This window comes from Elephas maximus, chromosome 14 (assembly GCF_024166365.1).
Source record: "Elephas maximus indicus isolate mEleMax1 chromosome 14, mEleMax1 primary haplotype, whole genome shotgun sequence".
Lineage (NCBI taxonomy): Eukaryota > Metazoa > Chordata > Mammalia > Proboscidea > Elephantidae > Elephas > Elephas maximus.
The window spans coordinates 34,563,339-34,691,854 of NC_064832.1; the positions used below are offsets into that span (position 1 = coordinate 34,563,339).

General features: G+C 40.3%; 1 protein-coding gene across 3 annotated transcripts; it reads right to left on the minus strand.

Annotated features, from left to right (window-relative positions):
- Nucleotides 1-2,683: 2,683 nt before the first annotated feature.
- Nucleotides 2,684-91,475, minus strand: COG3 (component of oligomeric golgi complex 3). 3 transcript variants are annotated; one of them, XM_049852963.1, is made up of 23 exons: nt 91,164-91,475; nt 75,572-75,718; nt 73,855-73,916; nt 72,501-72,666; nt 71,765-71,839; nt 70,535-70,627; nt 69,392-69,517; nt 67,854-67,934; nt 63,613-63,656; nt 61,560-61,686; nt 60,453-60,544; nt 59,236-59,375; nt 57,403-57,563; nt 49,760-49,865; nt 43,848-43,972; nt 40,823-40,912; nt 37,706-37,826; nt 34,723-34,811; nt 34,479-34,613; nt 27,751-27,826; nt 22,031-22,158; nt 20,782-20,880; nt 2,684-4,580 (listed from the first exon to the last, which is right to left on the minus strand). In XM_049852963.1, exons 1-23 carry the CDS (start codon nt 91,335-91,337, stop codon nt 4,551-4,553), a joined length of 2,487 nt encoding a protein of 828 aa, XP_049708920.1. In that variant the 5' UTR covers nt 91,338-91,475; the 3' UTR covers nt 2,684-4,550. The 3 variants fall into 3 exon arrangements, with proteins under 3 accessions (XP_049708920.1, XP_049708922.1, XP_049708921.1); XM_049852964.1 differs by lacking the exons at nt 2,684-4,580; nt 20,782-20,880; nt 27,751-27,826 and having other exon boundaries at nt 22,037-22,158; XM_049852965.1 differs by lacking the exons at nt 34,479-34,613; nt 34,723-34,811; nt 37,706-37,826; nt 40,823-40,912.
- Between the last annotated feature and the right edge of the window lie 37,041 nt (nt 91,476-128,516).

The following is a 128,516-nucleotide window of genomic DNA, read 5'->3' on the forward strand; positions in this document are numbered from 1 at the left end:
GTCTTGTAAACATGGCTCCCAGCTGACATCTGAGCAAGGGGAAGGGGGCTTCCAGAAATGGGGGATTTAGCAGTTGGGCAGACCCCTACCATGTGACTTTTATACATCTTTGAGACACTCACAAAATTCCCAGGACCACCTCAACTCCAGCCAAAACCAAGACCAGTATAAAGACCAAAGCCAGTTACTGTCCAGTCAACTGCAACTCATGGCAACCCTCTGTGTATCAGAGTAGAACTGTGTGCTCCGTAGGATTTTCAATGGCTAATTTTTCAGATCTCTAGGCCTTGCTTCTGAGGCATCTCTGGGTGGACCCAAATCTCCAACCTTTTGCTTAGCAGCTGAACACACTGACCATTTGCAACACCCAAGGACTCCAGGACCAGTAAAGAAGACTCTCTCCCTCTGGTTCAGTCATTCCCTACTGTGCCCAGGGCCACTGTATACCACTCAGTGGCCCTTCTCCTCTGCTAGTCATGCACTGCCTGCTACCATCTTCATTGAATGTCTCAGCATCACCCTGAACCCTGACAACTGAGCACCTGAGGTGAGATGGGAGCAGTGGGACTGGCTGAGGCAGGCTGTCACCACATCACTTTCATCGATTCTCCCACCTTTGTTGGTTGTTGGTGGGATCAGGTAGAACACAGCAGTTACTTTGCTGCAGGGCAATAAGCTGGCATCAACGACTATTGTAGTAGCAGAAGTGGCTCACAAGAAGCTACTTACTTGATGCTAGAAAAACTTGCTGGAGAATGAGTGCCACAAGAGCTCCCATGCTCTGCTGACAGCAACAATGTAGAAGAGACCAGAAAGAGACCTCTCACCCTTCCACTATGCCTTGCAATGTGCCTCTGGCACCCTCTATCAGCAAAGTCCGCCATTACACCAGCTGGCTAAGGTGCAGCGGCTAAGCTTTTGGCTGCTAACCCAAAGGTTGAAAGTTCGAATACACCAGCAGCCCCCTGGAAATCCTATGGGGCAGTTCTGCTCTGTCCTACATGGTCCCTATGGATCAGAATCGACTCGATGGCAAGGGTTTTTTTTTTTTTTTTGCTAAGGAGAAATGTTTCCAGGGTCTAGCTACAAAATCACAAAGCTGGGCAAAATAAGTGCAGATTTGGAACTGAGAGGGAATACACTGATAACTGGCACAGGAAATGATCCTTCTCTTCCTCGCTCCAGCACTCAGTGGAAATGCAGTCAAGCACTCCCTCTGGCCCCACCCCATGGGGAGCAAGGCCAGCCAAGGAGAAAGCAGTTGCGGTGATGGCAGCCCAGGACCCTGACACAGCATGGCGGCAGACTGGACCGCTCTTTCTGCTTTGAAGAAAAATGCACCTGCTCTTAACTCTGGTTCTCCAGCCTCTGGATTGTCCCATGAGTTCCCCATAACCTTTCAACAAAGTCCTTTCCTATTCAAGTTAGACAGTGTTGTTACTTGCACTCAAGAACCCTAACAGAGAGGAAAAGCAGTGGAAGATGAGCCTGGACAGACAGGCAGCGGCCTATTTGAGACATCCCTGGGTGCCATCAAAAGTTGAAATTTCCATATTCTAGGATCAGGGGTAGGGGAGAGTTCTTAATAAGACTGGCATCCTGTTGTAAATATTGCAATATTCCAGGAGAAAACAATGAGGGCCTTACCCAGGGCAGTGGCATTGGCAATGCAGAGGAGGTGTGATGGTTAATGGTATGTGTCAACTTGGCGAGGCTATGATTCCCAGTGGTTTGGCAGACACTGGACTGACTGCTCTTCCATAATGTAATCACCTCCATGATGACATCTGCTATAATGTAAACACTTCCATGGTGAGATCTGCTATGAACAGCCAAGCAGTTGAAAAGGGAGTTTCCTTGGGGGAGTGGTGTGCCTCCAGTATATAAATGGATGTTCCGGCAAGGCTCACTCTCACTCTGGATCCTGCATCCAACTCATCATCTGACCTCCAGATTTTAGGACGTGAGCCAGCAGCCTGCCACCTGACCTGCAGATTTTGAGATTCACCAGTTCCTGTAGCCCCATGAGCCAGCAGTCTGCCACCTGACTGGCTGATTTGGAGTTCATCAGCCCCTGCAACCACGTAAGTCAGGAGATCCCAAATCCATGACATGTAACTCATGGATTTGGGACTTGCCAGTCTCCACAAATGGCCACTTTTGAAAAACTGCACTATTCTTTCTTGCTTGTAAGATGATAGCAGAAGAGAATGTAATGACACAGGGGTTGTTACACCTGGAGGGGAAATATAAATTTGTTTGTATTGCTACTACAAGACTAAACGTCAATACAGTCACTTCAGGAAATAGGCTGTTTTGCAAACAAAGCCAAACTTAAATTGTCTTTTAAATTATAAAGCATCAAGATGCTTCAAAAATGTCTTTCCACAACAGTCATCTTGTACAAAAGAACTCACAGAGTACAGGCAAAAGTGGGAAAATCTGAGTAAGACGGTGGATTGTATCAATGTCAATATCCAGCTTGTGATATTAAACTACCATTTTGCAAAATGTAACCATTGGGGGAAACGTGACCTCTCTGTATTTCTTACAATTGCACATCAATCTACAATTTCTCTGTAAAAATTTCAATTAAAAAAAAAAAAAAAGGATCTGCACAGAGAACAGACCATAAGGACAAATTAGGAAGCAAAAATCTTTATTTTTTAAAAAAATTCATTTATGAAAACAGCAATTTCTAGCCAAATAATATAAAGCATTTTAAATTAATTTTTTAAAGTATGTACACTCTTTGTATAAGTAAATGCTTGAAACTGTACAGATTTAAACAAATAATCATTTAGCAAACAATTGGATCACTATCTCCTACTTAGTTATTAGCACTGTGTAAAGTGTTTGAGTGTCTCAGGAATAAGAGTTCAAAACACAGGAACAAGTGCCATTAAATATTTCTGCCCTTAGGAACACTCTCTGCTCTGTACATCGGATTAAATCAGTCACAGTACTGTACAATAATCATGCCCTCATTTCTTTGGAAAGGCTATTTAAAAATCAAATGTACATATAATACACAAAACTGGGTACTTCAGTCTGTCATTAAACATGTATTCAAAGCAGTAAGTAGAAGTAATTTATTCATTTCATTTCAGAAAATGAAAATGGACCCTTTTTACCTTCTAGCTTCCCAAAATAGAGAGTAATAAGCTCTATCAAGTAACATCCATCACCAACTGAAACTGACTTGAGGCACAAGTGACCAGTTAGGAATGACAGACACCGGACATGTAACCTATCTACACATCAGGAAAGAGTCCTTTGGAGGGTGTGAACCATGCTGCTCCCATCACTGTGGAGCAAGTGACAGGCACTGACCGCACCACTGGGCCCGCCGCCCCAACCCTGAGCCCCTGGCAGTGCCCCACTGCGAGGCTAGTGTTGAAGCAACTCACACTTCTTTTTGAACCAAAAAGCAGGCTACATTTACTGTAACACTGGAGGCAAAACCAACCCCAACAGGAAACGGGTATTTGTAGGAAGTCACAGATGTGCATAATTTATTTTATGATCCCTGACAGTATAGGCATTTGGCTCTCATCATCCTTATCTTTGTTAGGAAAATGTATTCCGCTCTAACAGGACTGGAAATTCAAAATGCTGGGACGCAGCACAGCCAGCTGAAGACACCGGACGTGAAAGTGTTCCCTTGTCAAAGAAGCGCTAAAGCCAAAGGCAGTGCACAGGACCTGGTAACCCTCACCTTCATTCATGAGATCCACTATTCACCAGCTCCCCTCTCTCTCTGTGCCATGTCTAAGACACCTTAATTGGTACTTTCCACTCCCAAACACTGGCTATTGTACCATGGAGATTCTCATTAAAGATACTGGACATTTCTCTTTATGAAGAAGAGGCTGCAGCTCCCTCCTGTTGAACATTCTGCACCTAAGCAATTCAAGGAGTAAAGATTCCGGGACCTTCTACAAGGCCCTTGGGTCTTTAAACTACCTCACATACAGAAGACAACACCCTGAATTCCCAGGAAAGCAGAATGTGTTCTTAGAAGCATCTGAACTAAATTCAAAATGATAGGAGAAACACTACATTAAGTACAGTGTAGAAATAACAGTTTGGAAGTAAAAAGACACAGTCACTGTGGAATGCTTAGTGGTGAAAAGTATTGCAATATTCCACACTTTAGCAACCCTTAGAAGCTGTCTAACGAGCTGTGTTTCTGTAAAGTCCATTTCTGCTTGAATTACAATACTACTTATTGTAACAGCTTTCACTGCACACCTTTGGTGAGAGCCATCTCCCTGCAAGCCCACTGTCACTGCCTCCTAAACACTTCCATTTCTGGTCAACATTGACATGAGGCAGTTACCACCACCCAGAAGTTAGTCTTTGGCATTTTGATGTTTTTAAAGGGGAAACATAAATCTTCTTAACACTCTGCAGTCAGCACTGAGCAGCAGACTCGCGTGGCTCTCAGGGACACTTCCACATACAATTCCTCAATGTCCTGCAGGCGGCAAGACTTCTCAGCCACTCCTACTGGACACACCGTTTACACATGCAGCCAACTGGCCTGCTTATTTAGAACCCGACAGCAGCAGGTTCACCTGAAAGGCAAAGTGAAAGGTTACGTTGGGTCTGCTTTGGAATACCATAACCAAGAAAGTTGTTTTGACCTCAAAAACAGAATGACAGAAAAAGTCTAAGGTCATTAAGGGACCAGTAAACATGGCTGTGGATTCCCTGGGTGATATAAATAGTTAAGCACTCAGCTACTACCCAAAAGGCTGGCTCGTCTGAATCCACCCTGAGGCACACTGGAAGAAAGGCCTGGCAATCGACTTCTAAAAGATCACAGCCATGAAAACCCTATGGAGCATGGCGTCACTCTGAGTTAGAGCTGACTTGACGGCAACTGGTTTCGTTTTTGGTTTTTAAACGTGGCTGTAAAGCACAAACTGCACCCAGCAACGTGGGGCTGCTGCTGAAGCAGCCACGGGCACTGAGCACCGTGGGGGCCCTGCAGAGTGACACTCCCAGTCACCATCTCTGCACCCTCGGTCATTTCAACCCAAGGAGGATGACAGAAAAAAATGCACACAAACCCTGACCAGTGACCGAAATATAGCTGAATAACAAATTCCACCTTTTTCTATGCACAGTGTGTTTGGGAAAGAGTAGTGTGTAAGATAAAGTTCTCACGTGATGTTTTAAAATGCACAAGAACAGACGTGACAAATGGATTTCGCCTCACACACTAACTCTAACCGAGTGGCAGCAGCAGCCTGGCCACTCTGCAAAGGGGGCCCGTAGTACCAAAGCCCGGCTGCAGGGACCTCCAAAAATTCGACATGAGATGGAGGGAATGGCAGCCTGCACTTCACATCTGCCACCAGGCCCTGGAGACTGGCAGCTAAGTGAACCTGGCAGTGACCCTTCTATAAAGACAAACTGTTTTGGTAATCAAAATAACTCCCTCAAAATTTCTTTTATACGTCACAATTGCCAGTGAGAGGGACTCAAAATCACCTCTGTGTTTTTCCTGCCAAAAATACAAAACCTGAATCCAATCGTGTGGCCATCACCCCAGCCTGCACTTCTTGAAGAGCTCAGAGCACACGACCTCACTCACTCTTCCAACACTCCTCCTGCAGCAATTCTTGATGATTTCAGCATCCAGACAGATAACCCTTCCCACCTGGGCCTCTCTATGGAGCCTTTCTGTCAATAATGCCATGTTTCACCCTACCTCAGGCACTCACACCCATGGGCATAGCCTAGACCTTAACATTACCCACAACTGCAGCCTGCAACCCCCCATAATCTCATTTCCAAGCCCTCACCCAATCACCACCACTTAGCTTTCCAGCTCACCCTTTGCATATGGAACTCCAACAATCTTCTGCCTCCTCCAGGACTTACAATCCAAGGGTCCTACCCTCACTCTCCTCAGCTCTCTCGTCAGCCTGCTCCTCCCCACCTGCCTGAAGCCTGAGCCAATCATTGTGAACACTCCCTTACACCTGCTCTCCCTTGTACCATCCTGGCAAAACCACCCCCAAAGAAACACAGCTCTCCGTTGGCGCCACATCTGCGTCCTGCAACTGTGACTGGAGGGAAAAAATCAGACGCTAAACTGAATGGCCCCTCCTGAATTCATAACCATTAAATTCAACTGAGCCTTTTTCCTTCAATCTCTACTGCTGCTCCCGTCCTGACTCTCAGTGACGCCCTGGTTCTTAACTTCACTCAGGAGCTGAAGCCATCTGCTGGGAGCTCTATGAGGTCCCAGCAATTCACCACCTGCCTTCCTGCACTTGGCCTTCTCTCCTCTTCCCAGGACTGAGCTCCCGTGTGCCTAGCGAAGGCTCCACCCCTCCATCTGCTCCTGAAATTCCATCTCCTCTCTCTGCTCATGGACCTCTTTTCAGCATCATCAATTTTCCCCTTCTTTGGATCTTCCTCATGAATATACAAACATGTATTTTCTCCCATCTTTAAAAAAAAAACGGGAGGGGGGATAGCCCAATAACTAATAAAAACAGTTACCTACAGGAGGGGAGAGAAAAAAAGGCTGGTGGAGGGAACTGGAAATGGAAGCAAGACTTTCTCAAATTTATTTTCTTCTAGAATTCTGATTTGGGAACCATGTAAATACTTTACATAATTCAAAAACAAAATTAAATGAAAATGGGAAAAAAATCTCTAAATGTTGATAAAAAACCTAACTTCATATCAAGTTAGAGGTATAACCACACAGAAAATAATTATTTCAAATGACTTTATAATAAAGTATCTTGCCTGTACAACCCTAGAACTGCAGCAGTCTTTTTTTAAAAAAAAAAAAATTGACTCACTTATCCACATAAAAAACAATGAAGTACAGATACACGCTACACCATGGATGAACCTTGAAAACATGGTAAATGAAAGAAATCAGACACAAAGGATCATATATCATCTAATCCATTTATATGAAATGTCCAGAATCGGCAAATCCACAGAGGCAAAAGGCTGATTAAATGGTTGCCAGGGGCTGCTGGGAGAGGGGAGTGGGAATTGGCTAATAGATAGGAAGTTCCTTTTTGGATTAATGAAAATGTTCTGGAATTAGATAGTGGTGATGGTTGCACAGCTTTGGGAATATACTAAAAAAGCACTGAATTGTATATTTTAAAAGGGTGAGTTCATGGTATATGAATTATATCTGGGAAAAATAAGTGATCCTAATCCTCCCCCCTCAGATGCCACCCATTGTTTTCCACCCCATTACGGTAAAACTCCTCAGAAGGCTTACCTTCACTGTCTCCAGTTCTTCTCTTCCAATTCCCTAGTTACCCCAAACAGGCTTTCAGCAACCTACCACTCTCTCCAAAGTTCTCTACTCAGAGTCACCACAGACCTCCCAGCCGGTCAACCCCACCACACTTGTTCTATCAGCCGCATCTGAGGAGTTGATCACTCCTCTTTAAAGCACATCCTTCTCCTGGTTTCCATGATACAACCACATCTTGATATTCACCTTCTCAGTGTCTTTTGCAGGTTTCTCCTCATCTGACTCCTTACAGTTGGAGTACCCCAGGTCTCAGTCGTCAGTCTTCTTACCTTTGTCTATGTTTACTCCCTTGGTAATCTCCCCCAGCCTCATGGCTTTAAATACCACCAAATGCTCACAACTTACCCTGTACCGCTTCAGCCCAGCTAGCTCCCTGATTGCCTATCTCATCTATCCAAATATCTTCTCAAAATGTCCACTTGGACATCTAAAAGACATGTCAAACTTAATACAGCCAAAACTGAACTCCCGGTTACGCCCCCACCTCCCAAACTCACTCCTGAGGTTTTCTCACCTCTGGAAATGGCATCATTCCTTCACTTTCAGGCCCAAATCTCTGCAGTCCATCTTTGATTCCTCTCTCACACCATACACCAATTTATCAGTCAATTCTGCACCAAATCAGACCACACAGAAGTCCACTGCTAGCCTGGTCTAAGAACCGCAACCCCTCTCCTGGACCATTGTGACAGCCTCCTAACTGGTTTCCGTGCTTCCACGCTTATTCCTCTGGTCTACCCGCAACCCAGTAATCAGGGTGATGTTATCAGAAGTCCATTATCATCAATCACTTCTCCGCTCAAATCCTCCAACAATGTTTCATCTCACTCAGGGCAAAAGTCAAAGCCTTACGGCATCCAGAACAGTGGCGCACAGTAGGTACTTGAAAAAAAGTGTGAATGAATGAATCAATGCACGTGTGTATACTCAGTTCCAATGTAAAACATACTTCTTACGTGGATTAGAAAAGATTTTTAAAAACCAAGACCTACATCAGAGGTTACCGAGGGATAAGAAGATGATGGTGATGCCTCGCTGCAGTCAAGCACACGAATCAGGTGGGGTAGACACAGATGACCCAGAGGGCCCTTCAAGAGAGGACTTGCCACTCAGCTGTAGGCAGTGTGGTCAGCAGACAGCTCCAGCCATCGGCTCCTGTAAGGTCTGCTTCAGCTGCAAAGAGCTGCCTTCCGAGAGGGTAACTAGGTCCATGGCTGACAAAGCAGGGGACAAATACCCGGCTCCCTCGGCATGGCACAGGCTGCTCTAACAGGCCATATGCACACCAGAGCTCGCTAACAGATTGGCTGGTGCTTTCTTCAGCCTACACCCCAGTTCAGCTTCTTCCTCTGCCCAATCCTGTTTCCTCCCCCTTCTTTCACATGCATTGATCTTTAATAAATATCCTAGAAAATCTATCTCAATGTTTGCTCTGGAAAACCCAACCTACAACCCCAGGTTTATGTTCTTGCCCAACTGAACAAGCCCCTCATTCTCCCACCTCTGAGCTTCACTCAGCCTATCCCTAGCTGAAACACCTTTTGAACTGCTAAAAATCACATTCATTCTTAAGATCTAATTTAGTCACTACCTATTCCTTTGAAAATCTTCCCCAGTCTCCCTCATCCATAAAGCATTCTGTTTGTCCTCTCTTAGGATGCCTATTACATTCCACCTTGTATTACAGTGGAGAACTTATATCACTTACCATAACTCAACTGCTGAAATACTGAACTAAAGATCACAAATAAAATATCCTCCACAGCATGCTACTCCTAATATACATATAGGGGCGGGGTGGGGAGGAAAGAGTTGCCATCAAGCCAACTCCAACTCATGGAGACCCCATGTGTTTCAGAACAGAACTGTTCTCCACTGGGTTTTCAGTGGCTAACTGTTCGGAAGTACACTGCCAAAACTTTCCTTGAAGGTGCCTCTGGGTGGACTCAAAGCCCCAACCTTTCAGTTAGCAGCAGACACTTAACCATTTTCACAACCCCAGGACTCTTCTTAATACAAAGCCCAAAAAACAAACCCATTGCATTGAGTCAATTTCAACTCACAGCAACCCTAGAGGACATGGTTTACAAGGCTGCAATCTTTAAGGAAGCAGACTGCCATCTCTTTCTCCTGTGAAGCAGCTAGTAGGTTTGAACTATAACCTCTCAGTTAGCACCCAAGTGCTTTACCCCCTATGCCATCAGGGCTCCTTCCTCCTAAAACTGAAAAAAAAACTAAACCTGTTGCTGTCAAGTCAATTCCAACTCATAGTGACCCTATCAGGCAGAGCAGAACTGCCCCATGGGGTTTCCAAGGAGCAGCTGGTGGATTCCAACTGCCAACAACTGGTTAACAGCCCAATGCTTAACCACTGTACCACCAGCGCTCCCTTAATACATAGTATGTGATTAATAAAAATTTGCTGGCTGAATTGAACAAATGAATGATAGTAAACAAAATCTGAGCTCTATATTCAGTCTTTTTTTAAATTTAAGACGAAGAAATAAACAGTTCTGATATCTCTTATAATCCCTAACTCACCTCTTCCATCTGAAATTTGGTCCTTTCATTATGCATATTTAAAACAAAAATATTGAGGATTTCCAGAAGTGGGGCCAAGATGGTAAAGTAGTCCCAGTGATCCCTCTTACAACAAAAACCCGAAAAAACAAGTGAAATGATTATACATATGACAAGCTAGAAGCCCTGAACACCAAGGGCAAGGCTAGCAGACAGACTGAGCAGCAGAAAGAGGGAGAGACTGTTCAGATGTGATGAGGAAATGCTGGACCTGAATCACCGGGAAGCCTCAGGCAGCAACCTCTACAGCAACCATGGTGGAGGCTGGCAGTAGCGTTCTAGGAGCAGTTTCCTCAGGGACAGACAGCCAGCCGCACAACCTACTCACACCTCCGGAACCAGAGAAGAATGGCACTCTCAGCAAAAGCTAACTACTTGTGTTTATTTTACCGTGCCCTCAGCCCCCAAGCCAGCTTCAGTGGCTGTCGATTTCCCTGGGCCTGCTGCACACCCTGAGCCATTCTCCCAGCCTTTGAGAAGGAATAAATTCACAACTGGGGGAAAAGATAATCTGCCAGCTCCACTAAACTGGGGAGCTCAGGAAAGAAGCGGCTCCTGTCCAGGGACAAACAGTCCACGGACTTTGTTCACCAATGCAGGGACCTGTGTGGGCCCATTTCAGGAGAATAGGCCCTTGTTGGCAGACTGAAACTCTTTCAGCTGTGCAGTGGAGATGTGGATGTTTGATATTGGATACTGCTTTGCCTATTAAACAGGGTCCTCACCTACCCACAACAGGGGGCTAAGGACTGGTGGCTCCACCCATGTCACCTAGCTACCCGAGACAGGGTCCAAGGATAACTTGGACCTCCCAGTCCTTACAACCAAAAGCACTAGGTGCCCATGGTCCGTCTGCAGAACCCACCCACATGTGCACTCTAGGGAAGAGGGACATGCTCTCCTCATCGATACTCAGGGGACAGTTATCAGCCCCCTGCCTTGCTCAGAGCATGTTCCCCTACTGGAACAAGATACCGGTACCTACACCAATCACCCCTGCCCTTCTAAGACTGTAGGACAGAGCCTGTACCACACACTTGATGACCAACTACCTGGACACCTGAGCTGAATCCATACAAGAAAAGTGAATGGACTCCTAGGCTCATATGCCTGGTAGCATCTCTAGCCATCTGGTGACAGGACATTAGAGCTCCGAAGGTGAAAATAATCAAGCTTGCTCACTCATGCAGCCCATTTGGGCATATCAAAACAAAACAAAGTAGAAGCTAGGATGCACTAAGCAAACATAAAATAAACTAATAAAATAACTTATAGATGGCTCGGAGACAAGAGTCAATATCAAATCACATAAATAAGCAGGCCATAATCGCTTCAACAAGCTCTCAAAACAAAGAATCAAGGAATCTTCCAGATGAAGGTGTATTCCTGGAATTACCAGATGCAGAATACAAAACATTAATATACGGAACTCTTCAAGACATGAGGAAAGAGATCAGGCAAAATGCGAAACAAGCCAAGGAACACACAGATAAAGCAGTTCAAGAAATTAAAAAGGTTATTCAGGAATATAACAAAAAATTTAATAAGCTGCAAGAATCCATAAAGAGACAGCAATCAGAAATTCAGAAGATTAACAATAAAATTACAGAATTAAACAACTCAAAAGAAAGTCAGAGGAGGAGAACTGAAGAAGTGCAGGCCACACTTAGAACCAATATATTTGAGGAAAAATCAGATAAAAGAATTTAAAAAGATGAAGAAACCCTAAGAATCATGTAGGACACTATCAAGAAAAATAACCTACGAGTGACTGGAGTACCAGAACACAGAGGGATAACAGAAAATACACAGAGAATTGTTGAACATTTGTTGGCAGAAAACTTCCCTAATACCATGAAAGATGAGAAGATACCTATCCAAGATGCTCATCGAACTCCACAAAAGGGAGATTTTTTTAAAAAGTCACCAAGACATATTATAATCAAACTTGCCAAAACCAAAGATAAAGAGAGAATTTTGAGAGTGGCTAGGGATAATCAGAAAGTCACCTACAAAGGAAGTCAATAAGAATAAATTCAGACTACTCAGCAGAAACCATGCAAGCAAAAAGGCAATGGGATGACTAATATAAAGCACTGAGGAAAAAAGTTGCTAGCCAAGAATAATATATCCACCCAAACTGTCTCTCAAATATGAAGGCGAAATTAGGACATTTCCAGATAAACAAAAGTAGCAAATTCGTAAAAACCAAAACAAAACTACAAGAAATACGAAAGGGAGTTCCCCAGTGAGAAAATCAATCATATCAGATATAAACCCAAGACTAAAACACAGGACAGAGTGACCAGATGTCACCCAGGTAGGGAAATCACAAAAATAAATCAAGATAAAAAACGCTCAAAACAGGGAAACAGCGATGTCATAAAAGACACTGAAACAATAAAGATGGACTAAGAAATGTAAAACATACATCTTTCATATGGAGAGGAAGTCAAGGCGATATAAAGATAAATTTAGGTTTAAACTCAGAAAAATAGCGGTAAATATTAAGTTAACCACAAACGAGACTAACAGTCCTACTCATCAAAATAAAATACAAGAAAAAAAAAAAGACTCAGCAAGAACAAAATCAACAATGACACATAAGAGGAAAAGACAATAAACTACTCAGCACAAAAAATTAAAAGCAAAAAAGAAACTGTCAACAACACACAAAAAGAGACATCAAAATGACAGCACTAAACTCATACCTATCCATTATTAAGCTGAATGTAAATGGACTAAATGCAGCAATAAAGAGACAGAGTGGTAGAATGCATTAAAAAACACGATCCGTCTATATGCTGCCTACAAGAGACACACCTTAGACTTAGAGACACAAACTAAAACTCAAAGGATGGGAAAAAAATATATCCAGCAAACAACAATCAAACAAGAGCAGGAGTGGCAATATTAATTTCTGACAAAATAGACTTTAAAATTAAATCCACTACGAACAATAAGGAAAGACACTATATAATGTTTAAAGGGACAATATACAGAAGGATATTACCATATTAAATATTTATGCACCCAATGACAGGGCTGCAAGATACATAAAACAAACCCTAACAGCATTGAAAAGTGAGACAGACGGCTCCACAATAATAGTATGAGACTTCAACACGCCACTTTCAGTGAAGGATAGAACATTCAGAAAGAAGCTCAGTAAAGACAGGGAAGATGTAAATGCCACAATCAACTAACTTGACCTCGCAGACATACACAGAACACTCCACCCAGCAGCAGCCAAACATAGTTTCTTTTCCAGCACACATTGAACATTCTCTACAATAGACCACATATTAGGTCATAAAGCAAGCCTTAACAGAATCCAAAAAACCAAAATATTACAAAGCATTTTCTCTAACCTTATATAAGGCCATAAAAGTAGAAATTAGCAACACACAAGGCAGGGAAAAGAAATCAAACACTTTGAAACTGAACAACACCCTGCTCAAAAACAACTGGGTTATAAAAGACATACATGAAGGATGGAATAAATAAGTTCACAGAATCCAATAAGAATGAAAATACTTCCCATCAGAACCTTTGGGACACAGCTAAAGCAGTGTTCAGATGTCAATTTATATCAATAAATGCACACGTACAAAAAGCAGAAAGGGCCAAAATCATAGAATCATACTTACAACTTGAATAAACAGAAAGAGAGCAACAAAAGAAACCCTCAGGCACCAAAAGAAATCAAATAATAAAAATTAGATCAGAAATAAATGAAATACAGAACAGAAAAACAATTGAAGGAGTTAACAACACCAAAAGCTGATTCTCTGAAAAAATTAATAAGCCATTGGCCAAACCGACAAAAGAAAAATACGACAGGTAAAAAAATGAGATGGGCGATATAACAACAGACCCGACTGAAATGAAAAGAATCGTATCGGATTTCTACGAAAACCTGTACTCTAACAAATTTGAAAACCTAGAAGAAACAGATAAATTTCTAGAAACACGCTACATACCTGAACTAACACAGAGGTAGGAAAACTAAATGAGCCCATAACAAAAGAAGAGATTGAAAAGGCAATTTAAAAACTCTCAACAAAACAAAGTTCTGGCCCGGACGGCTTCACTGAAGAGTTCTACCAAACGTTCAGAGAAGAGTTGACACCAGTACTACTAAAGGTATTTCAGAGCGTAGAAAACGATGGAATGCTCCCTACCTCATTCTATGAAGAAAGCATATCCATGATATGAAAACCAGGTAAAGACACCATAAAAAGAGAACATTACACACCTATATCCCTCATGAACTTAGATAAAAAAATCCTCAACAAAATTCTAGCCAACAGAATTCAACAACATACCAAAAAACTAATTCACCATGACCTAGTGGGATTCATTCCAGGTATGCAGGGATGGTGCAACATTAGAAAAACAATCAATGTAATCCATCACATAAATAAAACAAAAGACAAGAAGCAAATGATCTTATCGATTGATGCAGAAAAGGCATTTGACAAACTCCAACATCCATTCATGATAAAAACTCTCACCAAAATAAGAACAGAAGGAAAATTCAACATAATTAAGGGCATTTATACAAAGCCAACAGCCAACATCATCCTAAATGGAGAGACTCTGAAAGCGCTCCCCTTGAGAATGGGAACCGGACACGGATGCCCCTTATCACCATTCTTATTCAACATAGTGCTGGATAGCCAGAGCAATTAGGCTAGATAAAGAAATAAAGGGCATTAAAATTGGTAAGGAAGAAGTAAAAGTATATCTATTTACAGATGGCATGATCTTATACACAGAAAACCCTAAAGAATCTGGAAAAAAACTACTGAAACTAATTGAAGAGTTCAGCAGAGTATCAGGATACAAGATAAACATAAAAAAATCAGTTGGATTCCTCTACACCAACAAAAAGAACACCGAAGAGGAAATCACGAAATCAATACCATTTACAGTAGACCCCAAGAAGATAAAATACTTAGGAACAAATCTTATCAGACATGTAAAAGACCGATACAAAGAAAACTACAAGGCACTACTGCAAGAAGCCAAAAGAGACCTACATAAGTGGAAAAACATACCTTGCTCATGCATAGGAACACTTAACATTGTAAAAATGCCTATTCTGCCAAAAGCCAAATATAGCTACAATGCAATTCCGATCCAAATTCTAATGCATTTTTTAACGAGATGGAGAAACAAAGCAACAACTTCATATGGAAGGGAAAGACGCCCCGGATAAGTAAAGCATTACTAAAAAAGAAGAACAAAGTGGGAGGCCTCACTCTACCTGATTTTAGAACCCATTATATGGCCACAGTACTCAAAACAGCCTAGTACTGGTACAACAACAGACACGTAGACCAATGGAACAAAATTGAGAATCCACACATGAGTCTAACCACATATGGGGAAAAAAAAAAATTTTTTTTTTTTTTGATACTTGACAAAGGCCCAAAATCAGTTCATTGGGGAAAAGACAGTCTTTTTAGCAAATGGTGCTGGCATAACTGGATATCCATCTGTAAAAAAATGACACAGGACCCACACCTCACACCATGCACAAAAACTAACACAAAATGGATCAAAGACCTAAACATAAAGTCTCAAACAATAAAGATCATGGAAGAAAAAATAGGGACAATGTTAGGAGCCCTAATACATGGCATGAACAGAATACAGAACATTCCTAAAAATGCCAAAAAGAAACCAGATAACTGGGAGCTCCTAAAAATCAAACACCTATGCTCATCCACAGACTTCGCCAAAAGACTAAAAAGGCTACCTACAGACTGGGAAAAAGTTTTTAGCTATGATATTTCCGATCAGCGCCTAATCTCTAAAATCTGTATGATTCTGCTAAAACTCACCCACAAAAAGACAAATAACCCAGTTAAAAAATGGGCAAAGGATATGAACAAGCACTTCGCTGAAGAACACATTCAGGCCACTAACAGATACATGAGGAAATGTTCACGATCATTAGCCATTACAGAAATGCAAATCAAAACTACAGTGAGATTCTGTCTCACTCCCACAAGGCTTGCATTAATCCAAAAAACACATAATAATAAATGTTGGAGAGGTTGTGGAGAGACTGGAACACTTACACACTGCTGGTGGGAGGGTAAAATGATACAAACACTTTGGAAATCGATTTGGTGCTTCCTTAAAAAGCTAGAAATAGAACTACCATGCGATCCAGCAATCCCACTACATGGAATGTATCCTAGAGAAATAAGAGCCTTTACACAAACAGATATATGCACACCCATGTTTACTGCAGCACTGTTTACAGTAGCAAAAAGTTGGAAGCAACCAAACTGCCCATCAACAGATGAATGAACAAATTATGGAATACTACACATCGATAAAGAACAATGTTGAATCCATGAAACACTTCCTAAAATGGAAAAATCTGAAAGACATTATGCTGAGTGAAATTAGTCAATTCCAAAAGTACAAATATTATATAAGACCACTATTATAAGAACTGGAAAAACAGTTTAAACAGAGAAGAAAATATTCTTTGATGGTTACGAGAGGGAGGAGGGCTGCAGGGAGGGAGAGAGGTATTCACTAATTAGATAGTAAATAAGTTTTATTTTAGGTGAAGGGAAAGACAATACGCAATACAAAAGAGGTCAACACAAATGGACTAAACCAAAAGCAAAGAAGTTTCCTGAAAAAACTGAATCCTTCAAAGGCCAGCATAGCAGGGGCAGTGGTTTGAGGACCATGGTTTCAGAGGACATCTAAGTCAACTGGCATAATAAAATCTATTAAGAAAACATTCTGCATACTACTTTGGAGAGGGGCATCTGGGGTCTTAAATGCTAGCAAGCAGCCACCTAAGATGCTTCAATTGGTCTCAACCCATCTGGAGCAAGGAAAAATGAAGAACGCCAAAGACACAAGGTAATTATGAGCCTAAGAGACAGAAAGGACCACATAAACCAGAAACTACATCAGCCTGAGACCAGAAGAGCTCAATGGTGCCCGGCCACAACTGATGACTGCCCTGACAGGGTACTCAACAGAGAAACCCTGAGGGAGCAAAGCAGGAGAGCAGTGGGATGCAGACCTCAAATTCTCGCAAAAAGACCAGACTTAATGGTCTAACTGGGACTGGAGGGACGCCGGAGGCCATGGTCCCTAGACCCTCTGTTAGCCCAAGACAGGAACCATTCCCAAAGTTAACCCTTCAGACAGGGATTGGACTGGAATAGGGGATGGAAAACGATACTGGTGAAGAATGAGCTTCTTGGATCAAGTCGACACATGAGGCTATGATGGCATCTCCTGTCTGCAGTGGGGATGAGAGGCCAGAGGGGGCCAGAAGCTACCAGAATGGACACGAGGAGACAGAGTGGAGGGATGAACTGTGCTGTCTCACTGGAGGGAGAGCAATTAGGAGTATATGGCAAGGTGTGTGTAAATATTTGTATGAGAAACTGACCTGATCTATAAACTTTCACTTAAAGCACAATAAAAATTGATTTAAAAAAATACAAAAATCAGTTGGATTCCTCTACACCAACAAAAAGAACACCAAAGAGGAAATCACGAAATCAATACTATTTACAGTAAACCCCAAGAAGATAAAACACTTAGGAATAAATCTTATCAGAGATGTAAAAGACTTATACAAAGAAAACTACAAAACACTTCTCCAAGAAACCAAGAGAGACCTACATAAGTGGAAAAACACACCTTGTTCGTGCATAGAAAGACTTAACATTGTAAAAACGTCTATTCTACCAAAAGCCAAATATAGATACAATGCAATTCCGATCCAAATCCCAATGACATTTTTTAATGAGATGGAGAAACAAAGCACGAACTTCATATGGAAGGGAAAGAGGCCCCGGATAAGTAAAGCATTACTGAAAAAGAAGAACAAAGCGAGGGGCCTCACACTACCTGATTTTAGAACCTATTATACTACTACAGTAGTCAAAACAGCCTGGTAACTGGTACAACAACAAAGACCAACAGAACAGAATTGAGAATCCAGGCATAAATCCATCCACATATGAGCAGCTGATATTTGACAAAAGCCCAAAGTCAGTTAAATGGGGAAGAGACAGTCTGTTTAACAAATGGTGCTGGCATAACTGGATATCCATCTGCAAAAAAAAGAAACAACACCCATACCTCACGCCATGCACAAAAACTAACTCAAAATGGATCAAAGACCTAAATATACAATCTGAAACAATAAAGATCATGGAAGAAAAGATAGGGATGCTAGGAGCCCTAATACACATGGCATAAACAGTGTACAAAACATTACTAACAACGCATAAACATCGGAAGAGAAAGTAGATGCCTGGGAGCTCCTAAAAATTAAACACCTAAGCTCATCCAAAGACTTCACCAAAAGACTAAAAAGATTACCTACAGACCGGGAAAAAGTTTTTAGCTATGACATTTCTGATTAGCGTCTGATATCTAAAATCTACATGATACTGCAAAAACTCAACAACAAAAAGACAAATGACCCACTTAAGAAATGGGCAAAGGATATGAACAGGCACTTCACTAAAGCACACACCGAGGTAGCTAATGCTCACGATCATTAGCCATTAGAGAAATGCAGATCAAAACTACAATGAGATTCCATCTCACTCCAACAAGGCTGGCATTAATCCAAAAAACACAAAATAATAAATTTTGGAGAGGTTGTGAGAGACTGGAACACTTATACACTGCTGGTGGGAATGTAAAATGGTACAACCACTTTGGAAATCAATTTGGCGCTTCCTTAAAAACCTAGAAATAGACTGGACCAAAAGCAAAGAAATTTCCGGGATAAACTGAATGGTTTGAAGGTCAGCGGAGCAAGGGCGGGGGTTTGGGGACTATGGCTTAAGGGGACTTCTAAGTCAATTGGCAAAATAAATTCTATTATGAAAACATTCTGCATCCCACTTTGAAGTGTGGCGTCTGGGGTCTTAAATGCTAACAAGCGGCCGTCTAAGATGCATCAATTGGTCTCAACCCACCTGGGTCAAAGGAGAATGAAGAACACCAAGGTCACATGATAACTATGAGCCCAAGAGATAGAAAGGGCCACGTGAGCTAGAGACTTACATCATCCCGAGACCAGAAGAACTAGATGGTCCCCGGCCACAACCGATGACTGCCCTGACAGGGAGCACAACAGAGAACCCCTGAGGGAGCAAGTGAACAGTGGGATGCAGACCCCAAATTCTCATAAGAAGACCAGACTTAATGGTCTGACTGAGACTAGAAGAATCCCGGCGGTCATGGTCCCTAAACCTTCTGTTGGCCCAGGACAGGAACCATTCCCGAAGACAACTCATCAGACATGGAAGGGACTGGACAATGGGTTGGAGAGAGATGCTGATGAAGAGTGAGCTACTTGTATCAGGTGGACACTTGAGACTGTGTTGGCATCTCCTGTCTGGAGGGGAGATGGGAGGGTAGAGAGGGTTAGAAACTGGCAAAACGGTCACAAAAGGAGAGACTGGAGGGAGGGAGTGGGCTGACTCATTAGGGGGAGAGTAAATGGGAGTATGTAGTAAGGTTTATATAGGCTTATGTGTGACAGACTGACTTGATTTGTAAACTTTCACTTAAAGCACAATAAAAATTTAAAAAAAATTTTTTTAAGAAAAAAAATCCAAAAAGACTCAGCTACCTAAATACCACTGAATTTTACACAAACAGTTCATTTATCTGAAACACAGCAATTTTCAATATCAGCTATAACCCAGCCCAAAAAAACCCAGTGCCCTCGAGTCGTTTCAGCTATAGAAGGGATTAAAAAAATTAAAATTATAAAGCAATCCCCCAAAAGTTAGAGAGAGCAACTGTGCTATGATGAATCGCTTTTATATGGCCCTTCTCACCACAGTCTTGTGACTCCTGCAAAATGACTGGGTGGAACTATGCAAATAAGGTGCTTATGACCCAGCAAAGGGATTGGACAGCACTGCTAATAATGCAAATAAGGTGCATGGCACCCTTGTGGAGGTGGGACCATGCAAATAAGGTGTACATAACCCCAACAAAGAAACTGGTCAGTTTCACCATCCCAGAGGCAGGAAGCGGGGCCCTCACTACCACCAAGAAAGAGGAGCTGGGATTCCTGCACTTAGAATCTCCTAGACCCAGGAGACAGAGAGAGAGAGAGCTATAACACTGGAGAAAGCATGAGACAACAAGAAGCGGTGGCAGAGAAATAGTGGCAGGAGAATGCGGAGACGAGCACAAGATGGCATGGCGGCCTTCCCAGTGCACAGCGCAAGGTGGTTACAGTAGGTGTGCCAACCCACGGGGCGAGAGAGCTACATGCCTTTGAGCCAAAGCTTACTGATGGAGTGGGGTGCCTGTGGTCACTTACAAGTAGAGCTAAAGAGCTTTGTAATACTTGCTAAGCAATGCAGAGGCCAGGCCATGGGGCCAAGGTGTTGAGAATCTGTCCTGGCTAAAGAACTGTATCCTGAGTCATTCCTGATCCTGAATTGTAACCCATTATTTCCCTAATAAATCCCATAACTATAAGTATGGTCTGTGAGTTCTGTGTGGCCACTGCAGCAAATTACTGAACCCAGCTGAGAAGTAGAGAGTGCTGTGGGCGGGACAGCTAGTGTCAGAATTGGTAACAAGGTTGGAGGGTGGAGATACGTTTGACCTTCACCTCAAAGGAATCAGCCTTCGGCTGACACTGATGATTCTCCCACCTCGTGAAATGAGAGGAACTCTGACACCACTACACCATTTTTACAGAAACTCAAAGTTTGAATTCTTGCCCATCAGAATAAAATAATGCACAATTTTAAAATTAAAAATAAAAACATGGTTACTCAAAGTATTATCTACTCAAGTAAAACAACCAAGGTAGGGAAAAAAGTAACCAGGGTTTTCTGTCTATGGATTACCTGTTCCATGGAAGGACAAGCTATGATCTGGGTATCTTCAGGGCTAAACTCTTCTTTTAACAAAGTATGGATCTTCTGGAAGACTTGCTGAATATTATTCTTAGGAAGAATAAGAAATCATATTAATGAATAGCTGAAAGCATGAACAGTTGTCTTAAACAAGAAGCACTAAGAACGTGAAATCGTAATGAAATTTGCCAAAACAATTAGAGAAAATGTATCTCTCATGGGATTACTAAAGACACCTGATCTGCACTCAATATTTCAGATGCCAGCAAAACTTGACTAAGATCTTAAAAAAACTAAACTCTAGCAAGTCCTATCCCTCCAGAGAATAGTAAGAGCCTTTATCAGCAATTTCTTACACAAAAAGATAATTAAGTTCCTAGACACATAACATGTAGTTTAAAAATCAACCAAATCCCTGACTAAAAATGTGAGCTCAACACAGAATTGGAAGTTATGAGTCCTAAATCTGCTGTGACATTTAATCCCTTGGTGGCCACTGCATGCCATTTATTTCCATGACTCACCAGTAATGTGGAGCACAACTCCTGAAATGCTGCTCGCTCTAGTGTTGGGCCAAATCCAACGTGAGGGTCAGATTTTTTGTTTATTTGGTAATTTCTGCTTTGAAAGGCAACATATTGAAAACTTAAGACAAAGTGACTCATTGCCATTGAGTCAACTGACAAAGGGAAGGTGGCTAAAAATATATACACACACATATATAGATGGAGCCCTGGTGGTGCAGTGGTTAAGAGCTCGACTGCTAACCAAAATGTCAGCAGTTCAAACAATCCACCAGCTGCTCCCTGGAAACCCTATGGGGCAGTTCTACTCTGTTCTATAGGGTTGCTATGGGTCAGAATCGACTTGACGGCAGAAATCTGTTAGAGAAAAAACTCAAATATTTTTCACTAAAACAAGCAAGAGCAAAGTGGTAAGACTGCACCCTGTCAAAGGCAGAAAATTTGCAAAACCCGGAAAAACAAGGCAATGCCTTCAAGCTCCGGCTTTCCCAAGTTTCTCCTTCTCCCTCAATCATTTCCTCTAATTTTATACATATAAAATCACGCCGATGCAGGTGTTGTAACCTTTCAACAATCACAATGATTATTAATCAATTTCACTTGAATAGTATACCAACATTTTTAAACGTCTATAGGAAGAAGAAAATGGTATGGATATGTGACAAGAATATCTGAAGAGACTGGTCAACATTCAAATAAATTATCATGATACTCACCCTAACAGGCTTAAACAAGATGAATTCAGTGTCTTTATTGGACAGGTACAGTGACATACTCCTCAATGTCAAAGGCAGCTTTGCTTTTATTATCTTATAGGCACCTGACACAAGGTCACTGACCTTTGCTGGAAAGAAATTAAACTTGTTAGTATCACACAGAAGAAAAGGAGAACCATTTCCATTTTAATTCAGAGGGGAGAGGAAAATAGCAAAAGAAGCAGTCTTTACTTCCCTGAAGAATTTCGTTCATTTTTCTCGTTTATTTACCAAGTGTAATCACAAGCCCTATAAGCAGTCATTGCATGTCCACTATGTATAAAATTCTAACCCTAAGGGCTACAGCTGCTGAACAACTCCCTCAGCATGTCTCAACACATTCCTAGGGGCTGTTACATGGGGTCTTTGGAATTTGAAGATCAGAAATAATGTGTCGGTATTTTTTTTTAAGTGATTTTCACAGAAATACTAGTAAGAATTACTTCATAATAAATGAGCTTATTCATTGCAGAACCAACCTCCACACACAAAGAGATGCTAAGATGCTTGCTGAGGTCATTCAGAAAATACTCACACACAGCTGGGGGGAATCTAAATATCCGTTACTTTCTTATACTGTCTTACCACAACAAGAATAGAATTCCAGAAATTTTTAACAAGTAAACTATGTAATACGTAGTGTCTGAAGAAGCTAGTTAGAAAATAAATCAGTATGAAGTATTTAAAACGAAAGGCTGATTAATATATTCAAAGATGCTCAACCTCATTCATAAAGAGATGCAAATTAACAATGAGACACTTTGAGATTGGTAAAAACTACCAAGATTTAAGATATCCACATGTGGTGCAGTGAATTACTTAATATGGCCCTACTAGCCATGGTCTTTGTGACTCTCACACAATGACTGGGTGGGACATGCAAATAAGGTGCTTGTGGCCCAAGGGGATTGGACAGCTTACTGCTAATACAAATAAGGTGTACAGAACCTGTGACGGGTAAGTAACTTGGCTAAGCCATGACTCCCAGTATTGTGTGACTGCCCTCCATTTTGTGATCTGATATAATTATCCTCTATTTTGTGATGTATTATAAATCCTTTTGTGATCTGATGTAATTATCCTCTATTTTGTGATGTATTATAAATCCTAGCCTCTAGATCCATTGCCATCGAGTCAATTCTGACTCACAGCAGCCCTACAGGACAGGGTAGAACTACCCCATAGAGTTTCCAAGGAGCAGCTGGTAGATTTGAACTGCTGACCTTTTGGTTACCAGCTGTAGCTCTTAACCACTATGCCATCAGGGCTCCTCCTAGCCTCTATGCCTGTGGTTATGGTCCCATTTGGGAGTGAGTTGTCCGTTATATTAATGAGGCAGGATTAGGGTGGGATGTATCCTGAGTCACTGCCTTACTAGAGGGTGTGACTCAAGTCACCACCCTTACCCTAATCACCACCCTCACCACTCTTACCCAAGTCACTACCTTGCTGGGGTCACATCCTTACTTGAGTCACACCTTTTATCTTACAAGAGATGAAAGGAAAGGGAAGCCAGCAGAGAGGGGGGACCTCACTACCACCAAGAAAGAAGAAATGTGAGCGCAGTGTGTCCTTTGGACCCAGGACCCCTACACTGAGAACCTCCCTAGAAGCAGGAGACACAGAGAGAGAGAGCTTTAACACCGGAAACAGCAAGCAGTGACAGAGAAACAGCAGCAGCAGAGGCAGCAGAGTCAGGCGACCGGAACAAGTGTGGTGGGCTTCCCGGTCCACAGAGCAAGAAGGCTGAGTGCCTTCAGCCAGGAGGCTTGCTGGTGGAGTGGGGTGCCTCTGGGTACTTACTGGCGGAGCTAAAGAACTTTATAATACTTGCCTGAGCAGGGAAGAGGCCGGGCCAAGGGGCCGAAGGCCAGAGAGACATGGCTGAGAAGGGGCCGTACTGACAGAAGAACTGTATCCTGAGTTGTTCCTAATCCTTAATTATAACCTGTTACTTCCCTAATAAACCCCATAATCGTGAGTGTTTGTGAGTCCTGTGTGGCTACTGCAGTGAATTATGGAACCCAGCAGAGAAGCAGAGGGTCCCATGGGAGGGACGGCTGATGTCAGAATTGCTAAAAGGTGGGACAAAGAAGGCTTGTCTGACTTCCGCCTAGTAAGCATCAGCCTTAGGCTATTGATCTTGATTCTCCCTCCCTCTTCTGAAGTTAGAGAAGGTCAGGTGCCTCCACCACGCCAATTTTACACCATGCTTGGCAAGAGTGTGGGGAAACGGGCGCCCTCACCTGCTGCTGATGGAAGCGTAACTGGTTCACCCTTTTGGGTGGAATATTAGGCAATATCCAGCAATATTTTAAATACACATATTCTTCTCACACTTAACATTTCCACCACTAGAAATATACCCTACTCACAAAATACCAAGATATATGCAGAGTATATAGAAAAACAAAAACTGAGAATAATTTAAATATCCACTAACCAGAGAATTATTAAAGATATGATATAGTGATCCAATTCTATGCCTCTGTTAAATACAATGGTAGAGCTAGACATGCTAATACATAAAGAGGTGTATGATACATAGGTGAAAAAAGCAAGGTATATAGTACAATCTCTTCCGTGTACCATTTTTTTTTAAGTCCATATATGCTAGAACATAAGGAGCCCTGGTGGCACAGTGGTTAAGCACTTAGCTGCTAACTGAAAGGTCTGCAGTTCAAACCCAACAGCCGCTCCATGGGAGAAAGCTGTGGCAGTCTCCTTCTGTAAAGATTACAGCCTTGGAAATCCTATGGGGCAGAGCTACTCTGTCCTACAGGGTCCGCTGTGAGTCAGAATTGACTCAATGGCAGTGGGTCTGGTTTGATTTTATGCTAGTATATGCACAAACAATTTTGGGAAAGAAGCTGTTATTATTACCTTTGAGAAAAGAGCTAACTTGGAGGTGGAAAGTAGAATTTATGTTTCATTTTACACCTTTCCACAGTTCCTATCTTACACCAGGCAAATGTTTTGTTTTGTTTTGAATGAAGAGTGCTGTGGTAGAGCAGGGTAAGAAAGTGCCAATGCTATCAAGAGAATCCAGGAATTGCTTGTACAGCGATCTAAGAATTGCTTATCTTCCATAAAACAAATGAAAGCTCCTCCGAGACACTTCAATTCCATGGGCTCTAGTTACTATAGCATCACTAAACACACTTCCAGGGTTACTCAGTTTTTAGGCCCCCTGGAAACCGGAAAGGGAGTGTGCAAGCTAGTGAACAAGTCCTCGGATTCCTGCGAAGGTAGATTCTCCTGAGTCATTACTAATTGGCATCCTAACTTGTAACTCACTCTCCTTTGAGTTAATGATGAGATGATCCCTGAGAAACTCATGAAGTCTGCATGCACCAGGAGCACTGGGTTTCTAGAACAGAAAGGCCAAAGACAGTCCCTAGACTGTCCTCGATGCTTCCAACCCGAGAGGCCAATAAAACTCTCTTTGACGTTAAGTATGGATTTCATGTATCGCAGATCAAGAAAAACCAGCTCCACCTCCACTGTGGTTAAATGGGCCAGATGACACAACACTAGGTAAACTAAACTGCCACTGCTACATTCACCAAGATCTCCCAGAAAGAAATGGAATGGTTTGATGACAAAACACATGGCCCTATTTCGTTCTGCAGGTCAAGTCCTTTTGTCAGTTTGCTTCTATCTCCTCCTGCTTTCCTCATGACAATTCTCATAACGCTTAAGGACACCATGCACCTAATACTGAGAGCTCTATCAGGACTCCACTTGAGAAAACGGTAGTCCCTATTTTGACAGAAAAGGGGAAAGAGCAATACACTCATTACGCATCCAGCCCCTGGGCTTAGCTATACTAAATATGTCTCTGCCTATTTGCTGGCTTCTGCCTATTTTAAGAAAGATTTATCGCATCCAAGAGTTTCATTTACATAAATGTACAAAATAAAAATCAGCTCCAATTTCTACGTAAGCCTTACAAGTGACTGAAACTTTGAGCCAAAACGATCATATTAATCCAAATGTCATCACCCTTCAAGAACCATGCTGAGTTATGGCTGAAAAATCTGCCTCTTGACTGTGAGAACAGTCGAATTGGCCGTTAGCACTATGGCAGACCCTGACTAGAATCTCCAGTATTCTCAGAACAAGCATCTAGTTTTCCGTCTTCTAACAGGATGCACCGCACCAAGTGCACTCACTGTCTTTTAGGAAGATGTAGTTGAAATTTTAATCTCATAAAAACCAAACCAAATCCATTACCGTTGAGTTGATTCTGACTCATGGTGACCCCATGTGTTACAAAGTAGAACAGCACCATAGGGTTTTCTTGGCTGTAACCTCTATGGAAGCAAGCCACCAGGACTTTATTCCATGGAACTGCTGTGTGGGTGTGAACTGCCAACCTTTTGGTTAGCAGCCGACTGCAAACTGCTTGTGCCACTCCGGCTCCTCAGCTCATACGCCAATATGAATGTTTAAAATAATAAAGACAGTATAACATTCACTATCTCCATCACAGTAAACAAAAGGTCTAGTGCACATCACAAAATTTACCTGCGATAAAACAAATCAATACAAACTTGTACCAACATCATCAAAGTTCAGAAGACGAATCTTTGAAATGAAATCTTATCTTCCTTTTAAATACAACTGGTAATTCTGTTACATTTACAAATCTTCCTAACAGATACATGGTTACTCTTTCAAATTCTTAGTTTATCTTCAAATTAATCTAAAGTATTAATAACGACAAAATTTTGCAGAGCCTTGGAATGGCATCAATGCTTTTTCCCAAGGAAAATGAACACTGACAGACACAGTACACAGTAACACAGACATGGACAACCAATAGCATTAAAAAGCAGATTCCAGATTAGGTGCCTGCAGATTCCAGATTAGGTGCCTGTAGATAACTTCTACGAGTTGGAATCGACTCGAAGGCAACTTGTTTGGTTGGTTTTTTTTTGTCTTTTTTAAGCCAGAATCAATCTTTGATCTCTATCAAGCTATCTGCCAATCAGCACTCAGACAATAATAATGCCTGCCAATTCCCAACTGACACCTTAATTCTTAGAATTTTTTTTCAAACACTCTAAAACGCTAATAAACAGAGGCGGCAACTTGCATAAAATGTGGAACAAAATAATGGCCCAACCTTTATTCCACTAACACTTGAAAATAACAGCACTCCATAATTTCACCCTATCAAATACAGTATTTTTATCAAAGCTCAAACACAATGAAAAGTGGGTGCATAGAAACCAACAGACTCCAACTGTTTCTGTCTAAGCTGTATTTTCTTTCAAAGTTTTATTTTTTAAATGATATTATATTGCGTTTAAGGTGAAAGTTTACACAGCAAACTAGGTTCGCATTTAATAATTTCTATACAAATTATTCAGGGATATTGGGTACATTTTTCACAATGTATCATCATTATTCTCATTCATTCCGTTCTAGTTGTGCCACGTTTTATTTTTAACTAGGCAATTTTTTTTTAATTCCTTCCTTAGAATGCTTGCTGAAATACAAGTAGTGTTGGCCAGTTAAGACATGTCAGCTCCAAACTGAATCATGCATTAATCCAGACCTTAGTACCCCAAAGTGAATGGGAAACCAACTCCAAGTATTCAGAGCAAGGACTATGTAAATGCAAATTAACCAACATCCTAAAAATGAAAGCCAAAACAGTAAAACCTGAATACCTGGTTGTGCCCAAGGCTGCTGTGACAGAGAATACTTGGGACCTCCCTGACTGGCCATTGTTTTTAATGCTGAAACCTGGTAGAAGAGACAAAAAAAAAAATTCCATTTCACCAATGAAAAACTAAACCAGTACTGCTATCAAAGGCTGTACGACATCATTTGAACCCATTAAACATCACAATAATCAAATGTGTAAAATGTGTTTAAAAAAAAAAAATGATATGTCACAATCTCTTACAGCCAATAAAGCTTTTTAGCAAAACCTCCTTTGTGATTACTCACAGAATTTTTCAAGAGTATATATATATTGGCATATCCTGCCCTTTAAAACTACCATACCAATGTCCTGAAACACTCTACCTGAAACATGTGAGAGTAAGAAGATAAAAATGAAGCTCTAGAGAACTGTCAACCTAAAACAGGTCTCTCTTAAAGTGAACTGTTGTATTGATACTAAATTATTATCACGTGTACTACAAAAATATCACCCAGCAGGACGAAATCTACTTTAAACATCTAGAAAGTCCAATTTCTTACTACGTCATAGACAGAATGTCATTAAAACAGACATATCAGATTTTGGAAAAGCATCAAAAAATCCCAAGGGACACTTGACCAACCAGTGCTGTGGATCTAGGCCTGGAGGCCCACCTTCTAGTGGTCTGAACCGTTCACACCTAGTCGTTTGTCTTAATTCCTTGGCATCACTCCAACTCAAAACGCTGCATTTAGCTGCTTGGGCAACACTGTACTTGAGGTGGCAAATGATGATGAGAGTAAGGACTAGCTGGGTGAGGGGGGCAGAAACAGCACACAGCATGTTTTAAAAACAAATTGTCATATGCAAAAGGTCCAGGCTATGCCCTCAGTCTCACTTCAAAGTCTCATTAAAAAAAACCTGAGCACCAGTCTTCCAACTTTTCACAAAGAAGGCCACAACGTATCTTAAGAGGACAGGCTCAGATCTTCCCAGCTCTCACGCTATTTCTACCAAGTTTGTACTCTTGGATCATGCCAGGCCTTTGCTCTTGCTGCCCCATGTATTTAAAATCACCGCTTTCCTCCTGTCCTCGATTCCTTTCCTAGTCTTTATTTTTACTGTGAGATTCAGCTTTTAAAAGCAAATCACACACATAATTAGAGATTAATTAGACAAGGCTAGAAGAAAACCAATGCTCAACTTTAGTAGAAAACCAATGCTCAACTTTAGTGCATAATATCCCATATATTTTCTACTATAAATATATAAATATACTAATATGTATAAATTTATAAAACTGGGAACACACTGTTCTGTAAACTTTTTGCCCCCTCCCCCAACAAACCTTTATTTGGGACATTTTCCATGTATACCAGTTATGTTTCGACAGCAATAGCTGCCTATCATTCCAGAACGCAACCAATCTCATAACGATATATACTTAAGCTGTTTACAAATTCTTTATATTAAAAAAAAATACAACCTTGCATATTCACCTTTATTTACTATCCAGATAATTTAGTTACCTTTAATTCAAACTTTAAACAGGATTTTCTTCAAAAGTTTTCCCTAATTATACCCATCGTTCTTTTTTAAATTCTACAGGATGAAAACAGACTCATTTTCTCACAAAGTGTTCCTGTGATTATCTGGATAATGTATACAAAATTCACATTGTTGTATATATCTTAATGTTTATATATTTTTCTATCGCGATTTCTCATTAGGTCATAACTCCTTGAAAGCACACATTAAATTTATAGGCCAAATTCTACCACAAGTGCTACATCAAGAAAAAATTTAAATTTATAATGTTGCTGAGGAAATTAATAACCCTGCAAAGGAAATATTAAGAACAAACTTGCAATACTTTCGCAAACTGCTTGAAAGAAAATTAATATTGCCAGATACAAATTTAAGTTTAACAAACTGGGCCCACCGAGAGCAAACACTTTCGGCTTAGCTAAAAAAAAATTTGTCTAGTTGGTTTTGACTCATGGCAACTGAGAATTGTGCTCCACGGGGTTTTTGATGACCGTGGTCTTTTGGAAGCAGATTGGTAGGCCTTTCTTCTGAGGCACCTCTGGGTGGACTTCAATGGCCAACCTTTCAGTCAGTAGCCAAGCACTTACAATACTACCTTTTAAATGTTTTGATTCAGATTTTTCCCCTTAATTTTGTCATACTTTACCATAAAATAACTTTCTGCAGCACTTCGTATTTACATTTATGATCTTATTTTGGCCCTCATAATAACCGTAAGTAGTGAGGATGGATGCTATACCAAAAAAAACCAAAACCCGCTGCTGTCGAGTTGATTCTGACTCATAGCGACCCTATAAGGCAGAAAAGAACTTCCCCATAGATTTCCAAGGAGCATCTGGTGGATTCAAACTGCCAAACTTTTGGTTACCAGCCCAACGCTTAACCACTCTGCCACCAGGGTTTCCAAAACCAAACCCGTTGCCATCGAATCAATTTTGACTCACAGTGACCTTACAATGGCAGAGTACAACTGCCACAAAATGTTTTCAAGGAGTGCCTGGTGGATTCAAACTGCCAACCTTTGATTACCAGCAGTAGCTCTTAACTACTATGCCACCAGGGTTTGTAGAGAATAGAGAACCTAGTGTTATGGACTGAACTGTGTCCCCCCAGAAGATATGTTGAAGCCCCAACCCCTGTACCTGCATATGTAACCTGTATGGAAATAGAGCTTTTCCTGTGTTATATTAATGAAGCCACACCAGAGTAGGGTGGGTCCTAAACCTAACCTTGTCTGAGGTCTCTTAGAAAAACGGAAAACATGGAAACACACACAAGGGAAAGACAGATGTCATGTGAAGATATGTCTAAATGCAGTCAAGAAATGCCAAGGGCTACAGAAGCTGAAAGAGACAAGGATCTTCCCCCTGGACCAAAACAGAGAGAGAGAGGGAGACTAGCCCTGCCAACATCCTGAATTAGGACTCCTAGCCTCCAAAACTGTGAGAAAGTAAATTCCTGTTCTTTAAAGCCACCCACTTGTGGTATTTTTGTTATGGCAGCACTAGCGAACTAAGATACCAAGGCTTGGAGAATTTAAGCAACTTGCCTACAACTTTAGTTCGGAGGTGACAGAAAGGCACACAACTTTCTTGACTCAAAATTCTATGCTTTTTCTACTACACCCCACTATCTTTCCAGTCCTACTGAAGAGTTTGTTTCCAGCAATATTCAGTAGAATGAAATTCTGTAACAATAAAAAAAGGGTCAGTGGTTTTTGAAGTCTGACAGAAAATAATCTGACCCAAATGTTTTCATATGTAGCCCCCTCTCTCCACAATTATATTCCCAAGGGCCGTACAAATAGCTATAAAGAAGGTTATTTTTCCAGGGCAACAGCACACACACATGTTCTTCCAGTTCTTTATTTTTCTCGAGAAAGACCATTTGTTACATCAAAAATCTGGGGGGATGTTTATACGAGAAAGTTTAAGGCATTGAAGAAATGTTTATCACAGTTCTTCTGGGTCACTCCGCAAAACTTCAGGTTCTCAATCTGTAAAACAAATGCTTTACCTATTCTAGGTAGCAGGATGTAGTAAGAAATAATGACAACAAAGTATCTCAAAAAGAAGAGCCTAAAGAAGGCTCGTAAACAAAAAGCCCAATTTATAGCAGGTAAAGGGAATCAGAACCACGTCTAGTCCTCGGGCTCAAAAACAAGTCTTCTGACAATCCAAAAATGTTCTCTATGCACTAACATGGTTTATTTTATTAAGTCAACCCATATATGTGAAAAATCAGCCCAAACTTGGAAACAGGCTGACGATATTTTATTGATAAGGCCGAAGTCCAACTAGTGAACACTGAGACCTTCAAACATACAACCAAATGGAAGATGAATTCTGTTTCCTTTCTGCACCTAAGGGTGTTGTTTTCCTTACAAGCACTAGTTGCCTTATAAAATGCCAACTACAACAGGAGGCACTTGCAGATAATAACGCCAAAGGTTCTGCACTTGCAGATAGTAATGCTGAGGTTCACATGTAAAGAAAATCACTGTCAAGTTTTAAAATCTTTTACTCTTTTTCCTGCTATTCAGAACACTAATTAATGCTCCCAAAGTAAAAACTGAAAAATGTTTGGTTCATAAATTTTCTAAGTAATGATGTTTTAAATGATCACATATATTTGTGTGAACTCTAGTGCTTATATTTTGTGTGTGTGTGTGTGTGTGTGTGTGTGTGTCGGTATCTCTCTGTCTCTGACTCCCTCTATGCCAAGAGGACAGGAGACCACAAACACCCAGTGCCGTCAAGTCGATTCCGACTCATAGCGACCCTATAGGACAGAATAGAACTGCCCCATAGAGTTTCCGAGGAGCGCCTGGCAGATTCGAGAGGGGACTTGAATTTAGAATAAGACAACATAAAGGGTTGCCCAATCCTCTAAGCTGTAGTATCCACAAAATATTTGGTTTAAAAACTCAGTGAGGAGCAGTAAGGGACCAGGGCTGAAAGAGAAAAAGTGAGGCCACTGTGAGTGACCTGAGAAAGGACGACACAAGACTGATCAGGGTAGGATAAGGCTGACCTTGCAATGATGGTGAGAGGCAAGGCCTTCCCCCTTCCCAATCCTATAGTGAAGGCAGTGTAAAAAGAGGTCCAGAACACTCTACAGAGGTACCCACGCTAGATGTGTGCCATGGTCTACAGAGAACTATTACAGAATTTAGACTTGAATAAATATATTCTACATAAACCTCTAATTCCTTTTAAAAGGTTCATAGTGTATGGCTCTTCCACAACACACAATGGCAGAGTTGTACCTGATTTACCAAACTTATACTTAGGACAACCATATCAGTGAATTTTTATTCCCTTGATTTCTAGAGAACTCAGCACCCACTGCTATCGAATCGATTCTGACTTATAGCAACCTTATAGGACAGAATAGAACTGCCCCATAGGATTTTCAATGAGTAGCTGGTGGATTTAAATTCCCAACCTTTTAGTCAGCAGCTGAATTCTTAACCACTGTGCCACCAGGGCTCCAGAAAACGAGGCAGGGACCCTTTAGTCCTAGATTTCATTATAACCATTTACTTATTTCAGAAGATTCATATGCTGCTTTGTTACTGTAAGATATTCATCAACGTACTTCAGCTAATATTAATTGAATGTTTTCCCATGAATATGGATTGCAATCTACAAGCTGGTTTTCCATGAGGATAATTTCTGTAAAAACTATAACTTATCTGTAAATTACAAAGTATCAATATTTGCACTATTTTTTTAATCAAGACCCTAACAGAAACATTTCCACATCCTTTTAAACATGCGTGGGGTGGAAAAAATATACATACACCCCCCTGCCAGGTACTTGATGCATATGAGAGGGCTGAAATCCGCTAGGCAAGTCCAACCGCTGATGATAAACAAAAGGGGAGTTAGGCTACTTCAACATTTCTGAGGATCAGAATCGGCTTGACAGCAATGGGTTAATATTTGCTTTTACGTATTTATTATTATTATTTAAAACTAATATCTTCCGTCTTTACCATAGGCTGCAGGCATGTTAGTGTAGGTGGGCAACGGATTACTTAGCGGACTACCTGTTTCCCTGTCTCTCAGCTGTTTCATGGATAAATCTTGTCTCCCCAGTTAAGACTAGTAAAGTAAATTTGAGGGAAAGGGCCATGTATTTTTATTCTTTTTTGTTTTTCCTTTTTATGATGTCCTCTAACACAAACGGAAACCCTGGTGGCGTAGTGGTTAAGTGCTACTACTGTTAATCAAGAGGTCAGCAGTTCAAATCCGCCAGGCACTCCTTGGAAACTCAATGGGGCAGTTCTACTCTGTCCTATAGGGTCACTATGAGTTGGAATCGATTCAACGGCAATGGGTTTTTGTTTTGCTAACACAAACTGCAGTTTAATAAATGAGAGTTAATCTTAAGACTTTTTAAACATCTTCATAATGTAAGAAAGTCCTTAACAAAGAGACTTAGATAAAGATTAGGATGAAACGAGTTTCAAAATAGTTACGATCTGATTTTTTCACTGCTGGCATTACACAGTGTAGTCAGCTGATGAATTTTAGCTAAAATAAATATATAAATAAAAACCCAAACCCATTGCCATCAGGTCGATTCCGACTCATAGTGACCCTATAGGACAGAGTAGAACTGCTCCATGGAGTTTCCAAGCAGCGCCTGGTAGATTCGAACTGCCGACCTTTTGGTTAGCAGCTATAGCACTTAACCACTACACCACAAGGGTTTCTGAATTTTAGCTAGACTACAAAAAAATAGACCACTTATTATAAATCCATCTATCTGGCGATTAACATGCAAAATGGAAGGGAGCAACAGCATGTAAAACAAGGAGGAAAATAAATCACCCATTTTAAGTGACAGAAAGCCATGATTCACAGGCCTGTGGTCACTGCCAGGCTGGATCCAATCCAGGAGAAACTGAGTTGGAGACCACAAGCAGATAACCTACAATGGGCATAAACAGAACATTGCCAACCCGGGGTCAGCTATAGCTAGCTTTGCATTATTTGCACGCTTCAGCTTAAAAAATGAAACCTCTACAAACATATCTAAATGTCCTCAAACCAAAAAGCCTCCGCACTAGGAAACAGAGATTTCCCAGACCAAATCATTACTTCTCTACCAGTTTGCATCAGAGGGTAATTCAAAAGGAAATCTCGGGAAGAATTCACAACGACTCTAACAAATATGCAGCAAGGCCTATACCTTGGTCAGGAACTCCTCCAGCTGCTCCACAAACAGCTTGGTCTGCTGCTGAATAAACTGCTCACAGGCCGACTTCAGATGGCGGTCTACATCTTTTTTAGAGTCAAGATAATACTCTCTTATCTCAGGAGTGCCCTTAAAAAGAAGATGACAATTTCCTCCCATTTTTATGTGCCTGGAAATGACCACACAGGTAATGAACGTAGTTTATCCCCCACCACCAATGAAACAGACACTTTCTCACCTCCAACAAGAACTCTATCAAGGCATTGTTGCTATTCAGCCTAAAAAATCTTGGAACAGTCATGGGATTCAGGATTTTAAATGCTGCATCTGTGAAACAAAACGACTCGTCCAGTGAACATGTAGCACGTCAACAGAAAAGCCTACTTACTGTTTCAGTCTGTAACATACATTCGGTCTCCACCACCACAAAGCAAAAGCAGTGTCGTTTCCACTAACTTTGTGAGTGGATGAGGGAGACAGGGGCCAGTGACAGCTATAGAACACACACGTACTCACTTTTCTAAAGTCAGAACTGCAAGAGGACCATTCAGCTCCATTATTCATTTCCACAGAAAAATGATAGATGATTTTTTTTTATAGACATCTTCAAATTTCCCTGCTTTGCTTTTAGGGGCTTAAATGGGCTTTTAAAAAGTATCCATGTACTTACCCAGCTTCTTTGTTAAGGTTTTGGCTGGCAAAGAAATTTATTCATTTGAAGCAGAGTGAATAAACTAATTTGTCAGCCAGAAAGAAAACACCATAAGGACATATTTACCCCTTAGCCTCCAGACTAACTAGAATTTCTGCAAAGTACTAACTGAGGTCTCATTGATGTTCAAATGCAATAAGATACAACAATTAGTTGCAAGAGGTTAGAGGCTAAGAAAGTAAAGAGAGCAAGTATTATTATGTGAGAGCAAGAAAAGACCGTTTCTTTGCTTTGCTTTGGCAGACGGGGAAAGCAAAGCTTCAGTTCTTCCAGCCCTGGTTTTACAAGCACACGCAGTAGCACTTAACTGCCTTTGACCCTGGTCATAATAAAAAAGACCTTCTATTAGATTCTGTATTCAGAGAAAAGCTTTGGTAAATGGCTCTGCTTCTACTGTCTTTTTTACAAGTTACCTGAAAGATTCTGTCTGCAATAAACGGAATCATCACCATACGGTAGGGTCATATAAGCTTTTATAACATTCTCAGAAAAACACACTTCAAATTTTGCCAAAATTTAACCATATTTTGTTTTCTCACACCTCAGTAGATCTACGCTAGAATCAAGCAGCAACAAGTTATGTTTATTAGGAAAAACTGAAAGTAGATCCACCCATCTCTAGCCCATCACTTATAGAAGGTGAGGACTATGCACAGCCTGGTATTCTTCAAGGAAAGAGCGCCACTTCCACATCTCACGCTGAAAGGGGAGAAGGAAACCCACCAGAGGGGTTGGGAGATGGAAGCCTCTGATGAGAATATGCTTTAAAAATTGGTATGTTTTCATAAATTTTATATACATATATATTGTATATTGTTATAAATTTGGTTAAAAAAAATTTTTTTTTTTTTTTTACCCAGGTTTAAGGCCCTTACCCTAACTTTGTGATCCCACCACTCTTTTGTGGTACACAATGCACTCTTCCCATATTCCCCAGGTTAGGAATCATCTAGATTAATCTTGCTTCAAACTCTTACTAACACTGTCACCTGCTTTAGTTAGTAAATCCAAGAAAGCAAGTCAGACAAAAGGCTATAAAACAACACATTTGGAAAGGGAAGCCAAATCTATTTCAAGGTGGTGCAGAAGAGACAATGCAGCCAAGCGGCAGCATGATGATTTATAAAAAATGTATCATTTATATGTTTATATATTTATGTAAATACATAATAAAAATATAAGTAAAATACATATAAAAATTATAAATAAGATATATGTATCTTCATTCTGCAAAGGCAAAAGCCAGGAAATCTGACTGGTGCTTTATTTAAAAAAAAACATAAGTATATGAATAAAACATAGGCTTGCTACCCAAATGCCTGCAGTGGAGAACTAAAGGCATTCTTCACGGAAGAGAGGAAAGAGCATCAGGAAAAGAAAAGGAGCAAACCTGTTCTAACGTGGCTCCTCATTATACCACCTTGCTCCCAGGTGACTGAAATCAAGTCCACTACTGAGCAAGCATAGTAACTAGGGAACTGCACACTTGCTAGTCTTAGAAATTCTAGAGGCTTTCTTCTGAACCACAGAACACAGAAAATAATCTGACTGACTATTTTCTCATTTCTCCCAGTACGGAGAAAAAAAGTTAATTCATGACATAAATGGATGGCTTAAAGCATTAGGGCTTAATTCCCTCTTGGAAATGGTTAAGAAAAGACGAAGAAAAACTTGTCAGTAATTAAGGGCAATGAGGGATATTTATGGAATAGCCTTAACATCTTAGAAGGTAACTACTTTGATCTTTTACAAATCCTCTCTTGTTATTCCAGTCAGGGACAAACTGTTAGGGTGGACAGATCGTCTTTTCCGGGATAACTAAATGTCCATTACCAACCCACAGACCACAGCTACGTGATTACTTAAAAACCAGCTGAATTAACAGTGACAATGCCATTTAAGTTCATTTAAGCACCTCCAGCTAACAAAAAAGCATTTTAACATACATTTTCATTCTTAATGATCTTGATAACCTGGTGGGGGACCAGGGTAAATTTATCACGTTCGTCTTACCTATGAGGAAGCTGGGGTAAAGAAGCTAAAAGACCCATCCAAGATCACATGAGAGTCTAGAAATGATGGACCCATAATAGAACCCAACTCTTTCAAACTCTTACTCTAAGTATTCTTCTCATTTTACCCAGCTGGCTTCCTAAATTTTCACAAGCTGACAAACTGGTCAACTCAATGTTTAAAATCATTCCAATTAGCTGACATTGTAAGTAATTTTTAACTGGTTATTATCAGATGTAAACAGAGTCTAAGAGAGGTAATGCTGTGTTATAAACTGAAATGCTCAAATATAGCTTCCTTCATAAAGAAAACACAGCAAATGAGAAGCCATTAGGATGGTGACAGCTTAGCTTAGTATGAACAACTAACATGCTTGTTAGCAAGCAAAGCATGCAAAAAAAAAATTGCAGATGAACATAAAATAAACCTATAACCTGTGCTGACACATCTGGACAGGCAAATACACCCACATGTGCCAGCCAGGACATTGAAGTACCTCTAGTTTTCTTGAGGTCCAGGGAAATTTCCTTAATGGTGAATTCAGTGTGAAACGGAGCAATTTGCTCACGAAGAATCAAAAGGTGCTTAATTAAGAAAAGTTGTCCATCAACCTGAGTCTAAATAGTAAGACAGAAAAAAAAAAAAGGATATTATCACAGATTAAATAAAAACACAAGCACGTACCACATATATGTCATTAATCAACATTAATCTACCCAGGTTTAAGGCCCTAACCCTAACTTTGTGATCCTACCACTCCTTTGTGGTACAATGCACTCTCCCCATATTCCCCAGGTTAGGAATCATCTAGATTAATCTTGCTTCAAACTCTTACTAACACTGTCACCTGCTCTACTTAGTAAATCCAAGAAAGCAAGTCAGACAAAAGGCTATAAAACAACACATTTAGAAAGGGAAGCCAAATCTATTTTAAGGTGGTGCAGAAGAGACAATGCAGCCAAGCAGCAGCATGGAAAAAAAAGTAAGGAAAAGCCCAGCAGGAGCAGGCTTCCGACCCGTTACTGCTTTCTAGTTTCTCGTCAGTAATACGGCTTTCATTATTCGGCCTAAAGTGCCTTCAAAATCCAGAACATCACAATTCCTCATGTTTATACAAAAGTACAAAAGCAGCCTCCAAAGGTACAATGCTTTGGAGTTACTATTTTGGACTGTCTTGCCACAAACAGAGAACCGACCAGCTCCACCCCCAGAGTCACTGCATTCCCTTTTGCCCTCTCAAGGCCCAGCCATAAGGGTTTCGCGACTGAAGCATAATTCTCAATGCTCTGACCCAATTCCAAATTAGTGAATCATCATGGCTTTTATTTCAGGAAAGAGTCTGGGTATTAGCCACAGCAAGACTGTGTTACTGCTACTGAAGAGAGAATCTTATTTTGAAAATATTTCTCATGAAATTACACTACATCAGGAAAAGAATATAGCTGTCCTTCTGTAACCAATATAAACTTTACACGGGTTAGTAAACGAAGTGATTCCTCCATGGGGTGGGAGGGTGGGTGGGTGTGTGCGTGTGCGTGTGCGTGCATGTCTTTCACTGTCTCCCCACCTTCTAAATAAACACATAATCACAATTTTTTTCACTGCATAATTAAATTCTTACTGTATATCTGATTTGTATCTTATTTTTTCTTTTTACCTTAACATAATTAATTTTTTTTTTCCAATTTGCAATCAATATAAGTATGACTGATACGGTGGAAACTCACTCTGCACTCTGGAACACAGCATCTAATAAAGGAAATGCTACATATTTTAATTACTTCTCTGTTTTTAACGGAACAACTCTGCTGGGTAAAAACAGTGTAAAATAGGTTTCATTCACTTTACTAAAGCTGTTATAATCCAGTGAATAGAATCATGTTAACTTTACTGAAATTATTTTTTGATAAAATTAATAGTAGGACATAACACAGTGCCTGGCACATACTGTGTGCTCATCTGTTAAGTTTATAAGAACAGTTCCTTACTTTAAAAACTAGAAAAAGTCTCTAAGACATTAAATCACTGTCACTGACCACTTTTTAAAAGCTAACAGACAAAAGTGCATAAACTCAGCCATGAAAGTCAAACAGTTAATGCTTACCAAGTGAAAGCTTCCTCACATATCCTTAAATCCCTTACAGTATGGAGGAAACAGAATAAGCACAAAGAGGACAGCCTAGAGGTAAGTAGGGCAAAAGGCTGAATGATCAAGAGACTTTTCATTTCTCTCTTAAAGAGATGACAGTGGTACCAGGGGGCATAATATATGAACTTTTTTTTTTTTAAGTAGGTCATAATTTCCTCCTGGTTATTAACAAATGCATGCTTACTGGAGAAAATCTGTAAAATAAAGAAAACTTTTGGGAACTGGGGAAAAAACAATTGACAGTCACCCAAAAGCTTTCACTGTACTTATTTTTCTTCAATGCATTTTTTCTACCACACAATTAAGGTCATACTGGATGTCTGGTTTGTATCCTGCTTTTTCTTTTTACCTTAACACGTTTAAGTCATATTTTATTCTATTTTTTTTTTAATTTACTGGCTGTGTAGTATGGCACCATATGTGCCACAATTTACTCATTTATTTTCCTAATATTAGACACACAGGTGTTTCCTAATTTCACCTATTAAAAAAATGTGAGAGCTGATTTTAAGGCTACTTAGCTCAGGCTTGCAAATACTTTTTTTAAACTTAATCTGCCTGCCTATAACAACTTTCCGTCCTTTTCTAGTCCACATCTCGAGATTTCATGTCCACTCTCCATCCCGTGAACAGGAGGATGGAGCAGTCATAAACAAAGGGAGAGCTCTGCTAGTTACAGGATCCTGGAATACCAAAAAGTATTTTTAAATTGTTTTGTGGGGAGAGGTGTTTTTTTGTTTTTTTAATCTAAAGCCTTGATGTTAGAAATCAAGTTTGTAGATCTGGAAGTCCAGGAACACTCTAAGCAGCAATGAAAATTTGGCTGGAAACAGCCACATCAGCTTCCTTCCCATCGACAACAGGCATTTGAAGTGCAGAGTGTGCAGAGTGGCACTTTCAACCATGCTCTATGTCTTGAAAAGAAAACCTCAGGGGCCACTGGGGAGAAAGCATAGGCCAGCAGCCTTTAGCTCCAAATCCCTTCTTGATTAAACACTTGTAAACACTGGCAATACCTTGTAGTCACACGACCCAAGGGCCACAGTTGCCGCAAAACTGACTAATTTCCTCCAAGTGAAGCCATTCCTACTATTTCAAACATTCTTGTAGGACCAATTATAAATTGCTGCTTTTCCTTGAAAACGCTTTTTCGTATTCCAGGGAAACAGCAGCCCACCACTTCCTCAGCTGCTAAGGCTATAGCCGTAAGCCTTTATCCTACAGAACGTAGAATGTAAGTACCATTCTCAGTACTTCGGCAAAGCTGGCACTCTCTATACAGTGCAGTCTTTATTCAGCACTATGATGAAACACTGGCTTTTCTCAAAAGGCCTCAAAATTAAATCACATGGTACAAACTAAACCTACTGCCAAAATGGCTTTAAACTTCTGTGTCTATAGGTAAGTGCTATATTCCACAATATTATTATAAGTAGTAAGACTTCACCTAACACTTCATCAAACCTTGTTTTTGCTGATAGACTCTGATGCTCCCAGCAAGGACTGAATGCACGCAGACAATGCTTCCTGTGATAATCCTTGGAACACTGCCCTCTGGTGGAATAAAAGAGAAACATCAGCCTATAGCACTTCAAACAAAAATGGAAAATCTCTGGGGAAAGTAACCCCGATGCCGAGTTGATCATGACGATAGTGACCCTATAGGACAGAGCAGAACTGCTCCATAGGGTTTCCAAGGAGCAGATGGTAGATTCCAACTGCCAGTCTTTTGATTAACAGCCAAACGCTTAACCACTGTGCCTACTGGGAATACAGTAAAAAATGCTTGTTTGCTCTTACCTATGGGAAGAATTTATGGCCAGTAATACTCCTGGAGTTTTCTATTCCCATGCACTCATCTCTTGAAGCCCTCAGGTGACCCTTTTACAAATATTTACTGAGCATCTGTTTCACGCCAGGCACTGTACTAGGTGCTAAGAAACACAGTGGTGAACAAGGCAGGCATGGCCCTGACCTCGTGGCACCCTCACTGCAACATGATCTCAGGTTGTGGGACTGTTGTTCAGATCTCCAAAACCAACTTTAAAACAATGCCTCAGTAAATCCGTTTCTAAAAATGTTTTCTAAGTATTCCATGATTCATACACAATTCTTCCTGACAGTTATTATTTAAAGCAGAAAAAAACTGTAAATAAATGTCCAATTATGGGAGGCTGACAAATAAAATACTAAAAAAAGAAAAAAACAACCCCGCAGCCATTGAGTCAATTCCGACTCATAGTGACCCTGCAGGACAGAGAAGAACTGCTCCATAGAGTTTCCAAGGAATGCCCGGTGGATTCAAACTGCCGACCTTTTGGTTAGCAGCCATAACTCTTAACCACTATGCCACCAGGGTTTCCAATAAAATACTGGTCAACCTGAATTACAGAAAACTGTGCAGTTAGTGAACATGAAATCAAAGAATGCTGAAGAATGAGGAGAAATTCTTATAAAACACAATTAAGGTTACAAAAGGTATATAAAGTATGATTCTTAACTCAGTTCTGCCATTGCTCTATTTTCCCAGAGGTTTGGCATGTTGGTCTGGGCAGGGACTCCTGCCAGGACCCTTACTTTCCTCCTTGCCTCCATTCCACCCAAGATGGAACTGAGATGGATGGGCCCAAACAACATATTATTAGGTCACAGTCCTGTGCCCTGGCCTCACACTTGATGTTATTCTATTTTTGTATTGTTTTTCCATTTCCCATGAGGCCACTGTAGTAAGAAAGATCAGGGCTGCCCCCTACTGGAACAATGGCCCTGCCTAAAGAAGGCTAAAGATGGGCACCTTAGCCCAAGACCCTCTTTCCCCTCTCAGCCTTAAAGTGTTTTTCATTTGGGTTTGTCTTTCTTGCCTTCGAGTAGTAAGACAGAGAGGGATAAGACTTGGATGTGAGCTAGGTAAGGAAAAAGAACAAGAATAGGCAGGCCTAAGGCATACAACAAAAACAGGCAGAGTAACCTGCTTAGGTCTACCTATTCTTTGCCTAAAATCCCTGTTAAGCACACTAAGAGGCTGCACTAGGGTCCATGATGACAATGGGTTCTATGTGGAATAGGCCCCTGAATATTTCCCTTAGGATCCTGGTTCCACCATAGAAGTTTCTGAATCTCAGCCTACTACCATCATTCAATACACCAAATGAGGAGCCTGGGAAAGAAGAGATGCCAAATGTCCAAATGTCCCTCCGGAAGAGATCTCAACAGATGAGCAGAAAGGTTGAGACACCTAAATCTGTAGAGGTGGTCTGGCTTCACCCCTAGAAGTCCAAAACTAGGCAAGGGGCACTTCCAGTTGAGTCAAAATCCCCAAGCACAAAACCCAGCAACTGTACAGTTTAAGACAGATGGAGAACAGTGTGCACTCTACTGATCCAATGCAACAACTGTGCACCGTGTCCAGTCTCTAGGTACAGGATATCTCCAGTGTGAGAGATTATATACATGCCCCTTGGGGGCCAGATTCTTAAGAAACAGTGACATCTGGACAATTAATTAATGACTATTGCATTTAAGGAAACCCTGGCAGCATAGTGGTTAAGAGCTACGACTGCTAACTAAAAGGTCAGCAGTTCTAATCCACCAGGCGCTACTTGGAAACCCTGTGGGGCAGTTCTACTCTGTCCTTTAGGGCTGCTATGAGTCAGAATTGACTCAATGGCAGCAGGTTTGTTCTGTTTTGTTCTACTGTATTTAATCACTTTTCTTTATATATAGCTGGGGTTGTGACAATCAAGTTAATAAATATAAAAAAATTAGAACCACTGAATTTTATAAACTCTTTTGGTTCAGCAACATACCACAACCAGTAAGTTTAGACAAATCTCATCTCGCAGGGAACGATAAGCCTATTATTAACTGGACTGCTTAAAGTAACTGTTACCTGAAATCAACGCACAATCTAAGTTAGCGCTTTACAAAAAAGTACTACCAATTCTTATTTCAATGGTTTGAAACATACGTAGTCTTAATACTATTTGTTAAGGATGCTGATTCAGATTCTGTATAAAACTAAAGTAGCTGCATTTAATACTAAACGTACATGATACCTACGTGACATTGGACTCACTGCTCAGCCTACTCTGCAGCTGTTTTTCCTCATCTGTTAACTAAGGCAGATGAATTAATCAGTAGTTTCACACTTATCTGTGGTCGTGGGCCCCTCCGAGAATCAAAGAAAGCTACAGCCCTCCTCAAAAACATACAAACACAAACACACACACAAAATTTTACCCACAATTTCAAAGTGTTCACAGACTAACCAAAGCCCATCAGTGGATTCTAAGAGTCTACAGACTGCTCAGGTTAAGAATTTCTAAATTAGATTGATCCTAAACTTACCTTCCTATCTAGAATCACACCATTCTAAGAATACCAAACAAAATACTATACAAAGACCTTAAAGCAAAATTAAAAAAAAAAAAAGATTTCAAGTGAAAGATCAAGCAATTTAAAGTAAAGGTACAAGAATTTACACACGTACATCTATGCATCTGTATAATTTGGAGAGACAGACGAGAGTTCTTCGAACTGTAGGGTACCACATTCCGTGAAGATCTGCCGGAGAAATTGTAGCCAGTGGTCTAGCATTGAGGGATTCTGTGGAACCTAAAACCCAAACGGAGAAGATACCTTTCATACACATGGATGTTTGTCTTTAAAAAAATTGCACGGCATCGATGAACTGCTCTCATTAGCTATCGACAACTGGAGGGCTCAATTTCTTCTAGCCCCACCTTTAACCAAGAGCACCCTAAGCGTCTAAATCAGTGACAAGCGAGATTTAACAAATAAGTGAGAACAATTGTGACTTATACGCAATCCAGCCTCACATACATGTGCAACTTAAATTGCCTTTCCCTACCTGTGATCAATAAAGCTTTGTGAAATGAACAAAGACTATACTCATATTATGGAGTACCATACCAAAAAACCAAACCCACTGCCACTGAGTTGTTTCTGACTCATAGCAACCCTACAAGACAGAGCAGAACTGACCCACAGGGTTTCCAAGGAGCTGCTGGTGGATTCGAACTGACAACCTTTTGGTTAGCAACAAAGCTCTTAACCTCTGTACCACCAGGGCTCCAATGGAATACCACGCAGCCATTAAAAAGGAGGCAGGTCTATATGTGGTCAGGTGCAAGTGAGCTGAAGTCAGTGGAGGTGAGGGAATGACGAGAAAACAAAGCAACAACAAACAGGAAGATTAATCAAAGCTGGTTTGCCTGACAAGCTTCCCCTCGTGCTCTGGGTCATATCACTTACAGGCCCAGTTAGTACATCCAATTCCCACATGACCAAAGTTGGCTCCCCCCACAGCTTCAGGCAAGCGTGAAGAGGACTAGGGAAGGGGGCAGCTGAGCAGACACAAACCTTTGTAAGCCAAGCATAATCACTTTGGGGTCAAAGGGACCAGGTTTCAAATGAGTCATGCAAGTGCAGTTGGCATAATATACATTTTGGGGACAAGAGAGGATATTTAAATATGAACTGGGAATTACAGGATATTAGGAAATTTCAAAGATTTTGTTAGTGTGATATAGTTATGTAAGAAATGTCCTTATTTTTTGGACAGGTATAAAGTGTGACTGATTAGCAAAAAAAATACAACAAAGTAAAATTTTATATATATACCCACACACATACATATAGTGGTAAACGTCTTAAATTCAGGTGGTAGACATGGGTGGTCATCATGCTTTCTACTTTTCTATTTGAAATTTTTAGCAAAAAAAAGCAAGATACAGAGCAATATGCAAAACAATTTTTTTAAGAGCTAGATCAGCTTACGCTTAGAAGAAGGCGTGGAGGTTGTAAAGTGGGTTTATGAGAGAAAGCAGAGAAGGAATGCTCAGGATTAGTGCTTTGACTTCATAGTTTTATAGGCTTTTTTTTTTTTTCATGAAATCATGCAATATTTGTATAATTTTTAAAAGCTCTTCCATGTACCTTTACTTCAAACTAAGATACCTATTTTACATGAAGTTTCTTAAAGATAAAAACTAGACAAATTATATCATTGAATATTTAGGAGATTAAGGATCTACAGAGTTTTGCTAAAGATTATGCTACCTGAGGATCCCTCCTTCAAAACACAGAGTTAAGAAAGTACTGCCCCCTAAAAAATTTAGTGAAACAAATGTGTCAGTATTCTACAGCCAGAAGTCAGCTTGGCTCTTGATTTATGCATGTTCCCGTTTAACAGCTGACCAGGGAGAAGTTTACATGTTCCCGTTTAACAGCTGACCAGGGAGAAGTTTACTTACACAGCACGTCAGCAGAAGGCGAGTGCATGCTGGCTGCCTTTCCTGAAGAGCGCGCGCAGCAAGATCCCGCAGCGTGGCTTCTCCGTGGACCCCCTGGGTGTCTCCCCCAACACCCTCCGGGAGCCTCCCCTCTCCTCCTCACTTGCTGTACACAGAGAATAAAGTCTGTGCTTTTTGAAGGTGCTGATAATCAGTCTCTTCACAGAACAGTCCTCCACCAAGCTGCCCTGACGCCTAGTTCTAGCACGTGAACAGCCAGCCATTCAAAGACCTCTCTTTTGGAGCTTCTCATTCTTTCACTTCCCGCATACCTTGGGACCTTAAAAAGTAATCAGACTCTTTTTTTGCTCCCCATGCCACATGACTCAGAGTCTTGCTTTCCACCCCAAATTCTAACATCATTCTGAGTAGCATCAATAACCATATGGACAATCCATTTGACACCGTGTTTAAAGATCCTTAACCTTCTCAACTCCAAAGACGCTCACTTCTAACCTTTTACCCCCGGCCCCATAGACAGACCCCAGGCTTTCTTACTACTCCAAACTATTTCACCTCTTAACTGAGTTATTAAAATTTAGTCTCCAACTCTCTAACCATAACATCCTCGTGATTCTGCATTTTTCTCTGTTTACTCAAACCACACTGCCAACCATTCCTCCTTCGGCTTCAACCACATCACGCCACCTTGTTTGCTTCTGACCTCTCCAGCTGCCCTTTCTCAGTCTGCTCAGCATACGCCTCTACCTCTATTTCCTCCTTGTTGTCTGCATTTGCTAAGGTTTTCTCCTCAGATTCTGCTACTATCACACTACTTTCTGTCCTGAGGTGATCTAATACAGGCCCCAAGCACCGACTACTCCTCAATCTTTATCTCTAAACCAGTCCTCCCCTTGACAGCTCTAGAACAGTGCTGTCCAGTAGAAATTCATTGTGAGCCATAAAATAAATGTGATGCGTTAAAAAATGTGTTTGAAAAAAAAGAAAAAAACATTCTTTGATGGTTACCAGGGATGGGAGGGAGAGAGAAGGAAAATTACCAATTAGATAGAACACAGATGTTAACAGTGGTGTGAAGAGAAAGACAATACATAACATCTGGAAAGTCAGCACAACATGACCAAGGCAAGAGAAGACACCGAAAGGAACACAAGAATAAAGGGCAACTACGGTACCTACTATAGCTTAAGACAATCCTGCAAAAACACTATTAACAACAAATAATTAATCAATGGAAAAACAGGTAGATTGATACACCAAGAGGTATGGGAGGGTGTAAAGGAATACACCCACCTGCAGATACAGGTTTGGTGGTAGATATTTCTACATAAATGACTGTAGCTGCAGCTCACAGAGCACACAACAGGTACAGTCAGGGAAACCTCTTAGACATAATCAAACACCCTGCGGGAAAAAGCTCCTAGGGTAAAAGACAAAGGACCACAGACTCAGGGTTCATCTACATCAATGGACACAATATAGTTCATAAAGACAATGTTCTGCATCCTACTTTGGTGAGTAACATCTAGGGTCTTAAAAGCTTGCAAGCGGCCATCTAAGACACAACTACTGGTCTCTTACCGCCCCGACTAAAAAAGAATTAAGAAAACCAAAGACCCAAGGGAGCATTTAATCCAAAGGACTAATGGACCACATGAACCACACAGTCTACACAACCAGAAGAACTAGATGGTGCCCAGCTACCACTACTGACCACTCTGACTGGGATGACAACAGAAGGTACCAGACAGAGCAGGGAAAAACTGCAGAACAAAAAGTCAAATTCACAAAAAAGACCAGACTTACTGGTCTGATAGAGATTGGAGGAACCCCAAGATTATGGCCCCAAATCACCCTTCTAACTTGGAACTGATGCCATTCTTGGAGACTACCATCCAGACAAACAACGGAAGCCCATAAGATAAACAATTACACCCTAGAGGAACATACTCCTCAGAACAATTAATTATAGATCAAAAGAGCAGTATCTGCCCAAAAGCAAAGATAAGAAAGCAGAAAGAGGTAGAAAATCAGGACCAAAGGAAATGGGGAACCTAGGACAGAAATGGGGAGAGTGCTGACACAGTGAGGAATGAAATCAAGGTCCTAAAAATTTTTTGTACGAGCTATCAAATGGGAAACTAATTTGCTCTGTAACTTTCACCTAACGTACAATAAAAAACAAATAAATGTGTTTCTCCTTAAACCAAAATTATCCCCTGAAGTCTTCTTTAAACCAAACAATAAAAAAAAAAAAGCTTTTTTTTTTTCTTTTTAGGTTGGCTTATTTAGTAGATGCCTTGAACACTGTGCTCTTTTGAAGATCTATCTATATCAGATCAAACTGACAACACCAACTCAAAAGATTTAGGGGGCAGTAAATTCATGTTAACGGGAGAGAAATAATTCTGAGAAGGAGGGCGAGAATGGTTGCATGACTGAATTGTACACGTAGAAATTGAACTGGTATTATGTTCTGCTGTATATTTTCAACAATAATAAAGTTCACTGGGAAAAAAATGTGTTTTGTACAAGTGGAATTATTTTAAATAATTGTTTTATTTAATTAATCCAATATATCCAAAAATCATTTTAATATGTAATCAATATAAAGTATTACTAATAAGATACTTTCCTTTTTTTTTATACTAAGTCTTTGAAATCTAGTGTGTCTTTTACCCTTTCCCATCACATTTCACGTTCAGTGGTGCTGAGGCACTGCAGAAGAAAGTCCTGGCAATCTACTTCCAAAAAATCAACCACTGAAAACCCTATGAGCACAGCTGCACTCTGACACACATGGTAGCTCTAGCCACAGAGCAGCTTTTCTCCGTTGTTCCATCTGGGCCTTGATCAATGCTCCCTTAGCCTCCAAATCCAGTGGGTCATCAAATTCTACTGATTCCAATTCCTAACACCATCCCTCATCTATAGACTTTCCTCCAGCCCCATGTCAACATCATGGTTCAAGCCACCTTTATTTTTCAAATGGAAGAACACAACAACTCTGATCCAGTCCCAACGGTTCTGTCAGCAATACCTTACTGTAATGCCAGCCATGGGTAAAAGAATAGACTTTACTGGGAAGAGGAAAACACCCAAGGCCAGGTTCAGCAAGAAAGAGATGTACTCTAGTCTCTCGTGAACTCCTGAAGAGGTGCACTAGAGACAAGGGCTGCTGGATACAGCATGGGATCTATTTCAGAGGAGGAAATTTCAGCCCCTTGTGGGTCTCCCTTTCTATAGGCAAGTGATAAAATGGCTTTGTCACATAGGGAAATCTTGGCAGCTGGATTTGAGGTACCAACTGTTTACAGAATTCACTCAGAATACCAGCCTGGAGCTCTTGGGGATCCTTTAAAGCCCATGGAATGTTACTATGAGCTCTAGCATTGCCCTTACAGCTGAGAGGCGGGGCCGGGTTGCTCTATCTAGCTTGTTGCCTAGGTAACTCATGGGCTCCCCCCCCCCCACAGAGTGATTCTTGGACAATTTTGCTCCTTGCATAACCTGCACCCTTGTCCAAGCTATCCCATACATTTCTGTCAGTAATATTTTACCCCAGTCTCAGTCATTCAATTCCTTTACATGTTCTTCCATTCCTCCATACCTTCCTATATGGTGTTCTATCTATCTTAAACAATCCTACTTCACCTGGCTTTCTCATACTCACCTGTATAATGGCTGCAGCTTCCAGATACCACACCGCTCATTGAACCCACCTCTCTGCACTCAAACTTCATCTCCCTTCATAATTTTGATGCCCTTCTTCCATGGTCCAAGAGTGCCCTGGGCATACCTTCAGCATGTCACCTCTGAATTACACCTGTGCCTTGTCAATCTCTTCATACAACAGTCCTACCACCAATTTGCCCTGACACCTAGTTCTAATACATTAACATTACACCATTTAAAGCCTTTTTTTTTCAGAAGCTTCTCATTCTCTCATTTCCAACATACCCTGGAAGCATAAAATCATCAGACTCTCTTCTTTGTTCCCCTCACCACCTGACTGCGGGCTCCTCAAAATCACAAGCTGTTTTTTATGCCTGCGACCCAACAAGTCCCCAATAAAGGTTTCTTAAATGAATGAATAAATGTCGAAAGATAAGGCATCATAACATACCAGACTCTGTCAGACTATTAGACTCTGCTTCTTCTAACTGAACGTCTGAGAACGAAGTTTCTGAAGGTGCCTTTTTCTGTTCCTCTTTTAAACTCTGTGCAATTTCCTGGTAGAAACAAAAATCAGAAGAAACATTAAAGTGGAGTTTTCAGCAGTGTTTGGCAATATGATCATGTTCTTTCTACAAAGTAAAGAAAGTACTAATTAATAAATGAAATGAACTAATTAAGAGAACTATGCCAAAACCAAAACACATGGAAATGAAAAGTTAAATTAGTATGGGGTGCAGTGTTTCTTCTTGTAAGCACACACACACACAGCCTTGTCACCTAATTTCAAAACTAATACAAGGTATCTGCTGAGAGGTCAAATAAAAAAGACTCACATAAGAAGCAGACTTTCCAACTTCAAGTTCTCAAACCAAGTATTAAAATGTAAGACTGGACACATTCTGAATGTCAGAAATGCTTTTATTCAAGTACCTGGTCAATCTAATAACAGGCTTTCTCTTTAAATGAGAAGACCTATAGTATGATATTTTTGAAACAGATTTTCAAAAAATTAACTTACAGTCATCAAAACTGCAATTAACTATTTAATGTGTTCTTCACTGCCTAAAGAATATCATCCAATATACGCAGGTAACTAACTACAAAGTTAGTAATGAAGACCCCACTAATTTACACTGGCTATAAAAAAAAAAAAAATTTTTTTTTTTTTTTTTTTATAAAGGCAGGAATGCACACAAATGAGGACCTCACCAATATCTAGCTATGGCTGAAAAGAACAACCAGAGAACTGACTGGGAGACAGACTCCATATCACCCAGGCTGGCCCTCTCATTCTGCATGCAGAAACCAAAAGTACAGCCAATCCCTAACTGGCACACAGATGTCACGGCCATATTGTCCTTATACCCAACCCCTCACCAAAGAAAGACAAAGCAAGTAGGTTTACTGGAAGCAATAGCCTTAAACCAAGAAGTCTACACAAGGAAGCACCAGGAAATTGGCCATGTAATGACTAAATAAATATACCAAATATATCACTAAATTATGCTGAGGGGAGGGGGTACATAGTAAACTTTATCACCTGAGATTCTACCAGAAAACTATTAAATCAGGCATTCCATCTATATTATAAAAACTGATATTCATAATGACAAGCCAGCAGGGGGGAGGAGGAAGAAAGCACAATTCTCTACATCAGGCTGAGAAACAGACCCCGCTGCTATCACTTCAGAGTCAAGGTGGCATCAACCATCTGCTCGCTACAGTTATTACGAAACCCAGACACAAAAAAATAATTCCTTAGTATGAGCATGCAAAATAATAAAGGCTGGACAAAACACAAACTGCCTAATACTACATGGGCTACCTACCACAGCATCTGATCCCTGCAAGGTTATTTTTATGTATTATAAAAAACTAAAAAGTATAAAGTTAATTTTAAAAAATCCATTGCCAGTGAGCTGACTTTGATTCATGGAGAGCCCACATGTGTCAGAGTAGAACTGCGCTCCATAGCATTTTCAATGGCTGTAATCTTTACAGAACATGGAGCCCTGGTGGTGTAGTGCTTCAGTGCTCAGCTGCTAACTGAAAAATCAGCGTTTTAAACCCTCCAGCCACTGTGTAGAAGAAAGTCTGTTTCCGTAAAGATTACAACCTGGGTAACCATATGGGACAGTTATGATCTGTCCTATAGGGTCACTATGAGTCGGAGTCAACTCGAAAAGAACAGGTTTGGTTTGATTTTTGGTTTAATCTTTACAGAAGCAAGTTGCCAGGTCTTTTCCCCCCAGTGCTACTGGGTGGATTCAAACCACCAAACTTTCAGTTAGCAGCCAAGCACCACACAAGGACCCCTAATAAAACCACCTAAAATACAATTTTAAGCAATACAAGTTGGGGGAAGGGAAGAAAGCTTAGGAAAAGATTCTTAACCAATAGGTAAGGGCATTAGACTAAATAGGCTGGCATATTTTGAGGCTGTTAGCTTTAAAACAAACACACCTATTGCTACACACTTATCAATCTAGGCACTAAAATAAGTTAAAATGCTGGCAAGGATGTGAAACAACAGGTATGGGTTAGTATATACACCTACATTTCTTGTTTTGTCAGGTGAGAAGGCTTCAAAGCAAGTACATCTTGGCAGCACACCTAGCACCAAGATCTTGGTTTCTAATACCATTCTACCATAAAAGGAACCTGGGCTCCCTGGGGGAAATGGATGATTGTAGGACTGGGACAGGAAATATACAAGATGAACATCCTGTAGTACCAGGAAAAAGAAAGTGCTTTAAAATAAAACAAACATCTACAATTGTGGGGTATGTCACAGGGACACAGAAGCCAAATGAAAGAGCCCCCAATGGCCAAAGCCAGAACAATTTGAGCAACAAAACAAATACAGTAGTATTGGATTATAACCCAAACTATATAACAGATATCCATAAGTCCATGCTATCGTAAAAAAATGACTGAATAAATAAATTGGGGAGAAAAGATAAATCTCTCTTGCAGAAATATTCCAAATAATTTATGTAGATACTCCACCCTCAAGGAGGGGGACCGTATATCCCACTCCTTAAGTGGGGGCTGCATATTGTGACTTCCTTCCAAAGAGTGAGTATGAAAATGGGGGAAAAAAGGAGAACTTCACAGTGGAGAAACCTTTGTCAGGTGAGATCAAGGTCAAAGTGAATCATGACAAACCATGCTGATACTATGTACCCTTGATATGATGATGAAAGGGGCACTTCACCTCTGCGCTCTTCCTTCCCAGAACCCAGAACCCTAGCCTAATCATGAGGAAAACATCAAATCCCAACAGAGGGACATCCTATAAAATACTTAACCAGGCTTCCTCAAAACTGTTAAAGTCATCAAACACGAAGTCTGAGAAACTGTCACAGCCAAGAGGAGTCTAAGGAGACATGAAAACTAAATATAACAGGGTTATCATGGATTACACACAGGAACAGAAAAGATACAAGGTACAAACCAAGGAAATCAAAATAGACTACGAACTTTACGTAATAATAATGTACCAATACTGACTCACTAATTGCAGCAAATACACCACACTAATGTAAGATGTTAATAGAAGAAACACTGTGCGATATATGGGAACTCTCTGTACAACCTTCTCAATTTCCCTGTAAATCTAAGATTGTTCTAAAAACCTATTTAAAAAAGGAAATCAAGCTGTGTGAAATTCAGTAGAAGCGGTCTAAACAGAAAAAGAGTAACATCTGAGTCACACCCTAACAATAGAGGCTGCCCCTTGGTGACAAATGGTGCGCTGACACACTTAGGAATAAACGGACTTGTACCTATGTTTAATAGGCCGAGAGTGAGTCTATCACTACTCCTACTGTAAACAATGATAATCAGCAAGAATAGTTTACACGCCTGGCAAGAATTAGATTACATTTTTAAAAATATATTAGAAACGTGTTAATAGAAACAAAATTATATCGGGGGCATTTTCAAGTTTACCAGCACCAAATTTTGAAATTTTTCAAAACAAATTACCAGGCTACTGACAATTTTTACCCTACTACTTTTAAAAGTGCATTTTTATTTTAAGTATTTTTTCCCAACAAACTAGGTCAAGTAATTTTGTCTTAATCAAGAAACTTTAAAGGACAACTCTCTTTACATTAAATTTTAATACAGAATGATGAAAAACAGACACATAAAAACTTACCTTTACTGACAACCCAAATTTCTTATTTAAAGGAAAAAAAAAAAAATCCCAATGGGTTGGATATTCTACTCATAACATATGAAATGAATGGGGCTGCCATGAGTCAGAACCAACTCAACAGCGACTGGTGGTTTTAAAAACAGTCAAACATCACGCTTTTAAAATACTGCAAAGGTCAAACAATGACAACGGCCACTGTCTACCGTATGCCTACCAGCTTAGGGGCTTTCCGGTCATTATCTCTGCTCTCATAACCCTTCAGTCAGTACTGTTATGCCTGTTTTACAATGATTAAGCAGACTCATAGAAGCCAAGTAACTGCTACTAAATGACAGAGGCAGGGTTGGAATCCAGATCTGTCTTACTCTATATGCAAATAACAACCTCACATGGGCAAAATCCCCAGTCTAAAGACAGCCAGCCCTTACTTTGAAATCTGCAGATCTATTTTTAGAATCAAGGGTTTAAGTTTGAGAGTAATCCAACTGTATGTCTTCGCAGGATATATTCTAAGAGCAAAAAGAAGCACAAAAATCTTGAAACTGGTAGGTTTGCTCTTGGTTTGGTATTGGTGTCACAATTCCGAAAGGTGTTGAGAACCAAGGTTTCTTATGTCAGGGAACAGATAAAAATATGGAACGGGAGAAAATGAAGAAAAACCCTATGGAATTCAATATATACGCACACGCATACATACACGCATTTATATATATATATATATATACTCAACAGCTAACAACATATATATAACACACATATAGTAAAATCTGCGAAAGTCAGAACGCTGTGTAAGTCAGAAGCCTGTCAGAGAAGGAAAACTCAAACATCTTCCACTAAAAGGAGCAACAGAAAAATGTTAAGACTATAAGGGGGAGGAGGAGAACTTATACTCGGGAGGAGGAAGAGACGGGGGGTAGTGACATTCCTCAATAAGATGGTCCCTATGTAGTTAAACGTTAAGCCAAGGAAATGGTCCCTATAGGGGTCCCTAACTTGGTAATTAAACCATAAGCCAAAGAAATAATATCTACAGGGGTCCCTGACTTGACTGTTAAATGTTAACAGGGAAAGAGAAGAGAAAAAGGGTATAAAACCCTAAGAAAACAACTATCAGGGCTCTCAGACTCTCCCTCTGAGCAGCCTGCTTGACGCTCTCTGGTCAAGTGTACTTTTGCTATTAACCCTCTGCTAACTAATGAAACCCTTGCTTGCGCGGCACTCTTTGTCTCTGTGTTTGAATTCTTCCTTACACCGAAGACAAGAACCGAGGCTATTCTCTGATAACAACCTGTCAAAAGCAGAACATTTTCAAGACCTGGAAAATCAAGGCAGTCTCTTCGAGTTCTGGCTCTCACAGATTTCACCATATATTCTAACTCTGGCTTTTAAAAGGCCTTTAAAAATAATGAAACCCCTAGCAATGAGCACACTTAACACTCAGATATTCACTTCTAATTAACACCCTCCTACTCCCCTAAGGGAAACCCTGGTGGTGTACTGGTTAAGTGCTACGGCTCCTAACCAAAGGGCTGGCAGTTTGAATCCGCCAGGTGTTCCTTGGAAACTTTATGGGGGCAGTTCTACTCTGTCCTGTAGGCTATGAGTCGGAATCGACTCGACGGCACTGGGTTTGGTTTTTTGTTTTTTTTACTCCCCTAAAATTTTTTTTTTTTTAAGGGGGCAAGTCTTCTTGAGATAGCTGATTCTAGGTCTGGGAAAACAAGTGTTTAAGATGAGGGCCTGGGACATCTTGTGCAAGAAGGCAAGACAGTACTCAAAGACAATGGGGACACGTCTAAGGAACAGAGGAGTCAGCCTGAAGAGGTGCCCACTGGCCAAATTTGAGCAACAAAAAGAATAATTAAGGCAATAAATTATGCTGAATGTTTTTTTAAAAAATCCATTAGTCTACAGTGACACAGAGGTGGGGAGAAGGTAGTGTGAAGAGAAAGGAAGTAAAGGAGAAAGGAAAGCCTTTACAACAGAATGCCAGCCAATAAAGGTAGAAAAAATGACCGATGGGAAGATCACCATTTATAACCTCCAACTCGACAGCAGTGGGTTTTTTTAATGTAATAACTAGTTCAGGCAAAAATCATCAATAGATGCTAAAGCCATTGGATGAAAAGTTGTTGGAGAGCTCAGCTAGTCTCACAGTATCATCTGCTTACTAATCACAAAAAGAGAAATGTACCTTTATGATGGGGAGAGCTGGCGGTCACCAACACTGGAACAATCCGACATTATGTGCCTCTGATGTGATAAAGTACAAAGCATACAATATCAGCTATATAGTATTCTTGGGGGGGTGGGAGGGGGTGGGAGGATTTAACCTGAATCTAATCAAAGGAAATAATCAGACAAATCCAGAATGTGGAAAAAAGGTGGATGAGGGGGGAGAAGGAGTCTGGACTGATTTAGAGACTGAAGAGACATTAAAAACCAAATGCAACACAGGAATCTTGACTGGATCCTTTTTTTGTTTTTGTTTTTGATCTAGTCATAAAAGACACTGGGAGAACAGCTGCGGAAATATAAATATGAACTATATATTTAAGAAAAAAAACAACTAGCTGTAGTCAAGTTGATCCCAACTCATGGCAACCCTACGTGTGTCAGAGTGGAACTGTCCTCCACAGGGTTTTCAATGGCTGATTTTCAGAAGTACATCACCAGGTCTTCCTTCCAAGGCACCTCTGAATGAACTCAAACTTCCAGCCTTTCAATTAGCAGCCAAGCACTTAACCGTCTGCACCATCCATATATAAACAGTATTACTGAATAACTGTGAATTTTCTCAGATGTACAAACGGTATTGTGGTTATGTGCAGAATGACCTTATTCTTAGAATAAGAACTGAAGTACTTAGGAGTGAAATATCATGATGTCTGCAACATACTTCCAAATGGTTCAGCAAACAAAATACATGCACACATACACATAAATAAATAAATGTGGCAAAATATTAACAATTGAGTCTGAAAAAAATTCTAGATTCAACTGGCTATTTGATGATATTAAGGAACTATAATTAATGTTTTTAAGTGTGACAACTGCATTATGGTTGTGTTAAAAATAAAAGCCCTTAGCTTTTAGATTTACATACTACAGTATTTACTGATGTATAATTTACTGGGGAAGCAGCAAAGAAAGCTGTACATGAAGCAAGAGTGGTCATGCATTGATTACTGATGAAGCTAGGGTGATGGTACACAAAAGTTCATCATATTATATTCTCTCTACCTTGGCTTATATTTTAAATTTTCCATTAAAAAAGTTCTAGGTTCAAATTCTGTTTAGCACTAATATCACAGCTATTATTTGAAGTCTGGCCAGCACTCAGAAACAAAGATACAGATGTAATCAAAAGATCAGTGAGATAAAGCCAGGTCTCCAAACCATAAGTTAGACAGCCATATTGTATAATTTTGAGGAGGGTTTTTATGAGAGAGCACGACGCACAGTCACTACATCACAGTCAAATACGGTGGCTCCCACGTCATGAACCCTTCTCTGTGCCGATTATGAAAAAAAACAGTGTGAAATCAAAGGGAGGACTAATTCAATTTAAAATTCAGAAGGCACAGTTCCTGAAAAAGAGAGGACAACTGATAAAATGTTTATAAAACTTGAAAGAAAAACAACCTAACAAAGTATTGCTGTTCAATTTATTCTGTGAAATAGGTTGAGATTTTCTGAATTTTATTTCCTATGATTTTATGGCAAGTTTATCTTGATTCTACATTCTACATTCAAACCCCATACGGTTTCCAAGGAGCCTCTGGTGGATTCAAGCTGCCGACCTTTTGGTTGGCAGCTGTAGCTCTTAGCCACTACACCACAAGGGTTTCCTCTACTTTGTGAGTGATAATTAAACCATTAAAAAGACATGGGGAAGGGGGGACTGAGTAGGGAAGCTTGCTTGCCTCCATCATGACTAGCTTGTCAGGATACGCCAGATCGCCAGGAGCTGGCTTGTAGCCAGTGATGTCAGTATGAATATAGATGTGAGTTCGGTAGACGAGCCGCTCTTGTACATCTTCCAACATCTGCTTCACACCAGCTGCAAATGCCCCCAGCTGTTCAGCTGATAACAATAAAGTACAGTCATCCTTTAGATTCAGAAAATTACTTTCTATTAAACAAGTAAAAACGTTACTGAATCGTTCAGAAATAACATGAACCACTTTTGCTGCAGAGACTTTGGTTCTATTTCAGTAGGACTCAAACGGCCTTGGAAAAAGTAATTTAGCAAATGTCTTTCAATTTCCTCAATTTTAAAATTGAGAAAAAATTTTTCCCATTCACCTCCTTGCTGGGCCTCAGAAAATACTTTTATTATTAATATGAATATTAAAATCTGAATTTTAAGAGAGATTTGTGCTTTTTAAAAGTGATTTGTATGAGCCCATGTAGCTAGCTTCAAACCAACCCTGAGAGACAGCTAAGGCAGGTTATTAACTGGGTTATTATCCCCATTTTACAAATAATTGAGTCCCACAGATGTTAATGATGTGTTAATATTTTCACAAAGAAAGATAAGTAAAAATAACATTGGATTTGAGTTTATACAGTATTTCTTCATCTCTAATAGGGTCGCTATGAGTCAGAATCAACTCAACGGCACTGGGTTTGGTTTTGGTTGGTTTTAAGATGCCTTCAATGTTAAAACACATCAGTAATTCAGTAAGAGCTTTCCAAAATTTAGGGGATTGGAGATACTACACAATCACATAAAACCATTCACATTAATTAAAAAAAATTATCTTAAATTCAGAATTATTAAAATATGGGAAAATGTACATCTTAGAACTAACTGAATGCAGCGGAGTAAGAAACTTTGGAAAAGTTAATAAGCCCATAGCATAACCTAAGGAAAGACAATCATTTCTACCAGTAAAATGATTACCTACAGAGTACTGCTTAAAAGTATCATTAGAAGGAAAAAGCAGAGCTGTTCCAGATAATTACTTTTCTTTTTCTTTGTAATTTAGAAAAAGATAAACCGCTACTGTATATGTATGTCAAAATAATTCCTACTTTTTAATCAAGAGTAGACATTATAGTTAATTACTTTATGTATTCTGGTAATGTTGGGTGTCATCAAGTCCACTCTGACTCATAGTGACCCTGTGTGACAGGGCAGAACTGCCCCATCGGGTTTTCTTGGCTTTGATCTTTAGGGAAGCAGATCACCAAGTCTTTCTCCCATAGACCCGCTGGGTGACTTCAAAATGCCAACCTTTCGGTTAGCAGCCAAGCCCTTAACTGTTGCCCCACCAGGGCTACTTATTCTGGTAATAAATCCACCAAAACCAAACCCACTGCCGTCGAGTCGATTCCAACTCATAGCAATCCTATAGGACAGAGTAGAACTGCCCCATAGGGTTTCCAAGGAGCACCTGGTGGATTTGAACTGCCGACCTCTTGGTTAGCAGCTATAGTACTTAACCACTTCGCCACCAGGGTTTTTGCCTAACCCAAAACAGATGGTCTTTGGACATTCAAATGCCAGAAAGAGAAGTGACTATAATTTTATTACTAATTTTGCCCAGATTTTAAAAGCCTCTTCCCACTTAATTTGTGCCTTCAGTCACAGAATAAAGTGCACCTTGATTTAAAAAGGGGCAGGGCATTCAACCCAGGCTTCAAAAATATGAATTATTTTTTAGGAGGGAGAATCTAATCTTTTTCTAGTTCATTTGGCCATGGATATAATTAAAAAGACCTTTAAGATACCATTTCTGTTTATCATTTACCATTGTTCTGTACATGATCCTCAAGCACCTCATTTTTAAGGATCCCACAAAGTTCTGATAGAGTCTCTAAGTGAATAACATGAATGATGAGTGGCCTGAAGACATCATACAATGATACACACAGTTTCTCCAGAAGCTCACTAAAATGAAAGAAAAAAACATGATTAAGAAAAGTAATCTTTTCAGGATTCTCTAATAGTATAAGTGAGCTTATCGATTTCTTCTAGCCAATAGAAATAATAAATATCTCTTGGAAAATAATTTCTGAGAACATTACTGAATGAAAACTAAAAGGCTGAAAGTAATTCTGCAAACTGTTTTTTCTTTTAAAGCTCAGCATCAATAAGCAATCCTTAGCAGTCAATTCTAATCAGCTGCCCCCAACCAAAAGATAAGTCACCTTTAATAATTTTAATTTATTTCGGCAATAACTTTGTATATTTTCTTTCTGAAGCAATAAAAATACTCAGTAGATTTAACTATTCTCTTATATTCTATTTCAGTGTTAATCAGGTGAGATCACTTTCCCTAGAAAAGACAGGTTCAAAATTCATAAATACTTATAGCTTTAGACAGCCAAAACTCAAAGTACTTGAAAGATACCCCAAGTATTTTGAGAAATTTTAAACGTTTAAAAGGAAAAGATTAAGTTGTCTACATTCTTCATATTGTCAATGGCACTCTTCTATATAAAGCATTTCACTGAAAGTGACCATCCCAATAAACCATTAAATACACTGATTTCTTCCCTATTAGAGAAGTCAGTAAAACAGCCAATATGAAGAACTCAAAAGGGGTGCCAGTGGATCTGAAAGACACTTTGAGAGAAAAAAGAAAAGGATGTTAAACTGTGTCTATATTTTGAAGTGCCTTTCATTAGTCAGAATCATAGACTTTGTTAACTGGAAGGAATTATTGTCCTTAGTGGAGATAAGGGGATCTAGATTCCCAAGACTCAGTTCCCTGTACTGGGTTCTTACCATCACATCACACAGTGTCCATGATCATATTACAAGCAATATGAAGGCATACTGGGCCTTTAAATTATACATTTAAGAAAATAACCACTGTCCTATCCAACAATATTTTGTATACACACACACACACACACAAAGAAGTTAAAACACTGCAGTTGATAAGACTCCTATAATAATCCATTATGGTTATTAACAAATCAAACCTTAATAACAAAGAGTTAGAGTCCATGTACCACCTACTCTAGTTTTGATGTTGGTTTTGTGAAAAATTCATTGTAAAGTTGGTGTTCATCCTGGCAAACATGGACCATAAAGGCACAGCCACTGCGAACCTGCAGTAAACAAACACCACGGACTGTCAAAGACACAGAATGTCCAGTGTTCATGAAAGAAAGCCTACACTGTATTTGCAAAGAGATTAAGCATAGGTATTCTTAAAACAACATACTGAAGAACAAGTAATAGCTGATTTTCAATGCTTTACGGCATAAAGGGTATACAGGTGATTTCTATTTTCTTCTTTATACATTATTTTCTAAGCTTTTGACAACGAAAACATAAATTACTTTTCTAGTTGAAAAGGGAGTATTTAAAAAAAGAGGCTTTATGCATTTTTCTGTGAAGTAAAATCACACAAAATGAAACAGCACTTTTGCAACAAAACCTAAGCTAAAATTAAGCTGTCAATATAAACATCCAAACTCTGAAAACTTGTCTTTCAATGAACAATACCGATTTGTGAATCTTCATAGCTCAAAAAATGTCAGGATGAGGGTACTTTGCCAAGTTGAGTAAGGAAACTAGATTTGTCATAACTGAAAGAAAAATTCTTTAAGTTTATTGATATGGGACCTGTTATGGGTTAAACTGTGTCCCTCAGAAAGACAGGATGAAGTTCTAATCCCCATACCTAGGAATGTGACCTCATTTGGAAATAGGGTTGTTGCAGATGTAATTAGTTAAGCTGAGGTCACTAGGGTGTCCTTATAACATGAGAATAAACACATAGGGAAGAACTCCCCCCACATGATGACCAAGACACAGACTGAGGTGATGCTGCCACAAGCCATGGATACCAGAAGCTGGAAGAGGCCAGGCCAGATCTCCCACTAGAGCCTTCAGAGAGAGCATGGCCCTGCCAACACCCTGAGTTTGGACTTCTAGCCTCTAAAACTGTGAGACAGTAAGTTTCTGTTGTTTTAAGCCACCCAATTTTTAGTAATTTCTTGTAACAGCCCTAGGAAGCTAAAACAGGATTCGAAACTTATTTACCCAGGTATAACTTCTAGGGTATCAAAACTGCTCAAAAGAAGGTTTAACATTAAACCAAAACAAGCAGAAACTTACCAAGGCACAATGATCTCTGTTATTCTGGCTGGTTAGCTCTGTTACAGTACAAGTAATACTAGGGCCCAAAAGGAGTTCCCGCTGATCAAGGTAACACTGGTGGATATCATTTAGGAGTTGTTGGTATCTGATGGGAAGCAAATGAGATTGGAGTATAAACTTCTGATTTCAGAGATACAAATAAAATCTGATCCTAAAATCCCAGAATAGGTTGCCAAATCTCTAAAGTTATATGATCACCTCTCATTTGCCCACATTAAATACTAGAAATATTTAAACATAGAAAGAAAAAACCATAATGAAGCTTTATCTTTTACAGAAGGATTCATCTTCTAAGAGCAGGGACTTTACATTAACCCAAAAGAGAAAGAAATCCTGCTCTGTGAAAAAGTCACCATGCAAACTCACTAAGTCAGGTCTATGACTTTGCTCCTCAAAATAAATGTGTGCTACAAAATAATAAATGGAGAGGTTGTAGAGAGACTGGAACACTTACACACTGCTGGTGGGAACGTAAAATGGCACAGCCACTTTGGAAATCAATTTGGTGCTTCTTTAAAAAGCTAGAAATAGAACTACCACACGATCCAGCAATCCCACTCCTAGGAATATATCCTAGGGAAATAAGAGCCTTTACATGAACAGGTATATGCACATCCATGTTCACTGCAGCACTGTTTACAATAGCAAAAAGATGGAAGCAACCAAGGTGCCCATCGATGGATGAATGGATAAATAAATTACAGTATATTCACACAATGGAATACTACGCATTGATAAAGAACAATGATGAATCCATGAAACATTTCATAACATGGAGGAACCTGGAAGGCATTATGCTGAGTGAAATTAGTCAGTTGCAAAAGGACAAATATTGTACAAGACCACTATTATAATAACTGGAAAAATAGTTTAAACAGAGAAGAAAATATTCTTTGATGGTTACAAGAGTAGAGAGGGTCGGAGAGAGAGGGGTATTTACTAATTAGATAGTAGACAAGAACTATTTTAGGTGAAGGGAAGGACAACACAAATACAGGAGAGGTCTGTACAACCGACTAAACCAAAAGCAAAGATGTTTCCTGAATAAACCAAATGCTTCAAAGGCCAGAGTAGCAGGGCGGGGGTTTGGAGACAATGGTTTCAGGGGACATCTAGGTCAACTGGCATAATAAAATCTATTAAGAAAACATTCTGCATCCCACTTTGGACAGTGGTGTCTAGGGTCTTAAATGCTAACAAGCGGCCAGCTAAGATGCATCAATTGGTTTCAACCTACCTGGAGCAAAGGAGAATGAAGAACACCAAAGACACAAGGTAATTATGAGCCCAAGAGACAGAAAGGGTCACAAAAACCAGAGACTACATCAGCCCAAGACCAGAAGAACTAGATGGTGCCTGGCTACAACCGATAACTGCCCTGACAGGGAACACAACGGAGAACTCATGAGGGAGCAGGACAGCAGTGGGATGCAGAGCCCAAATTCTAGTAAAAAGAACTGACTTAATAGTCTAACTGAGACTAGAAGGACCCCAGAGGTCATGGTCCCCAGACCTTCTGTTCGCCCCAGACAGGAACCATTCCCAAAGCCAACTGTTCAGACAGGGACTGGACTGGACTGGACTGTAGGACAGAAAATGATACTGGTGAGGAGGGAGCTTCTTGGATCAAGTAGACACATGAGACTATGTGGGCAGCTCCTGTCTGGAGGGGAGATGAGAAGACAGAGGGGGACAGAAACTGGCTGAATGGACATGGACATAGAGGATGGAGAGAAGGAGTGTGCTGTCTCATTAGGGAGAGAGCAACGAGGAGCATACAGCAAAGTGTATATAAATTTTTCTATGAGAGACTGACTTGATTTGTAAACTTTCACTTAAAACACAATAAAAATTAAAAAAAAAAATAGCACAAAAATAAATAAATGTGTGCTACAAGAAAAGGCCTGCATAGTATGCAAGGGAACTGCTCAGAAAATATCAGGGACAAAACTAGATTTGGACAAAGAACTTCAAGAGGAAGGTGAAAATTGATAGACTTCTGCATACTCACTCAGGTATTTTTTCAGATCGTTGTTCTATTTGTTCAATAAGTGTCTGCAGAATAAAGAAAAATAAATAAAAATTACCTGTTTCACTTAAAATTTTAATTACAATCTTTTCTGATTACAATAGTATCATACACTCAACTTAAGTATATAAAAGTAAAATGATCATAAATATCACCTAAAATGCCAAAAAATAACCCAAGTTAATATGCCCAATATATTTTCTTTCAGCTTTTACTATATTTTTTTTAATGGAATTATACTATATATTCAGCTTTATAATCTGCTTTTCTTGGTTAACAATATTTCATAAACATTTTCCTATCATTAAACAATTTTCAGTATTAGATGAAATTTTATATGAAAATGTATAGAAAGCTTTAGCACAGCGCCTGGCACCTAGTAGACACTCAATGAATCGTCATGGTAAGTACTATTTAAAATATCACTTTAAATAGCTACATAATATCCACTGGGTAGGAGCACCGTAACTCAGCCATTCTTCTGTTAAGACATGTAGGCTGTTCCTAAGAATAACAGCCCAGTGGTTGGTTGAGAGCTCTGGCCCTGGACTGAAACTGCCAGGTTCAAATACAGTTCCATCACGCCTTAGGTAGCTGTTGGAACCCAGGTAAGTTGGTTTACTTCTCTGAGATTTCACTTCCTGCAATGTAAAACTGGTATAATAAAATCCTCCCTGAACCACTGTAAAGATTCAACGATATCATGTATGTAATGTGTGAAGCACAGTGCCTGGCACCTAGAAAGCACTCAAACCGTATTTGCTGCTATCTCAGATAATTATCTGAGATAATTTCTTATTAATAGGTGTTGTTACAGATTGAATCATGTCCCCCCAAAAGTTATGTTCAAGTCCTAATGCCCATAACCTGTAAATATGATCCTGTTTGGAAATAGGATTTTTATTTACCATATTAATGAGGTCACACCAGAGTAGGCTAAGTCCAAAACCTAATCCCTTCTGAGTGGTGTCTTATAAAATATAGAACAAAACAGACACAGACACACAGGGTGGCGAAGACAAACACCATGTATGTGTACAAGCAGCCAAGGAATGTCAAGAAACTCCTGGGGCTACAGAAGCAGAAAGAGACAAGGATCTTCCTCTAGAGCCCACAGAAAATTTGGTGTCGTAGCCTCCAAAACTATAAGACAGTAAATTCCTGTTTTTTAAAGCCACTCGCTTGTAGTACTTTCTGTTACAATACTACAAGATAGCTAAGACAGGTGACATTACACTGAACTCCTGGGTGTGCAAAAAAAGAGTTATGACAGGAAACCTGAAACTGTTATCCTTTGAAAGGCTTGCTTACCAGGCTGGCACCTGGGAACTTGGATTTCAGAAGGGTCCCCACCATTTGCTGGTAAGAATGGCTCACTGTGCCTAAAATGTCTATGCAAACAATATGGTTTATGCTGACCACTTGCTTTCTGCCTGAAGTCTGGAGTTTCGGCAGGTGCAAGGCACATGGAGCCTTGGTAATTAATGAAAACCCTGGGCACTGAGTGTCTAATAAGCTTCCCTGGCAGACAACATTTCACATATGGTGCCACAATTCATTGCTAAAGGAATTAAGTGTGTCCTGTGTGACCACACTGGGAGAAAACTTTGGAACCTTGTGCCTGGTTTCCTCCAGACATTGTCCTACGTGCTCTTTCCCTCTTGCTGACTCTGCTTTGTCTCCTTCGCTGTAATAAATCAGCACCATGAGTGTTACTATATGCCAAGTCTTCTTATAAGTCATCCTAGCAATTCATCAAACCTGGGGGTGGTCTTGGGGATCCCCTACACACTGGGTCTAAAGATACATACATATATATATATATACATATATATATATATATACACATACACGCACACACACAGAGAGACAGAGACTGGGAATGTGAGAGGGGCTTTTGATCCATTCTCCTAAAATGTTTTTCTGAAAAGAATCAATTTACACCCCAATCAGCAGTGTTGCCTGTCTTACCAAATCCTCAAAAGCACTATTATATTCCATTTGCCAATTTCTGACACCTAACCATAAGTAGTATATATTTTCAACATGCTTTCATATTTATTAACTGTGTGCATTTTCTCTGAGTAATCTGGTCCTTTTTGTATTAAGTAATCATCTTTCTTACTGATTTGTAAAGCACTCAATATATCAAAACTATTAACCTTTTGACTTGTAAATATCCTGTATAGTTTCTATCTTTGGCTGTTTAAAATTCAGAAAATTTCATTTTTATATCCTTAAATTTTTTTCTCTAATTTTTTTCAATAGTTTCTTCTAATTTTTAACGGTCTGCTTTATCATTTTTGCATTTTGCATTTAACTCTTTAGATGACTTAAAATATATTTTGGTAATGTTATGAAGTAAAGCGTTTAACTTTCTTTCAACTACTTAGCAAATCTTCCCCATACAATAAATATGTAGAAAACTCCAGCCCTTTCTCTTTGATTTGGGATATTTCCTTATATACTAAGTTCTAGAATTTTCTGCTCCAATAATCTGTCAGTGAATTCTTTGATCAGTATCACTGTATTTTTCAAGGTTTTCTTATTTAGTCTTTGCCTATTTACTCTATCAGATGAATTTTAGGATTATTTAGGATCATCCAAAAGAGATCTCACTGGAATTTTTGCTAGGATTACACTGTCACCAATAAATTCCAATGGGAGGAACTGATATTTTTAAAATGTTTAATCTTTCCAACCAGAAACAGACAGGCTTACCATTATTCAATCTTTTTATAACTTTCTGATTAGTTTTGACATTTTCTTCATCCATCTATTTCCGTTAAGGTTATTTGTACTTAAGTATTTTTGCTTTCTTTACTGATACAAATGGGAACCCATCACATATACTAATTAATGACTAATGGTATATAGGAAAACCAAAAACCAAACCCACTGCCGTCGAGTCGATTCCAACTCATAGCGACCCTATAGGACAGAGTAGAACTGCCCTGTAGAGTTTCCAAGGAGCGCCTGGCGGATTCAAACTGCCAACTTCTTGGTTAACAGCTGTAGCACTTAACCACTATGCCACCAGGGTTTCCATGGTATATAGGAAAGCCACTGATAATTATATACTCATTTAGTATTCACCCACCACACTGAGCCCTGTTAACTATACCATTTCTTTTCTCATCATTTTTTAATCAGTGGTTATGTGGCTAATAAGTACAAGCAATCAACCAGACACAATGTGTGTATCACACCACCAATTATCCACTTTTTTCCTCTACCTGCTATAAACAAGACCAAATTTCCTCCATTTCAAACACAAAAAACAAAAATACAACTCATTACAACTGACTCTCAAGAAGGAAACAAAGAAGGAAGTGAGGTCAAAGTCAGCAAAAGTAGACAATTCTTCTTAGTAACTTCACTATGCGTAGGAAAAAAAGACACATACCAGCTCCAGTCAACCGTATCTTGGAAATACATCAGTCGTGCCCCTATTTCCAATCATTTAATCAAGACAAATGCTTTTTGCATTCCTCTATGTACCAGACACTGTGGTGTAGAAATAAGGCACATGCTCCCAGCCTCACGGGCTATACCACCAGCGCCTTAATTCATTCCCTATTTCTCACTTAGATCAATGCAAAATCCTCTTTGTTAAAGAGGTCTCCCTATCTCAAATTTCTCTTCACCATAATGCAGTCTTTACACTGTAACTTATCTTCTGAAATGGCAAATCTGGCTATATCACTCTCCTGTTTCAAATTTCACTGGTTAGCCATTTTTCCAGAGTTAGTGTGATCTGTAACAACCCCTGTAAGATGGTCTTTGCATCTTTCCTGTCTTCCTTCCCATCACACCCCGCTAACGTACTGTGTTCCAGTTATAACAAACGACATATAAGTTCTCCCAAAAGGCAGACCTTTTAATGTCTCTACACCCCTCTTTCACACGCTGTTCTCTCTGTATGAAGTACCCTTATCACTCCCTTCAAGTCTACCTAGTGAACTCTTTTTAAACTCACATTTATCACCTTCATCTCGAAATCCTCCCTGAGCATCTGTGGAAGCTAGATGTTCCCTGCTCTGCGGTCTTAAAGCACGCTGCCCATGCCTCTAAGATACGCTGCTGTAAAGTGGAAGGACACTGACTGCTTTCTATTCATGTTCATGTCCCTGGATTAGCACAGGGCATGACATTCAACAGAACTTCAGAAAGCTGGCTAAGTAAATTTCATAGCAACACCCTGCTTATATCAACAGACTTACTCTGACTTTGGGGGCAGCGGCGCGAAACTTCACATAAAATAGCGTGAAAGCATTGTCTGCATTAGGTACAGATGAAGGATCCTAAAGAAAGGGTAGAAAAAGGTGAAGATAGTTAGCAATCAAATAATTATTTAGAAAATATGATACTACCATTTTGTAAGGCTACCAGTTGGTCTATATACCAACTAAAAGCTTAAGAGAAAAATGTCAAAAAGAGATTAAATATTACTACTGCTTTAAAGAAATAATTTAATTATATAGAACTGTCATCTCTCTTCTTTATAGGGTTCAATTTTACCTTATGTAACATGAATTTTGTAGATAAATAGACCTAAATTCAGATTCATACTTTGTCACCTACGAAGTTTGTGATGTTGGCCAAATCATTTAACTTTGCTGGGATTCAGCGCATTCCTTAAACGATGGTAACACGTGCCTCAGAGAGGCTTTGTGCAGGTCGAGAGCAAACCACCTAGCAAACAGTAAGCACTAGATACTAGTTTCCTAAACTTACTGAAAATTTTGCGAAACAGAAAAACCACACAGTCTGGCTGTTACATTAACAAAGAGCAATATAAAGAGTAAAATGTTTTTAGTTTGCAAAACCAAACCAAAAATCAGAGGCTTTCAACTGAAACATCTCAAGATGCTACCCATTTCAGTGATGAAAAAATTCTGGAAATAGATGGTGGTAATGATTGCCAATACCGTGAATATAACTAATGCCACTGAATCGTACACTTAAAATGACAAATTTTATGTTGTATATACTTTACACAATAAAAAAAAAATGTTTGTTTAAAAGATGCCGCCCCATAGTCTTTAGGAAGTAAAATCAAAAAAATAATCTTTTTGGTTTTATTTTCTTAGGGGAAAAATGTGCTCCAAGACTACCCTAGTTAGCCCTTCTTGTCTTCTAACCTAATACCCTGTTGATTTCCTACCTAGCATCTACTATAACCTGTAAATAATTGATTGGGCTTTTCCTCTAGTGGTTATTTCTTCTCAATGTAAGCTCTACAAAGGCAAGGACGTTGCTAGCTCCTTTTTGCTACTGTACAGTTCCTAGTTCACTGCCAGCCACTGAATAGGCGCTATAGAAAAATACATTTAATTTGTTAATGTAGAAAATTATGAAAAAATACACAAAAATGTCAAGAAGAAAATTTTAATTATTCATCATACATAATCCCATCACTCAGACAGAACCACTTTTATAATTTTGGTTTATTTCCTCCCAGTAATTTCAAGAAAAAGACAGGAAAGTAATTGTTTTAAGTTACAAATAGACTGTATCTTATTTTACTATTATACAGTACTGGATACTTGACATTTTTTAATATTCTTTGAAAATAAGACTGTAATGGACATGTGGCTACTTTTCCCTATTACAAATAAAAGTATAATATGTATTTTTATTTGGCAAAAGGTAAAATTTTTTAAAGTTATGAAAGTACTAATCTCAGACTAAAATTATGGAAGGTAAATGAATCAAAAAAATTTTTTTAAAAGCCTGTGACTGAAACCAGTCAACTCACCCTTTTTAATAACTGATTTGTGAGGTTCTGTAGTATGTTCACAATGTATGACTTCATGAGGTGCAAAGCTTTAGAAAGACACTGCTTAAACTTCAGTAAATATGCAGGATAATCTTTAAAATTAGGCTGAAAAGGAGAGAGAATGATTTACATAGAGGAAACAAACACTGGCAAAACAAACTTTCAATGAAAACCAAGATACCCTTTGTGTAAAGTTATTTTTTTAATATATGGAGCCCTGGTGGTATAGTGGTTAATAGCTGCACTGGTCAACAAAAGGTCAGCAGTGCAAATCCACCAGCCACTCCTTGGAAACCCTATGTGGCAGTTCTACTCTGTCCTACAAGGTCGCTATGAGTGAGAATCGAGTCAACAGCAACGGGTTTGGTTTCTTTTTCGGGTTTTTTTGTATATGGTTTCCTACACCTAAGAAAGTCTTATACAGATCATAAGATCTACAAAGACAAATACTGTGAATTCCTTGCTCAAAGCCAAATGCCCCGTGCCTGGCACATAATGTTGTTGTTAGGTGCCGCTGAGTCGGTTCCAACTCATTGTGACCCTATGTACAACAGAATGAAATGCTGCCCGGTCCTGCACCACCCTCATGATCGTTGTTATGCTTGATATCCCATTGTTGAAGCCACCGTGTCAGTCCATCTCGTTGAGGGGCACATAACAGGGGTTCAATAAATATTTGCAGTTATTAGTAAACACCTATATATATTTAATACCCTAAGGATTTCAGGGCTAATACATAAGGCCCAACTAGGAAAAGAATATGAGTAGGTGAAGTAAATACCACTGTAAATCCTTGGTTAATTAAATGAAGGGGCTCGTTCCTGTATTCCCACCACCCTCCCCCACTCCCCACTCCTCCCACATAACACTTTGTTTCCAAAAAGATATCTATCATGTCAAGGGAACAACAATCTAAAAATGGTTCAGACTTTTAGGTGGGATGAAGTTGAGGTAGCCAGGACCTCTTACTCCAACAGCTGCATAAGGAGCCGAAAGTACTGATATCCACTAAGAATTTACTACAGTTTTTCCACTTAGAAGAAATAATTACTTTATAGCAGGGGAAGCGATACCCAGGAAAGTTAAGCTTTCTTTAAAATATGCAGAAATAATAAGACTTACATGAGATGAGATATACGTTATACAATCATCTAATTTGGCCAGCATAGGTATAAATCCTTCACTATTCACAGACAATGTAGGGGAGTTCAATTTCTTTAAGGGAAACAAATTGAAAACAATCTTAATTTACAAAAGAAGACATAGGCAGACGTTTAAAATTATATATTAGAATTAGTCTATTTCCCTTTAAGATATAACACAGCTACATCTTTACATTTTAAGAGTCACCAAAATATGCTCAAATGCAATCCATGTACAACAATAAATAAAGGACAAACAGAAAAAAATACTGATTCATTAGTTTATTCCTAATGAGCCTTAACGGGGCTCTTGGTGGATTAGCAGAGATTTTATAGTAGTTCGTTGTACCATGTTATGTTATTAAAATAATACACCAAATACCCAGATATCCCATTTTCTAATATTTTACAATAAAAATGATTTTTCCACTTTCAAACATCAGCAATTTTTTTCAAGATTAAAGAATTAACAAATGTTTGGCAGTCACACTATTAAAGTAAAATATTACCAGCCAATTAGCTTTTATCTTAATACAAAAATAGCTTGGTGACAAAGCAATGAACTATTTCCCATTGCATGCCTTTCTTAATTAGTTCCTAGTTTTACCTGTATCTCTGTAGTAAAGTATAATAATTGCAATAAATTTAATAATTTATTATTAGATTGATAATTATTAAATTTTAATAATTATTAAATTTAATAAGCTTTATTATTATTGGAAACCCTGGTGGCGTAGTGGTTAAGTCATAAGTATGATTACTTTATGAGCCAGAAATATAATTTACACAGCAATCTTTATTGGGACCACTACTTTGGGATACAAGTATGCCTTACGAGGACTATACTTTTCTTGTAACTAAACAGGAGATCAGTTCTTTTTAAAAATGTTTTGATTATTATTATAGTAACAACACAGCCACGGCATGATTTAAAATTGAATATTTCTTCTTATAATCTTAAGAATAAGTTTCTATAAGAAATAACCAACAAGAGCTTTTAATAACAATAACGCAATTTTAGAATACCAGCTAAATCCTATCTGGAAACATCTGAGCTGGCACTAAATTGGCTACAAACAGGAATTATCTTTAAGCAAGCAAACCATTAAATTGGAATATCACTCTAGTCAATTACAAGTTTAACGATTATACTCAGAGAAATACAAAATAAATACTACCAAAATTACAAAAAGTAAAAAACAATACTTACTGTGTTAATAGTTTCCAATTCATTAAAATAGGAAAGCTTTTGTTGAATATTTTCAGCCAGATCAACAAGTTCCGACTGAATTTTTTAAAGAGAAAGATAATTATTATAAGAATATGAGAATCACCAACACTGCTGCATCAAAAATGACACTATCTCACACATGTAGGTTTACATCAGACACAAAATTTCAGGCAAAGGCTGAAATATTTCTGTAATCATGAACTAAATATTAATTTACTGTACAATGTTCATTCCAGTAAATTTCATCTAATCTTTTTATAAAATAATCACCTTTTAAAAAACACAAAAATACACAGAGAAAACGCTGAGATAAACATAGGAAGTTAAATATTCTAAATCACACGTTTAAATGCAGCCTAGATCAGCTGATCTTTACCATTACTGCAATCACCAACCTTTTCTGAAAAGTATCAATAATAAAGAGTAGACAGAGCAAATGACACGGTAAACCCTCTGCACTGCGAAGCTGTGCTGAGACCTAACAGCTCAGAACACAGAAAAGCTGACCTTTGCCCTGTTACCGTAAGTTTATTCAGAGTAAAAGTGGGCTGTCAATGTGATAACCTGCATGCTTAGCAAAGGGCCTCATACACAGCAGTGTTCAATACATACTTGGAGAAATCCATAACATTAAAATTAAACTGTACTCGTCTATTTCAAAATACAACATTAGATATAATCACTGACCCTCTCTCTCCAGCTCCAGATTAATTACCTGTTCTTTGAGGAGCTGTTCACAGGCTTCGTGTAGGGTTCCAGTCTTATTGGACACAAAAAGGTACTGTTTCTGCAATGACTCCAGGTGCTGAAGAGCACTGTTTACATCATTCAGTATGGCGTCACACTGCTCCTGAAACCCAGACAAGTAATCCCTCATCTGTCTAGAAAACAGAACCAAAAGGGGATTGACAATAATATTTTCCCCCAATAAACAGTCAATAAACAACAAAGTCTTGTTTTTCCCAAAACGTTTGAATTTCAGGAGTAAAGTCTAACCTACTCAAAGTTGATTATATTCAGATATGTACCAAAAGTTATCTCATCAACTGTCAGTATTTAAGATGGCAAATCACTGATACTACAAGTAACAAAAGCCATCAGTCATGAGGCTATAAACTGGTTGTTCACATGTAAGACAATAAATCATGGCTCAACTTTCAAAGACTGGGACACCAAAACCATCCTGAGGCATCAGTTAAGGTAAATTTTTCAGATCACTTCTACCTTTGAGGAATGGTGTGATGGGATAGAATATCGGACTCAGAAGACCCAGGTCCAAGTCCCAGCTCTGCCCAAGTCTCTGTGACACTGGGACTGTGAGCTCACTGGTAGAACAGAAATAATAATACCTCTCCTCACAGAGCAACTATGAGGATTAAATGGGATCATACATCAAAACGCCTAACACAATGCCTAGTAATAATAAAACTCGCTGCCGTGGAGTCTGTTCCAACTTATAGTGACCCTATAGGACAGAGTAGAACTGTCCCATGATGTTTCCAAGGAGCGCCTGGTGGATTCGAACTGTCAAACTTTCAGTTAGCACCCATAGCTCTTAACCACTACGCCACTAGTAATAATAGTCACTCAATAAATAACTCAATGCAAATCTTCAACCCACATTCCCCAAATCAACTAGAAACTGCATCCCATAATGTTTCGCATGCTATCAACACACACAAACAGGACATAGGTACAACCTATCTCAGTGGCCCTCATAAAAAGAAAGCCATCTCTAAAGTCTCTAGGATCACCCCTTCTAAAGAAAGGCACCAAACACCTTTTAACATTCCAATAAAATTGCCACTTAAACCCAATTCTTGCTCAAGTTATACAAACCAATGTCTGTCTTTCCTAATGTATTAAGTAGGATCTAACACTCTTGTTTTGTAATTGCACAACTTCCAATACCAGTTGTAATGACCCAAAACCGCTCCTTCGCCATTCATAAAGAAAATCTTGCTGTTGGCATTTTCTTTGTATCTTAATTTTGTTTAAAGACACAGATTATGTTTCTGCTGTCTATGATCTAAAAATCAGAATATTCCACAAATGCAAGAGCCACATACCTATATTTAGTTCCTTCATCCTGATCCATCTGAGTTTGGAGTTTTGCAAACCATGAGAAAAACTGGGAAAATAGGAGTATTAATTGACAACAGAACCAAAACAGGCAGCATGAAACATGGCTACATACTAAACAGCAAGTCAAAAGGGTAAATACTACTTCAGTTTTACTGTTCAGAGCTCAGACATTAATTAGTTATAAGCCAGGAGGAGGTAATTTAATTATGCACTCAATATCCACATACTAGAAAAAGCAGAGGATATTAAAAACACTGACCATATTCAGGGTCAAATAAGGAAGTGCATTAGGGAAACAATATGTAAGAAATAAATATTTCTTCCGAAGAGGCTAATACCTATGTGTTCACTTGCCAAACTTGAATATTTATCATAGTGCTTTGGGTAATAACAATATTAATGTTATCTAATGAGAACTGTGAGAAGATAAACTATGAAATAATATAAATAATGGTTTAAGAACATGAACTTTGGCATCAGCTAAACCTGGGTTTCAATTCTGGCCCTACTACCACCAATGTCATGGAAAGTATCTGGGGGTTGATCTTAAATGGCATGAGGGAACTTCCTAGGGTGATGGAAATGTTTTATACCTTGATTGTAGTAGTGATTACACAGGTATATACATTTGTCAAAACTTATTAAACTGTACACTTAAAATGAATAATTTTACTGTATGTAAATTATAACTCAATAGATTCAATTAAAAAAAAATTTTAGATATACATATACAAATTCAATCCAGAAGATTTTTTTTTTCAAAAGTCCAAATAAGTTCAAAGACATGGTACAAGATTACCTTCTACGATTCTCAAGCAGGATTCTACATCAAGGTATGCTTTATTCTCTCAAGATACAAGGCTCGCCAAGTACCTTGGCTATCACTTACTAAACATTTATTGTGTGCCTGCTACACACTGCATTTACATGCATTATCTGATTTAATTGACACAAAAATCCTATGAGATAGGTATTATAATTATCCCTGTTTTATAGATTAGGAAACCTAATGCCTGAGAGGGTACGTAATTTGCCTAAACTGACAACGACGGTATGTGATGGAGCTGACTTTCAGATCCAGGGCTGCCTAACTCAAGAGTTGGTGCCCTTAACCATTCTGCGACACTGCCTCTCTCAACTTACTGTCTGTACAATTCATGAAGTTTGCTTTCTGTTTTACTTGGTAAATGCCTCAGCTTTGATTCTTAACAGGACAAAAAGAGGAGACAAAAAAGGCACCAGAAGAAACTATTACACATTTAGGATTATAATTAGGAATAAACCAAGAGAAGCTGAATTACTGAAAAAAATAACTGTAAGTGTTCATCTCAAAAAAGGGATTGCCTAGCAACAAGCAGAGAGGTGTGTGTGTGTGTATAAGTGTTGAAGGGACAGGTTAATAAAGAAAACCACTGGGGGTAGTCAACAGTCCATAAAATATTCAAACTTCAATAAACATAATCTGCATCCAAAGTTGGAATATCATATTTTTATCTGTATTGTAAATATAACTAGATAAAAGGTAGATTTAAAATGCTTGAGAATCACACTAACACAAAATCAAGAATGTTCTAGAAAAACTTGATGTTAACTATAATTTCAAATGTTCAGAGCTTTTAACTAGGACCTTTTTTATTAGCCCTGTTTTTATTAGACACCTCAAATATATCAAATACTCTTAGAAAAGACACTGCCATTCACCTGCTGGGCAGTTTCAATTCTTTCTTCTCCCATCTCTAAGGAAGTGAAGCCCTTCATGAGAATGTCTTCTGTAGATTCTGGCACTATGGAAGTCAGCGAAATGGGCAGTGATTGGGACGTTAAACTGCTGAAGTCTTCAAGTGGAAGCTTTAAAAAAAGAACCACAAAGATATTTAAATAACATGAAAAGTCTCTGAACCTAACTCAAGATTGGGTTTCCATCTAAAAAGAGAGAAATGTTTTCTATTAAATCATTTGATATTAATAAATGGCATACAATACTTGAGCTTTATAACTAGACTCTGGATATTAAATGCTAGTCTCAAAATGCAAACATGACATAGAAGTCCCAACATCAGTAAGGTGTGGTTCTTGAGTTAGCTTTCTAATAATGGTGATGGATCTGGGCTAACCCATACACATTTTCTCACTTGATCCTCTTGTGAACTACCACCAGACAAAAGAAAAGCCTGTGTGCTGCTCAAAGTAACTTGCCCTCCCCAGTACCTAACACAAAAGCCAGATCTAATGAACTCCAACCAACAGGATTAACAAATCACATCAAGAATTAACTACCCATAGCATTACCTCCTTCTATCATTTCCTCCCACTGGCTATCTCATCCACACCTTCCCGCTGACAACTTTTGAGAAATTACAACTAAATAGAAACAAGTACAGAGTTTGCCATCAGTTTCAGAGGTGCCCCACCAACCAGGCCTCACTTTGACACCTTCGAAAGCAGACCCGCAGTACTTTCTAGTCCTTCACTACTAAAAAGATAGGCCAAGATAGGCCAAGGGTTACTTCACCTGTAGCCATACAGGCAAGCTCTTTTTAGACCTAAAAGAAAGGAGAAGTGGATGCTGGGGAAGGTAAAAGCTTTAATCCTTTAGGTTCAATTCTAGTTTTCAGCCCTTAATTCATGACACTTAAGGTCCACCGATATATGACACGATCCAAAGTCTTAGAAAATGGATTCCCCACCTATTTATCTGGATGTAGAAATTTATCTGGACATAGAAATTTCTTCTGAAGACAGTATATTTCTCTCCAAAGCCAAATTAAGCTAGATGCAAAACGCATCATCACTAATTTCAAGAAATCTTCCTGAATACAACCTTTTAAGAGTGGAGTTTTACAAATATGAATTCAAATGGGGATATATCTTTTGGCACAGTAAAGTATGTGTTACTGGTTCGAATCACACTTCTACTAACTTACAAGCTATGTGACACTGGGCAAATTACTTAATGCTTCTAACCCTCAATTTCTTCTCTGTAAAATAGGAATTATAGAATCTGTATTACAAAGAAGAGTAAGGGAGAGAACACGGGTGGGGGAAAATAGGCTTCTTGGAATGCTGTACAGCTGTAGACCAGAAGTGTACAGAAAAGTCCTCATTCGGATTTCTCCACAACAATGAGTCTGACTCAAGAACCAGGATGGTCCAGGATGCATGTAAATGTGTTTTATTAAGGACATCAGTTGTTCACGTGAACTCCTTCTGAATGGTGACATAATCCTGGGTATGCAAGAGCTGTGCCACAGCAAGAACTGAGTTGCTGAGACCGAGTGAGAACCTATCTTGAGCCTACAGTGTCACCAGCAACTGTGGGCCACATTAGGGGCTCTGGAGGCCAGAGGAAGCTACGCTGAGATAAGCTGCATCTGTGCCTGCTCTGGAAACCCTGGTGGCATAGTGGTTAAGAGCTATGGCTGCTAACCAAAAGGTCGACAGTTTGAATCCACTAGATGCTCCTTGGAAACTCTATGGGGCAGTTCTACTCTGTCCTACAGGGTCGCTATGAGTTGGAACTGACTTGATGGCAGTGGGTTTGGTTTTTTTGTTTGTTTGTTTTTGGTGCCTGCTCTGTGGAACCACCCTAATTGTCAACAACAATCTGTCTCCTTGGGGAAGGGAAGGTACATCTTTTTCAGTCAAAAGGTAATCCACCAGGAACAATGATGCATGCAAAGCGCTTGGCATAATACCTGCCAAAGGATAAAAACCAAACCAAACCAAACCCAGTGCGTCAAGTCAATTCCGACTCATAGTGATCCTATAGGACAGAGTAGAACTGCCCCACAGAGTTTCCAAGGAGCGCCTGGCGGACTCAAACTGGCGACCCTTTGGTTAACTCAACCACTACACCAGCAGGGTTTCCACCAAAGGATAAACACTCAATAAATCTTAGCTATTTTTTTTATTACTATTTATCATATTATTTTTATTCCTATTTATTAATAACAGCAGACTAAGTGAATTTATAAATCTGAATCCCATCCTGCTCCTTGAGAACAGAGAATAATCAGTAAATGATGTTTTAAAAACTGTATTTTATTAGTAATAAAATTTCATCCTATGTGAACATGTGATGACAAATTCATTCACAAAGTTCTACCAGCACAGCTTACAAGATACCTAAGAGGGTGGGAAGGTAGGGGTAGCAAGACTCAGATTTGGCAAATATACCAGAAAACACATGGAGGCTAGACTAGGATGCAGAAAACTAGAAAGAGCACTGCTCACATACTAACAATAACAAAGTACCAAATAATCTACAAAATCATAACTATCCTTGAATCCATCAGAGAGCTGAGGTCATAGGATAATCAAGGACTCAAAAATCTACGGGAGCCAGGCACCTCCCAGGGAGAGACAGGATGCCAGCACTAGCTGACCTACGGCAGACCATGCGGAAAAGAGATGCCAAGCGCCATACAAGTGCTTAAGAAGAATTCGGCTAAAACTTCTTACAAAGTGCTAAAGGCTGGAGTGTAAGTATAGAATGCCCGGAAGCCACAGACAGAAGGGGAGTTTGCACCCACTCACTTAGTCTTCTCCAAAGATACCAACCAGGGGTCGTAAAAAAGAATGGGGACAAGGAGGTGCAGGTCTGGAAGAGGGCAGTGGCTGCTGTTGTGTGGGAGAGGGAGACACAAAGCCCCACCAGGACCCTTGTCCCCAACAGAACAAAAGGCTTGGGCTACAGAAATAAGGGCAGTAAACCCAGTCAACCCTAGGGAAAGAGGAAGAACCACTATAGCTGGGGAAAGGGAAAAGAAAAAAACCTCCAGCCCTGGGGAAAAGGCAAGAAAACCCCCAGGGCCCACACCATTAAAAGTCTGTTACTACCACACCACAGGAGGGGCAAAATCAGTGAGAACGCCCCACCCACAAAACCCACGAATAAAGGACCTGCCTAAGACTGAGGCTGGACCAGGTGGACAGAAAACTCCCACCTACCACTATTCGGCTATAAAGCACCAACAGTCTACTGCTTAGAGAGGGACAAAATCACAGAAAGGGATACCCTCTAAGGAACAGGTGCACAGCACACAAAAAGCTGAGGGTAGAGAAAGAATATTAAGAAAACCCTACAGCAGTCCAGTCCTACAATAAACAAAAGGCTAGGGAAATTTGAAGCCAGTGATAAAGATAGCCAGAGCAACAACAAAACCTAAACCAAGCTTAACTCCTAACTATACTGACTCAAGCCTCAACACAAATAATATAGCACAAAAAAAGGTTTACCCATTTCCAGGTATAAAAACCATTTCTCTCATTCTCTACTGTCCTATATACAACATCCAATATTAAAACAAAAACTACATTAAAAGACAAGGAAAAAAACAACTCACTGCCAAGACACAATCAAGAGAGCCAGACTCAGAAGTGATATGATTATTTTAACTATACCAAAATCAAAAGAAAACCAGTTACCATCGAGTCAATTCTGACTCCTAGGGGCCCTAGAGAACAGAGGAGAACTGCCCCATAGGGTTTCCAAGAAACACCTGGTGGATTCAAACTGCCAACCTTTTGGTTAGGAGCCAAACTCTTGACCACTAAGCCACCAGGGTTTCCATTGTAACTATAAGACAAGGAATATTAAATAACTGTGATTGGTACGTTAAAATGCACAAGCAAATATAAAAAATTTAAGCAGAAAAATGAAAATTATAAGACTGAAATATAAATGCTAGAAATAAAAACCATGGTAACAGAAATGAAGAATACCTGCAATGAGCTCAGCAATACACTCAACATGGTTAAGGAAAGAATAAGTGAACTTGAAGAGGGTCGAAGAAAATCACCCAAAATGAAACATAAAGAGAAAACAGACTGGGGATAAAAACTGAACAGAGTATCCAAGAACTATGGGATGGTACTGAACAATCTAATGTATGTGTAATTGGAACCCTTGAAGAAAAAGATTGACAACAGGATAAAAGATATCTGAAAAGACAGTAACTGACAGTATTCCAAAAATGATGAAAGACATCAAACTATAGCTCCAAGAAGCACAAAAAGCCACGAACAGAATATACATCAACATGCACACACGCAAACCCCTAAAGACATCATGTTCGAACTCCTAAAAACAAAAGACAAAATCTTGAAGGCAGTCAAAGGGAAAAAAAGATATATTATATGCAGAAGAATGAAAATAACATTTACAACAGACTTCTCATCAGAAATTACTCAAATTAGAAAACAGAGGAGTGATTATCTTTAAAGTGTTGAAAGGAAAAAAAAAAAAAAAGTCAACCCAGGGCTCTATACTTGTTATGGATTGAATTCTGTCCCCATATAATGTGTGTCAATTTGGCTAAGCCATGAATCATGGCTTACATCCATATTTATACATATTCCCAAGAAAGGTGATCCAACCGAATGCAGAAATTATCGAACAATATCATCAATATCACACGCAAGTAAAATTTTGCTGAAGATCATTCAAAAGCAGCTGCAGCAGTATATCGACAGGGAACTGCCAGAAATTCAGGCTGGATTCTGAAGAGGACGTGGAACGAGGGATATCATAGCTGACGTCAGATGGATCCTGGCTGAAAACAGAAAATACCAGAAAGATATTTACCTGTGTTTTATTGACTGTGCAAAGGCATTCAACTGTGTGGATCATAATAAATTATGGAAAACACTGAGGAGAATGGGAATTCCAGAACACTTAATTGTGCTCATGAGAAATCTGTACATGGATCAAGAGGCAGTCGTTCAAACAGAATAAGGGGATACTATGTGGTTTAAAGTCAGGATTGGTGTACATCAGGGTTGTATCTTTTCACCATACTTACTCCAACTGTATGCTGAACACATAATCTGAGAAGTTGTACTATATGCAGAACAGGGCATCAAGATTGGAGGAAGACTCATTAACAACCTTCAGTATGCAGACGACACAACCTTGCTTGCAGAAAGTGAAGAGGAATTGAAGCACTTATTGATGAAGATCAAAGACCACAGCCTTCAGTATGGATTACACCTCAACATAAAGAAAACAAAAAACTTTACAACTGGACCAATGAGCAACATCATGATAAACAGAGAAAAGACTAAAGTTGTCAAGGATTCATTTTACTTGGATCCACAATATACAGTCACGGAAACAGCAGTCAAGAAATCAAAAGACGCACTGCCTTGGGCAAATTTGCTGCAAAAGCCCTCTTTAACGTGTTGAAAAGCAAAGATGTCACCTTGAAGACTAAGAAAGGCCTGACCCAAGCCATGTTGTTTACAATCATCTCATATGCATGCAAAAGTTGGACCATGAATAAGGAAGACCGAAGAACTGACGTCTTTCAATTGTGGTATTGGAGAAGAATACTGTTAACACCATGGACTGCCAAAAGAACGAACAAATTTGTCTTGGAAGAAGTACAACCAGAACGCTCCTTAGAAGCAAGGATGGTGAGACTGTATCTCACACACTTTGCACATTTTCAGGAGGGATCAGTCCCTGGAGAAGGACATCATGCTTGGTAAAGTAGAGGGACAGTGAAAAAGAGGAAGACCCTCAACAAGACAGAGTTACACACCGGCTGCAATGATGGGCTCAAGCATAACAATGACTGTGAGGAGTGTAGGACCGGGCAGTGTTTCATTCTGTTGTACATAGGGTCACTGAGTCCAAGCCAACTCAATGGTACCTAACAACAACAACAAAGATTATTTAAACAAACAAAAGCTGAGAGAATTCATTACCAGCAGTGGACTACAAGAAATTATTTTAAAAAGTTCTTCAGGCAGACACAAACCTGGAACTACAAAAAAATGAAGATAACTGACTGTCAAAAGCAAAAATAGTAGCAATGTGTTATGAATTTATAGCATATGTAAAAGTGAAATGTATGACAACAACAGCACGAAAGATGAGATGGGAGAACTGGGAGCATACTGTTGAAAGGTTTTATACTATACATGAAACAGTATAATATTTAAAGACAGACAGTGATTAATTAAAGAAGTACATTGTAAATCCTAGGGCAACCACTAAGAAAAACTGAAAATACAGGGGCCCTAAAAAAAATCAGTCCAATACTACTTAGACCAACATCCATCCCTAATTCAATTTCCTTTGAGAAAAAAAAGGTTATACACATATCTTGAAAAGTAATGTAGAGTAATGTCAATGTCATGGTTGTGGTACCATCCATACATTATAGTTTTGCAAAATGTTACCACTGGGGTTGTTGTTGTCAGGTGCCGTCAAGTCAGTTCCAACTCATAGCTACCTTATGTACAACAGGACAAAACACTGCCCTGTCCTATGCCATCCTCATTATCACTGCTATATTTGCGCCCAAAGTTGCAGCCATTGTGTCAATCCATCTTGTTGAGGGTCTCCCTTTTTTCAGTGATCCTCTCCTTTAGCAAGCATGACAGCCTTCTCCAGGGACTGGTCCCTCCTGATAACATGTCTAAAGTATGTAAGATGAAGTCTCACCATCCTCCCTTCTAAGAAGCATTCTAGCTGTACTTCTTCAAAAACAGATTTGTTTGTTCTTCTGGCAGTCCATGGAATATTCGATATTCTTCACTAACATCATAATTCAATTTTTCTTCGGTATCATCCTTATTCATTGTCCAGCTTTCATATGCATATGAAGTGAATTAAAATAGCATGCCTTGGGTCAGGATCACCTTAGTCCTGAAAGTGACATCTTTGCTTCCAAACACTTTAAAGAGGTCTTTTGCAGCTCATTTGTCCAATGCAATACGTCCTTTGATTTCTAGACTGCGGCTTCCATGGGCGCTGACTATGGATCCAAGTAAAATGAAATCCTTGACAACTTCAATACTTTTTCCATTTATCATGATGTTGCCTACTGATTCAGTTGTGAGGATTTTTGTTTGCTTTTATTGAGGTGTAACCTATACTGAAGGCTGTAGTCTTTAATCTTCATAAGTACTTCAAGTCCTCTTTGCTTTCAGCAAGCAAGGTTGCATCATCTGCATATCACAGGTTGTTAATGAGTCTTCCTCCAATTCTGATGTCCTGTTCTTCTTCATATAGTCCAGCTTCCCGGGTTAGGTGCTCAGCACACAGACTGAATACATATGATGAAAGGACACAACCCTGGCACACATCTTTACTGATTTTAAACCACGCGGTAGCCCCCATTCTGTTTGAACAACTGCCTCTTGTTCTACGTACAGGTTGCACATGAACACAATTAAGCGTTCTGGAATTCTCATTCTTCATAATGTTATCCATAATCTGTTATAATCCATACAGCCGAATGCCTTTACATAGTCAATAAAACAGAGGTAAACATCTTTCTGGTATTCTCTGCATTCAGCCAAGATCCATCTGACATCAGCAATGATATTCCCTTATTTTACACATCCCCTTTTGAATCCAGCTTGAATTTTTGGCAGTTCCCTGTCAGTGTACTGCCGCAACCGTTTTTAAATTAACTTCAACAAAATTTTACTTGCATGTGATATTTAGGATACTATTTGATAATTTCTGCATTCTGCTGAATCACCTTTCTTTGGAATGGGCACAAATATGAGTCTCATCCACTCAGCTGGCCAGGTAGCCATCTTCCAAATTTTTTGGCATAGATGAGTGAGGGAAACTTGGTAAAGTGTACAGGAGACTTCTCTGTATTATTTTTTACAACTGCATGTCAATTTATAATTGCCTCAATAAAAATTTCAGTTAAAAAGAGATAATGTAACAATCACATTCTCACCACTAATTTCTGTATTACCTCACAATACATAACAAATTCCAGCTACAAAGTAAAATTCTTCTTGTTCTAGAATCATGTAATATACATAGTGATCCATTCAAACTTATTTGAATAGGTAATGTCTTACTTGTGCTAAGTTCTCTAGAGAAGCAAAACCAGCGAAGGATGTATATACAGAGAGAGAGGAAAAAAAGAGAGAGGTTTATCTCAAGGAAATGGCTCACACTGCTGCAGAGTTTGGCAAGTCCCAAGTCCATGGGTCAGGCATCAGGCTGGAGGCTTCTCCTGACTCACGTAGTTGCAGGGGCTGATAAACCCAATATAGGCAGGTCAAACAGCCAGCTGTTGGCTCACAGGCTACAGAGGCCAAAAAAATCCCAAGACTGGCAGGTAACATGGCAAGCCACTGGCTCATGTCCCAAGAACTGGAAGTCAGATGACAAGCTGATGTAGGATCCAAAGAAAGTGAGCAAACTTTGCCAGAACATCCATATATATATATATACACACACACATATATATATACACATACACACACATATATATAGGATGTAGGCCACACCCCCAATAAAACTCCCCTTAGAACTGGCTGATCATATCAGATTATATTATGGAGGACAACTGCATCATTACATAACTGCCAAGCTACATCATGATGTAACTGCCAAACCACTAAGAATCATGGCCCAGCCAAGCTGACACACAACCTTAACCATCACAGGTAATAAATTCATGTGACACAAAATTCCAAGGATATTCAGTAAAAAGTCTCCTTTGTGGGCTCATTTCCCTCCTCAGAGGTTTTCAATGTAACTAGTTTCCGACATTTTCTTCCTGAAATAGTCGTGCATCTACAAGGAAGTGTACCTTTTTACATAGTAAATAGCAGTTTATATATACCCTGATTTTTTTTTTTTAATGTGCAGTGTTTTCAAACTGTTTCTTCAACAGAGTATAAGGAAAAGATTTACTCTTTAAATTCATATCCATTTAGTTGCCATTAAACTATGATGGGCTCTTATTTTAAAAGTCCAGAGTACAAAGTGATATTTAAGTGAAAAGCAAGTCTCCCTTCTTCCCCTCTTCCTGCCATTTCAATTCTTACTCTCTAAGCAATACCAATCTTTATAACTTGAGGTATATTCCTAGGGAATCTGAGAGTAGGAGGAGGAACTTTAAAAGTAGAAGGAAAAAAAAAGTTTCCAATTTTTATCAATTTTTTTATAAAATTATTCAAAAAAAGGAATATATAGAAATATAATTTTTTAAAACTCCAAATCATCAGAACAGTTTAAAATGAAAAGTAAAATCTACCCCACCTGCCACTTTCAACCAGTTTAACTGTTTTCAATATTTTTGATGATTACCATATTTTTACACAAATAATGTGTGCCTTCTCCATGTGTCTGCCAACTGCACCCTCCCCTGCGAGGTATTTTCATAAGCACTGCTATGCCAATTTTTTTTAACATGTTGCTGTAAAAAAATCAGCACAGCGTGCTTACGAAAATACCTCAAGGGGGAAAGACCAGGTTGGCAAATAAACGTAGAAGGCATGCATTATTTGCATAAAAATATGGAATTCACAATTCTAAAAACCAGATTTAAAGCTTTGTGTTTGAATTCACCAATTTTGGGTCATATTTATTGATTCCCCACTATGTAAAATGAAGAAACTATTACCCCTCTACTTTCTTCCATTTTGTAAAAATGGCGTGGCAGAGGTGCCTGACCTCCTTGTCTAACTTCACAAAGGGAAGGCGAGAAAATCATTATCAGCATCAACAGCCCAAAGCTGGTTCCTGTGAGGCAGAGGTCGGATATACCTCTACCTTCCAGCCTTTTTACCAATTCTGACACCATCCATCCCTCCACGGCACTCTCTACTTCTCTGCTGGGTTCGATAATTCATTGCAAAGGTCACACAGAACTCACAGACCATACTTGGTTACGGAGTTTATTAGGGAAGTAACATGTTACAATTCAGGATCAGGGATGACCCAGGATACAGTTCTTCAATAAGGACAGTGTCTTCTCTGCCGTGGCCGCATGCAGGTCTCTCTCTGGCCCTCAGCCTCTCAGCCCTTTGGCCCAGCTTTTCCCCTGCTCGTGCAAGTGTTACAAAGCTGTTTAGCTCCACCAAAAAGTGCCCGGGAGTACCCACTCTGTCAGCAACCTCAGCCCCAAGGCTCTCAGCTCTCTTGCTCCATGAGTAGCTGGCAAACCTAGCTCTGCCAAGTGTTCGGAGGCACCCCACTCTGTCAGGAAGCCTCCTGTCCAACAGCACTCAGCTCTCTCACCCTGGGGGTTGGCACACCCACTATAACCATCTCATCCCATGGGCCAGGAAGCTCACTGTGCCATCTCACACCAATCTTTTGGTTCTGCTGCCACCGCTTCTCACCATCTTATGCGATCTCCTGTGTTATAGTTCTCTTTCTCTGTCTCCTGGTGTCTAGGAGGTTTTCAGCGCAGGGAGCCTGGATCCAAAGGATGCACTCTGCTCCTGTCTCTTCTTCTTGGTTGTAGTGAGGTCCCCCCTTTCCACCTCTAGGATGGCTCATTTTAAGCTAAGCAGGATGGCAAAACTGACCAATACCCTCATTAGGGTTCCAGACACCTTATTTGCATGGTCCCATTTTTTTTTTATCCCCACAAAGGTGTCATGCACCTTATTTGCATTATTAGCAAGCGGTCCTGTCCCCTTAGTGGACCACAAGTACCTTATATGCATAGTCCCACCCAATCATTTGGTGGAAGTTACAAGACCATGGCTAGAAAGGCCATATAAAAACAATCTATCTTATCACACATACTTACTGTACATATGCGCTCTTAAATTCTGTCACCTATAGCATCTCTTTTTAGATTTAGATTGTTCTGTGATTAAGTCTTCAGGCTGATTTTTTAAATTATACATACCCTTCCTGGCATCCAGGAAATATGGCAAAATTCCAAGTCTTCTGATACCTTCCTTGGTTTTAGTGTACCACATACTTGTTACCGGCATTTCAAAGAGATCCAACGCTGCCATGTATGTGTGCTCGATCTGTCATCTCGAACCAAGAAATGTTTATTTTCTAATTTAATTTAGAAAATAAAATCATATGAAAACTAGACACCTGAGAAGCTGCTAGAGCTATTCTAGATATATTCTGTAATCTAGGTATTGTGAGTAAATATAACGATAATTTGAATTTGAAGAGGACATTCTATATGCCTGCTTTAAGTACCAATACTAACTGCTTTTCAGTCATAAGAACTTTTAAATACCACAAGCAGAAGGCAGCTTCCAGTTCCCTAGTTCTCACTAACACAGTCATTTTCCCCCAGAACAAGCAGGAAAGAAGCTACACTGCAACCATTTCAAAGAAATGTATTTTAGCAGCAAAAACATGTTCCTTTTTAACAGCATATGAGAAAATAGTACCTCCCTCAGGTCATCTGCCCAGATTCTTCTTTTCTCAAAGTATCTGGAATAAAACAGCCAATCAAGAAGGGCGGTGGTGGTGTCACACACTTTCCTACTCGGACCTCTCATTCACTTCTGATGAGACTGCCTGCCTCCCACCCACTAGCATTGTCCTGGCTCCCGGATGGCACAGACAGATACCACTAGAGAGAGAAGAGCCCAAATCTAGGTTCCCGGTTTGCAGACCTAAAGGGTTACTGTACAGCTCTATTCAAATGGAGACACTAACATATTAAAAGACAATTACAATAAGCTATCAAGCTTTGCCTGCCCAGTTGTGCAGGGCCAGGAACAATCAAACACACCTTTCTCTCCCAGGCTTTACTTCTTCCACAGTTCTGGGTTGGAGAAAATAATTTTTAATATCAATCTAATCAATTCGTTTCCTAAGTGAAACTTGATGTTTGGAGCAAATCATTGAAAAAGTATATATGGAGACTCAGAATCTTCTTCAGAGCTCACGAAAAAAAGACCAAACTTACTGGCCTGACAGAGACTGGAGAAACCCTGAGAGTATGGCTCCCGGTCACCCTTTTACCTCAGTAATGAAGTCACTCCCGAGGTTCATTCACCCTTTAGCCAAAGATTACCCAAACCAACCCACTGCCATCGGGTCAATTCCAACTCATAGCGACCCTATAGGATAGAGCAGAATGCCCCACAGAGTTTCCAAGGAATGCCCGGTGGATTCAAACTGCTGACCTTTTGGTTAGCAGCCGTAGCTCTTAACCATTATACCACCAGGGTTTCAGACAGGCCCATAAAACAAGATGAGACTAAAGGGGCACACCAGCCCAGGGGCAAGGACTAGAACGCAGGAGGGGACAGGAAAGCTGGTGACAACGAACCCAAGTTTGAGAAGGGAGAGTGTTGACATGTTGTAGGACTCGATAGCAACAGTTATGGTTAGGGTTGTTAACCAATATCATAAAACAATATGTGTACTGTAAACCTTCATTTAAAGTACAATTAAAAAAAAATAATAACACACAAGAAGATAACTGAATAAAAAAAAGAAAGAAAGAAATGGATCCCAGTCTCCATTCTTGCAACATAAAGAACTGGCAAAAGCCCTGAAATTAAAGTTTTCTTTGAACTCAAGCCAGATCAAATGCTTGGGTAAATTCCTTCCTCTCTGTAAGTGAAAGAGGCCAGTAGAACATTTTTTCTCCTATGGCCAGAGCAAGGTTCCAGGACTCACGGTTCCTAATTTCTTCTCCTGACCCATAAATATCAATGAATTAATATCTTGAATATAATAAACTCTGGCATATTAACAACAAATATTCAAACAGAAATATATTCCAACAAGCAATTCAAAAAAGAAAAAATATGTGTGGGCAATAAACTTGCTTTTTTTTTTTTAAACATTTCTCAACATTATGTAATAAAAGTGCAAATATGAATAACAACTTAAAAAAAAAAAGAATAAAATTGAGGCTCGGAGAAGTTAAGAAAACAACTCCTGTTCAGGATAAATTATTGTAGACTTTCATCAAGAGTTCAGTGAAAGAAAAAGGTCCTAACTACTAAAAACTTGCCCAGGGCCCAGGAAACAAGTCCACCCAATATTCTACTGCAAACTGTTTTATCTAATGCCAAATAAAAAGGTATAACTCAAAAAACAAGGAAGCTATAACTCCTTTCCAAGATAAGAGTAAAAAAAAAAAAAACCAAAACAAACCCGAGTAGCTCGTCATAACAATGCTCTTTTCTCAAAGCGTTATCAGCTTTATAGTATTTACTGAGTTAGCTGGCCTCTTGCTATTTAACTAATCTGCCTAGTTCCAGTAGTTCAGAGAGTAAATTATCTTGTAACAATTGTGAAACATTATAGAAAATCCTTTAGAGATACATTGGTTAGGCAAAATAAAAATTTAAGCATCTTTTTTCAGCCCCCATGTTAAAATAATAACAGGGATAAAAATTCAATTCCAAAGACTTCACACAGATATATAAACATTTACTAATGGGAAATGAGGGCTGCTGGGAGCTGAAGAGCAGTGAGAAGTTTTCCCTGAGAGATTCCAGGACAAATAAATATCAGGCTGTCAATTTCACTCTCACAGGAATCAGCACCAAGGCTGCATGAACCAGAAATTGTTGTTGTTGTTAGGTGCCAACGAGCAGTTCCGATGCATGGTGACCCTATGTACAACAGAACAAAACACTGCCTGGTCCTGGGCCATCTTCGCAATTGTTGCTGTTTGAGCCCATTGTTGCAAGCCACCTCCTTGAGGGTCTTCCTCTTTTTCACTGACCCAGAAGACCCTCACTGAATCCCTGAACTTGTCAAACTTGTTCCCTACCCATGACTTTTACACTGCTTTTTCCTCCAGCTGCAATGTTCTTTCTCTACCTAGTCTTTGCAAGGCTGCTTCTTGTTTCCCATCATTCAGGTCTTCTCACCTAAGTCACTTGCTTAGAAAGGCCTTCCCTTCTTATCTAAAAGGGCATTCCCCATCCCTTTCTGTCACTCCATTCTGATTTTTTTTCCTTATATCATGCATCACTATCCAAACTTACCTTCTTTGACCTTTTTTTACACGGTCTTGATCATCACAATTCATCAAAAAGACCAGGGATGTTGTCTTTCTTATTCACCTTTCTAGGCCCACTCCTAGCCCAGACTAAGAAGATAATATATGTTAAATGACTGCATGAATCTAATAGTAGATACTGTATTGCATAAATATGGAAGAATGGGGTGAAAATGAATAGACTCCATTGACTTCACTCCAAATCCTCTCTTTCATGCTAAAAGAGAATAAAGAATAATAGTTTATAACCCACGACAATAAAAACAAATTGGATTACTTCTCTTGAAGACTAGATTCTCCCAGGCACCAGGTCCAAGGAAGCACCTTGCCTCAGTAACAAAACCCAGTGCCGTCGAGTCGATTCCGACTCATAGCGACCCTATAGGACAGAAGAGAACTGCCCCATAACAGGCTAAATCAATTATAAACAGACTGGAAAATTTATAGAGCAAACAACTTCTAACTTTTACCCAGGGCGTGAAAGATCTTGACAGTAAGCCAAATAATTTTCCACCTGCTTCCTCATTTATTCCAGACCCACTTCCGGCACAGCATCCTAGAGGTGGACAGAGAAACTCAAGCAAGAACACCTGTATTTTAGGGCAGAGGAGGCAACAGTGAAAGTGGAGAGAACTCTGCAATCAAACTTCTTAACCTCTAAAGTTTGAGGTCAGAAAAAAAGGTCAGTCTCTAAATTCAATGCGCTTTGGGGGCATTCCAAAGAGTGTCAGAAGAATGCTTTCAAAATGAAAAGTAACCATCACCTCTTATAATCTTCTAAATGTGGCCCTCAAAACTAGAAGTTTGTCAAGTATCTGACAATTTGTAAAACATACTTCCTGCTATGACAGCTAATGAATTCAATCACACAAGCAGCAAAAATATGCCCACTGGTCACTGGGATCTCAAACGTTGGCATTAAAATCAATAACGAGCACTGTAATTATCTAATATCTAATAGTGTACTGACCCAGCTTTCAAACTAAATGCATTTATATTGCTTTGACATAAGCCAAATCAATCCGATCTCTCATAAGCTGCACTTGATTGAGAACATGCTCACTGTTCAATCTATGATCAATGAAACCATCCATAAGGATCAACTTTTGGTCTAAGTCCCCCATGGAAAAAAGAAGCTGGGTGAATCATTAAGGTGGTAAACGAACATCCACAGGAGCCTGTCCTGCAGCAAAGCACCTCCGATTCAGAAGGTGGGCAGCAGGATTACCCCTCGGATGACACCAGGGACGCCCGAGGCAAGGCTCCCGACCAACCGTCCCACGTTGCAGGGTGGGGTTGTTAGCCAGCGGGCACTAGCCACTGGACACCCCCGCAGCAGTCACCCGGCGAAAGGAGAGGGGAGGATCGGCGGTCGCCGGCAATGCCAGGCCTGACAGCCCAGCAGGTAAGAGACTTCTGCCACCGAAGCCGCCACCGGGGCCGGGGAAGAGGGAAAAGAGAGACCCTAAACAGGGTCGGCGAACAGAAAGAGGCCAAGCTGCGGCCAACCGGCCCGAAGTGCATCTCAGCCCCGCCTACCCCCGCTCCAGCCCCGTTCCCGCCCGTCCCCTCACCTCGGTCGGCACGGGCAAGTTCTCCGCCGCCGCCTTCAGCTCCAGTACTGAGTCCGTCTGCCTGTCGGTGAGCGGCGCCGTCGTGTCCGGCCGCCGATCCCAGAGAGCCAGCCTCTCCCGAGCGTCCCGATCCGCCGCCGCCTCCGGCAGCAGTAGCAGCGCCGCCTCCGCCATCACCACCGCACCCCGGCCCTCAGCAGGAGCCGGGTGGAGAGGCCCCGACCGGGAGGCCCGGGCCACTTCCGGAGAGTGAGGGTTTCCAGCAGGGCACCGGCGGCGGGGCGGGGCGGGCCGGAGTAATGTGACCCCGGAAGTACTTTCACAGTTTATGGGCGGCACCGAGGCCACGACAGACGTGGCTTTAAATGGGGTAAAAATATTTCCGGTTGGGACGTAAGTGAAGAGGGCAAAGGACACAGGCCTAGGCGGAAGTAGAAATGCCCCTACCGGAAGTCTCTTCGTCAACATCAATAACTTTATTGTTACGCGTTGTTCAAATTGTTGACAACTGCTCTAAGCAACCCAATAGGTTGGATCCTTCTTGAGCGCCGGGATCCACCCCCTCTCTGCTCCCAGGTGGGTAGTCCAGGTGGAGTGTGTGATTTTCACGTTGACAGTTTCGCCGCCTAGATCAAAACCACGAGCATAAACTTGTCCAACATCCAATAATTACCCTGGTAAAAAAAAAATAAGTATGAAAATACATAATATCAAAGAACTGGAAACAGCCTAAATGTCCAACATTGAAGAATTGGGTCAATAAAAATTGACATGCAATTGGAACACTATTCTGTCATTCAAATCATGTTGCAGATTTGAGCAGCCGGATAATTATTGTATGGAATCATAGTCTGTAGAATAACTACTCATGAGTCCATACTGATATAAATAAATGAATAAATAGATAAATGGGGAGAAGGGATAACTCTACCTTCCAGAAGAATTTCAGTTAATAAACATGGAAAGAATGAGTAAATAGAAAATCACCATTACAACAGTAATAATTGTTGCAGGCAAGATCTAAGGGTGAATGCTAAATTTGTGAGCCAAAGTTTGAGGCGAAACAAAAATTTGCAGTCTTAAATTATCTCCCAAAGATATTTACTAATAACAAAACCCAGTGGGGAATGGTAACTTTCCAGTGGAGAAACCTGGCAGTGCCTTAACCAAGTGATCAAAGTCAGCATCGTGATCACAAATCCCCTGAAATGATAGGTTGAGAAGGGCACAATTGCACTTCCGTAGTATTCTAGCCAAAAATGCATAACCTAATCATGAGAAAACATTGGACAAATTCAAATTGAGAGACATTCTGCAAAACAACTGACCATTATGTTCAAAAGAGTCAAGGTCTTAAAAGACAAGGAAAGATGCAGGAACTTTCACAGATTGGAGGAGACTAAGGAGAGGTGAGATGATTAAACACAATGTGGGATCCTGGGTTGAATCCTGGAACAGAAAAAGGACATGAGGGGGGAAACTATACAATAAAATACAGAAATTCAAGTAAGGACTTCAGATTTTTTCGAAGTTTAGGTAATAGCAATTACCTAATGCAAATATCCCAGTTTTGATTACTGTATATGGTTATGTAAGATGATAACATTAGGGGAAGCTGGGTGAAGGACAGGAACTCCTTTTGCAACATTTCTGAAGTCTAAAATTATTTCAAAATAAAGCATTACAATGATCATGTAATAGAAAATATTTATTATTCTTAATTCTTTTAAAATATTTTCACCAAGTCGTGATTCATGATGCTGAAGCAATGCAATGGAGATCACGGTACTCATGAAGAAGATTTGGGCCAAGGCTGGATGTCTAATCAACTGCTGTGAGCTCAGATGTGGGGCAGAGCAAGGTAGATACTCAACACAATGACAGCTGATCTGTTCTGAATCATCCATTAATCACCAACTGGCTCTGTGATAAGAGGTGGCGGGGGGGGGTAGGGGAGTGAGATATCTGGTAAGTGTCACAGGACACAACAGAAATAGCTATGAAGCTTGTTCATGAACACGGAACTTCAACGAAGCAACTGCCAGTAAATTGAGGAGACTTCAGAGGCATTGGGGACCTACTTTAGCAGGTAGGGACAAGCGCCAATAAAACAGAGTAACCGTAGTTTCAATGGAGCATTTTAATTTGGCAGAACACCAACATAGAAGTGTACGCATTTAAGCAATGGGGTTGTTGCTCAAATGTAGTGGAAAGTGTGGTACACAATGCTTCTGCTTCAGACTGATCAGCCTAGGGCTCTTTTCTATTATGGACAAAAACCATCTAACCAAAAAAGCCTGTTGCTGCCAAGTCGATTCCAACTCATAGCACCCTAAAGACAGAGTAGAACTGCCCTATAGGGTTCCCAAGGAACGCATGGTAGATTCGAACAGCTGATCTTTTGGTTAGCATCCATAGCTCTTAACTACTATGCCACCAGGGTTTCCAAATACTGTCTAGTCCCACCAAAAAAGTACAAATTTCCTCTAATGTATCCACTTTTATACTGTGTACTACGAGGCAGATTTTTTCCTTTTTTCCTTTTTCCAGCTTATACCTAGGAGTGTTAGCCAACATAACAAATACAATTGCAGTTTATAATTTTCTACTACTATTCTTATATTTATGTGATTAAAGTATTGGCAATTTTTCCCATAAAATCATTCAAATTAATACTGTAAATACTCTTACTGCATATATCTATACATGTGCACATACAAGGTATATTTATACTGTGTGTGTGTGTGTCAGGGAAAGAGAGAAGGAGAATACAGGATAAAACCAGTTGCCATCAAGTCGACTCTGACCCCTGGCAACCGCACGTGTGTCAGAGTAGAACTGTGCCTCACAGAGTTTTCATTGGCTGATTTTTCAGAAGTAGATCATGAGGCCTCTCTTCCAAGGTGCCTCTGGGTGGACTGGAACCTCCAAACATTCAGATGGCAGCCAAACATGTTAAACATTTGCACCACCCAGCATGGGCTATCTAGGGAATCAGGACAAAGTTGTGGTCAGAGAGGTCTCATCCCCAAATGATCAAGGTCTCCATATCACAGATGATGGCATTTTTTTGGTAAGAAGTTACTCGGGTTTCATTTTTGATCTCTGAACCACAAGCTTGTGTGTAAAGCAGAGAAGGGATTATTATTTTCCCTTTAGAGATAAGCAAATGAAACATAGGCGGACAAAGCGAAGTGGAGGCAATGGGGAGGATGAAGGAAAAAGACCACTTTATCCATTGTTGGTGGGTGTTGATGCCCTCCATCTAGAGAGAAATTTGCCAACACCTATTGTGATCTTGGGAAACCCTGGTGGCGTAGTGGTTAAGTGCTATGGCTGCTAATCAAAAGGTCGGCAGTTCGAATCCTCCAGGCGCTCCTTGGAAACTCTACAGGGCAGTTCTACTCTGTCCTATAGGGTCGCTATGAGTTGGAATCGACTTGATGGCAGTGGGTCTGGTTTGGTTTTGGATCGTGATCCTTAAGGTTGTGTGGCAACTCGGCTGGACCGTGATTCCCAGTGGTTTAGCAGTTATAATGTAGTTTGGAAGTCATATGATGATGTGATCACTTCTGTGATGAGATCTGATATAGTGTGATCACCTCAAAGATGGGATCAGTTGAAAGAGAGTTTCCTTGGAGTGCAGCCTGCATCCAATATAGATGGACTCTCAGGCAAGGCTCGTGGGCTTTTGCTTATTCTGGATTCTTCAGCTGGTTCCTGTTCATCTGAACTTTGGTTCTTGGGACTTGAGCTAGCAGCTTACCTGCCATCTTGCCTGACAATCTTGGGATTTGTCAGTCTTCACAGCCTGTGCGCAAGAGCCCTGCTGTCTGACATGCTGAACTTAGTTTCGCCAGCCCTGTGGCAAAGTGAATCAGGAGAAGCCTCCAGCCTGACCCATGGATTTGGGACATTCCGGCCTATACAACCACATGAGCCATTTCCTTTATATAAATCTCTCTGTATATATATTTATACACTGTACTGGTTTTGCTTCTTTAGAGAACCCAGCCTAAGACATTTGGTACCAAGAGTGGTTCTAAAGAAACAAAATTGTAAGGATGAGTTTTCTAAATTGGTTCTCAAGTCTGGTTAGTCTTAAAGCTGTTGATGACTCTGCTTCCAGTAGTAAAGAGGGCGCTGCTAATCCATGGCGTGAGGTGACAATAGAAATACACAAAATATCGCCACCAATAGATAAGGTATTGGTGAAAGGTGAGGCTCTGGGTGGACACATATGTGATACCTTTCTACGATTTTGTCATAATGAGAAGTATAAGGAAGTTGGTTGGTTGGTCCTACTTTAGCTAGGCAAAGTGGTGAAAGAGATGAGCTCAGGGCTCCAGAGTTAAAGCTCAAGCACCATATAAACGACCTTAAAGTTTCCACTTATGCCTTGAAAGAGAGCCTCATTTCTTGTAGTAACAGAGCTGATATTGAGGAAAACCAAACCCAGAGTCTTAACGTAAGAGTGGCTAAATTACAACACCAACACAATTCCCAACCTCAAATGATGTCTGAAGTTAAAGTTAGGCCATTGATTGGGAAGAAATAGGATCCTGAAACTTGGGATGGGGACATGCGGGCAGATAATCAGGAAGGGGACACTGAGCCCCTAAATTCCATTGAATCACCCCTGCCACAGAACCAGGCCCTCTCACTCCCATCTGAAGAGAATACTCCATCTTTGTCTGCTAAGTCACCCTCCCCAGTAAAACCATTAGCTCCTCCACCCATATCTAAGGAGATTAACCCAGCTGTGTCTAAAGAGCCTTTGTCTCAGCCATTGCCTAGGGCATCGCCTAAAGCAGATGCCTTACAAGACAATGCTGAATGTTCTCAAAACACATCCCCACCACCAATTTTGGTTTCTAGACCTATAGCTAGACTTAAGTTCCAGCAAGCCCCAAAAAGTGAAGTACAAAGTGTGACTCAGAAGGAAGTACACTACACTCCAAAAGAACTGCTTGACTTTTCTAATATGTACAAACAGAAACCTGGGGAATATGTGTGGGAATGGCCATTAGGGGTGTGGGATAATGGTGCAAGGAACAAAAAGATGGATCAGTCTGAGTTTATTGATATGGGTCTACTAAGCACAGATTCTCCATTCAATGTTTCAGCTTGAGAAGTTAGGAAAGGACCTAATAGTTTATTTGGTTGGGTTGCTGAAGCATGGATTACAAGGTGGCCTACACTAAATCAAGTTGAAGTACCAGACCTGCCTTGGTATACTGTAGAAGGTATCCAAAGGCTCACAGAAATTGGCATCCTAGAGTAGATTTATCAGGTTAGACCCACAGACCCACATATGGAGTGCCCAGAAGACACATCTTTACCACAATGGTGGGGAACAAATTTGTGAAGGGCGCTGCAGCATCCTTGAAGGCTGCTGTGATTGCTATTTTATGTGAGTCAGATTTGACAGTGGGAACTGCCCTAACTGAATGAAGACATCTAGCTACAATGAGGCTGATTGGACTCCATGGTGGTAAAGGCCAAGTGGTGACACTCAATTGACAGGACGAGGTGGGTATGGTGACCATAATGGACAACAGAGTCAAAGAGTAATCACAATAGTCTGACTTGTATGGACTTATGGTGTTGGCTACTTAGTCACAGTGTCCCTACGAGTGAAGTAAATAGGAAATCCACTAAATATTTACTTGATATGTACAAGTGGATGAATTCAAGGTCAAGTGAACAGCAGTCTTAACTCGAATCATCAGAATAGAAAGTCATGGGCCCTCAATCAATTCCCAGCCTTAAGCCAGTTTAAAGACCCAAACCCCTTGAATGAAGGGCAGGCCAGGTCCCCCTGAGGAAGAACCTCACTACACTGCCAAAAATCTATACTGTTAACCTTTCAGCCTTTCCCAAAGGGATCTAGGGACTTTTGCGAGAGTGACTGTTCACTGGGGAAAAGGAAATAATCAGACTTTTGAGGGGTTACTGGATACTGGCTCTGAAATGACACCAATTCCAGGAGACCCAAAACATCACTGTGGCCCACAGTCAGAGTCCAGGCCTATGGAAGTCAGGTTATTAATGGACTTTCGGCTTGTATCTGTCTCACAGTAGGTCCAGTGGGTCCCCAAGACCATCCTGTAATGATTTCCCCAGTTCCAGAAAGCATAATTGGAACAGATATACTCAGCAACTGTCAGAACCCTACATTGGATCACTGACAAATGTAGTAAGGGCTATTACGGTAGGAAAAGCTAAGTGGAAGCCATTAGAACCGCCTCTACCTAGGAAAACAGTAAACCTAAAGCAATACCGCATTGCTGGCAGGATTGCAGAGATTACTGCCACCATCAAGGTCTTGAAGGATGCAGGGGTGGTGAGTGCCACCACATTCCCATTCAACTCACCTATGTGGCCTATGCAAAAAACAGATAGCTCTAGGAGAATGACAGTGGCTTACCAAAAGCTTAACCAGGTGGTGACTCCAATTGCAGATGCTGTTCTAGATGTAGTTTCATTGTTTGAGCAAATTAATACATTTCCTGGTACCTGGTATGTAGCTGTTGATCTGGCTAATGCCTTTTTCTCCACGCCTGTTTCAAAGGAGCACCAGAAGCAGTTTGCCTTCAGTTGGCAAGGCCAAGAATACACCTTCAGTGCTCTACCTCAGGGCTATATCAACTCTCCAGCCCTCTGTCATAATTTAGTCTGCAGGGAACTTCATTACCTTTCTTTTCCACAAGATGTTACACTGGTCTATTACATTGATGACAATATGCTGATTGAACCTAGTAAGGAAGGTATCAATGACTCTGGACTTACTGGAAAAGCATTTGCTTTCTAGGGTGGGAAATTAATCCAACAAAATCTCAGGCACCTTCCACCTCAGTGAAATGTCTAGGGGTCCAGTGGTGTGGGGCATTTAAAAATATTCCCTCTAAAGTGAATGATAAGTTATTGCATCTGGCCACTCACACAACCAAAAAGGAGGTAGGCCTAGTGGGCCTCTTTGGATTTTGAAGGCAACATATCCCTCATTTGGATGTGCTACTGAGGCCTATTTATCAAGTGACTCAAAAAGCTGCTAGTTTTGAGTGAGGCCAAGAACAAGAAAGGGCTCTGCAACAGATTCAGGCTGCCATGCAAGTGGCTCTGCCACTTGGGGCATATGATCTGGCTGATCCAATGGTGCTAGAGTGTCAGCGGCAGATAGAGACGCTGTTTGGAGCCTTTAGAAGACGCTTATTGGTGAATCACAGTGTCGACCCTCAGGATTTTGGAGCAAAGCCCTGCCACCTCCTGCACATAACTACTTTCCTTTTGAGAAACAGCCTTTGGCTTGTTACTGGGCCTTAGTAGAGACTGAATGCTTAACCATGGGCCACCAAGTCGTCATACAGCCTGAGCTGCCCATCATGAACTGGGTGTTATCTAACCCACAGAGTTATAAAGTTGGACACGCACAGCGGCACTCCATCATTAAATGGAAGTGGCATATACTAGATCGGGCCCAAACAGGACCTGTAGTCACAAGTAAGTTGCATGAGGAAGTGGCTCAAATGCCACATTACCTTCCATCTCCCAGTCTGTACCTATGGACTCATGGGAAGCATCTTATGATCAGTTGACTAAGTGAAAACTTAAGCCTGGTTTCCAGAAGGTTCTCTACGACATGCAGGAACATCTCCAAAGTGGACAGCGGCAGCACTACAGCCCCTTTCTGGGACCTCCCTGAAAAACAGTTGTGAAGGGAAATCTTCCCAATGTGCAGAACTTTGAGCAGTGCACCTGGTTGTTCACTTTACTTTGAAGGAGAAATGGCCAGATGTGCGACTGTATACTGATTCACTGGCTGTAGCCAATGGTTTGGCTGGGTCGTTAAGGACTTGGAAGGCACATGGTTGGAAAATGGGAGACAAGGAGGTGTGGGGAAGAGGTATGTGGATAGACCTCTCTGAACTGGCCAAAGAAGTGAAGATTTTTGTGTCTTACGTGAATGCTCACCAAAGGGTGACCTCAGCAGAGGAGGGTTTTAACAAACAAGTGGACAGAATGACACATTCTGTGGAAACCAGTCATCTTCTTCCCCCAGGCACCCCCGTCATTGCTCAACAGATTCATGAACAAAGTGACCATGGTGGCAGGGATGGAGGTTATGTATGGGCTCAGCAACATGGACTCCCACTCACCAAGGCAGACTTGGCTACAGTCACAGCTGAGTGCCCAACCTGCCAGCAGTAGAGACCAACACTAAGTCCCCAATATGGTACCATTGGTAGCTGGTGATCAGCCAGCTACCTGGTGGCAGGTTGATTACATTGAACTGCTTCCACCGTGGAAAGGACAGTGCTTTTTTCTTACTGGAATAGACACTTACTCTGGATAGGGATTTACCCTCCCTGCATGCAATCCTTCTGCCAAAACCACCATTTGTGGGCTTATCTAATGCCTTACCAACCATTACGGTATCCCACACAGCATTGTCTTGGATCAAGGGACTCATGTTACAGCAAATGAAGTGTGGCGACGGCCCCATGCTCATGTAATTCACTGATCTTACAATATTCCCCATCATCCTGAAGCAGCTGGCTTGATAGAATGATGGAATGGCCTTTTAAAGACACAATTACAGTACCAGCTAGGTGGCAATACTTTTCAAGTTTGGAGCAATGTTACCCGGGAGGCTGTATATGCTCTAAACCAGTGTCCAGTATATGATGCTCTTTCTCCAATAGCCAGGTTCATGGGTTCAGGAATCAAGGGGTGAAAATGTGATTTGGCAGTTTGATGTAGTTTGGCAGTCATATGATGATGTGATCACTTCCATGACGAAATATGATATAATGTGATCACCTCCATGATGGGATCTGCTGTGAATAGCCAATCAGTTCAAAGGAAGTTTCCTTGGGTTGTGGCCTACATCCAGTATATAGGTGGACTCTCTGGGAAGGCTCATGGGTTTTTACTCACTCTGGATCCTGCAACTGGTTTCTGTTAATCTGAACTATGGTTCTTGGGACTTGAGCTAGCATTTACCTGCTGTCATCCTGCCAATCTTGGGATTCGTCGGTCTTGGTGAAATAGAGACACAGGAACTAGCTCTTTGATCTAGCAATTCTATCTCTGAGATCTATCCTAGAGAAATCCTTACACATGCAAAAATGAGTACAAGTACAGGATGATTTATAATGAGAAAATCTGGACACAATGTAAATGTTTATCAGTAGGGGAATAGTTTTGTTCCTGTTATCCATTACTATATTGTTGTTTTATCTTGGCCTAAAACAACTGCTATTTTATTACATCGTTCATGACTTTGTGGGTCAGGAATGTCTACAGGGCACAGTGGAAGAGACTTGAGTCTGCTCACAAAGTCTGGAGCCACATCTGGAATGACTCAATGGCTAGATGCTGAGCATCTGGGAACTGGCTGAAGACTTCTATACCTTCTTGCAATCTCAGGGCCTCTCCAGTGGTGTCTCAGGCATGAAGGCCTCAGGCTATTCAGACTTCTTTACATAGCTCGGGGTGGGAACAGAGTGTTCCAGAGGCTTTGTATGACCTAGCCTCAGAAGCTGCAGAAGGTCACTTCAGCTGCATTCTGTCCATTGCGTCTCCACAGGCAGCCCAGGTTGGGGGATAAGGGGAGAATTGACTCCACTTCCCAATGGGAAGAGTAGCAAAGAATTTGCAGTATTTTAAACCTACCACAGATTACAACCAGTAACTTGCAGCCATTAAAAGGAGCAAAGTTTTTGTTTCTTTTTAATTAAAGTAAAGAGATTTATTGAAGGAATATTATAACCACAGTTGGGCAACAATCTGTAAAACTACAAATTGTGCCAAAGTATAGAAAATGAGAAGGGCTTTTACATAGGAGAAGCTTTGGGAAACAGTAACCATTAATCATACATTAGAAACTACAAGTCATGCATTAGTTAATCTATAGGCATCCTGTCCTGGAGCTAACCTGCATAAGCATTTTGTGAAAATGGTTTTACTTATCTTTCAAGGATAGGGGCAGCTTATGCAAAAACATTCTTTCTGAGAATATCCTATCTCCTTCCCTTGCGTACTCAGAGTGATTTGACTTTCTGAGAGAAGCTGCAATTCTGCCTCCCTGCCTCTACTTCCCCCCCATCAGTGTAGATTAACCCATTACTGGGAGCTTGGCTCCTATGCCTCTTATTTTTCAGGTCTGTTAGCACAGTACAAAATGGAGTTCAGCCTGCATCGTGGGCAGAAGTCTCTCTTATGCCAAGTACGGAGATTTTGGGGGCTCTTTTACAGTGGAAATACCTAGAACACAATGCTTTGTTAGAGAGTTCTAATGAAATCATGGAACCCTACCTTTTTTCTTTTTTTTAATTTTTATTGTGCTTTAAGTTTACAAATCCAGTCTTTCATACAAAAATTTATATACATCTTCCTATATACTCCTAATTGCTCTCCCCCTAATGAGACAGCACACTCCTTGCCTCCACGCTCTATTTTCGTGTCCATTCGACCAGCTTCTGACCCCCTCTGCTCTCTCATCTCCCCTCCAGACAGGAGATGCCAACATAGTCTCATGTGCCTACTTGATCCAAGGAGCTCACTCTTAACCAGTATGATTTTCTATCCCATAGTCCAGTCCAATCCCTGTCTGAACGGTTTGCTTTGGGAATGGTTCTTGTCTTGGGCTAACAGAAGGTCTGGGGACCATGACCACCAGGGTCCTTCTAGTCTCAGTCAGACCATTAAGTCTGGTCTTTTTACAATAATTTGGGGTCTGCATCCCACTGTTCTCCTGCTCCTTCAGGGGTTCTCTCTTGTGTTCCCTGTCAGGGCAGTCATCGGTTGTAGCCCAGCACCATCTAGTCCTTCTGGTCTCAGGCTGATGTAGTCTCTGGTTTATGTGGTCCTTTCTGCATCTTGGGCTCATAATTACGTTGTGTCTTTGGTGTTCTTCATTCTCCTTTGCTCCAGGTGGGTTGAGACCCATTGATTCATCTTAGATGGCCTCTTGCTAGCATTTAAGACCCTAGGTGCCACTCTCCAAAGTGGGAACTGTACTTTTAAGCTATGAAACTGTTGGTCAGCCCCATCTGCAGCTCGCAGAGCTGTGCTCCTTACTGTGGAAGGATGAGCCTCCTTTTGGCTTCCTTTTCTCGTGTGGACTCTATGGGTTTATGAAGTGTCAGGTCCATGCTGGAGACTGATGAGATTTGATCGTAGATGAACTTGTGAAAACCAATCATTTTCTTTTGATAAATTAGTACCTGAAAGTTCAACTGTGTATTCAAATAAGCTGTAAAAAAATGTTTTTGAAGCAAAGGCACAGTATAAATAAGTTTCTGATTATTAATTACTTTAAAATAGCAATGTTTTTCATTGGTTCTAAGATCTAAGTATACATTTTGTTTTGTTTTTTATTGTGCTTTATGTGGAAGTTTACAATTCAAGCCAGTCTCTCATACAAAAACTTATACATATATTGTTATGTGACCTTAGTTGCTCTCCCTACAATGTGACAGAACACTCCTTATCTCCACCCTGTATTTCCTATGTCCATTCAACCACCTCCTGTAACCCTCTGCCTTCTCATCTTGCCTCCAAACAGGAGCTACCCACATAGTATCATGAATCCACTTGAGCTAAGAAGCACTGTCTTTACCAGTATCATTTTATGTCTTATGATCCAGTGTAATCTTTGTCTGAAGAGTTGGCTTCGGGGATGGTCTCAGTTGTGGGCTAACAGAGAGTCTGGGGACCATGACCTCTGGGGTCCCTCCAGTCACAGTCAAACCATAAAGTCTGGTCTTTTAACTAGAATTTGAGGTCTGCATCTCACTTTTCTCCTGCTCCATCAGGGATTTTCTGTTATGTTCCCTGTCAGGACAGTCATTGGTGGTAGCCAGGCACCATCTAGTTCTTCTGGTCTCAGGCTGATGAAGTCTCTGGTTTATGTGGCCATTTTTGTCTCTTGGGCACATATTTTCCTTATGTCTTTGGTATTCTTCATTCTCCTTTGAGGAGCAAAGTATTGTATTGATTCTGCTTCTAGGTAATCCATGGATCCCTGGGGGCATGGGGAAATTTTTAAAAGTGATGGAAATGTTATCTTGATTACAGTGATGGTTTCACAAGTGTATACCTATGTCAGAACTGAACAAACCGTACATTTCAAGTATGTGTAGTACAGATGGTCCCTGGATTACAAACAAGTTTTGTTCCTAAGTCTGTCTTTAAGTTGAATTCGTATGTAAGCCAAAACAGGTATGGCTCTATCTAACGTCAGTTAGTTTGTCTTAGTATATATGGTATACAGTGTACCCTTCTATGCATTAAAAAATATTAAAGAAACACTTCCAGATACACTAAAACATCTTTAACATAATAATACAGCAATAATAATGTTTTGATGCATGTCACAAAGTTGTGTCCATCTGTTATTACAAACCATCATGTGTACCTTTAATTTTTAATATAATAGGTGTCATAGGGGTTGGTTTGTAACTACAGATTGTATGTAAGTCAGACATTCGTAACCCAGGGACTGTGTACATATGTACATGCGATGTACTTCAATTATACTTCAATAAAATTGGGAGGAGGAGGAGAATGAGGTAGATCTTTAGGTATTGACGTGGAAGACGGTTGTAAACAGAAACGTTTGAAACTGGAGGCACTCATGTAAGAATGATGGGACCAATATGCATTCCCAGGAAACAAAAGATCAGGATGTAAACCCTTTGAGAAGAATGTGTCCAGATGTAAACCATTCGTTCCCAGAAAAAATGTGTTCATGACTACAGTCAAGTATAGCTCACTGTAATCATGTATAACAGAACCAGCAGATGCCTAGTGGTAACTCAATCCTTCCTAGCCAAGTGGCTGATTTTTAGATTTCAAAGGACTTTGAACTGAAGCTGATCTTTTCTACAACCAATCATGAGCCCCCTATGTTTTCTTTGTTGTATATGTATATAGACCCCTCTCCCAGCTTGAATGGTGGAGTGCTTTGTATTTTTACCTGGCGCTGCCGAGCTGGAGCTGTTTTATTACTCAGAAAAACTCCTTTTCTTTTACCTCTGACAGAGATTTTCCTCTTTGACATTTCTGATGCCAGAAGTGGGGTTTCAAAGGTGCATTACCTTTCACGATCACCAAGGCATCAGTACATGGGCACAGTACTGGCTAAGCCTCTTTGGGCTCTCTGCCTTGGCAAATTCTCAGGAATTGTTTAAGGTAAAAAAAAAAAACAAAAATCCTCTCTAATCTGAGGTCCACTCCCTTGCATTGATAGCTCTTTGAGTTTTATTGTGGATTTGTTTTGGTTCTTACAAGTAAATGTTTGTTATGGCTGTCATTAGAAAATGGGGTATGCTGAATTAAAGAAAGCAGCTGATTTCCTAGTGGAACTCTGGCTCGCTCCATGGCCAAGAACTGTGGGTCTAGGTTTTGTTTGTACTTGGATTTTTGTTTCAACTTCCTAATGACAGCTTGTTGAATCAGTAGCCACTTTAGGGTACTTTTCAATTGGAGAGACTAGTATATTTAAGGTCTAAAATAAGAGACCAGGTCTCTAGCCAGCCGAATGAATTACGTTCAAAAAGAATAAAATCAGGTTTTGTATGGTTATTGCTAAGGACTCCCAGAGTCTTGAAGCTGCAAAAATATGTGGCCATGGGTTGAGCATCTTAGATACCCTTACAGCATATGCCACCAAGAGAAAGACACCTGGGAAAGGATAAACTGGGACATGAGATAGGCCAGAGCGCTAGGCTGCCCACCAACCACAAAAAAACACTCATGCAATGGAGGCACACTATGAAACAAAACACTGACCAAACCCTGCGGCAGATTCCCTGCTAGGAATTTATTTGACTCTGGGAAACCAGAGTTTCAACCTAAGAGAATACAATTCTTAACATCCTTGACAAATGAGCCTAGATATCCCCCCTACCAGGATGCTGGTTTGGGGTTCATGTTCAAGAACACTATAAGCTGAATATTCTTGAGGTAATTTAGAATTCATTGGGGAAGTGAATTCCCATTTGCACTGTTTTTTGTTTTTGAGAACTTTTGTTTAATGCTCAGTTCTAGTCAAAGGGTATGAATAAAATCCCTCCATCTGAGACTCTGGCAAGTTAATGAGTTTATCTAGGACCTGTTTCTCTGTTAAAATGAGTTGATCTCATCCAAGAATTCTGTATACATTTTAAGAAACTGGGTTCCCCAGATGTTTGTCTTGTGTGGTGTTGAATACAAGACTGGGGTTTGAGCTAGCCTCATAGACAGGTGAATTTACATGGTTTTTCTGTCTCATTTTGTGTCTAAGTTTCTGTCTTAGAAAGTGATGATTGGCAGTTGCTAGGTTTTTCTTTTTTGCTCATGAAGCAGTCTTTTGTGTCTTAATTTTTCTCTTCCAAGAAAATCTGTTTCTTGCACCTGTCTTATCAGTTGGGCTTTCAGTAGTTACACTGAGAAACTTTGATATGAAAGGTGTGCAGAAAAGGATGGATTTTTTATTTTGATTGTATAACAAGGCCTTAAAAGAGACAAATTATTCTAAATTACTTCTCTAAAAGATTCTATAAAGCATGCAAAAGACAGGTTTATGAAAATGTAATAATTTCCTACCTCTGGGTAGTATTATTAAATTAGATTATAATATTTCTTTCAAAAAATTGAAGAAATAGTACAAGTAATTGGTTTTCTTCTTGGGTAGATGGTGGAAAAAATTGCTACTTTATTTTGGAACCTTTATATTCCTTCTTGTTTCTATTATTGTAATTATAAAATGCTGTTTTGCTCCAGTTCAATGCATTTTATTCATGAAATGCTGTACTTCAAAACCAATTGACCCTTTCTATAAAATCATGTTTATTTCACAGATTTTCACCAATGATCATGTTGTTTAATCACCTCTGTTTTGTCTCCTTGGGTATGTTTCATCATTTTGTTCTGACTGAGAAATGTTCGTCAAATGTGCACTTGTCTGTTGTTTCCTGTGAAACCTACTAACCCTGAAGATGAGGGCTATTAGCTTGGCAAGGTGAAGAAAATAATTTTTATTAGCCAAAGTTCCTCAAGAAAACAAAGGCCTTGCAGAAGAAAGGCTACTCCATTGTGGGTGATCAGCATTCCCTAGCAGAGGCTTGGTCAAAAGGGGGAAATGTAAACAGAAAAGTTCCAAACTAGAGGCATTTGTTTCAGATGTAAGAATGATGGGACCAACATGCATTCCCAGGAAACAAAGGTCAGGATATAAACCATTTGGGAAGAATGTCAAGATGTAAACAAATTGTCCCTAGAAAAAATGTGTTCACAACTACAATCATGTATAACTGATTATAATCATGTATAACTGACTACGATCATGTATAACTGAACCAGCTGACACCTCTCACCTGAGTGGTAATTCACTCCTTCCTAGCCATTACATTTCAAAGGACTTCAAGCTGAAGCTGATGTGTTATATCTGAAGCTCTTTGAAAATAAGGTTAATCATTATGTTTAGAGATATTTTTGTCTAAAGTTGTTTATTTGAAGTTGTTTCTACAATCAATCATTAACCCCCTACCTTTCCTTTGTTCTCTGTGTATATAGACTCCACTTTCTACTTGAATGGTGGAGTGCTTTGTATTTTTACCTAGCACTGCCCAGCTCAAGCTGTTTTATTCCTCAATAAAACTCCTTTTCTTTTACTCCTGACAGAGTATGAGATTTTCTTCTTTGATAAGGTTGATCATATATTGTTGAATTAAGAAAACAAGTTGCTGAACAATGTGAATAATATAATCTTATCTTTGGTTAAAAATTTACACACACACAGAAAAAAGTCTGAAAAGATACATAGCAAATTGTTACTAGTAGTTATCCCCTAGGAGTAGGAATGCAAAGTGGTTAAAAAGAGTAAGACGAGGTCTTTATTTTTTAAGATCATTTATTGAAAAAGAATTGTTAAAGAATGAATATTAGGTAGGGGGTCAAAGTTAGTTTTCATTCCAGTTCGGCTAACTAGCTCATACTGGGGTGGTTTTGCGAGTTGCTACGATGCTAGAAGCTATGCCACCGGTATTTCAAATACCACAAGGTCACACATGGTAGATAGGTTTCAGCAGAGCTTGTAAACTAAGAGATTAGGAAGAAAGGCCTGGCAATGTACTTCTAAAAAACTAGCCAATAAAAACCCTATGGATCACAGTGAGACTTTGACTCACTGTCTTTGGACACATCATCAGGAGGAACTGCTCACTGAAGAGGGACACCATGTGTGGTAAAGTGGAGGGCCAGGAGAGATTGACACAATGGCCACAGCAATGGACTCAAACATGCTAGCGATCATGAGGATGGTGCAAGACCATGTTATACATGTGTTATACATGTAGTCACCAGAAGTTGGAACCAACTCCAAAACAACAAAAGTCACACATACAGTCCCCTGAGCAGTGAGCAGAGGTGTGGACCACCAGCCCCCTCCCTATTTCCCTTGCCCTCTCCCAATCCCCTCCTCTGGCATGTTTGGTCAGTCTGTTCTGAGCACAGAGATGGTGACAGTTGTGCTGAGGGCTGACTCTTGGGTGCAGCTGTGGCTCCAGATCCATGGGCACTGGATCAGACTCCTGTAGCAGCCCCAAAAAGCCACAGGCTCTCCCCTGGCACAGCTGCAAGCCCCTGTGGCTTCCAGTCCAGAGCAATCCTGCCCATCTCTGTGTGAGGAGTGCAGCCTGCCCCCTGGGCACTGGAATAGGTTGCACAAGGACACTCCTGTCCCTGCCACAGAAGGCAGCACCGAGGCAGCCCCACCCAGCTCCCCACTGGAGAATGCTGAGGGGCATTCATTTACCTATTCATTCCACAATTACTGGTTGAGCACTACTATTAGCATCTGTGAGGCCCCAGAGTGGGTGGATCAGGGCATTCACCAGTCCTTGTGTATCCTGACCAAGCACGCAGCAACGTTTAAGAGCTGGTCTCCGCTCCCCACTGAAGGGCGTACCTGGGATCTCTTCTACCGTGAATGTGAGCAACTTTAAACCTCTGCGCCTCAGTATCCAGATGTGAAAATGGGGATATAATAAAGGCTCTTGTCTTGTAGGATGTGTTGTTAGTTGCCTTGGAGTGAATGCTGACTCATAGCTATCCCATGTGTTATAGAGTAGAACTTCCCCATAGGATTTTCTTGACTGTAATTTTTTTTTTTTTTTTAATCTTTAGAGAGGAGATTGCTAGGTCTTTCTCCTGCGTGTCACCGGGTCGGCTCCAACTGCCAAGTTTTTGGTTAGCAATCAAGCACGTAACTGTGAGCCACCAGGGATAATATATGTAAAAGCCTTAGAACCATATATGGTAAGTGCTCAATAAGTTTTAGCTATTGAAAAAAGGAAGGAGGTAAAGGAGGAGGAGGAGGAGGAGGAGGAAGAGTAGGAGAAAAAAGAGGAGCAAGAAGGAGAAGGAGAAACTTTCAACTTGTTTAGATTTTAATCACTCTGAAATTCTCCAGGCTGATCTTCCAAAGCCTCTAGAACTTGGACCTTGATGTACAACTGTCCATGGTCATCCTCCAGAAACACACATTAAGAACTTTCTGAGAACAGTGTCCTCAATTGCTTTTTAGCCATTTTGCTGCCCCAACACCCCAGGGGGATTTGATCTAGTCCCAACAGCAATAGGGGGCTATTTCACAGTGGTTCTCAAGTGAGGCAGGGCTCCAAAACTCTGAGGGTCATGGGATTCAGAAGCCCAGTGATTCAGATTATTCCCCTGTCAGTGCCTCATAAAGAATCATTGCTGAGGGATGGAGGGAGAAAGGAGGACTCAATGCTTAGGGGACACAGAGCTTCATCTGTTAAGGGTGATGTATAATTTGGGAATGGATAAGGGCGATGGTTGAACAACATGATGAACATAATGTCACTGAACTGCACGTGTGAAGATTGTTGAAATGTCAAAAGTTTTGTTACATATACATTTATAGGCACATGTATTTGGTAAATGTATATGTAACGAAGTTGTTGACATTAATTGGCTTGTACATATCATTTGCATATTAAATCAGCCCTTGTTCTTTTTTAGGAACTTAATTAAAATCATCTATATGCGCACACACACACACACACACGTGTATATGTGTGCCTGTATGGGTATATAAACCAAAAAACCAAATCCACTGCCGTGGAGTTGATTCTGACTCACAGCGACCCTATAGGACAGAGTAAACTGCCCCATAGGATTTCCAAGGAGTGCCTGATGGATTTGAAATGCCGACCTTTTGGTTAGCAGCCATAGCTCTTAACCACTATACCACCAAGGTTTCCATATGTGTATTTAGATGATTTTAATTAAGTTCCTAAAAAATATACCAAGGAGCCCTGGTGGCATAGTGGTTAAGAGCTCAGCTGCTAATCAAAAAATAATAATAAAAAATAGAAGAAACCCAATGTTTATGCCTTGCGTCTGAGCCAACAACAGCTATGAAGGCCTCTTCCTCTCCTCTATGTGGTCAGGGCAGCTAAAAACAGCTGTGATGACTTGGGCCAACTCTGGTTCAAGTGTCACAAGGACTTCAGGCTTTATTCTCAGAGTATAAATGGCACAAACCAGTGTCTGTCTAGTGGTGCACCCAAATGAGGGCCCTGACCTTTTAGGAACAGAATTTAGAGCTGAAAGAGAATTTCATGTAATCAAATGCCTTCATTGTACAGATGAGAAAATAGAGGCCCACAGAGGTGGGAGGACCAGTCCAAAGTCCTGCAGGAGGGTAATATCAGAGTCGGGACTAGAATTTAGGTATCCTGACTTCTGTGACTCTTCACCCCACCACAGTGTTTCTCTGAGTTGAGTGATATACAAAGACCTTAAAAAGAAGTGTAGGTCCCCAGCGCTGATGCAAATAACTGTATCGTGTTGTTTAAATATGAACAAAAATAAAACTTGATGTTATACTTGTACGATTATACCAAAATAGATTTATAAGTGACATACCAACAAAGTATAAAAGCAATAGCATTCAAACTAATAACATAAATAAGATGGATGATGTTGTTTTGCTGGAAAATTAAAGTGCTTCTGATAACATGAAGGTGGTACTGACTGCGGCCACATAGCTGCTTTGGACTTCACTGAGCTTATGTTACAGTGGCAATACGCTCAAGTCCCCTGATATTTGAATTACTATGAAACTTTTACTCAGACTATGTTCCTAGTATCATTTTGCTTTTAATTGGCTTGTGCATATCATTTGCATATTTAACCAGCCCTTGTTCTTTTTTTTAGGAACTTAATTAAAATCATCTGTGTACACAAAAGGAGTCCCTGGGTGGTGTAAGTGGTTAACAAACTCTGCTCCTAACCGAAAGGTTGGTGGTTTGAGTCCACCTAGAGGCATCTCAGAAAAAAGGCCTGGCATTCTATATGTGAAAAATCAGCCATTGGAAACCCCGTGGAGCATGGTTCTACTTTGAAGCAAATTGGGTCACCATGAATTGGAATCGACTTGATGACAACTGGTTTTGTTTGCTTTTTATGTACACAAACGGGGGACATTAGTGGTTCAGTGGTAGATTCTTGCCTTCCATGCGGGAGACGTGGGTTAGATTCCTGGCCAATGTACCGCGTGTGCAGCCACCAGTCTGTCAGGGGATCATGTTGCTATGATATTGAACAGGTTTCAGTGGAGCTTCCAGACTAAGATGGAATAGGAAGAAAAGCCTGGCAAACTACTTCCAAAAATCAGCCAATGATTTTCAGCCACATCTGATCACGGGGATGGCACAGGACCAGATAGCATTTTGTTCCATTGTACATGGGGACACCATGAGTCAGGGGCCAATTCAAGGGCAGCTAACAACAACAACATCATCATATACACAAAAAAGGAGGGTGTAAGCTGAAATCATATGGATCCTAAAAATGTGGTATATTCAGGATGGAATATTATTCTGCTATAAAAGAGAAATGAAATTCTGATACACGCTACAATATGAATGAACCTTGAAAACATTATGTTAAATGAAAGAAGTAAGACACAAAGGACAAGTATTGTATGATCCCACTTGTAGGAAATATCTAGAATAGGAAAATGCATAGACACAAAAGTTTATTAGTAGTTACCAGATGTGCTAATTAAGGTTGTATATTATCTTGGCTGGGCCACAATTCTCAGTGGTTTGGCAGTCACGTAATGTTGTATTTTGGCAGTTACATAATGATGTAATTTCGTAGTTATGTAATGATATAGTGATCTCCGTGGTGTGATCTAATGTGATCAGCCGGTCAGTTGTAAGGGCAGTTTCCTCAGGGGTATGGTCTGCATCCAATATATATATGGGCGTTCTGGCAAAGCTTGCTTGATTGCACTGGATCTTACATCTGGCTTGCCATCATCTGACCTCCAATTCCTGAAACTTGAGCCAGAGACCTGCCATATTGCATGCTGATCCTGAGATTCATCAGCCTCCATAGCCTGAGCCAGCAGCCTGCTGTCTTACCTGCCAATCTTGGATTTGTCAGTCTGTACAGCTCATGATGTTGGGAGGAGGGCCAATGAGCAACATCATGATAAATGGAGAAAAGATTGAAATTATCAAGGATTTCATTTTTCTTGGATCCACAATCAACAGCCGTGGAAGCAGCAGTCAAAAAATCAAAAGACGCATTGCATTGGGTAAATCTGCTGCAAAGGACCTCTTTAAAGTGTTGAAGAGCAAAGATGTCACCTTGAAGACTAAGGTGCACCTGACCCAAGCCATGGTATTTTCAATCGCATCATATGCATGTGAAAGTTGGACAATGAATAAGGAAGACCAAAGAAGAGTTGATGCCTTTGAACTGTGGTGTTGGTGAAGAATATTGAATATACCATGGACTGCCAAAAGAATGAACAAATCTGTCTTAGAAGAAGTACAACCAGAATGCTCCTTATAAACAAGGATGGCGAGACTGCATCTTACATACTTTGGACATGTTGTCAGGAAGGATCAGTTCCTGGAGAAGGACGTCGTGCTTGGCAGAGTACAGGGTCAGCGGAAAAGAGGAAGACCCCTCAACAAGGTGGATTGACACAGTGGCTTCAACAATGAGCTCAAGCATAACAACGATTGTAAGGATGGCTCAGGCCTGGGCAGTGTTTCATTCTGTTGTGCATACAGTCACTATGAGTCGGAATCAACTTGATGGCACCTAACAACAACAACAACAATAACAGCCCTCACAGCCTGCCATCTGACCTGTCCAACTTGGATTTGTCTGCCCCTGCAGCTACATGAGTCAGGAGAAACCTCCAGCCTGACACCTGATCCATGGACTTGGAACTTATCAGCCTCTACAACCTCATGAGCTATGTCCTTGAGATAAATCTCTCTCTCTCTCTCTCTGTACATACATAGGCTTCACTGGTTTTGCTTCTCTAGAGAACCCATCCTAAGACACCAGGGAAGGGTAGGAGGGGAAAGAGAGACAAATTTCTTAAGGGTCACTGAGTTTCTGTTAAGGGTGAGAAAAAATGTGGGAAACAGATAATGGTGATGTTTCCAAACATGGTGAATGTAATTAATGTCAGTGAATTGTATGCATAAATATGGTTGAAATGGCAAATACCTTGTTATATATATTTTAGCTAATAAAATAATTTTTCAATAGAAAATTTTATATATATTTTACCATAAAAAGTGAAAAAAATACAAATATATTCTTAAAATATAAACTTTAAAAAAGTAAAAAATATTGTTGAAATTAAAACAGACGAGTAAACAGTTGAAGAGAGAATTAGTAAACTGGAAAATAGATCTAAAGAGCTGCCATTACTGAATATTTTTATCAAAGATTTACAGAAGGATCCTGATCAAAAGAGGGAAAATACAGAACATAATTTCAAATACTCACGGAATCCAGACTTTCTGGATCTATGGGGGCTGGATGAACTCCTGGGATAATCTTTAAACCTTAAACCAAAAATATTCCATGAAGTCTTCTCAAAACCAAACAATAGTTTAACTTAACTAGTAAAAAAAAAGTCTGCCTCGATCATTGTGTTCTTTTAAGATCTACCTATATGGGATCAAATTAACAGCAACTCAAAAGATTAGATAAGAAACTTAGGGGGCAGGGAGTTTATGTTAATGGAGGAGGAAAAATTCAGAAAGGAAGAGTGAGAATGATTGTACAACTTGAAGAATGTAATCAACGTCACTGAATTGCACATGTAAAAATTGTTTAATTGGTGTATGTTCTGCTATGTATATTCTCAACAACAATAAAAAATAACAAATTATATAAAAAAATAGATCTAAAGAAATTTCTCCAAATACAGCATAAGGCAAGAAGATGGAAAATGTAAGAGGTTAAGAGATATGGAGGATAGAATGAAAAGGTTGTATGTGGCTAGATTCTCATCAAGAAACAGAATTTATCTGGTATGGTTCAAAGGAAGAGGCCTTATTGAAGGAAATAGTCACAGAAATGTGTGGGCAGAGTTAAGATCAACAAAGGACATTGAGGCATCGGGAAACTAGCAACAGTGGGAGGCCATTACTACTCCATATGCTGAAGAGACAAGATTAGCAAATAGTGTTGCCAGGGCCCAGTGAAAGTTGTCACTCTGGATGGGGGTCCATTTGGCAGGAGCTGTGATCCTAGAGGGGCATAGTTACAGCCAGGGACCCAGCAGTGAAGAAGTGAGAGCATGAAAAAATATCCAGCTTTCTCTTCCCCGCCAATCTTTCCTGATGTTTTTCACTGACTAAACCTACCTGGAAGCCAGAGGGTAAGGGAGCCTTGGTAATGCTGTCCCCAGGAGCTAGCATCCAGAAGCACAGATGCGCTAGTGATGGGTCTAGAGGGTAAATGGAGAATAAAAACTTGGCCCGCAATCGTGGATTCAAGTCTTCCAGTCCTGGCAGTACATACTTACTGTTTGAAGTTCCGAGTATTTGCTGGATCTTCCTTCCTAACTATTTTTCAGGGACAGTCCTTACTGGAGCTATAATACTGCAGCAGCCCACTTCTAGTTGATGCTGGTATATTGTTCAGAACCATCTATAAAACAGGCTTAAGTTTCCTGCCCACCCAGGCCAACAGGTCACAGGGAAATCCTCCTGATGCTGTAGGCGTGGTCAAAGGGAAAGGGAGCAATGCAGCCATACCACATGCTACGGGAATCTGAGCCACCTACACATGCAACTAACAGGTGCCTTCAGAAACTGCTCAGGCTCGATACTGTATATACTATACTGCTTCCATTTGTTGACACAGGGCTGCTATGCACACCCAATTTCATGGCTTGGCGGATCCAGTAACACCCAGTTCATGATAGGCAGCTCAGGTCACACACTCAAATGCTCCGTTTCTATCAGGGCCCAGCAACAAGACAACAGCTGCTTCTCAAAGGCAAAATAGCTATTTGCATTAGAGAACATGGCTTTGCTCCCAAAGCCCGGGATTCTGCACTGTGATTCTCCTATCAGAGCTTGTTGAAGGCTCCATAGAGCATCCCCATCTGCCACAGACACTGTAGGCACGTGGCCCATGTGATAGAGCATCTTTCATTATGGCCTGGACTTGCTGCAGAGCTTGTCTTACTCTGGGACCCTCTCAAAGCTGGCAGCCTTTCCAGTTACTGCATAAATAGGTCAGAGCAGCACACTCAGATATGCTATATGTCACCCATAAAGGCCCACTAAGTGTTATAAACTCTTTCCTAGTGTAAGAGGGGCATGGGGCTGCAATTTGTTCTCACTTTGGTGGGGATAGCTAGCATGCTCAGACCACTGAACTTCTTGAAACTTCACATGCTCCACGTGCCATCCATGTAGTGGACTACTTCTGTTTTATGGGATGTGGAGACTACTGAGATCCCTTAAAATTCTGATTATGACAGAATAGTAGAGTTGCCATAGCCCAGAACTAAAGTAGTGACGACCCACAGCTGTCCCTCCTACATGAAAGCAAACAGCTTCTAGAGGTGCTTGCTAACTGATATTAAAAAAAAACAAAACCATTGCTGTCAACTCAATTCCAACTAATGTAAAACCAAACCAAACTTATCGCCATCGAGTCGATTCCGACTCATCGTGTATGAGTTGCCATAAGTCTGACTGATACAGAGGAGGGGGAAAAAGCATTTTCTAGATCAGTGGCTGCACACCAAATGCTTAAGGCCATATTGATTTACTCTAGTAAAGATAATACCTTTGGAACAGGAGAAGCAATTAAGTTTACTATAATCTCTAAAAGGTAGCCTGGTGGCACAGTGGTTAAGAACTTGACTGCTAACTGGAAGTTCAGCGGTTTGAACACACCAGCTACTCCGCAGGAGAAAAATGTGGCAGTTTGCTTCCATAAAGGTTTACAGCCTTGGAAGCCCTATGGGGCAGTTCTACTCTGTCCTATAGGGTCGCTATGAGTCGGAATCAACTCGACAGCAGTGGGCTTTTTGGTATAATCTCTAAACAGGTCTCATTCTCTAAGATCTGTTTGTCTTTTGCCCAGATCAAATAAGCAAGTTAAATGAAGAGGTAACAGGAAATGATCTATGTGGTAAATTGTGCTAAAAGCCAGAAACCCGTAGCCATCGAGTCGATTCCTATTCACAGTGACTCTATAGGACAGAGTAGAACTGCCCTATAGGGTTTCCAAGGAGCAGCTGGTAGATTCGAACTGCTGACCTTTTGGTTAGCAGCTGAGCTCTTAACCACTGCACCACCAGGGCTCCAGATTGCACAACTGTTTGCCAAATATTCTGGCTCCTTCCCTGGGGAAGAATCATACTTCTGCATCCCATTCAGTCTCGTCCACGTGACCTACTTTGGCCAAGGAAATGTAAACAAAAGTGACACATGTCATTCCTGGGCAAAAGCTTTGAGAGCAGATGTGTGCTTTACTATAAGGCTATTTTTTTCCAACAAGAATGTGTGGTGCTAAATAAATTAAAGACCAAGATCCACTGAAAATCATTCATCTTACCCTGCACTTAAGAGCAGCTGACAGAAGTTTCGATATCTTTGAGCATCAAAATAGAAAACTGGTGAATAAAGCAAAACAATCAGTAAGGAATATGACATGTAGTACTCTCACCTATCCCAATTCTTACTGACTCCTTAAAAGAGTCACTTATCTTTTGGGGACATTAAGGCCCTCCACCAACAAGATTGAGATAACATTTACCAGATAAGGACTCCACAAGGAATGAAAAAAATCTCAGTAGGTTACCTTAATGCAGTAAGTATTATTTAACGCAAGTATTTATTAAGTTTCTACTATATGCAAAGTATTATCTTAAAAAAAAACACCACCACCACAAAGTACCAAAAACACCTGGTCGATGTTCAACCATTTCAGGAGGTACCATATGATTAGGAACTGATGGTATATAAGGAAGTAGTCCAAGCTGCACTGTAGGCATTGGTGAAAAGCAAGGCTCCAGGAATTGACGGACTACCAATTGACATGTTTTGATAAACAGATGCGGTGCAGGAAGTGCTCACTCATCTATGCCAAGAAATTTGGAAGACAGCTACCTGGCCAACCAACTAGAAGAGATCCATATTTGTGCCCATTCCAAAGGACAGTGATCGAACAGAATGCAGAAATTCTTGGACAATATCATTAACATCACACACAAGTAAAATTGTGAAGATAATTCAAAAACGGCTGGAGTAGTACATCGACAGGCAACTGCCAGGAATTCAGGCTGGATTCAGGAGAGGCTGCAGAATGAGGGATATCATTGCTGACGTCAGATGGATCTTGGCTGAAAGCAAAGAATACCAGAAAGATGTTTACCTGTGTTTTATTAACTATGCAAAAGCACTCAACTGTATGGATCATAACAAATTATGGACAACATTGTGAAGAACGGGAATTCCACAACGCTTAATTATGCTCATGCTGAACCTGTACATAGACCAACAGGCAATTGTTTGAACAGAACAAGGGGATACTGTGTGGTCTATGATCAGGAAAGGTGTGTGTCTGGTGCTTATTTAATCCATATGCTGAGCAAATAATTCAAGGAGTTGGATTATATGAAGAAGAATGTGGCATCAGGATTGAAGGAAGACTCATTAACAACCTGTGTTATGCAGATGACACAACCTTGCTTGCTGAAAGTGAAGAGGACTTGAAGCACTTACTGATGATGATCAAAGACCACAGCCTTCAGTATGAATTACGCCCTCAACATAAAGGAAACAAAAATCTTCACAACTGGACCAACAAGTAACATCATGATAAACAGAGAAACGAATGAAGTTGTCAAGGATTTCATTCTACTTGGATCCATAATCAACACCCATGAAAGCAGCAGTCAAGAAATCATATATAATGTATTGCATTGGGCAAATCCGCTGCAAAAGTCGCCCTCGAGGTGTTAAAAGCAAAGATGTCACTTTGAGAACTAAGGTGTGCCTGAGCCAAGCCACAGAATTTTCAATTGTTTTCTATGCATGTGAAAACTGGACAATGAATAAGGAAGACCGAAGAACTGATGTCTTGGACTGCCAGAAGAACAAACAAATCTGTCTGGGAAGCAGTATAGGCAGAATGCTCCTTAGAAGTGAGGATCGTGAGACTTTGTCTCATGTACTTTGGACATGTTATCAGGGAGGACCAGTCCCTGGAGAAGTACATCATGCTTGGTAAAGTAGAGGGTCAGCAGAAAAGAGGAAGAGCCTCAATGAGACGGTTTGGCACAGTTGTTATGTGCCGTCGAGTTGATTCTGACTCACAGCGACCCTACAGGACAGAGTAGAACTGCCCCATAGGGTTTCCAGGGAGCAGCTGATGGATTCAAACAGCTGACGTTTTGGTTAGCAGCTGTCATGGATTGGATTGTGTCCCCCCCAAAATATCTGTCAACTTAGCTGGGCCATGAGTCTCAGTATTGTGTGATTGTCCACCATTTTATGTGATTTCCGTATGTGTTGTAAATCCTATCACTGTGATGAAATGAGATGGATTAGTGGCAAGTTATATTGATGGGATATACAAGCTAGTGCCTTAAGCCAATCTCTTTTGAGATATAAAAGAAGAAGCAAGCAGAGAGACATGGGGACCTCTACCACCAAGAAAGCCATACCGGGAGCAGAGCGCAGCCCTTGGACCTGAGGTTCCTGTGCTGAGATGCTCCAAGACCAATGGAAGACTGATGACAAGGACCTTCCTCCAGAGTCGACAGAGAGAAGAAAGTCTTCCCCTTCTCCTGGAGCTGACACCTTGAATTAGGACTTGTAGCCTACGGGACTGAGAGAATAAACTTCTCTTTGTTAAAGCTGTCCACCTGTGGTATTTCTGTTACAGCATCACTAGATGACTAAGACAGCAGCCAAGCTGTTAACCACTGAACTATCTGGGCTCCAGTAGCTGCAACAATGGGTTCAAACACAGCAACGGTTGTAAGGATGGCTAGGACTGGGCAGTATTTCATTCTCTTATACATAGGGTTGCTATGAGTCAGGACCAACTCAACGGCACCTAAGAAAAGGCTCTCCACTGACAAGATTGAGATAACACCACATAAGGATTCCAGAAGTAATGAACAAATCTCAGTAGGTTATTTTAACACAACAAGTTTTTAAGTTTCTACTATATACAGAGTATTTTGTTAAAAACCATACCACCACCACCACAAAGTCGTACAGCAAATTAGAGTTAATGATGCAATTAAAGGTGAGGTTACCAATTGGTCTTAAGCAGTTCTTTGAAGTTTGTGACCTTGGTTCTGTCAGATGTGAATTCCTGCTAAGTCTAGAATCACTGGAACTCTCACAGATACATGCAGTGGAGTTAGGCAATAGCTTATACTTAGACAGCTTCTTTTTCTATAAAGAACTGAGAGTGTTTCAGAAATATATTTGCAGGATTTCAATTAATGAAGGCAAGCTTAAAAGAATGCAGAAGTCTCTTTATATAATGCAATGAAACTGAGTATTAGTTGTGATCCACAGGGTTTTTAATTGACCAATTTTCAGAAGTAGACCTTTCTTCCTAGTCTGTCTTAGTGTGGAAGCTCCACTGAAACCTGTTCGCCATCACTGCAACACGTACGCCTGCACTGAGAGACGAGTGGTGGGTGGGTATGAGGTGCATTGGCCAGGAATCGGAGCTGGGTTTCCTGTATTTTAAAAACCAAACCAAACTCATTGCCATCGAGTCGATTCTGACTCATAGTGACCCCCTAGGACAGAGAAGAACTGCCCCATAGGGCTTCCAAGGAGCAGTTGGTGGATTTGAACTGCTGACCTTTTGGTTAGCAGCCGAGCTCTTAACCACTGCATCACCAAGTCTCCCGTATAGAAGGTGAGAATTCTACCACTGAACCACCAATGCCTCCCAAAAAAGTATTAAATTCATTGAATGAAAAGCAAAGAGCAAAAATGGTTGGAAATAAACAGCTGAAGTTTACCATTTCTCATTTTAGCTGAAGTTTGATAAAGATATTTAGCATATTTTTAGAAATATTATATACCTAAAACTACAAAGAATATTACATACATTGCAATTCATTTTCCCCCCTACTTATCATAACTTGGACATCTGTATTCCAAGGCAGTTTAAGATTGTTTTAAATTATAAAATACAAGCTTTTGAACCAACTGAAACAATGATGTATAAAGTAAATATTAATAATCCCTTCTACCCTTTCAGCCCATTCCCTACATACATAAGATTTATTCTTTTTTCCCCAAAGAAATGTCAAGGTACAGAAAGAAATCTGCATCTTATCCTTTTCCTAGTTAATAGCAGACCATGGGACACCCTCCCAGGCTAGCAGGCCAAGATTTTTTTTTTCTTTCTTTTTATTGTGGTTTAAGTGAAAGTTTATAAATCAAGTCAGTATCTCATACAAAAATTTATATACACCTTGCCATATACTCCTAGTTGCTCTCCCCCTAATGAGACAGCACACTGGTTCTCTCCACCCTGTATTCTTGTGTCCATTCAGCCAGCTGCTGACGCCCTCTGCCTTCTCGTCTCCTCTCCAGACAGGAGCTGCCCACATAGTCTTACGTGTCTACTTGATTCAAGAAGCTCACTCCTCACCAGTATCATTTGCTATCCTGTAGTCCAGTCCAATCCCTGTCTGAAGAATTGGCTGTAGGAATGGTTCCTGTCTTGGGCTAACAGGTCTAGGGACCATGACCTCCAGGGTCCTTCTAGTCTGTCAGACCATTAAGTCTGGTCTTTTTATGAGAATTTGAGGCCTGCATCCCACTGCTCTCCTGCTCCTTCAGGGGTTCTCTGTTGTGTTCCCTGTCAGGGCAGTCATCGGCTGTAGCCGGGCACCATCTAGCTCTGGTCTCAGGCTGATGTAGCCTCTGGTTTATGTGGCCCTTTCTGTCTCTTGGGTCAGCAGGCCAAGATTTAACTCACTCTTCTCATGAGCTACATAGAAACCACTGTAGAGATGGACCATGGTTTATTTCAGCAAGGGATACTGAGAGATGCATAGGTTGTTTCCAGGGTTTTGCTTTTGGTGCTTGTCATGGATTGAAGTGTGTTCCCCCAAAATGTGTGTCAACTTGGCTAGGCCGTGACTCCCAGTATTGTGTGGCTGTCCATCATTTTGTGATCTGATATGATTATCCTATGTGTTGTAAATCCTAACCTTTATGATGTTAACAAGGCAGGATTAGAGGCAGTTATGTTAATGAGGCATGACTCAATCTACAGGATTAGATTGTATCTTGGGTCAATTTCTTTTGAGATATAAAAAGAGAGAACCTAGCAGAGAGGAGAGGGAACTCATACCACCAAGAAAGAAGAAGCACCGGGAGCGGAGGGCATTCTTTGGACCTGGGGTCCCTGCACTGAGAAGCTCCTAGACTAGGGAACATTGATGACAAGGACCTTCTCCCAGAACTGACACAGAGAGAAAGCCTTCCCCTGGAGCTGGCATCCTGAACTCGGACTTCTAGCCTCCTAGACTGTGAGAGAATAAATTTCTGTTTGTTAAAGCCATTCACTTGTGGTATTTCTGTTACAGCAGCACTAGATAACTAAGACAGTGCTCTTGCCTGTATTACTCCCATCAAGCTTTCAAAAAAGATTTTCACACGGCCTGTCTTGGATTCCTCTGCTGTGATACAGAATGGATCTACTTATAACGCACTACACTCTATAAAAAAAAACAAAAGTTTCTGTCACGTCAACCCCAACTCATGGCATCCCATGTATATCAGAGTAGAACTGTGCTCCATAGGTTTTCCAGTTTATTTTGTGTGTCAGAGTAGAACTGTGCTCCATAAAGTTTTCCAGAGCTAATTTTTTTAAGTATATCACCAGGCCTTTCCTCTGAGGTTCCTGTGGGTGGGCATGAACTTCCAACCTTTCAGTCAGCAGCCAACACTTAACTGTATGTGCCACCCAGGGACTCAGTTTAAGCTGCTATAACGTAATTTATCCTGTCACATGTTCCCAGCTGCCAGTTTATAAATACGAATATATAAATATCCTAGATTTAAAGCCAAATGTGTGTAACAGGGACCCTGATCCAAGTTGAGAGCTCCACCATTCACAAATATTGGAGACCACACCAGGGGCCATCTGTTCTCACAGACCCTTACATGAAGCCAACTATATCCTGGTGGTGCAATGGTTAACAGCTACGGCTGCTAACCAAAAGGTCAGCAGTTCGAATTTGCCAGCTGCACTTTGGAGCACTGCTACTCTGTCCTTTACAGGGTTGCTATGAGTCAGAATCAACTCGACAGCAACAGATTTGGTTTGGGTTTTTACATCCTATATATGTCATTGTATCTCTTAGGTAGGAGATCTGGGACAAAAAGCCTCCTCTTTTTCCTCATTTTTTTTTTTTTTTAAAACGAACATGTTTAACTGTTTTTTTATTATACTTTAGATGAACGTCTATAGAACAAACTAGCTTCTCAGTAAACAATTAGTACACATATTGTTTTTCGACATTGGTTGTTAACCCCACATGTCAACACCGTCTCCTTCTTGACCTTGGGTTCCCTGTTACCTGATTTCCTGTCCCTTCTGCCCTCTCATTCTTGCCCCTGGGCTGGTGTGCCCTTTTAGTCTCGTTTTATTTTATGGGCCTGTCTAATCTTTGGCTGAAGGGTGAGCCTCAGGAGTGGCTTTGTTACTGAGCTATATGGGTGTCGGGGCCATACCCTCGGGGTTTCTCCAGTCTCTGTCAGAACAGAAAGTTTGGTCTTTTTTGTGTGTGTGAGTTAGAATCTTGTCCTACATTTTTCTCCAGTTCTGTCTGGGACCCTCTATTGTGATATCTGTCAGAACAGTTGGTGGTGGTAGCCAGGCATCACCTAGTTGTGCTGGACTCAGTCTGGTGGAGGCTGTAGTAGTTGTGGTCCATTAGTCCTTCGGACTAATCTTTCCCTTGTGTCTTTGGTTGTCTTCATTCTCCCTTGCTCCAGATGGGGTGAGACCAGTGGAGTATCTTAGATGGCCACTCAGAAGCTTTTAAGACCCCAGACGCTACTCACCAAAGTAGAATGAAGAATATGTTCTTCATAAAATATGTCATGCCAACTGAGCTAGATGTTCCCCGAGACCATCATTCCCACAGCTCTCAGCCTGGTAGTTTGGGCCCTCAGGGAGTTTGCATTGTCTATGGAGCTTCCATGACCTTGACTTAGGCAAGTTGTGCTGGCTTCCCCAGTATTGTGTACTGTCCTGTCCTTCACCAAAGTTACCACTTGTCTATTGTCATTAAGTGTTTTCCCATTCCCACCCCTCCTCTCCCTCATAACTATCAAAGATTGTTTCTTTTTGTGTGTAAACCTTTTGAGTTTTTATAGTAGTGGTCTCATACAATAGTTGTCCTTTTGTGATTGACTTATTTCACTCAGCATAATGCCCTCCAGATTCACCCATGTTGTGAGATGCTTCACAAATTCATCATTGTTCTTTATCATTGTGTAGTGTTCCATTGTGTGTATGTACCATAGTTTATCCATTCATCTGTTGATGGCCATTGAGGTTGTTTCCATCTTTTTGCTATTATGAACAATGCTGCAGTGAACATGGGTATGCATATGTCTATTCACGTGATGGCTCTTATTTCTCCAGGATATTTTCCTAGGAGTGGAATTGCTGGATCATGTGGTATTCCTACGAGTCGGAATCGACTAGATGGCACTGGGTTGGTTGTTGTTTTGTTGGTATGGTATTTCTATTTCTAGCTTTTTGAGGAAGCAGCATATCATTTTCCAAAATGGTTGTACCTTTTTGCATTCCCACCAGCTGTGCATATGAGTTCCAATCTCCCTACAGCCTCTCCAGCATTTGTTTTCTGGGTTTTTTTTTTTTTTTTTATTTGTGCCAGTAATGTCAGGGTGAGATGGTATCTCATTGTGGTTTTGATTTGTATTTCTCTAACGACTATCGAATGTGAGCATTTCCTCATGAGTCTGTTAACCACCTGACGGTCTTCTTTGATGAAGCATCTGTTCATATCCTTTGCCCATTTTTAAATTGGATTATTTTTCTTTTTGTTGTAGAGGTGTTGGATTTTCCTGTAGATTTTAGAGGTTAGACTTTTGTTGGATTTGTCATAGCCAAATTTTTTTTCCCAGTCTGTAGGTTCTCTTTTTACTCTTTTGATGAGTGTAAGTGTTTAATTTTTAAAAGACCCCAGTAATCTAGCTTATCTTCTGGAGTTTGTATGTTGTTGGTTATGGTTTGTATCCTGTTAATGCCGTGTACTAGGGCCTCTAACGTTACCCTATTTTTTCTTCTATGATCTTTATTGTTTTTGATTTGGGTTTTATATTTAGGTCTTTGATCCATTTTGAATTAGTTTTTGTGTGTAGTATGAGGTATGGGTCCCATTTCATTTTTTTTTGCAGATGGACATCTAGTTTTGCCAGGCCCATTTGTTAAAAAGACTGTCTTTTCCTCATTTAATGGACTCTGGGCCCCTATCGAAGATCAGGTGACCACAGGTGGATGGATTTGCATCTGGGTTCTCAGTTCTACTCCATTGGTGAATGTCTCTGTCATCGTACCAGTACCTGCCTGTTGTGACTACCACAGCTGTATAGCAGGTTCTGAGGTCAGGTAGTGCAAGTCCTCCTACTTTATTCTTTTTCAATAGTACTTTACGTATCCAGGGCCTCTTCCCTTTCCATATAAAGTTAATGATTAGTTTTTCCATCTCTTTAAAGAATGCTGTTGGCATTTTGATTGGAATTGCATTGTATTTGTAGATTGCTTTGGGTAAAATTGACATTTTCACAATGTTGAGACTACCTACACATGAGCATAGTATGTTTTTCCATTTATGCGGTTCTCTTTTGGTTTCTTGCAGTAGTGTTTTGCAGTTTTCTTTTATAGGTCTTTTACATTCCTGGTTAGATTTATTTGTACTTTTTTTTTTTTTAGGGGCTATTTTTTTTATTATAAATGGTATTGTTTCCCTGATTTCCTTTTCATAGTTCTCTTTATTGCTGTATAGGAATCCAACTGATTTTTGTATGTTTATCTTGTATCCTGCTAGTCTGCTGAATTATTCTATTAGTTCTAGTAGTTTTCTCATGGGGGTCTTTTGCATTTTCTATGTATAGTAAAAGAAAACATTTCAAGGTCTATCCTGATATACAATGCTGTCAGTGATAGGATAATACCCATACACCTACAAGGAAGACCAGTTAATACAACTATTATTCCAATTTATGCACCAACCACTAAGGCCAAAGATGAAGAAACTGAAGGTTTTTACCAACTTCTGTAGTCTGAAATTGATCAAACATGCAATTAGGATGCATCAATAATTACTGGTGATTGGAATGTGAAAGCTGGAGGCAAAGAAGACGGATTGGTAGTTGGAAAATATGGCCTTGGTGATAGAAACAACACCAGAGATCACATGATAGAATCTTCCACGACCAACGACTTCTTCACTGCAAATACCTTTTCTCACCAACATAAATGGCAACTATACAAGTGGACCTCGACAGATGGAATGTGCAGGAATCAAATTGACTACATCTGTGGAAACAGATGATAGAAAAGATCAATATCATCAGTCAGAACAAGGCCAGGGGTCTATTGTGGAACAGACCATCAATTGCTCATATGTAGGTTCAAGTGAAACTGAAGAAAATTAGAACAAGCCCATGAGGGCCAAAGTATGACCTTGTGCCTATCCCATCTGAATTTAGAGACCATTCAAGAATAGATTTGATGCGTTGAACAGTAATGATCAAAGACGTGATGAGTTGTGGGATGATATCAAGGACATCATACATGAAGAAAGCAAGAGGTCATTAAAAAGACAGGAAAGAAAGAAAAGTACTCTATTATGAACCTTTTTATTTCAGTTGGGTCTGTTTTAATGTAAATGTCTTTGGCTGGGTTCTGTAGGGAAGCAAAACCAGTAAAGCATATAAATATATATAGAGAGAGATTTATATCAAAGAAGCAGCTCACACGATTGTAGAGGCTGGAACGTTCCAAATCCGTGGATTAGAATAGGGGCTTCTCGCGACTCATGTAGCCTTGGGGCCTGGCAAACCCAAGATCAGCAGGTCAGAAAGCAGGGCTCTTGCTCACAAGCTGTGAAAATTGACAGATTCCAAGATTGGCAGGCAAGACTGCAAGGCTTCTCCTGATTCAGGTAGCTGCAGGGACTGGCAAACCTAAGATCGGCAGGTCAGAGAGCAGGGCTCCGCTCACAGGCTGTGAAGACTGATGAATCCCAAGATCAGCAGATAAGCTGATAGCTCAAGTCCCAAGAACTGGAGGTCAGATGAACAGAAAGCAGCCGCAGGATCCACAGTGAGCAAAAGCCAGAATGCCTGTTTATATTTGGATGCAGGCCACACCCCCAAGGAAACTCCAGTTCAACTGACTGGCTACTAACAGCAGCAGATGCCATCGAGGGAGTGATCATATATAAACACTGAGAATCATGGCCCATCCAAGTTGACACACAATCTTAACCATCACAGTCCACCCCTTGTCAACTTGGCACACATAAACATCTCCTTAAACCATACATAATCTCTGAATAAAGACAATTATAAAGTCATACTTGTGTCTAACATGATACTAACACACGGACAACCAAAACTGCACTAGCCCCATTTACATCTTATATAAGTGAAGAAAACAAAAATATCTGATGCACACATACAAAGGAAAAACACTCATAATTACAGTCCTCATTTCTGCAACTGGTCACATGGCCATAACTATATTTAGAATTACCTTCTTCCACCACCCATTCTGTATTTCCCCCATTTCATTTCTTATTTGGGTTATTCATGTCCTCTCCTGTTTTTGTCAATTTAGCCAATGGTTTGTCAATTTTGTTGATCCTTTCAAAGAACTAAATTTTGGTTTTGTTGATTCTATTATTTTTCTATTCTCCGTTTTATTTATTTCTGCTGTGATCTTTATTATTTCCTTTCTTCTGGTGGCTATGGACTTCTTTTGCTGTTGTCTATTTCAGTTGTATAGCTATTGTTTTCATTTTGTCCCTTTCTTCTTTTTTGACATGTGCATGTATTACTATAAATTGACCTCTGAACACTGTCTTTGCTGTGTCTCAAAGGTTTTGGTATGATGTGTTTTCATTCTTGTTTGAGTCTAGGAATTTTTTTATTCCATCTTTGATTTCTTCTATTACTTGGTTTTTAAGCAGGGTGTTATTCAGTTTCCATGTATTCAATTTTTTTTTCCTTGCTCTTCCTGTTATTAATTTCTACTGTGATGGTGTGATCAAAGAAGATACTTTGTATTATCTCAATGTTTTAGATTTTGTTGAAGGCTGCTTTGTGGCCTAAGATGTATGCTATTCTTTTGGGGTCTATCCTATATGGGGTTCATTGAGCTTCTTGGATGGTCAGCTTTTCATCTTTCAATATTAGAGAAGTTTTCTGCCAGCAATTCTTCAATGACTTGATCTCTTACAAATTTTCCCTTTTGATTGTATCCCACATCATTCTCAGGGTTTCTTCATTCTTTTTCTCTGATTTTTCCTGAAAGTGGTACCCAAAGATTCATCTTCAATTTTCGCTGATCCTGTCTTCCACTGTTTCAAACCTTCTCCTCAAACCTTTTATGACATCATTTCTGAAATCTTGTTGTATCCTTTGGATTTCTAATTGATATTTTTGTATGATTTCTACTTGTGAGTTTGACATTTTGTTCCTATATTATTTTCCTCAACTCTTCCATTGTTTTGTCTGTCTTTTCTAGGATTTTGTCTATTATTTCCTCATTTTTGTCTGCTTTTTCCTTCATCGCTTGGATAGCCCTGAATATTAGAGATTTGTATTCCCTATGTAGTTCCAGTGCCTTTTCTCCTACTGGAAGGTCATCTGGTGTTTTATTTTGGATATCTACTGGAACCATCCTGTCATATTTTTAATATGCTTTGATATTGTCTGCTGTCTTTGGAAAATGTAGTAATTATTTTCATTTATTGATTGTGGATTTGTTTCATCCTGCTTTTTTGTTTTATTTAGTTATGTCTGAGCAGGCGGGCTGTGGATTCTTTGTTGTTTGCTCGTCTGTCAGCACTGTATTTCTCACCACCTTGTCCAATGGGCAGGGCCAGTTGTTCAGCTATGGTGCAGCAGGGCAGGTCCAGTGGAGGGGCTGGGATGTGTCATTTGTGGCATGTACTGGGGCTGATAGGGCGAGGCCCGGGGGGGGCCAGTGCAGGGCAGGTTCTTGTAGGCCATGCCTGTGCTGCTTAGGGGTGCAATGCTCAGCACATGATGTGGATAGGCAGGAGGAAGGTGGGAAGATGTTATGTGTGAAGCTAATTTGGTGTGGGAAAAAAGAGAAACAGAACCAAAAAAAAAAAAAAAAGAGTGCCGATGGAGCCTGCCATTGGAGTGGGGCAGACATGGCACACACAGCTAGAAGGGTGGGAGAAAGGAAAGGAAGGGGGAGAGATAAGAAACTATAGATAAAGAAAAAAAAGAGAAAGGCACACGTGGCCAGGTGGTCAGGAGAAAGGAAAGGAAGGTAGAGACACAAGAAACCAAGAAAAAAAATGAAGAAAAACAGGAAAAGAAATGCCCCAGGGGAGCCCACTGGAAACAGGTCCCCAGCTGAGCAGTGCTGTACAACCTCTCAAGAAGGTGCAGAGATGGTACATGGAACCAGTTGTTCAAAAGGAAAGGAAGGAGATGAGAGAGAAGAAACCAATAGAAGCAAAAAAAAAAGGAACAACGGCAACAAAAAGAAATGGCACTGAAGGAGCCAGCTGGTGTGGGCAAGGCAAATCCAAGTGGCAAGGAGCCAGCATGTCCCCAGCAAGCAACTGTAGCCTGCCAGAAAGCTGCAGAGGCCAGGCAGGAGGAAGGGTGGGGGTGGGAAAGTGTGTACTCCTGGGTACCGGGTGCTCCGTCTCCTGCTGGGAGCTCCAGAGAGCTGCCTTCCCGTACTCCCTGTCCGCCG

Bases quoted from the DNA above. Each gene is read 5' to 3' on its own strand.
- COG3 (XM_049852963.1), bottom strand. From the start codon at position 91,337: ATGGCGGAGGCGGCGCTGCTACTGCTGCCGGAGGCGGCGGCGGATCGG. The intron at 69,518-70,534 runs GTAAGTCTTATT...TCTCCTTTTCAG, and splicing joins TAACGTATATCTCATCTCAT to CCTAATTTTAAAGATTATCC. The intron at 43,973-49,759 runs GTATGTTATGAT...TTTGGGTTTTAG, and splicing joins TAATAGTCTGACAGAGTCTG to GTTCCACAGAATCCCTCAAT.